The sequence below is a fragment of the Hetaerina americana genome, unplaced genomic scaffold (genome assembly GCF_022747635.1).
Source record: "Hetaerina americana unplaced genomic scaffold, ioHetAmer1.1.p SCAF_2, whole genome shotgun sequence".
Classification (NCBI taxonomy): domain Eukaryota; kingdom Metazoa; phylum Arthropoda; class Insecta; order Odonata; family Calopterygidae; genus Hetaerina; species Hetaerina americana.
The window spans coordinates 44128285-44272463 of NW_027286763.1; the positions used below are offsets into that span (position 1 = coordinate 44128285).

The window sequence follows — 144179 nt, forward strand, 5'->3', positions numbered from 1 at the left end:
GGCGTGGGGTGTAAGGGAGTGGGGGGGGGAGCGGTAGAGGGAAATAAAGGGACGGTACGATGGAGAAAAGAAAAGGAGAATCAACGGGGGAGAGGGCGAGCGAGAGGTTACTTCGCACAAACGCCCACTCTGCGAGGAAACTGCGAAGTCTCCGGCGGGGAACGGGAGGGTGGGAAGGGGGAAATCGAGGTCCCGCCGCCTTATTATGGATATGGACCAGGCGCAGCGCCTCCCCGCCTCCTCCCCCCCTCTTGACGCCGAACGCGGCGCGACGCCCACGCCCGACGCGCCGAGGAAGAGTCGTCCCCTTTTGGCGAGCAAGTTTTTTCTGCCCGGAGATTTAAAAGAAAATGAATAAAAATCAAACGAAAAAAACGGAGAGTGAGAGAGGGATAGAGGAGCCAAACGGCGGAGGACGAGAAGGGAGAGTCGTTGCCCTACGGAGGAGCGATTTTACTCGGCGGGGAAGGTGAGAGGGAGGGAACGTTAGGGCGTCGCCCGGAAGGCCCCCCAAGTACCATCTCCTCCGAGCTCCCCAATTCCGCGATGGTGCGGAGAAAAGTCGAGTGAGTGCTAAGCTGCCGGGGGGTCGCAAGGCATCAGCATTCGTTTTCGAGAATCGGCTGCAATGGCCCGAACAACTGAAGCGATCAGCAAAGAGTCAACCAAGCCGCCAAGGAAAAGTCGACCGTCATCATTAAGGGTTATCAATCCGAGGATCGGTTTGCATGAGCTCTCCAAAAATATCCTATTCCTTGCCCATCTCTTCATTCCCTCATAGCTTCTTGAACCTAAATTTTCTATTACCTGCTCCTCATAGTTCAACCTAGGACTTCCATTGTGATTCTTACCCTCTATGCTCGCTTCAATTTTGATCTTCAGTATACTATCAGGCCTCGGGATGTGCCCAATAAATGTCCCTCTTCTTCTTGTAAGCGTCCTTCATAGGATTCTCTCAACACCAACTCTCCAATGTACTTCTTCATTTGTTACACTGTACGAGTACACTCGTATATCCACTTTATTTTCAGAGTTCTTCCGTAGAACCAAATTTAAACCACCTCCTATCTTCTCTTCTCTTTTACTTCTATCATCCAAGTATCACATCAGTAGAAAAGTAGACTACATATATTTGCCTCCTTATGACTATGCTAATACTGTTTGCCATTAGCAGTTGCTTCCCTCTGATAGAAAGCCATCCTCGTCGTTCCTGTTCTGTACACTAAATCCCTAATGCTTCTTCAATATTCCAGTGATCTTACTGCCTAAATAGAAAAACTCTTCCACTTGTTCCAGAATCTATTTCTCTGGTCTTACTTAAAGATTATCTTCCCTACTTCAACTGCAGATAATTACCTTTAATCTTACTTATCTTCATATTGAACTTTGTACATGGTTGTACATTGTGGCCGATTGCCGACAGTGGAAGCAGAAAAGAAAGTTTTTTTTAAATGCAGAAGATAAAATTAGAAGTAAGGAATATAAACGCTTTAATTGATGGAAAACTTCCGCTTGAATATATTAAGCATATAGTCAACAAACAAACTAATATGTATCATTTCAACGAAATAAATGCATAGCTCTCTCGTTAACCATTTATTTCTACACCAATTTTTCTAAGTTTGACCTTATTAAAAATATCCAGAGATCAATCTGTGAGTTTGATTATATAATATAAGCCTTCGAGGTTGATCAATGTCCATCATTAGACCAGGTTAATTGGAATTAATTTAGAATGACCCATGTTGCAAATTTGGATAAATGCAAGTAATGAAATAGAAAGTGATTTCGGAGTAATCAAGCAATAGCAACCTCTTAAACCCATTGATTTGACAGAGTTTTCTTGCACAACATAAACCAAAACGTTGCGAATTTATAAAAAAAACTGGTTCGCCACTATCGAAATCAAGTTGAAACTCTTAATCGCGCTATTTGAGGGAATTCTGAAGTAAGTATCGAATTGTTTCATTCATTTGCCATGGCCTGAAGATCAGTTGACGTCTACCAAAAATAGAAGGTAAGTTACTAATTAATAGGAGATTACATGAACATTTTCGTAGATTTCTGCTGAATATTGCATCTCGTGCTATATTACTGTAATGCGAGATCTTTCAGAATACCGTCCTTTTTGAAGTGACCGTTGTATGCACTCATTGTTAAATCTTTCATTTAATTTGGGACAATGACACCAAATAAATTTTAACTGTGGCAGTTGCTATTCCGCAAAATACACTTATTCAACGCAATGGTTTTTGTTCACGAGTTTCAACCCAATATTCTATGCTATGCTCATTAAACCATATGGCATACTGTTCCTAATCCTTGTTTTATTAGAACAATGAGCTTCTAATGATTGGACTTCAGTGGGCCTTCTCGTAGTGTACACTTAGGGTGGAATAAATTTGCCTATCTAATCATGGCAAAAAAATTACAGTGATATCTTAAAGTAACACAGCTATCTACTGCAGGGGAAACATGCTTAATTTTGGTCGCTAATGCTGATGCAAAAAAGAGTGCACCTTTAATAAAATGAGGAGAAAACATTTCCAGTAAGAATGAGGCACGAATGTAGATTGTGCCACATGGCAACGAAAATACCGGTATTTTTACTTGTACATGCCGGAAAATTTCATATAAATGTTTTTTTTCTGCGATACGTATCTCAGGCTGGTAAAATTCTCATCTCTGTAAAAAAAGAGAGCAGAGAAAGGAGATCATAAACAGCACATTGTATCTTCTTAACAAAATTCAATCTTCCCATAGAAAGACAATCCATGTGGGAAAAACGTTTCTTTCGACAATTTGAGGCATTTAAAGATAATGAAATTCAATTGAAAGCCGGACATTCATCTTACAAAATAAAAAACTGAGGAGAAAATGCCCAAAAAAACTCAAATATACGGAACTTCCTCGGAGGATAAATTTAAACCTTCTTGTGCACATCATACCATTTTATACATTTTCACTTCTGCCTTTTCTGGTCGTAAAAACCTGATCCGTGAGTGGGCGTATGTTTGCGTGGTACGTGTCAAGTGTGTGAGATAGAGTTCTAGTGAAAGAGAGGAGGGGAGGAGAAAATGCCGGGATTATTCTTCAACTATGAACGAGATCAAATGGGATTCCTTTCACCTTGTATTTTGTTTTTGAGTACATGTAGTGAGTGCTAAAACACATATTAATTAAATAGTTGAAGAGATAATCTTGTATGGAAAGTATTATAAAAAACTGAAGGCGTTTTCCGTCATTATGAACTGCTACTAGTAATCATATTTTATCCATTTTTGAATTAAGATAGAATAGCGAAAACGTCCTTTGCAGTAGAGCTGTTTAGAGAAAGTCGGAAAAGTTAAATTCAAAGTTATTAGAATTAGCATACAGGTAGACACAATTAAATAAGAAGGCCTTGGTTCATTCACGATTGAATAGGTTGATTTCGATAGAAATATTCACTTCATAATTTTATACTTTGGACGAAATTAGCTATGATGAATCAGGGTCTTTGGCAGTTCAGTGAACTTTACTTAAGTTCAACAAATTGAATGCACGTATAGATGTTAATGAAAACGTGTTATGCATGTAGTGTCAGATTTTAATTTCAAAAAATATTCCGACGCCACTAAACTTGGGATTTCAAAGTGCCTTATTAAGCCCTTAGTTGATTCTCTCATTTTAATTAATGCACTGAAACTTAAAATTTATTTCCTAAGCTAAAGTTGGTAAATACGTGATATCTGAAAATATGTGACATGCGTAGTTCCTTGATAATCGTTTAGCCATTAACTCGGAGGTAGGTTTGACTAATGAGTGCAGGTACATATAGTACATTATGAATATGTACCGGTACATACTCGTGCATCACACCTCGAATGGTAGTCATCGGTGCGTGAAATAAGTAAGATAATTCACCATTGTAGGTACAATAGTAATTCCTTTCTCTTAAGCCAGTTAAAATTTATAAAATAAATTTTATAAAAAATTATTAACAAGTTTGGATTTCGCCGATTATCTCTTAAAACTGAAATACATGTCTAGATTTACTACTCGTGGTTCTTCAATCGATACACGGGTGCTCGAGCCACAAGGCCAGAATGCTGATAATAATTGTTTGTGAAGTACAGAAGCATGATTTTTAAGTATCCTTCCCAATTTACGCGCCGGAAATCCTATCCAACTAGTCCTCTGCCTATGCCAGTCGCCAGCCACCACCGTCCTTCGGGGCTAGTGAACCTTGCCTTCTGACCGCGTAACGAGACTTAACTTAGACCTTGAACGCCCTCAATAGATGACTCACTCACCTTAATGTGTGTAGCGAAACGAAGAAATACAAAGAATGATTCGCAAAACAATTTCTCAAATAAAGTTGAGTGCAAAAGAAAAACACTACGTGGTATTTGCCACGGTGAGAGAGCTGTAATATTAGCTGAGCTGTGTAATAAGAGCTGTGATAACCGTGCATCAAAATGCACAAAAAATCATACTTAAATTAGGATGATCACTAAATTTTCGTGTCAAAGGTGGTCATGACAAATAAACCACGGGAACGGAAAGTTTATTTTTCATAACAAAAATAATTAGATAATTACACATTACATCTACATGGTATCTTGCAAGCCACCGCAAGGGTGTGTGGCAGGGTGTCACACCATACGAGAAACAATTTGAGAGTATTAAATAGCACTCATTTACGAGGGAAATCACGACTTAATCCATGTATTTACCACATGGATTTTAAAGACCTGAATATAATTCAAGACTGTTTTATCCAATAAAAATACATGCTATAGACGATAAAAACTGTATGAGGAATAAGATTTAACCCATTTTGAGGAAAACAAGTGCCTTAAACTGGAAATCCGGTGGAAAAAAAGTCCGATAGTAAGCAGTATTAGATCATATCATAAATTCTTCAGGGATATTAGTGATAGATGAATATGATTGCCAGAAAGGGATCATTTGACGTAAGGAAACAGAAAAAAAGTCCAGTAAACGAGAAATGGGTTGAACCAATCCCACACGATGAATGATGCATTCATTTAAGGAAAGGTTGCCAGAACTTTTGGACAGTTTCGAACATGAGAAGGGCTCAGAGTTTATTTTAAGTCGTCCAAGGGGCTGAAACTAACGAAAAACACAATTCCAGGATTAGATGACAAACATGGAACTGAATCACTGGTCCTAACATTCACGCTGGAATAGAGTAAAAGCTCATTTTTTAATATGGCTAGCAGAAATTCTATGGACTGATTGAGTTCTGCACTATGGATAGACTAATGAGTAAATGATGTTGAGCCTAATAAGTTTTCTTCATCTCATCTAGCTTTAGTCATTGTCCGTTTGGTCACTTACAGCTCCTCTCGAATGCATAGAGAACTATAGCTCACCTAATTACCGTAATGCATGCACCGATTAGAATCATGATCTCTATATATATATATACAGATATATATATATATATATATATATATATATATATATATATATACATATATACACATATATAATATATATATATACATATACATATATATACATATATATACATATACATATATATATATATGTAATCAACCCGAAGGTCGGTTTAGTAGGTGACGGTAGAGTTCACCCAGTACTACGCCCTATACGGCGTGTGAAATTCACACATCAGGGTAGGGGGGCAGTTCCTTTCCCTGTGCCGGTTATGGTTTCCCAGGAAGATCTGGTACCCGAAATATCACTTTAGCTTGGGTGGAGCTGCAGGTGCCCAGAGTGCCTCGCCCGGGAATCGAACCCGGGACCCTCCGGTCAGCAGTCCAACGCTCTACCCCCTGGACTATCGCGACCCGCATATACACACACACACACACATATTCGGCCTTCTCCGAGGCCTTCTTACTCTTCGTAAGACTGCAGTCTTACTTGCTGAAGGCCTCGGAGAAGGCCGAAGGCTCAATCTCAATCTGCCCTCTTTGTGTTGCTTGTTCCCTGTACCACTTTGATTTGAATGTTAATCACTCTGGGCATTGAGAATTCGATAAGGTGCCCAATTCCCAACGACCACGTGCATAATGTTACTTCTTCCGTAACATACGAATAATACCGGGCATTATCACGCGATGAAAACATATGCCTAAGAAACATTTTTAACCGGTAGATTACCTTAAAAAGTAACGGTAAGTCCATCCAAAGCCTACCTTAACCGGTAGATTACCTTCAAAAGCATCATTTGTATACTATAGGGTTTTGCAACTAGTATCCTGTTTTCAGAATACGGAGAAAACCTATTAGGAGCAATCAGTGAAAATTACTCAATCATCATTACATTCGTTTAGATTCATTTTAGGAAGTCCTTCCGTACGCAGAAGTCGACTGAGGCTTAGTCAAAGGTGTCGTGAGTTGCATAATTATGGGAACGAATCTCTGAGTCAAGCATGCAAAACCAAGGTTAGCCCACCAGTTAATGCTTTGTTATTCATATTATTCCAATAAAATGTACTCACTCATTGCGTGAGAAATCCGTAACAACAGCATGAATTATTGCCGAGAATGTCTTCGGTAAAGTAACTTCATAAAAATCATGACTCATAGTTACTCCGCCAACTGTTCAAGTAAAAAATCCAATTAATGGGAATACAAGTTTTCAACTACCGGTTATTCAATTTATTAAAGTATTTTACAGTGAAATATTTAACTACAGAGTACCTATGTATAATGTCCTGGCATATTATTATTTTTAAATTAATGTGTATGTGTATATATATATATATATATATATATATATATATATATATATATATACTATAAACGCAATCGTTGTTCTACTATTTAACATTTTCTTTGCATAATTTCTCCTGCCGATTGCGTTTGAGTTCTGGATTTATTGGAACCATTTTAGAGGGATAAGTAATGGGCCATAGGTTAGGCATAGCATTATGAGTGAAGGAATCCCTACGCTCGTATTTCGACTCCGAATGATACCAAAATGAAGGTCACTCCCGAAACAACTTTCCACATGTTATCCAAACTTGTCATGGGAAATAAAGACTAAGAGTCATAAGAAACAAATTCTACGAAATGTGTCTCGAAATTTACCATTTCAATTCTTACGTAATTTCGCCTAAAAATCAGCGGAAAGCAAACACTGTGCTACGTCCCAAGTAGTTAGACAAGGATCGGTGGACCGAACGAGGACTTCAGTTATATAACGCTCATTTCGAGTTCACAACATATAAAAATGTCGGTACATGATCAAATACCTCCTGATATTTTGACAATAACACACGGCTATAATTTCCCACTTCTACCTTCCTCCAACAGCCTTCAGAGACACTGTTGACTGAACTACCATTTCGAACTAGGCCTGCGGGCCATTGATTAAGCATTACTGTACGAGTGAAAACATTCACAGTCGAAAACTAATGAGCTGTGACATGAAAATCCTCAAGATAAAATTATAATCGCGGAACAATTTGTAATTGGATACTCGCAGTAATAATCGACCACTTATCTATACCTTGAGAAATGGGAGTTTACAACATAATAGTGATAAGAAGACTGAAACCAATAGAAATGTGTGCGCACCCGAAGAATGATGGAGCTCAAAGGACGGTTGGAATAACCAACGAAGGCGATCTAAGAGTAGAGGGAGAAGAAAGGATTAAATGCACGGAAAACACTGAAAAGAAGAGAGGTTTGATTCTCGGACACAATTTGGAGCACGAACTGATATAGATAATCGTTAAAGCAAGAGCGAACGATAAGGATTACTGAGAAAAACCACGGTTGAGATAGACGAAATAATCACAGGATTGAAAGAGAAAAAATATGAACGCAAGAAGTTAACTGAGAGAATCGATGGGAAACCTTGAGAGGGGAGAGCTTAATCAAAACAATTGCAGTAAATTTTGCCGTGTACTGTTGCGGAAATGCAAAATGTTAAGACAAACAATTGTTTGATTCGAACAATGCTGACATCTATGCAATAAAATATGTATACTATCCTTCTATCAGGAAAAAATCAGACGAATGAATATAGCCGATACGATATCAAGGATGACGTCCGCACTTCAAAAAGTACATGGTGTGAGGTAAAATTGTTGGGAAATACTAAATGCCACATGTCTCGCCACACATCCGCTTGCTGCGGCATATTTAATTCGTGGAATCGTGTGCTTATCTAGACCTTGGGAGAGAGTTTACAATTTCGTACATCGGCGTTAGGGGCCCTCTCACCTTGGAAAAAGTCAGCTCATTCGTATTCTTCGAAATTCCCACCCCCATCTCCTTCTTTCACATGTTCAACCTGTTCCATGGTCAGGGTTTCAAATTCAATATTATTTATCAAGTATACTTTACCGCTGTTACAAACAGTTAACTTTAAACAATTTTACCAACAATAACAATCGCTTATGCATTTCATATTTCAAATCTCACGAATAAAAATACGAAATTTAAATATTGAATTCCTTTCCTGGGATTATTATTGTTATTCTACCGTTTAAGAAACGTTTTGCATAAATGCAGACTGCACAATCTGTACATTTACTTGACTCTCCCAACAAAACATAACCTGACGTCCGACACTATGATGAGAGTCTCTTCAATTCCGCGGTCTTTCCTTCTATCCCTTCATAACGCCAAACATATCTATTCTTTTCCAAAGAAACTGCGGGAGATGTCGCAACAGTAACTTTTAACGGAGTCATCCGCTAATGTGCATTTCAATGCAACAATTTCAGTGTAAAAATCATTCGCGTTGACTGGGATTCGAACCCAGATCCCTCAATATCCCTCAATTTCAGAGTTGAAGAGGACGCCTCGATAGCTTAACTGGCTAAAGCACTCGACCGGATATTGAGGGATCTGGATTCGAATCCCAGTCAAGGCGAATGATTTTTATACTCTGAAATTGTTGCATTGAAATGTCTATTCTTTGTCTATCCCGTCCTGGCTTCCCTAGCGTTCACCTCTCTAATACAATCTCACAAACACACCATCGCCTAACGAAATGCTCTTCATCCACCTATCCTGTCTCTTTTGGATTTGTCCCGACAATCCCCGCTCCCCCCTCACCATAGGTGGTAGCACTTCTTCGCTTGTTTTCCTTCCTGTCCACTTTTCCATCCTCCTCCACAAGCACTTTTCAAAAGCCTCCGAAACACGTCTATCGTCTTGTTTCAACGGCCACGTCGCACAGAACACGCTCCACATCAAAGTTTTAAGGGCCTCTTCTTTATAGCCTTACTCAACCTCACTATAATCACAAGTCATCACGCGTGCCTCTACCCTTCCTGAACCGAAACTGATCATCCTCAATAAAATTATTTGCCCTACTCTCCATCCTCTTATTGATGATCATGAGAACCACTTAACCTTCGTGCGAAATCAAACTTATTGTCCAGTAGTCTTCATATATGGCTGCCTTTCCCTCTTTTGGAATGGGAACTAACTCTGTCTGACAAAATCTTCCGGGGCAATGTCTTCCACATAAATGCTACGAATTAGTCCATAAAACTTTCCTTCCACGTTCTCCTAAAAATTTGAGTAGTTCCGCTGGAATGCTATCAACCTCCATGTCCTTCTTTGATTTCAATTTCATTAATACTCTTTATCTCGCCATCAAGCATGCCTGAATCTAACCGGAATGGTGCGGTGAATAACGTAGAGGCTTCCCACCGTGAGAGCCCGGGTTCAATTCCTGGAGACAACAAATGTTTTCAATGGCATCCTGATCCTCCATGAGGTGCCTTGTGGAGTGTGTTGGAGTGAGTAACGTCCGTCGGATGGGAATTTAAACTGCGGACACCTTGGCGCCCTTCGACAAGAGTAGGCTAATGCCGACGCCGGGTTTCTCTCCACACTTCCTTTTCCAGCCATCCCTAACGGCGCAAATGACCTTAACTACAGGTCGCCTCCCATAAAAACTACTGTGAGTTAGAAAGCAATGGTGTAATCCCACTAACTACAAGGATTGGTGACACTCATTTCAACCCGGATCGTTTTTAAAATATAGTTTTTTACTTTTCTTCCTGTTTATTCACGGTACTTTAAACACATCCACTTTGAAGAAGTCGTTCGTTTCCACTTCCCCAAAAGCCTACGCGCACAGAATTCGCTCATCTGGCATCCCACACGATCGCCAAAGGCGTGTAGGTGTGGCCAGAGACAGAGATAGAAGTACGTTGGCATTTCATGACAAAAACAAATTACCGTAAGACACGGAAAAGCTAACGACGCCATCATGAAGGAACCCAAATACGAAATATTTGTGATAACGCTCGTATGTGTTGGTGTGACCACCACTGCGCTCACTTTAATAGTAATGGACAATTTGCTTTTAATGAGGAGACATTTTTCTTAACGGGACTTCTTGTCCACAAACCTTAATGACTCAAATAAATGTATCACATCAGTGTTTCTACAGTAACCACAGTTTATAAAACCCTACATATGTACAAAATATAGTATCGGAATAATTTTATGCTCTTAAGCACTAAAAACTAGTACAATTAGGGGCAGGATTTTTTTATTTATCGCAAAATAATTATGGAATATGAATTAAAAATTTTTGAAAGGTAGATTAGTACAAATTATATAGGTTTGTTAATATGATAAGAACTTTTATTATTAAACATGGACATACTATTTACGAAGTAAAGTAGAGAAACAAGATTAATTTTAATATTATAAATAAGACAAAATTTCACGTTACATGAATAGCACTATGAATAAACCTTTAAATTTCTTCTAAAAAGTGATTCACCATCAAGTTCGTATACACTAAATTAATAATGATTCGATTGATAAAGTAATTTAGTTTCAATTAAGTCAACATAATTATTTCTCTTTTATTTTGTGCCTGTACATGTGTCGTACATATTACCCAACTTTTAAATAACACTTCGCATGCTTTTCCATGCACTATTATTAGTATCTGTATATCTAGCCTTATTTTCAGGATCCTTTCGTGGATTCTCTTTTCATAAAGCATTTAAATTAAAATGTGATCTAAGTAAGACACTTTAAAAGTCCCGTTCCATCATTTTGAATCCGACCCTGAGTGCTGAGCGCTTCCGAATCTAGGAGAAACACTTCGACCTTCCACGGTGGCGATGTTTGGTAATAAGCCTTTGTTTAATTACGAAATAAGATATGATATTCGCCCAGTTGATGCCTTATGCGTGCAATTTTGAGGAAAAAACACCACCCCCCCTTTCCTCACCTCTTTAACACCTTCTCTCTCCCTCATCCGTTTACCTTTCCACCTGGCGATTGATTGCACCCCCTCCCAGACACCTTATTGGTCGACCCCGGGATATTTGTGCATACGCATCTATTAGTCTAGAAGACTGTGGTTTTGCGATCGAGGAATGATCGCGAGGAGAAGGCAATAGAACTCTGCAGGAGACAGGTTTTAATCATCATAAATACCTTGTTTGAACGCAATAGACTTACGCATGCATGGAAAATACGGGTACCTTTCAGTTAAATTAAATTATGGTTCACCTACATCTATAAAGCTACCATCAGTAGGTTACCATTTTTTCTACCTGCAGGATCAGGGGTGGGGACCTCAAGTTACATGACCATAGCTTAATTAATATTTTCCCTTCTTGCTTCCCAGTTCTGCATAACCTCTCTTATTACGGTGGTAGTCTCCCATGTAAGTGATTAACGCTTAGTTTTATCCCCTCCTGTTAAATATTCTAACAAATATCAGTAGTAGCTAAATTAAACTCTTTTTCAAGACTAAGTTCGGTGCCTACATGTGCGTATGTGTGCATGCAAGTATCGTATCCTATGACTTGTATTTGTGTCGGTTCTCCCCCCTGTTAACCACTTTGCGCGTGCTTTTCAAGGATTGTAGGTGGATGTTTTCCTCACCATTCCGCACCCCATAAACAACATTCCTCTCTCTCTCTCTCTCCCTCTCATCCTTTACTCTTTCCATCTGGTGCTTCCACCCTGTGCCCCACACCTTTTAAGTGGATCGCGTGATATTGTGTGGATATAGTCTTATCTTATTCTGGACTAATGAATATTCACAGAAACGTGAACTTCAGTGTGTTTAATATCTGAATATCGAAGAAAAGTACCACGAATATTGAGGTGCGAATGAAAAATCACGAATAAAACAAGAATTATTTTTTATTTTCATTTTTTATTTATTGTGTTATCTACCTGATGATAATGTATGGTGCCCTATCATCCCCCTCCATGCGCAGCTTTGGCATTTTTCTTGGCCAAGATTACGCAATAATTTCCTTGTTTTGAAGCTTTTTTGATTCATGTAACCAGAGAAATTCATCAACCGCAATCGCGTCCCGAAAATCAACTCAAGCGAACTAGACAAGGCCAAGGCTTTTCCCACGAATGTCTCAAATAGAATGCTAAAAGAAGAATTCTGGCACAAGGCCACGCAGCAGGGAGAGACTTTTGTATCACCTGGCCACGTTTTTAGAGTTCAGATCGGGTTTCTTTCCCAGATACTGACCTAAGAGGAAACACGACTCTGAGAAAGGAAAGGAAATGTTTACATATGCCTTCGATAATACGTCCAGGACTAATGAGGCCCTTCCTAATCACGGAGATTTTTCATGCGACTAATTATCATTGTCGAAATAATAATAACACAGGCACGCAGGGAATATTGCGACAGAATATTTACAACACGGAACTAAATATTTGTTCCACTCATGCATGATTAGAGCATGTCGCATTATCCTCGAACATCAGAAAATGAAATACACACAAATGAGAGAAAATGTTTTCAATGCTTTCAAGCTTGACTTTGTGGAAATCCATTATCGCTGAAGTTTTGTATCTTTCTGACAAAATTTTTATTAGGTACGACTAGTTGCCTTTACTAGTTTTTTATTAGGTACCTGAGCATGACGCCGATGCATTGAAACTAGTACCTAATGTAAAATTTTGTAGAAATATATATTGTTTTTTTACTTCAGTAAGAGAAAATGTTTCCTAATCTCTTGTGAATAGCCGAGCGCCAACTAGAGCGAAAGCGTTGAGTGGTAAGCGTTATGAACCTTTAATAGCAAAATGTAATGCGAATATTTAGAGGAAAACCATTTTGATCTTAGGTTTCGGTAATAAAAAGGGAAACACCGAACCGTACATTCTTCAAAGGTGGAAAATCGTGGAATTGTTACAGATAGCGTAAGCAAGGCCAAACTTCTACATATTTTTTCCAGAATGTCTGCAGCAAAAATGTTAGAACACAGAGCGAAGTCTTCCACACTACTTCAGAGCTCATGAGTGACATAATATTGTTCCAGGAAGGAATATAAACGTGGCTCCGAAATATTAAAGAAAACACAGGACCAGGTATTATAGAAATACCCGCCACAATACTGAAGGAAGTTAATGAAGATATTGCACCTTATTTAAAAAAAGATTTTAAATGGTAGATAAAAGAAGGTTCAGTACCTGGTGACTACAGATCGATTTCCTGCGCGATATTAGGATGCATCATTGCTAGCAATATAGTAGGCATTGCAGACAGTAGGAACACACACTGCCGTAACCAGCACGGCTCAATGAAAAGCAGATCATGCGAAATATAACAAGGTATTTTTATTTATGATATCTTGAAATCAAGGGAAAGGAACACAAAAGTGGATGATACATTATTATATTTCAAGAGCCTTCGATAATTTCCTTCACGAAAATTGATACGCAAGATATATCTTACGGTAATAATGAGAAAGTAGCTAACTGAATCATACTTCTTACTTGACTCGAAAGAAAAAATAGTCGTCGATGGAGTGAGCTCATTAGAGGCAGACTTAACTTCAGGAGTGACGCAGAGTATTTTTAATGGGTCCCTAAATTTACTCGGTATGCATTAATGGCCAATATTCCACTTTATCAGAAGCGTTAAGTTATTTGACAGCAAAAGATAGTTTTACAGATAAATTAGGCCATCAGCGGATTACGGGCTAGCCTTTAGAGATTTAGACTAGATAATATAGTTGGGTAAGAATTAAATACCACAAAATGTAGAGCACTGAAGTTTTGGCATAAAAGAATAAAAAACAAGAAAGAAATTATAAAGATTGGACCGAATTAAACATTTCAGAACACCTAAAACTTGGTGGGTACACATATCATATGGACAGGTTTCATTAGAAGTGCTGTGGAAAAATTGTAATGACAAACAAGAGAAAGTGTCACTCCATTAAAGTTATCCCACATTTGAAAAGTATTAAGGATCTATGGGAGAAAATGATAATTAAGGAATTGGAAAATATTTAGAGAAAATTTGCTACATTAGAGAAAATTTTCCACGAAAAGAGAGTGAGCATGACGGGTATGTTGGAAGGATTAGATTGGCATCCCTGTGATTCAAGAAGAAAGCAGGCAAGGCTTTTAGAAAGGTGTAGGACACCTGAGTTGGCTTGCAGAACCAAAGGAATACTTATGGCACCAAATTATATCGCTAGACTCGACTATCGGGATGAAATGAGAGGGATAAACACCGTCACCAACTGAATCGAGTACTCGGCTCTTCCCTCGTATTATACGCAATCATTAAAAAAATCGAATCCAAGCAGCACCCGAGCAGTTTTACTTAAAGACCAAAATTTAATTGCCAAAGGATAAGTCGATTATAAAAATTAAATGACTTAGTCGAACATTTCAATTATTGTATGATGTATAATAATATTTAGAGAAACATATTATGCAACGTGTTATGCATGTATTGCATGCATGCATTATGCACACGATTGTTTGTGGACATGAGTAAATACATATGTGAACTCACATTTGTTCATCCATGCCTGGCACCATAAGACACCTCATCAAGCGCCCGTTTGGCAACTTACATGGTGAGTTTTAGATGCATTCATGAGCATCCTGGGTTCTACTGGTGAAGTACGACCTTGAAGAATATCACGGAGGCATACAACGCGACCTGATTGCAGTTTCTCATAGTTTATCAGGAAATTCGAAAGTCCTCTCAAAACTTATATATTATCTACATGTGTGATTTGAAACATTTTCAAAGACTTGCCGTGGAGAGTGGACGTAATATGAGTTGCAGATGATTAAATTTAACTCTCAGATTCTGGTTTATTAAGCTAGAAGTAAAGAATTAAAATTGTTAAATCACTATTAGTGTTAATAAAAGTCTCCGCTTAAATTAAATTTAGCTAACAAAAATGTCTAACAAGGACTGATAAAATAATTTTTTTTAATCGTTCATCATCATCTTCTAAAGGCGGAGCCTTATCGTTGCAGCCACTGGTCTCTCATCGTAACCGTTCTTTTAAATAGTTAATGGACTTTTCAAATCCATTGCGTTTGAGTCACAGATTCGCTGAGATAACCAAATAAACGCTAGCAGTGGGTGTGTGCTGTGGATGTAGGTATCTAGACGTGCAAAATATTATGGGCATGAGTAATGCAGATGGTTAAGGAAAGTGCATCCAGAAAGTCATCATTTCTGAATGCACCCGATCAAGAATGGCAAATTACGCAGGAATAAAAACGTTCCCGGTGGTATTATCTCAATTTTGCATTAATCAATATGTGTCAATGCCGTCTCCGCCACGTGTAACAATTATCCATGGCACTGAATTAACACACAACGGGAATATATGTAACTTGGTGGCTTCACAATGGATCTCGGGAGGTTGGCGTACAGTTCAAGGTAATCACCTTCGATTGCCGTATAAGGAGCTCATCCATTTCTACTGTTATCGCCGGGGAATCTCACAATTACATTTACGAGGGTATCGTTCGCTTTTCCCATTTTGATGACAGAAAAACAATCACAAGGCTAACAGAAAAATCTGGTGAGCAGAAAATGAAACAAGGGCATAGATGATTGGACGCGTACGGCTTAATTGAGTTTGAAATGATGTGCTCAATTCTAAGAACCGTGCCATTGTCATCTTTTGACATTACTGCTCTTATATTGCCGACCCGTGCTCCTTCTTCGGGGTCGGACTCCCCTTTCCCACTTTCCGAAATTTTAACACCATAAACGAATATATTATAATAAATTTAAAGACGTGATAACATCGCGGATGAACACATACGACTGTCCAAGGTCAAGAGCGAGGAAACATTCTCCACAACCTCCTACCTGAGTGAAAGAAAACACAAAGGCAAGATTCGAAACCTTGACCTGAAGATTGGCTGGTTAAACCACCGTCATTGAGGAAGAAATTTAGAAAATAAATCCTCATCAGTTTCTGAAAATCCATATTTACTCCAGACTTTCAATGTTAAAACTTGGGAAAAAATGATTGGAGGAAATATTGAGAGGCAGTAGAAGAGCAGACGTTGAAGACCGCGATAGAAGGGAGAAAAAAGGGGAGGAGACGTTCTGTTAGATATAGTGGGGTAGAAGATGGTAGAGAATATGCTTTTCGGATAACATGAAGGCAGAAATTAATTATGAAGAACTGTAGGGAATTAAAGTAGGACGAAAAAGGAGAAGTTATCGCGGTACCTAGGAGGGTAATAGTCCTGGGGGATCGTCCGAAAAAGCCAACTTCAACAGGCTGAATGAGATGAACACGGAAATGGTTTGCATATACATGTCTCAGGTTCTCGTAGCATCGCTCGCCCTTCTGAGCTGTGTTCCACTTGCTGTTCAATCCAAATGTGACCACAGAACTACTTTGTCCATATCGTAAAATAATTTTATGAATATTGATTCCGCATCGACACAAATACCCAACGGTCCACTAAAAAGGTGTGTGGCAGGGGGCGTAATCACCAGGTGGGAAGGGGGTAAGAAGGGAGGATATGGGAGTGGAAGGGAAAAGGGAAAATTATTCAGTAAAAAAATGTTCAATAACCAGCCAATTTGCATACATACTGTAGGGAGACTTAATTCAAAACAAAGGGCTGATTGACCTTATAAATTGGTTATTTGTTATGCAAAAGAGGGAATAAAAATGAACCAAAAACATTTATACGACGGTCCTCCACCATAACAAGACAGTTCATACAGAATTTAAAAGTAAGAAGGGGAAATTCCTCTAATAGAAGGACATGCAACTCATGCTCTCCACCCCTCAAGTCCCAGGCAAGGAATGTGACTCACAATTGTAGACAGCGGACGGCGTGAGGTGCCCCACCCACATAGAGAGACGAGGGATGGAAGGAGAAGCTTCAAAAAAACCAAGAAGGGTAGGCAATATTGTACCGAGCACTACATTCAGTAAATGACAGTCCCATGCGGTCATGCTTATTAAATTGCAAGGATATAATCTTGAATTACGTATTACTAGGTTATGCAGCCCGTTAATATACTTCTCATACTACAGAATCTTCATGCTTCAAAAGTTGGCCGTCCATCTCTGGACAAAACAACGTTGCCTACTTCTGATTTACGTGGTAATGAATTAAGAGTTATGAAGTATATTTTATATATATATATATATATATATATATATATATATATATATATATATATATATATATATATAATATACTTGAAAACTCTTAATTCAATGCCTGTATTACATGTATTTTTTTTAACTATAGCCAATTAGTTCAATCGATAAAAAAAATTAGCACCCCCCTCGTGGGCCTGCTCAATTGACAATTACGGTGGAACGCACGAGTGGAAAGAATAGTAAACACACCAACTGACATGAGATCAGTATACCCTCCAACCACAAGGTACAGGATGCAGCTACAAACATGGCTGCACTGTAGGAAGTAGGGCTGATAGGTGGCGGCACTGATGGAACGCTGGCACTAGGATGCACTCATTGGCGGTGAGCTAAGAGTGAGTTCCCCGTTGGAGGAAAGGGGTTTCGGCCCGCAGAATCGTAGAAGGGAGACACTGCTATAGCAACCAAAAAATGTTGCCGAGAATTTGGTGGAAAATTATACTTTTGTTTAAAATGAAGTAACACTGTGAAGAACGTCGTAAAACGCGCACTGCCATCGAAACCCAAAAAATGTTTCCACAGGGAATTTCAGATTTGTATAAATTAGTCCTGATTTCTCTCAAAAATTCGTTAACTACACGAGATTTTGATGAATTCGAGTAACTCTCGAGATGACCTAACTTTCCGGACGGAAATTTGGGTCATCTCGAGGGTGCGGAATTGGCCGCACTGTTCAACAGTCACGTAGGGTACATTAAAGACTGGTAGGCAGTTACAAAAAATGTCAGCCATATTGCGATCCAGAATTAGTTTTACAATGATATGTTACTTTTGAGTTCTTGTTTAACTCAGATTGCACACAATTCTATTTTGGAGGATGAGCCCCGTTTCCCTTCAACACACTTGATACCCATCACTATTTTCACGCGCGGAAACACTCAGCTTTTGCTCTGGATGTGCTCCTAGTCGCAAATGTCATAACGCCACCATGTATCACATCTGCAAAACACGTTTCATTGAATACAAATCACGAAATTTTTGCGGCAATACGGTATCTCCACTTCAATTTGCTTTCAATATTTATCCCCCTTTGGTTAATCTTCCCTAACAACAGGCTAAAAGACGAGTGAGTCGGTAGTAGATTTTTTTCCATTTTTTTCAACAAGAGGTCAACAGCGCCCACACACTCTGGCAATGAAGCCAGTCAGGCGCCTCCCAAAATAGTCGATTTGGGGGCGCTAAAAATATTGCAAATGGTCGATTCCGTGCCGGATATTGTGAAGACATAGCTTTTTAACTAAAACCTTTCCGCACTGTCGTCGAAAAATAAGAGTTAAAGCTTAAATTGCCGTTCCTTTCTGAGAACAACTAGAAAAATAAACTTCGGCGACCCATGCCAACTGTTCGCCGTAGTTTCAAAGCCTAATGATGCTAAATTGATAGTATCATTAGGCCTTATAAATTACCTTTTTCCTTTTTTGTATGGCCATGGGTACTTACCTATACTAACATCAATAAACTGTTTGCAAAACGACAGAGGTTATTTTTTCTTTTTCTTCTCACCTTGCTTACACTCGTTATTTTTATTACTCCACAATTGTTTTGGAGTAAGACAATTCGTTTCTCTGCTTGCATGCTGTCTCATTTAATGATGACGGCCTCCAACCCACGAATTAGACACTCGTAATTTCTCATTGCCTCATATGATAGACATTCGTTGCAATCACCAGTCTTTCACGTACGATGCGATGGAAGAAAACCATTCCACCGGGCACAACTATTTATGTTGATGAAATGTTGAAGACTGTAATAGAGGGAAGAACATCAGGCCAATGAAATTGGGAGAGAAAAAGGATAAGCATGTTGGACGGAATGAAGGGAGGAAGGAAGTATGCGAAATTGAAGAGGGCTTTATTGTAGTGTTGGGGTGCCAGGTGTCTTGTTGGACGATGCTAAGGAATGTAGCCATGGTTCAGGCTAATTCTGTATGTCCATCCAAAATATATCTTAAAAGCTATACCGCAAAATATTAATTATTAAATAATATCTGCTTTTAGAATTCATTATATCACGGGACATCAGATACGAGAAACTTTATCAAAAGTCAAAAACGCCCATTACTACTTCCTTATATCCTCATATTAAATAAATGAAATCAAGCCACTTAGATGTCATTGCTAATAAAACTACAATTAAAATTACGAATACAATTTTATGTAAATTCATAAAAATAGTTATTCCTTAAAAACAATTGAGACCAGGAAACCTATTGGGTCCGTGTGCCTCACGCTGTGTAATCACACTTCAGCTCTTTTTCGCAGACATGGATTAAAGTATGAACTGCTGTAAGCCAATTCACAAATAATAATTTTTCTTTGATTGACACAATGATTCGTCGCCATCTGAAGACTTTAACGAAATTTCGTCCCTAAATCTCAACTAAAACGCAAAGTATCTCTGATCTTTTAAAAACATTTCCTTTGCGGCTCGACTCGCACGAATGCTTCAATTGCTCAAGAAGTAACGTGCAAGGCAGTGGAGCCAACAAAGCGACGGAATAAGTCACTTTCTGACGTTCACCCTACACACTCATGTTGGCTCAAAGGATTAAAAACTAATTCACAGGCGAGGAATGGTCAATATTATGAATGCGCATCACCATCCTAAAGAAGCTGCCACCATCATCGGTGAGCACAATGCATCCGAAGAGTTTAGACGATGCCGCGGTGAAGGACACCATCGGAATTTCGTCTCGGCACGATTCACACACATTTTTCATTTAAGGCCGAAGCTATTCATGTTTTTCCTGAAGGAGTCGCCTAAAAACGTAACCATCGTTCGCATATAATTTTTAAAGCGGTCATACCACTCCAAACACAAATATTAGGAGATAGTGTCGCTATCAAAACAGTCTCTTCCAAAAGCCGTTGTTTCAATACATAATGAGGAGTACTGAAGCGGTTTTTAAAATTCTAAAGTGTCATTAGTGCCATTGTTGACTCCTAGAGAGGACATCGTTCCCCCGTACAATTTATCTCAAAATTATGGTCGAGACACCGTTCAGGGTCCTATAATGCTATTTCCCCTTCTTTCCAGTTTCGAGCAAATAAGAGTTCATGGTCGTCAAACTTCGTAATTCATAGCTTTTATGCAAGAGAATGAGCGTAGAATGGAGCATTTAGAAATATGAGTGTGGAGAAGAATGGTAAAATAGGTTGGTCGGAGTGGAAGACGGGCAATGAAGTTAAAAAAAAAGTGGTGGTAGAACCGAGACATTTGCTTGGGGAAATCCAAAAAAAAAGGCAGATAATGTGGGTGGAGGATCAATTAAAGGTAGTGGGATGTTAAAAACTACGAATGAAAGGAGAATGCTGGGTAGGCAGGGTAGAGGAACAAAGAGAACATGGTGTATTTAAACAGCATGAAGTCAGAGGTTACAAATAAATGATGAAGGAAATAACGTACTCAAAGAGGAGTAAGTTCTCGCGACCTTTAGACTTTAGTAGCAAAAGGGACCAGTCTGAAACCTACCTATAATGGGCAGAACATCACGAGTGACTGACTGGATTTTTGCTGGAGGATAAAATTAGTGTTTAGGGTAAAAATGCGAATACTACGGACTCCACGGCACAAAGGATTCTGTAAAAGACCTAGAAATGATTGGTTAGGAAACAGATTTGTCAAGGATTAAATAGGAGTTCTTGAAAAATTCTATTCTAACTTCTATTCTAACCATCTGAGAGTTTTTAAAAGGGAATTATTTTTCAGATAATGTCAGATTATAACTGCATTTAATTATTCCCGGAATGTCTATCTCCTTCAGAATCATCATAAAGAGCAATTAAAATGATATATCGCTAAAATGCGTAAACAACGTATATATTACGAATAAATGAAGCTAATCCTGCTTGCGATATTGGTTTACCGCAATAGTGATAACAGCAAGAAAGCTGCGTTAATTAAAAACAGGTGTTCATTCTTTTCAACTCTCTTTTACGTCCTGTTTACCGAATGAACTTTTAGAAGGCATTTTGAATTCATACTTTTTTACTACTCTGATAAATCGGATGGCTCTAGAGATTCAAAGCTGCGAAAAAAAATGGATAAAATGAAAAGTAAATTGGCGGACCAGTGTAAGAAATCAGTTTCTCCTCACATTCGTGAAAATTTCCAAAATAAAATCCATCGCTAATTAACGAACGCGCAAATGTGACCTCCGTGAACATTACGAGGACGTGGGACAACGCCATTCCGTGAGTTTCGAAAGAGAAGTTTACGAACACAGGAGCGACCTCAAAAGACAAGGCGTCTTCAACGGCCAACAACCTCGCCACATGTGACGTTCTTATTCGGCGATTGCGACATCGAACCACCGAAAAACTCATTCCCCTACGCTCGATGCTACAATCCACGAATGAGTGAAACCCACACGCGACTGTGCCACATTCCGACGACAACAGAAACAGCTGTGTGTGAGTGTGGGGAGGGGGGGGGAGAGAGGAGGAGTAGCCCAGAAGCGGGAGACACCAAAACAAACCCATTACTAAAAGAAAAAGAGGAGGGTACAGCGTAAAAGATGAAAATGGGTGAAGGTTGCTTCACGAAGAAGGAAACAACAGAGGCGTTAGGAAACTGGGCATGTCACGCAACGAATGACCCTTCCTTGCCCCTCGGACACCTGGAACTAGCCCAAACGAGCAATCGCTTGAATTTGACCTTGGTAGTATTTGACCCGAAGCTCGGGAGGCACGGCGTGACACGCCCCTTTCCCCCTTTCAAATGAACGAAAGAGCTCCACCATCTGCTTTGGCATGCCAGCGTAATCTCCCTGCCTCATGTCAGCCTCGCGAAACATGACGAGGACTGCCAGGAAAACGAAGTCCGTAGGGGGCTGGCTGTAAACGATTCTTTCTCAAAATTGGAGGCTGTTCCAATGGGATCAATGGGTCATCACAGTGCTTAGTGCTTGTCTTCTCTTTGTACTCTTGCCTGAAAATTAGAGGTACGCAGCGTCACTCATAATTTTCATAATTTGACTAAACGGGTACTGAATGACAGTTGGGCAGTAATAAAATGAAATGCTGCAAGAGTAAATTTAGCGGAGTCAACCGCCGTCATGTATAAAATTATGACAAATTTCAAAGTGCTAAATTAATTTTTCAAAATCAAACCTCGGCCCTAAGATATGCACTGTAAAATTGCTCACATTTGCATCGAAGAATCAATTTGGCAAAATGTACATCGGCAAATGTATTCGACTCAGACGATGATTTTGGCATATTGGGATTCTCATGAAATTGAACTGACTGCAGAATTAGATCGCGTGTAGCCTAGAGATGCTGGATTCGTAAATCGTTCTGAAAAATCGTACCTAGAATATGAGAGGACCTGGGTTGGGAATCATTCGAAGGTAAACTACAGATTAAATATCATGCATATAGATTGGAAGCAGGTGTCTTTAGCAATGATGTTGAAAATGTATTATCAGCCCCATCGTACTACGTTAGGAGAGCTGATCATAGCAAGACTAGAGAGGTAAGGTCTAAAACAGATATATTTAAGATGTCATTTTTCCTACGAACGATTATGATCAGAACAATTGTAAGCGACCGCGCAAGGGGAATGTATTTTTCATTCTAGACAGAATAGTATGTTTCCATTATTTATCTAGCTATAGTTTACTGACCTCATTGTCAATAACAGCTCCTATCGTATGCCTAGAGAAGCATATCCCACTTAAGATACCGTAATACAAATAAGGAGCCAACTAGATCGCGAGCTACTCTCTAGAGACTTAGACACAATCTCGGATTGGTGTAAAGGAATGGGGATTAATGCTTAATATAGACTAACGCGCAGTTTTTGAAATTTTGGGACAAAGGAATTGGCGAACAGGACATAAACTATGAAATAGAGGGTTCATTTGAACACATGAAATTTTGCTAGTTGTGACGGTTTACTTTGATATGAAACGCCTGGACCAATTTCAAAAATCGCACAATCAATTAAGAAGATGACGAAGTACGAGTAATAACATTCGTGTGACACTAGGTGGGTGGGAGGGACACGGGAACACATCATGTGCGTTACAAGAGGACAGGCTTGTGCTCCCAATTTGAACCCCGAAAACAATAGTGTGATTGATGGACATTCTTCTATTTCCAGAATTCTTGGAAACCAAGAGACATGAGCAATTCAAGCATTATTTATCTACATTTTTGACGTAAAACCTCTTATATTTCGGTGGGCATTGAGGGGGTCATCCCGGTGATCTCGGCGTAAACTTATGTGTTACTCACATTTGTCCACAGTGCTCCACGCCTACATAGACTTGAGAAATGAGCAATAAATTTTTGGAAAGGTAAGGAATATTACTGCGTGATAAAAAAAAGCATTGAGAAATATTTTTAAAAATCCAAAATGACGACCGTTTTAAAATCACGCACGAATTTCACACTCTCACTATCTCAAGCATTTAATATCTCGTGAACCACTCAACATATGCTAGCTAAAAAAACGCTAAAGAAACCTAAAAATATTCATCAATAAAATCTTCTTAAAAATTTTAAAACACAATTAACAAAAGTAAGACCATCAAAATGAAACGTAAAGGTTTGCACAAATGCGAGAAAACCGACGAAAATTGGAGGAGACGGTAGAGGCGAGTCCGCAGAGACAAAAAATTCGAAAAATTGCTGCGGTAGAGTCGAATATTAAACTTGTCAGTATAAAGTTTCGCTTAAAACCTGCGGTTCAGTCGTAGCTTGAACCCACTTCCATTAAATATTGTAACCAAACGAAGCTATATAATTCCTACGAAAAATGCAAGTGCAGTGCTCGCTTAGTTAAATTCCAATTAAATGTATTCAAATGTTGTTGACTATTCGGATTTCTAAATTTTTCGATCAACTAATACATTTGATTCTACCAAATTAAACTTAAATTATACACGGATCATTGATTCGATGAAATCAGGGTTTCTGGGTTTCACTTGCAATGTTCCATCTGGCAGGACTACGCTTTCGCTAACGTAACAGTCAGCATCTTCAAGTCTGAATTGAATTTCGCCGACAAACCACCCAAATGGCTTAATCCGCAGGTCCAAAGAAGTCAATGCTTCGGTGAGACAGGGGTCAAGCTCTTCAATGATAATCTTCAATGTTTTTAGCGCCAAGGGATTACTAACTGACTATTGTACCTTTCCAGAATAAGTGAAGGAGAAGGGAAAAACAGAGCTACAAGAGGGCGAGATTTTGATACTAACCTATGACTAGGGGCGACATTTACCCGATACTCGTCCTCATGGACGAGCCAGAGGGAGGGTAAATTTGGTACGCTATACAAAAAGATTAAAACACTATCGGCAAGTAAGAAGGAAAAATCTGTGTTGAAAGTTGAAGATAATTCGGGTGAATAATAGTTGCAGCAGATAAAATCCTAGAAAGATGGAAGGAATGCATAGAAGAACTGAATGGTGAAGAACTTAGGCCAGCAAGGAGAGACATAGACAGAGAATACGACGTAGACAAGGATAGCTTAGGTCCAGGCATACTCGACGATGAGATAGAAAGGACATGAAGGGAAATGAAACCAAATAAGGCCGTGGGGGTCGACAACATTCCTGTGGAACCACTGAAATTTTTAGGAAAATGTGGGAGGAAAACTATATGGACTGATTCGCAGTATCTATGAGGAAGGAATCTGGCCGGAAGACTTTGTGAGATCAGTGTTAGTTCCTATTCCGAAAAAGGTAAAGGCTACATCATGTGAGGACTACAGAACAGTAAGCTTGATATCCCGCGTAGCTAAAGTTGTTCTCAGTATCATCAACAACAGGATAGAGAGCAGGAAAAATGGTAACTAGGGTGAGTATCAGTTTGGTTTCAGGACGTGAAGGGGCACACGTGATGTCATTGCAGTAATAAGATCACTAATACAGAGGAATAGAGATGTTCAATCGGGACGTTTTGGCTGTTTCATAGATTTAGAAAAGGCTTTTGATAGAGTGAATTGGGAAAAACTAATGAGTATATTGCAGAAAATAGGAATAGATTGGAGGGACAGGACGCTAATCCGCAACTTGTACATGTCTCAGACTACTCAAATGCAAGTGGGAGACAAAGAGTTCAGATGGGTAGTGTTATGAAGAGAAGTAAGGCGGTTGTCCATTGTTACTGGTGCTGTTCAACATGTATGAGGAGGAAATTATTAAAGATGCATGGGAAGAACTGGAGATAGGGAAAAAAGTTAGCGAGGAATTCGTTAAAATAGTTGGGTTTGCTGATGACCAAGTTCTAGTTTGTCAGTCAGCGAAGGGGTTGCAAGCATTGCTGAGTGAATTGGAAATTCAGTGCGATAGATATGGGATGAGAACAAGTATAAATAAAACAAAGGTTATACAGTTTTCCAGAAAGAAAAAGGCGAAGCTGACATTAAAATAGGAGGGCTTAACTAGAGCAGGTGGGACAGTTTATGTATCACGGAAGTGTTTTAGACCAAAATGGTCAAAGTAGTAGGGATATAAGGAGAATAATTGCATTAGGCAAAGAAAGTGAAGATAGAATTGACAGGGATATTGAGTAAGAATGTTAAGAAAAGGCTCGTTAAAACTTTGATATGGAGCAGGTGGGACAGTTTATGTATCACGGAAGTGTTTTAGACCAAAATGGTCAAAGTAGTAGGGATATAAGGAGAATAATTGCATTAGGCAAAGAAAGTGAAGAGAGAATTGACAGGGATATTGAGTAAGAATGTTAAGAAAAGGCTCGTTAAAACTTTGATATAGAGCGTGGTTGTGTGCGGTATGGAAAATGAGCTCTGAAGCAGGATGATAAGGCATAGATTGGAGGCTTTAGAAATGTGGGTGTGGAGAAGGATGGAGAAGGCGAAGTGGACAGAAAGGGAAACAAATGAGGAAGTGATAGGTATAGTAGGTGAGGAGAGGGAATTGTTGGGAAAAATCACATGGAGGCAGGAAAAATGGAGGAATTGATCGACCATGGGATGTTGCAGACTGATAAGAGGGGAGAACGTGGGAGGAGAAGGAATGGGGTAGGGATGTCGGACGAAATGAAAGGAGGAAGGATGTTAATGACTATGAAGAGGGGTTTGCTGTGGAGTAGGAAGTTGAGCTGTATTTTGTTTGGAGAAACAAGACATCTCTTTAGTAGTTTTGCCCATCCAAAACCTACCTTAACCGGTAAATTACGTAATTATATATATATATATATATATATATATATATATATATACATATATATGCATTTTTATACGTATATATATACATATATATACACACACACATGGGTGTGTGGGTGTATGTACAGGTCTATCTTAACTGCCCGTATGTGTGTGTGTGTGTAACCATTGCGTCCACCGCGCTCTGATTGGTTATTACCTGATGACTCTATGACTCTTTTGAAAAATTCTTTTTCAACCGAATAGTGTGTGTAGCCATCCTCACACAAAAAAATCTACCCTCAAAGCCAAAAAATCTTGCAGTATATTGAACAACCAGACATTTCCAGCAGAACCATCAAGCCATCAGTCCATACATCTGTCCAGCTAGTTATTCCTATGCGTAAGATGCATATTTTATTTATTTCATTCCATATAGCTCTTCAGTAAGATTCTGTTGATAACCACTAGAGTCCAATACGCCTCCAGCTATATGGTTGACGAATAAACATTGTACCTATCAATTGCCAGGTGATTGACCTGGTCGGGTTAGGTGGGTAATTTGTGATCCCGCCTTTCGTTGTTAGAGAAGGTGGTGGCAAGTCCTTAATAACATTTATATAAACGGAAGCGGAACTACGGTTGGGTTAGAGGGGTAGAAAATGAAGGGCGTTTCCCAAAGAGAGAAGCGACGTTAAGATTGTCTCACTTTGCGAGAGAAGGGGACCGCGTTAATCGGACCCAGACGAAAACTTCGAAGTCTCGCCTCCAGAAAATTCTGTTCTACGTCTGTATCTATATCAGCATATGCTTTTTTTCATTTTCCAGGGAATATATTCTCAGCATTGATTCAACAACATTTAAGTTATTAATTAGAATCAAATGATCATTTCATCCAATTTTAACATTTGTGTTGCAATAATGAACCCTACATTGAGCAATGGAAATCAAAACCAATATAACCGGACATATATAACGAACAAAACTAAGTTTAAAATGTTTGTGCATTTAGTCATTGGTTGGTAGGAGTCTGTCAATTTAATTTTGGAAAAGATTGAAACATCTGTTTACTATTTCAAATGAAATCCTTACAACTATCGACAGAGAATTATGAATGGAATAATGTGATTAACTTTGTAGTGTTAATTGCTCACTGCTTGAATGGTTAGGCAACGAAAGTGTATATATGCACCAATGGTTGAAGGATAGAAGCATATTAATAAAAGATTATTTGAAAATAAAATTCAGTGTAAAAAATTACATCAACTTCCATGCTCATTTAAAAGCCTTTCGATACTGGAACACCCTGCGAAGATAATACGAGTACTGTTACAAATGGTCACCAACTGCCCGAAATAAATGATAAAAATAACTAAAAGAAATTATCGATTGGGTTTATTTATGTTTAAGTTATTAACATATTATTATGCGAAAACTGGCTTTTGATCGATCTTTCAATGTTTGTCCTGCCTCCTGTAGAATGAAATACTCAATTACATGTATATCAATGACTATTCAAAAAGAGTCTAATATACAATTTAAAGATAGAGTAGTCCCGTTGAATGAGTATTTTTTTGCGTGTAAATGTAGTCATTACACATATTCTACGGCATTGTGTCATAAAATGCTGTCAAAAATATTCATTTGGATACGTTTGTAATCATATAATTGAATTTTTGTGATTTATTGAAGAGGACTGAACTATCCCACACAACAAATCTTAATTATTATACAACTCCCCTCTACCATACTTTATACACAGTACCTATTGTGTTCAGAGGCGTTATTGACCGCGATTTTATCTCAGCCGCAACAGAGAAATTTCGCTATGAACAGAATAATTCTGCTGTGACCTTAGGTAACAACTAATTCAATTTATGAATCCTCAAGCCATCACAGTTGGGAAGTTTTCTGGCATAGCTTAACATCAGGTTTTTTTTGATTTTGTCCATCTCCAAAGGGAATGGGTTGAAAAGCATGTATGTCTTCGAGAATAATTTATTATTTTGGAATGCCTCATCCGTATTTAATTGCTGCAATTCAGTAATTTATGCATCGTTGGGATCTTCTGATTATTAAATATTTCGATTTATCTTCGGAATAAGTACGACCTGCAAAATCAAGTCCCTTTTTCCTTAAGCTTCTATTGAAACATTTCCGAAGAACAATCAGATTAAGAACTTAAAGCTTTCGTAAAGAAAATAATAACTTATTTCGAAAAGTGCTATTTCATTCCCACGTCTAACAAACAGACAGTGCCAGGCAGTATAAATATTATCCCATGAAATTGCCGAAGCATAAAAAAATAAAAGGTCGGATGCAAAACAAATATTTGAAATTACAAAGTCAGACGACTTAATTGGCAGTGAAAATTGGTTCGCAGAAGATATCACAGATAGCTAAGTTTTCCTGAAAGTTCTCATTAGCTACAGAAAAAACAGACCTAATACATTACAAGGAGGAGTATTCGTCTAAGTTAACTCAAAACTCAATAGTTCTTGTCATGAATGCGACGACAGCGGTACAGAAAGTGTTTGGTGTTAAATATTATAATCATGTATGCTTCTTAACAAGTATGTTCATTCTGCAGACCACCAGACTCCAACATGCGATGCTTTCTCAAAACTCGATGACAAATTTCCAAACTCTTCAGAATTAAAGCAACAGTACGTATATTAGAAGCCGCCGGAGAATTTCATCCAACGACAATTAATTGGGACATTTATTGCGTAGAAAAAGGCAAAAAAACAAGATTTCTGCCAAAACCACTTAATATTTAGGTCAAATTCTCGTTAGACCCAACAGTTAAACCGCCGACATAAAATAATAGCACACTCGGCATACATATTGACGACATATTACAAACGTGGACATAACCGAGGGCATTAGCGATCAAAAAGCTAAATTAGTAGAAATGAAAACTTGGTTCGTGAGAATAATTAACGAAAACGTCAAGAATAATTATTCAATAAAGGAAACTTTAATGGGCTTCGGGAGTAGTTAAAACTCGTCATGCAAAGATAAAGGTGCGAATATCACAGCGCAGGTACAGAACACACTTGGAGAAAGTTTTCAAATTTTATACATTATCTTCATTTACACAATACCTCACTAGCAATCGCAAGGACATGAGGCAGGGGGTGTCAGGTCACCAGTTATTCTACTTCCATTCTTCTCCTTTCGATCCACCGAAAGGGCACGTGGAATGGGGAGACCGGACACCGCTCGCGCAACATCCGCTTTAAATATTACGAATGTTATGCTGGTAATAACTACTCCACTGACAACACTATATTGACAAATAAGGAAACCCATTAAAAAGGGCGGGCTCACAAGCAACGTAGTCACTAATTACAATTTCCACTCATGAGGATGGCCAATTTTCAAATATATTTCACTCGTATCTACATGACACCCGGCCCAAGGACACGTGGCGGCGAGTGTTAGGACGCACGCCAGCCATGGAGTGAGTAGAAGCGGAATGTAACTGGTATTTACAAATCTCTCTGTACAATACCCCGAAAGCCGTCGCAAGGTCATGCGGCAGAGTGCGTTAGGTCTCCAGCCATTATACTTCTACTCCAGTACCTTCTCACACACATGGCACCCCGCGATCCATCGAAAGATTTAAATTGAAAAATTAATATGAATACAAGAATTTGACGATTACGTCAAGCGCAACAATTACTGCACGATTAACACAGATATGTATGTTCACGAGAGTTTTACATGAGCTAACATTTATTCAAGTGCATTTATAAACTAATAATTCTGCAATTATTTCTGGCGCCCTAACATCCCCTTGCGGGGTAATGTGTAGATTTAGATGAATAAAGCAAATGAGAATATTGCATAACAAATAAGTACGAGTAGATGGCAGAGATAGGCGGCTTAATTTGATGACTGTATATGAATTACACTGTCTAGGTAATGATAGCGGAGGGCGTGTAGGGGTAAACAGTAATAAGAAGGTGGAGGACTAACATAGGAATTACGTCAACATTAGTACTTATTGAGTTGCTCCATTAGAATGAATGGTATCAAAACAGCTTGGATTGGGGAATGAGTGGGGAGCTGGTGGGCAACGACTCATCTTTTCTGTCTCATAACGATTCCCTTGATAGCAGCTAAAAGAAACCCCCTTCTATAGAACGAGTTAGCGCGAGCGGGGGGAACACGAAAAAGTAGACATCCACATCACCTTTTGTGCTGCGAGAAACGCGCGCGCTAGGGGCGACCATTTTAAAAAGTAACGATTTCAAGTACTGAAAAAATCAGAGAGGAATCATTTTTTGTCATTCTGTAATAAACGTGTGAACAGAAAAATTAAACGGCTATAAAAAAACACCACTGTTTCAGAATACACTGAAAACTTCACAAATATAGAGCCGTTGTATGATACATTATCCTCGCGGTTTTTCTTGAATTCATCCGAATTACACAATATCGTGTGAGTTAAATGCTAATTTGATATTAAATCATCTATTAAGCCGAATTTATGCGAAGTCAGTTGGGATATAGGTACTTCTTCAGTCACCGGGACGCTAGAATAATTGACCGTCACCTACTGGCCTCGTGTTAAAAGAATTCACGGGCAGGCTGCAGTAAGCATGGCAAGGCAAGATCCACTTATTCAGGTAGACTTGGGTAGGCAACTTGCTTCCCCACCACCAATCTCACTTGATTTGCCCTTGAACCAGCCTCGCGCACACGGGTCCAGCAGGTTACTGTCGCGACAGAAGGCAGTTAATGCCAGACGGTCATCCAGTGAGGGTCCGTGCTATGCTTTGCTCCCTGCCGTCCCCCACTTCGTTTTGTTCGTCTCGAACCCAAGGTCTTTTCTTATTAAGTTCGTCCGACAAAATTTCGCATGCTTTGGGCCACAATGAGCAGCAGAAGTCACCAATTACTTCATTGAGATAATCGCGAGTGACCTCTATACACTCTCCGCCATTTTCAGGATGGGTACCGTCAGGATGTAGTTTTACCTGCTTTATCAACAGGCATTAAGTAACCAGCACCTTCATGGCTAGTAACTGTCTCGCAAGCTACCCGGTGTACGTTGCCTGCCTCCCCTCTGGTATAATGCAAATGTGTAGCAGTCAACTTGATTGACAAGTTACCTGCTCTAGGTTACCTACCATCGGCTACTTGCTTTTTAACTAGCCAAAGTAAATATGGCATTTGGAAACAAAATAGGAGTCATTTACACAATTAGGGAAATTTCAGGAATTCATAGAATGGTGGTGGTGTGGTGAGACAATCAATACTTTTATCAATGAGTTACAAGGGGAAGAGCTTGAACACTACATTTATTACATAGTATGCAAAAGATAGAAAGGGCTCAGATAATGCACAAAATTAGCAACAGGGATGATTGCATTAAATGAGCAATTAAAAGAAATTAATGTGAATAATGTGAATTTTGAAAATTACTTTTGCATTTCTTTGGAAGACTATCAATTGTACGTAGATCTGATGTTGGGTACTCAAATGACATAAATTGCTGAAAGCACAGTAGGGATGGGTTTGACAAAATATTAGGAGATGATGAAATGTTGGGATAAGGGGAAAGGTGTAAAACATGAGTGAAATAGTACACAACTGGCACAACTTTGTGCTGGCATCAACTAGTGTTTCATTGTCTTCCATCATAAAACGTGTCACAACACATATATGGATGGCTAACATCAATATGGCATACAAAGTAATGCACTTAGGTTGTCCACATAGCACTAAAATATTGATAAATATAAATTCAAAATTAACAAGCAAACATTTAACTTAATATCGTTCCAATGCACTCACTGACACTCCGGATCCTATTCCTGATTTATTAGCTATCTTACCTAATATAAGGTAATTTTGATGCCTCCTATTATGAGGAAGGCCTCATGTGGATGACTTAATTCTGTCTTGGTGATTTGAACAGCTTTAATATGTCAAACAAACATCAATATCACAGCTAGAGTATATCTACCACTTGAAACTAAAGATGCCTCACATTATTTGTCCTTAATAAACTTGAATGTTTTATCTTGGAAAATTAGAACAATGAGCATGTGCTTTGTGGATTTGGACTTCTAATTTTCAGAAAAGGTCACATAATTCCACATACCTTTATTAGGCGATCCCACTGTTGATAATGTACTTTGCAATGAACCCTCCGTTCTAAATGCAGTAGAAGAATCCATTTATTTGATCCCAATCTTTCCAACCAGATTATGATGAGGGAGAAGCCTTTTCATCAGATTGATAATTTCCAGAATGATATAAAATTCTATTTATTATCATGAAAGCAAACAAATATGAAATTTTAGTAATTTTGAATCTAAGATTTTTGTTGAAAATGTGACATATACATATATATATATATATATATATATATATATATATATATATATATATATATATATATATATATATATATATATACACACATTCAAACACGAAATCCCGCCAAACGGCGAATAAATACTCATATATACAGAAACAGATATAAGGAAAAGGGATAGGAACACACATAAAGGACGAACACAATAGAGGTGGGGAAGGCGGAATCGAACGGATCACAAGAGTAAAAATATTTCCTTGACCGGGATTCGAACACCGGATCTTTCCACTTGCCGGGCGGATGCTCTTAACCACTTGAGCTATCGAGGAAACGTAATTTACCCTGAGATCTGTGGGTCTAATATGTCGCCAAGCGCCCCGATTCTTTAGCCAAGAGATGGCGTCAGGGGGCTGTTTCACCCACCAAAGGAGAAATACACCACACACAAGAGGAAAAGACAGTGGGTTAGAATTCATACAACATCATCACCTCTATTGTGTTCGTCCTTTGTGTGTTCCTATCCCTTTTCCTTATATCTGTTTCTGTATATATGAGTATATATATATATATATATATATATATATATATCTATATATCTGTGTGCGTGTCACATATAGATAAAATATTTTACGTCTTAGAGCAATGAGTTAAAGATACCAGGGAAGAATACATAAGGCCAATGCATCAACCAGTAATGTTATTACCTCTTTGCCCTAGTAATTAATTCTATTCATTTGCTATCATTATTCTCTAATGCTTTTGCAATTGATTTCTGGAGTCTTTCAGTTAGGAGTTTATTACCCAACAATCCATAACCCCAGAACTCATTTTCTTTTTGAAAACTTACTCTAATACCCCCAGCTTGCAGCCCCACGCATGCTACATTAGTCTTCTTAATATCATTTAGGAACACTGATAGAAATCAAAGATGCACTTCTTGAACATGCCTCCCAAAATGTTTGTAGAGCAGCTGATATTGTAAATGGCCCAATTACCAATTAAAATGTTTTTTATTAAAAATTTTAGCAGCCTAGGCAGTGCCCTTAATGCTGCTAGCTGTGCCCCTTATAAACTGTTTTCCTGAGAAGTTACCAAAACATATAGTCAGCACAGCTCTCTCCATTAAAATAAGAGGCAAACAAGTCTTAATTATTATGTGAATTTTGGCACGTTAAAAAAATGACTGGGCTGAATCACAATAACGAACTGGTACAATTAGTAAATTCACATTCATATATATTACCATGATGATAATTATGATTTATCTTTTTAGCTCATCTTATGATTTTTTAAATGAAAATTCATTATCTGAATAGAGAACTCAATGCGAAGTACTGGGTTGGCTAAATATTAGATTGGAAGTTAATCAGTCATTGAAATAAATTATAATCCATTTCCTCCATATGATATTTTTATAATAATGATGGCTACATATTTTTCCGACTGAAAATAACACATCAAGAAATACTTAATTTTGAAACAACCCAGTTATTTCTTTGTCAAGGCAAAATTCAGCTTGATACACTGCATATTGAAACAGAGAAATTATTAAAGATAAGCAGTTTTTATAGTTTAAAAATTATTTATTTTTAGCATGACTACTTACATGAGGATTGACAATGAATACCATGAACACTGTTTTAAACCTGATGACCACCTCATATATATTTATTATAATGTATCCAGTGCAAATGATCCCAATTCACCTTAAAACTGTTTCAGATAAAAACCCTTCATTTATCAATGATTATGAACAATTTCTCTGGATGAAAATTGGGCACACACTATACTTTAATAAAGCGGCGTGTCATTTTTGGGTGACTAATGACTTGATGGGAACCTGACCGGTGCCACAGGATGAATGCATGAATTTCATATCCTTTAATATTTAATTCAGGGTGACCTCTACCTTCAGCTATCAAAACAAACCTTTGGGTTAATTACTTTGGATGTGTGGATGCATCAACACAAAAAAATATATTTTCCGAGTACTAATATGCAAACACAAAAAATGAATGACACCATGAAAGTACATACAACAATTCACACACCAATTCATGACACAGGGTAAAAATTCATGTTCCAAAGTTGTCAAATTCTCTTAATACACTTAGTAAAAAAAATCCTTCATAATCAACTTCCTGATGTAAAAAAACCATAAACACAGTAATCAACCTGAAGGTCGGTTTGGTAGGTAATGGTAAGTTCACCCAGTACTAAGCCCGACGGCGTGTGACATTCACACATCAGGGTTGGGGGGCCAGTGCCTTTCCTTGTGCCGGTTATGGTTTCCCAGGAAGATCTGGTACCCGAAAAATCTTATAGTTTGGGTGAAGCTGCAGGTGCCCAGAGAGGCATGCCTGGGAATCGAACCCGGGCCCTCTGGTCAGTAGTCCAATGCTCTACCGCTGGGCTATCACAACCCACCTTTCGGATGTATTTTCAAAAATAAAATATTTCCGTTTTCTACACTAGCATAGTTAGTCCCAAGACTTCATTGAGATTTCAACAGTGGAATTTTTTGATCTTTGCCAACAAATCCCCAAATACATGTGTTGATACATTAAAACAAAGCTGCCTTTCAGCAGTAGTTAAACTTGAGAAGTGCAAAGCAGGCATTTGCCCCTTCATATGAGAAATGAGGTGAGTTAGCATAGGCATTGCCTGTCCTCAAGAGTTCTACAAGGAGATCAGAAAATGAAGACTAATATGAAAGAAATTTATAAATTACACTAAAAACTGACAGTCATAAAGTTGGAAAATGAATCAAGCAAATTTCAAATCCAGCAATCAACGTTACAAGAGCAGCCAGCTAGTCCACATTTTAAAATAATAATAGCGTTTTTTAAAACTACACACACATTGCGACCACTAGACAGCTGACATAAAAACCAATTACAAGGTTAGCACCCTACCAATATAAACCAAGTACCCAGATTAATAATTATGCTGATACATGGACTGTATGAAATGCTTTTTTTGTGTGCATACCCCAAATACATATATAAAAAATTACTGGGTTCAGAGTCAACTCCTTTGCTTGCTTGCATCCATTGCAAAAGGATAAGACAACCATTTCATAGTGGGCAACTGGAATGCTGCAGTTGGAAAGAATAAGGAAAGAAGTAGCATAGGCCAATATAATCTAGGAAAATAAAGTTCCACATGAGAGGGGTTAGTGGGATTTTCTAATGAAAAGAACAATGAGGGCTATTTAGAATATAATAAGAACCAGAAGTAAGAAAGATGAAGAGTCTAGTGCCATTTTCCCATAAGATTAACATATACAAACAACCAAAGGACAGAGGGAAAAATTAAAAGCAACCTGCCGTGACAAAAATTTGGATTCAGGAAGTACAAAGGAATGAGACATCATTTTCATTAAGCACCGATTATTTGTATCAACTAAGGGGTGATATCAACAAGGTAGTCATTCTTGTTAAAATAGTAACATTAACTCAATCAGAGAAAAACTAATCAATGCACATTTAAACAGATGCCACACAATACAAAAGAAAAATGGTCAAGCCAATCCCAGTCGAGCATATTATGCAATGATATTGCATATCCAGGTCAACATTGAGGTCCTCATCCATGGTCCATTTTTCTAGTTCACCATTCACTCCAGCCACCCGTCATGTTGAATGAACTAGTTGAAACACAAGGCCCCAGAGTGGCACTACATCAACAAGCCCTCATAAGCATTCATGGACTAGGAGAAGACATTTGACAATGCCAAACAAGACAACATACTCAAATTGTTGGTAACACTTAGCATGGATTACAATTCTAGCTATTCAAGAACCAAGACACCACAAAAGGAATGAAAAAAAAGAAAAATAGGAGTTTGAATAAATAAACAGAGGACAAATATGCACCCTCTTCCAGCACTATGCTATATATACTTGGGAGAGACAATAAGAGAATCTAAAGGAATATGCATTAATTAAATCACAGTGAATGGGGAAGAAATTAAAACGCAGTTTTCCTAAAAGCATTAGAGTAAAAGCAAGGAATCCATAATTGTGATTCTGAAAAGGGGGACTGATACCATTACTTGTTCCCAAAGAGGAAAAAAACTGTCATGGCACTCAGATAGTTTAAATAGTATTCATGGCTCCCAGTTTCCTGTGGTGCAGGAAGCAGCCTACCTGCCCTGAGGGCTCACTTTTGATTGTTATGAATACAGTGTGCGCTCCAAGACTGAGAGCCAAATTCAACTTTGGTCTACAATAAAAGCAATACATTTGAATTATAAACCACCCTACTTCATACCAAACAACTGCTTCTTCCCTCGAATTTCCAATTTTTCGTCGGTATATATCCTGTTGGATTTTGCATGCAGCTCAAGTGGTTCTCAGGTTCATCAACCAAAGGATGAAGCAGTAGTAGTATTTATGGGAGGCGACTGACAGCTGAGTTCATTGGTGACATTAAGGATGGACAGGAAAGGATGAAGGGTGGAGAGAAACACGTCATCGGCATTAGCCTATTCTTTACAAAAGGCACCAAGGGGTCCGCAGCTTAAAGCCCCATCTGACGGGCAGTGCGCTTACTCAAAGGGCCCTTCACGAAGCACCTCAAGTAGGGATTGAGAGACCACTGAAAAATATTCAACACCGCCAGGATTTGAACCAAAAGGATGGAGAGCAGGGTAAATGATTACTAAGGGGATGAAGAGTTTGGGTTCAGGAAGTGGAAAAGGCACACAGGATGCCATTGCAGTAATGAGATCACTATTAGAGAGGAATATAGAATACAATCAGGAAGTATTTGCCTGTTTCATAGATTTAGAAAAGGTATTTGATAGAGTGAATTGGGAAAAACTAATAAATATATTACAGTAAATATGAATAGATTGGAGAGATAGTAGGCTAATCAGCAACTAACACATGTCTTGATTACTCAGGTGCGAGTTGGGGATGGAGAGTCTGGATGGGCAGTGTTAGTAAGGCAGGGTTGCCCATTATCACCTGTACTGTTCAATGCATGTGTGGAGGAAATGACTTAAGAAGCATGGGAAGAAATGAGAAGAGGATTGAAAGTTGGTGGGAAATTCATAAAAATCAGGTTTGGTGATGGCGATGCTTTTGGTTTGTCAGCTAGCAAAGGGGTTGCAAACATTGCTGTGTGAATTGGAAATTCAGGGCAATAGATATGGGATATAATGGGATCAATATAAATAAAGCACAGTTTATGTGATTTTCCAGAAAGAGAGAGGCTAAGGTTAAAATTAAAATAGGAGGGCAGAAACTACAGCAGATGGAGCAGTTAACGTATCTTGGAAGTGTTTCAAGATGGTCGAAGTAGCTGGAAAGTAAGAAGAATTGAACTAGGCGAAGAGGCTTTCACGAGGAGGGTGTTAATGACAGGAACATTGAGTAAAGATGTAAAGAAAAGGCTCATATAAACTTTGATATGGTATGTGGTTATGTACGGCATGGAAACATGGTCATTGAAGCAGGATGATAGGAATAAATTGAATGGCTTTTGAAATGTGGGTGTAATCAAGGATAGAAAAGGTTAAGTAAACAGTAATGAGGTGCCGGGTATGATGGGGGAGGAGAGGGGATTGCAGGGAGAAAGTCTACGGAGACAGAAAAAAGAATGCACAGCATATTGATTGGCAGTGGGATGTTGAAGACTGTGATAGAAGGGAGAATGTTGGGAAAATGAGGAAGGGGCAGAAATAGGATAGAAATGTTGGAATGAATGAAGGGAGGAAGGAAGCATACATAGTTGAAGGAGGACTTGTTATAGAGTAGGATTTTGGGTTGTGTTTTGTTAAGAGAGACAAGATATTCATTTGGTAGTTGTGTTCTTCCAAACCCTACCTTATTAACCAGTACATTACCTATAATAATAATATCCTGTTGCAAGACACCCTGCATATACATAATAGATCCTTAATTCCTAAATCTGGAAATGTGTCTTAATTTTTATTAGCGATTTTACCAGATTTTATCTTCATAGAGTCGTTCATATGAGGATATCAATCATCAAGTGTTCAAATTACTCTGCAGACAAAATTAGAATGGGTAAATATTGGAAATTTTGACTCAGTACAAACCTAGAATCAACATCCTCAGCTTAAGAATCACTAAAAAAGTCTTTCACAAATGAAATTCTGTACTTTCTCCAATGTAAAATTTGTATTCTGTACATTATCACTATATTATGGTAAACATCCAAGTCACTTCCGAAGTTTTAGGATAAACTTTGGTCTAAATGGAAATTGACTATATATCAGTAGCAAAATCCTTACACAATTAAATATGGGCAAGTGAATAATTAGACGTATCACCCTATATTTCATTCTGATAGCAGAGCCCCTGGAAAATTCAATGACATTTCACTCTTATGGAAAGCCCATCTGCATATGGACAATCAGGTCTGATAAGAAAATAAAATACTGCCTTTCCCACAGTTCTTTGGATTAGATATTAAACCATCTGTGCATATATGAATTAGTATACTAACCAGAATCATTTATTATTTACAACACCAATAATTATCTGGATTTGACAGACTAAGTAATACATTTTCAACATCTTTCAATTTTCACTTGGATTTGTGAATCATTATTTCAAGCAAACTTGGATAAGATCAAATTAAATAGTTTGATGTGTGACCTCTTTTCCAACAATTTGCAAGGATTTAACTAAACAATATCATAGACTGCCAAGTGCCAACTTGAGGTATTATTTAAAATTAATTATTGCCTACATTAAATGATTGATACTTTCAAAATATGTCAACATTATGATTGGAAGATTTTTTCAATAGAATGATACTAATTCATTTGGCAGATGAGTTTCATGCCGAACTCATAATGAAAATGAACAAGGTTGTGGTTTTTATGGGTAATGCTACTTTTGTCGTGATCATTTCTCAGAGAAGTCTGTCCGGAAAGGATTCAGCCATGCAATAATTTGAGAAAAATGGTCTAACTAGATAAATGATCCCTTTGGGGACCTCACACACCTTTCCCAGTGTCTCTTCCAAAACTTTTCAAAACAATTGGCAAAATCCTTTCTCGGAATGGTCATCGGCTGCCTTATTGCATTCTCTTTAATTTTGTCAAGTTCAAGAATTTTATGCTTCAGTTGCAGGAGACTTGCTCGAAGCTGCAAATGATTACCAAGTTTTTCTAAGAAAGGGTCATAACTGGAGATGAGTCATGGGTCTACGATGCCAAAACAAAACCCAGTCTTCCTAACAGTCAGTTGGCAAGATAAAGGAAGGAGAATGCAACAAAGCAGCTGATGACCCTTCCAAAAAAGGACATTGCTGATTGTTTTGAAAACCGGAAGAGATGCTGGAATATTTGTGAGAGGTCCCAAGGGGAGTACTTCAAAGGGTACTAAACCCTCACTGTTCTTGGTAGGCTTTTTTCTCAAAATATTGCATCACTGAATCATTTCCGGACAGCCCCAAACCTCCTTTTTTTATGTTAAATGATATTAAACTGTGAAAACATTATCATATTCTTAAAACTATATTCTTGCTGTCAATAAAATATGCTTCGCATTTCATTTAAAATTATTTCATCAAGCCCATAGAATACCTTCATGAATAGAAACACCTTCAAGAGTAATTTTATTTGTACTCTAAGATTTAATTCTTAACTATTTACAGTATGGATATGAATGTGAGAAATATGACCAAACCATAGAAAAATAAGAGCTTCTATTATTCATACTATCATATGCATAGTTCGTAACATGAAATATAACTAATACAACAGAATTCATATGAAAAAAGCTTATTAATTTATTTAGAATAAACTTTTACCATCAGAATTACATATAAATATTTCAATTTAGCATTATGGCATCTAAATCATTATGAATTATAAGTCCATGGTTATAACTTAGTTTATCTTAGATTGTGTTAAGCATTTATAAAATATTCTTACGCAAAATAGTATTGTTTCTCAAGAGCAAAACTATTTCATAAGGGGTTAATTAGAAGCAGATAATTCTAAATAAGGTTTATTAGTACTACAGAATTGAATTTCCAACTAAATACATAGCTAGAAAATCTAAATTCATTTAAACAAATAAATGAATTATGAATCGCAAATAAAGTACCTCACCTTCATGAAATAACTTTTCACAAAGTTCAAACTCTTCATTACTGTGCACAAGAGAGAGTTTGAGCACCACATTAACTCATATGTGAGTTCTTATCCCACTTTTTCATAAAGCGCAGTTAAATGTTCTGTCATCGGTTGGGTGGCTGTTGCCATAGAAATTACTTGCTTCAACTTATCTCCTTCAAGGCTTAATGAACGTAATGTCTAAAATAAAAAGATCAATGAAAGAGGTTGGTGTTCATTATAGTAAAAATATAACTTTTTTCAATTACATCAAATATCTTTCAAATATTTCACCTTCACAACAGCAGATCCTTTAGCAAAAGACATTCTGCCGATTTCTTTAGTTTCCAGCATTATTGTGGAACCGTCTACAGTTCCCTCTTCAACAACACTCAGGCCTGAGCATGCATCCGATTAAAAGAGGAGAAAAGTTATATTAGAAAATTAATCAAAGAAGTTGGAAATGGTTGATCACAAGCAGAGTTTATAATAATTGTCTAACAGCCACATCCATCGGTGGATGGAAATCACAAATTTGAACTTTTTAGTCATGTTGGCTTCTTGGGAAAGAGTTTAATTAAAATTTATAATTTTTCCATTACCTAATGAACGAATGAGTTATAGCAGTTTGTAGCATTGGATTAAAGGATTTATTTGTTTCATGTTAGATAGGGCTTACAATAGCAGTAATATTGTCCTGCTTCGCTAAGGTAATAGTTCCTAAAGTTTAAGACTAAATTATATACAGAACCCATCATCAACCAATCTTCAGAAACGAGGCCCCCAAGTATGCCCTAAGAATATATTCCTTTCAATCCAAGGACGCTTCTTCCAACTCAATCTCACTCACAAAACAACTAATTTACTTCCATATCTTACCAAAGTTATGTGCTACCATAAAAGCCAATTCATTGGTCCCTGGCTTTATTCTAAGAAATCCAGACTCAAGATGCATTGGATTATTTTTCTCAGGATGCCATGAATAAGAATGGTAATTGAGAATCGGCTGCCCGATTGAAGTGAACTCAATCTCTTCACAATAACTAAAAGGCTCAATCGTCGGGTAAAATCCTTTTCCCTGGTCCGTTTTCCACCTCCCAATAATCCAAGAGATTGACTTCAAGGCATCGTGAACCGCGGCAGTATTGTAAACTAAAAGAAAAAGAAGTACAGTTTATGTCAGAATAGCTTCATCTAACACTTCGTGCATGAATCGGACATAGAGAAATAAGATATCTTACTAGCGGGATAACCAGCCATTGCAGTTTCGCGAACAGCAGCAACAACTAACTGTAGTCACTTTGTAATTACGAAAATTACTCCAAATTCATTCCCGCTGAAACTATACAGGCGCAACCTGTTATTTAACGTGTAAAGCCGGCAAAGACTTGAAAGACAGGAGACGACGTAGAAGACCTCCAAGAGTTCTACCTTGCCTGCCATCTATAGAAAACATTGATAACCATCTTCCCGCTGCCTCATTTCATTTCCTGGCGTGTCTTTTAATAATTCCTAAGTCGAGAACCATTTTGAGGCAATGAAGGTATTCAACCACATTTGTTCTAACGTTTGCAAACCAGGTATGAAAGTTGGACTCAGTAACAAAAGGAATTTTAGATATTACTGCCAGCCAATTTATCTCAAAGGTCAAGTATTCATAGAAATTAATATCCACAAAAGATTTTCAGGTCCCACAATAATCCATAACTGTTATATTATTTAGAGACCCGAAACCCCGGAAGTGTTCAAATCAGCAAAGATAGAAGTGTTCGTCACAAATGAATAATATTCGTACAATGACGATGGGGATCCGAAATCACCCCTCAGATAGCAAGGCTTAGAGGTATACAGTCTATCCTTTCACGTACTTACAAAAAAATCAAGATATTGAAAAAAATAATCAAATGCATCCTTAACTTAAAATGGATCTGGAGAAATATGATTGTATCATTTATCTTGCGCTACTAATTTCAATCTACTTCTCATTGGCTTTTAAGCGAAATCATGAACATTTCTTGATCAAGAATTATTATATCAATTGTGGCTTGGGTTACTAGAGACATCGGCATTTTTAATGAATTTAATAAAGTGAATAATCTGAGTGTAACAAGGTTAGTTTTTAATTTCTGTATACTCTTGACTTTTTTATGGATTTCACAGAGCATAGCTGTAGCTATGTTTTGGAAATGATATTATAATTCACTAAGGAAAAAAGTACATTTGAAATAATTAGGGCTAATCCCCTCTTGAAAACATTTTTTTTAATGCAGCTTGAGAATGAATGCTATCCGAGGAAGTCAGTTTGAGAAAGTATCTGCTTGACAGCCTCGCATGTATGTCGTGTTAGGGTAGATAGGCATACTGACCATAACTGCTAGAATACCTAAAACGAAATCTAGTACAACTGATATAAAAAGTTTTCTTCATTATGGAAAATATGAGCGAAATTGGAACTATTCTCTTTGAAGGCCCTTACTGGGGAAGGTGGAATGAAATTTAGAAGTGAAGCTCAACGCTCATTGAAAAGTTTCTGGCCATATGCTTTTAACTTTATTAGAACGTTGTTTATAAAAAGGGAATACATTGATTATTGGTGGTTTACTTACCTGGAATCTGTCTTACCAACATCAGATGAGATTCAAACTCCATGCCTTCATGTATTCAGGCCTAAATTTGAGGAAATCCATTGCCACTGAAGAAAAAAAAACCAAAAATATATCTTTCCACAAAATTGTATTATTTAGGTACGACTAGTTTCAAAGTATCAGCGTCATCCTCATGTACAAAGTTGGTTTAACCGGGGAGTGAGTTACAAGTTAGAACATTCGCCAAGAGAGAGAAATGAGTAGAAAAAAGAAGGAATGTTATTCGAAGGAGCCATGGACTGGTGAAAGAAGAAGGGATATAAATTATAGGGTGCTGTAGACAGGCAAAAGGAAACGAATGGTACCCACTTCTCTACAGCCCACCTTTCATTGAGTGAATTTCTTCGTCCGTCCTCGAGAACACAAACAACGGTATCAATGGGAGCCATCTCCCCCACCCTGGGGGATATTTTTGGTCTTAACTAAATTCCAAATGAATTTTACTTTTTTGCCCTACACTAATATCTAATGTCCCGCGAACATAAAATGACTTACTCTAAATAGTACGTTGCGGTCTGTAAATGAATGTGTTTGGTTCCAAATTTAACATGATTTTTAGCTTGATTTGGAGGAAAAAACTTCTAATAATTTTTTTGAGCATATGTGAAAATCTTCTTTCTCTAGATCCGCAATAACATTGAAAATGGTTAGCAGTGCACCGCCGACTTTCGTGGGCCAAAACCACCTTAGAACATACGCATAAACGTTAATATATCCAATATGAATTCAGACTTCACTTCATGGAAGTTGTACACATCCATTACATAGAAAGGAACAACGTATTATCCACAGAATGTTCAATGGTACGACGCGTTTCACCGTGATTCGGCATCATCAGGCTCGCACAATGTATACACATTAGTCTGGTGTGTATTCAACCCCTGCCACGCACCCTATCGGTAGCTTTTAGGGCACTAAAATAAATAAAATAATACATAAATTTCGTATGATGCCGTGTCATAGTAAAACGTTCTGAGTCGATAGAAATTTGGCGTAAAAGTAATTGTTGTTCCGTTGTTCCTTCCTACGAGATACCTCACGTATCCCACTGTGGGGTCCACAAGGTGACATATCTGATATTAAACATCGCACGCGCTCATAGGCTAATGGTGCATGATACAGAAATTAACTGAAGGAACTCAAGAACTCAAGTTATTTGACCTTCCAGGACTTCAAACTTCAGCGAAGCACGAAGGAGTGTCGTATCGGCCAGGGAGATATGCACTTCCTACTGAATAAGTTGACTACGCCGCCGGGCAATATGGAGTTTAGTCAACAAAGACAACTTTGACGCAATGGTTTTCACAAAAGGAGACATGAAACCACAAAGCCTATTCGTGTGGCAGGGATAAAGGGGTCGCAGATTGCCCGGAACGATCCGTCCTGCTGGAAAGAGGAGTGCGCCGTACAAATGGGACTGGGGAGATCTATGGCATCCTTAGCATCAGACTTGTAATACCGATAAATGGGGCTACGGAAAGGTCATAAAATCAGTCCCATCCAGTGCGATTAGGGGAGTGTGCCCCGTGAGTGACGTGGGGGAGGGAATAGTGAGATTGAATGTCCAACTTTAAGGAGGGCTGAGACACCAATATGGGTATTGGTCTTAGTGGAAAGACCCTCGCATCCTGATCCACCACGTAACATCTTGCTCGAAAACAGTTGTGTCGCAAATAATATGGCATGCAATACTTGCACATCACGACTACCAAGGCTTCAAGGTAGTTTTGAGTGGAAACATTAATTTATACTTGAAGTAAACGTTTCTGCCTTGATAAAGGATTTTATACTTGTGAGCATCTTAAACATTCATATCCTATCTTAGTGAAAATAAGTAGATACTCTGATTTTGTTTCGCTGTGAATGTTTCGCCTCGAAACTAATAAACGAAAAAAACGATATTTTTCTCCCGAGTCATCAAGTACACCAGAGGTGGTTGGCTAGTAAAAGGAGGCAGATAAGATTTATGGCCTGAGCCCCAGTTAAATATTTCGGGACATCTTTTCCAATTTAATAATCAATTAGGTGAAACCGGGTCGAGGAACTTTAGGAGTAGCATTATGCTTCTATATTTCTGTCTCAATGCATCAAATTATCCATTGATATTTATTCACCAAGTATCGACGTTTCTAGAATGAAAAATGAAAGGCTTACTCTCGATTCAATGAACTTTTTATTGACTTTCTGTAAAAAAAATGAGGAGCACTTATGAAGGTAATCTCGCTAGAATGGTAGGTAAGGCATTGTAGCGAGATATTTATTATTCAGTCAACACTGCATTACAACAGGAATGGAATTAAATAGTACACATAAAACAACGAAACTTGAAGTTACAAATACTGAATAGGTAACGGAATGTCCTTTAGATGGGTTGGTCGTTCCACCATCTGGGAGGGATGTGTTTGTTGGCAGGCTGTCTTCTGTGCTGGAGTTGGTATCATCAGTATTCATCCTCACGAGAACCTAAAAATACGATTCAAAATAGTTTAGATGGAAGTCGTAAGTTAAGCATGAGCAGTTGGGTATTGAAAATATAAATGAACCTAAAATAGGGTATCAAAGGGTAAGGGAACCCAAACGGGTATTGAAAATATAAAAAAATTCAGTCATTAATAAGGAGGAATGAGGATGAGTAAATTCATAACATTTACAATGATTACATCCTTTTTTAAAGCCACCTCCGGGTCAGGGGCAAATCAAATATCAACTCACGTTGCCATCATCAGCTTAAGTTAAACATTACGCAAAACTTAGAGTTAATTTTTTAAACTAACTAACGATTCTTTTGGAAGAGATACAAGAGAAAATTACATGTAATAACAATCGATTAATGGGTCGATCCCTGCTAAGCGGGTTAGAGGAAGGAAGAAATTGCTTGAAGGCAGCTAGAAATCAATTAAATAATGTAGGACAAGCAAAAGGAAGTTCTCACTATGTGTAGAAGACAATAGTCATTGTATGTCTTCCAAAAATTACATTCAATTGTTATAATACCTTGAATGAACCGTATTCTTATTTATAACCTTGTCTTTGAACATAGCTCTTGACTCTCCTTAGTAAACACTTGTTGGCTTGGGCTGTTTAACACTTGATATTCACCCAGTTCCTTCAATGGTAGATGAAAAATACCATTTGCTCTGACGTCTATCTCTTTTTTCCCTTGCAACATATACCCTCGATTTCTTCATTCCGCATAACAAAGGTTTGATTTTTTCGCAAAATATTTCTTGCTATATTCTTCAAGAGATTCCACTTTGTTCGAAGATGATCGCTTGCCCTCCCGAATCTCAGCTACAATGCGTTATCACCTGCCAAACGGGGTATGCTAACTTATTCGCCATTCATCTTAATTTCTTTCGCTCTCATTTCTAGTTCTTTTATTACCTCTTCCATGTTCAACAGTACTGGTAAGTGGTTTTACATTCTTCTAACTCCTTTGCTTATTTTAATTTGCATTTTTTCTGATTTCCGGTGATTAGCATTATTTTATAAGTTATTATTTACTAAAATACAGGGGATAGATTAACCAAAAGAGAACGAAAGTAAGGAGATGTTTGAGAATTCACAGGGCTAAGTTAAACATTAAAGTAGGACGGAATAAATTAGAGCAGGTGGGCCAGTTATTACATGTGGGTAGTATTTTATAGGAATAGAGGAATGGTAGTGTGAATATTAAGATAATAACTGATATGGTGAAAGAAGCATTAACAAGAAGAAGAAAGTTGATGTCAGGTACACTAAGGGAAGATGTGAAGAAAATATTAGCAAAGACTTTAATATAGAGCGTAGCGACTTTTGGATGCGAAACCTATTCTTTGAGGTAAGATAATGAATCATAGATTGAATGCTTTTGACACATGGTTGTGGTCGAGAATAGAGAAAATAATTTGGATGGGGAAAAAGAAAAACGCTGAAGTTTTGAACCACTGCGGGTTAAGAGGAGAAGTTGCGGGAGGAAATTCGTAAAAGATAGAGAACGTGGTTTGAGGAAATATTGAAAGTTATTGGGATATTAAAAGACGAGGTAGAAGGGAAAATCATGGGTGATCGAAGTGGAGGAAGGAATAGGGTAGGAATTTTAAACAAGAAATAACGAAGGTTTTAATAAAGGTCAAACATGATGTTCTCCTGACACAAAAATAAAAGTCTTTTGGGCCCGTCTAAAATCTATTTTATTAGGTAGAATACCTTCAATGGAATTGAAAGTTATTCTTGATTCATTGAGAATTCCCACCCATTCCAGGTTTCTCTAGCAATTTAAATATCTGGTTCCAGGCGTCATTGTCAACTGCCTTCTCCAAGTTCATGAATGTCACATACAACAGCTTGATTATGCGCATAATTATTTTCCACCAGTATCCTTAGGCCGCGAGTGGCCTTCCTCGTTCCCATTCTCCAGAATCCGAACTGAACTTCTTATATTCAAAAATGCCTTCTATTCTTTGGCTAAATATGCGTGCTAGTGTTTGGGTGCTGGTCACACCAAACTCAAGGTTACAAGGATCACTTGGTTATCAGGGTTGATCTTAAGGAAAACTCATTTCTATATCAGTATACTTATATCATTCTTCACGAGTACAACTTTAACTGGTGTCTTCATTAAAAATGAACTTCAAGTGAATGCTACGGAATTTAAGCATCTATTGATATGATTTCAGTGTTTAAAATTTGAACCACAAAATCGTCACATTATGAATGCAGTTTTGTACATTTGATTCAGGTTATGGATTCGGAAGTATGGATAAGTGCATGTTCAGACTTCCAATTCAAGAACCTGAATCAAATGTTTGAATATTATCGTCGATGTGAAATACATCTCTTCACATTTGCTTTTATTTCAAGTACAACATTTTCTGCCAAATTATTATACATTTTAACTCATATTTTCAGCAGATTTTGAAATATAAATCATATTTTTATGGCTAAATTTTATCCACATGACAACGAAAAAGGAAAAATAAAAAAACAACAATTTCATTACCTCAACGGCAGCATTGATCGTCGAATTCATCATTGGAACTTGACACTCGTACCTTCCGGAATCTTTGCTGTTAGTGTTTTCTATCTGCAATAAAAGTAGAATTTTTACCGGTGATTTGCAATTCTATTGTATTTTGAAACATTCATTTGTAAATGAATCTCATTTATAGAGAGAACCTATAAGAGTTCTCACCAATTAATTTATCATCCATTGAAGTATTTTACTCTAAACCAAAGTTTTGGTAATTGCGGGAATTAGATTTTTTTAAATGTTTTATTTGGTAATTTGTAATGGTAGAATGTTTGACAATTTATTTAGGATCCACTGTGTAAAGAAAGTTAAAAAAAAACATGTTCAATGATTTTAGCCTTATAGTATACTACTCTCCTTTCTCTTCCCTCCCACCGACACTCGATTTCTGTAAAAGACCACCCATCTAGAACAAACTGGCTAACAGTTTATATTTAATCGGTCATACTTTTCAAACATCAGAACACACATTACCTTAAGCTGTGACATTCCTTCCGACGAGCTGTGGTTGACGGAAATTCGCTCGTTTTCGATGAGAAGTCTCTCGTCGTGAGCAATGAGTTCAGATCCTAGAAACAGGTGAAGTTTTATCTATTAGCACAAGTTTACCTTATTCCTTAAGTCACGCATTTTACTGCTACACTCACTGCGACTTCAAAGCCACGCCTAAGGCCGGTTAAAGACTCATTTTAGCCTTGAGCTGAAATATTTTAGGGCTTTGCTCTTCCACCAAAAGAGATCATAATAAGTTCAAAATATTTATGTACATATATACAAACGGCACGCCTCTCTGGGCACTCAGCTTCACCCAGTGTAGTTTTTCAATTACCATTTCTTCCCGGGAAACAATAAGCGGCACAGTGTAAGTAACTGGTCCCCATACCCTGGTGTGTGAATTTCACGAGCCATTGGGTTTAGTAATGGGTGAACTCTACCCCCAACCATCAAAACGACCTTCGGGTTGATTACTGTGTTTATGGATTTATTGTTAATGTAGAAATAAGTTCATGTAGACACCGCTTCGGAATATAAAAGTAAATGAATGACCTGCATATTGTTTCAGACAGACGCTTTTGGCGCGATTCTCATCATCCTTGGAGCAGCTCAAGATTTTATTTATCGGAGGAAAAATGGCCACCATAACACTTCATTAGGAGAGAATGAATCATTGCATTGCCGACGAGGCAATACCTCATGGCCTCTATCCCTAAGATTTTCTCTCTTGGCTTGGACCTCGAAATTTTCCACTCGTTGCCCAAGATCTCCACGGTCGCATTACGGGTGACAACTCGCAATTAATATCATTCTATGAACATCTGATTTTTCTTCACTCTAATTTGCAGTTGTGAATATGTTTCCAAGAGTATAAACCGATAGAAAAAACCCTCCTGGATGTGGCCCTATATTCCATTTTTCAGCCACGAGACGGAGCAGGAGCTTAATTTAGTCTTATATAGGGATTTTCCTCTCCGTTGCCTTTACGAACGGACCACAGAATATTCCCGCCAGAACACTAAATGAGCTCGCGCTCGATATTGCACCATTCTTATAATACATATTTAACAAATAAGTTTTGGAAGGCGTACTTCTCCTGGACTGGAAAACAACTAACGCCACATCTATCTGAAAAACTAAAAATGAGCAAAATCCCAGTACTTACCGAACAATTCGTTTACCCCCCCCCTCTCCGGTGAAATACTAGAACATGCAACGTCATGGAATTCCTCTACACTCACAATCTTTTATGCAGCAAAATCTACGGATTCAGAAAGTGGAGTGCAAGGGAAATACAGTTGGGGCTGTTTACTCATGATATTCTGAAATTAGGGGCATGAATATGACAGGCGAAAGTGATTTTCTTGGATTTCTTGGAGAATTAACAATGCCATAAACTGTATTTAGGACTTCTTTCCTAACCGCCATCAAAAAGTAACAATAGATGGCTCAAGCTCTAGTTATTTTACAAGAGCAAGTATCAAGTACAAGTAACATTTCGGCTTCCCTCAAGGTAGGTCATTGGTCCATTACTCTTGCGGGGTATCGTGTAGGCAAAGGTGTAGAGCTAATGTATTTGTGAGTTGTCAATTCTGCAAGCGTGGAATGCTGCCTGGTAATTAGTGACTGCGTTGCTCGTGAACCAACCCTTTTTAATGAGTTTCATTATTTGTCAATTTAGTGTGGTCAGTGGAGTAGTTACTAGCAGTATAATATTCGTAATGTGTATAATGGAAGTTGCATATACGGTGTCCGAACGCCCCCCTCCCACGCGCCATTTCGGTGGATCGTGGCGTGCCCTGTGTGTGTGTGTGGATGTAGTCGAGATAGAAGTAGAATGGCTGGTGATCTAACACCTCCTACCGCAGGTCATTGCAACAGCTTGCGGGATAGTGGATAGATGAGGAATATTTTTCTGGGCCAGACTCGGTGCTTATGAATTTTGGAACGAAATACACACTGTTATTCACAATATAATCCTGCATTAAAACAATAATGTTGAAAATAAAAAATGAATTAATACATCCACATTAAATTGACATTAAGGGCCACTTTTTGAATTTCAAACGCGATTAAAGTGAACAGTGGCCTAATGAATCAAGATTGACGGCTTGAAAAAAATAATTCCCATATCAATATTATCGCTAATTATTGGCCATTCCATGGCACGAATGTTCTAATAATACTAATGTTCTGCATCTTCTCATAAGCAAAAAAAAACTTATTTTATTTTTAAATAACTTATTCACGTTTCCGTAAATAAATGCACGTGGGTGTCTGAATTATTAAAGTAAACGTGCGTGTGTGTGTGTGTGTGTGTGCGTGGGCCCTACCAGACCAGGAGCGCCAAAAAATGAGCACTTTGCAAAATAGAAAACTGACTTTTGGATAAGCAAGTTCCCATATGAAATAAATATATTATTGCCGAATCTAACCATCATCGTTGACTTTCACCCAGAGGACGTTGGCCGGGGTCGTGATTTTGACGTAACACGTCAGCTCCAATAATGAACCCGAATCCAACACCACTTGGCTGTCACCCTCGATCCAAACAAGCTCGCCATCCGGCTCTTCTGCTCCTGTGTGGAGGGAAGGAAAAAATAAAATTACTATCACTCTGGTTCGTCGCGAAATAAGTTAACAATTACGATGCATGTTATTTCCTATCGACGAAACAACGGAAAATCTTCCATTTGAAAGGAATATGTTTTCAATGAAACGGATAAATAAATGTCAACTCGTAAACCACGTGTTTACTTATTAAAAATCTCATGTGAAGGATGACCTGGGATGACGTATGTCCAGCCAGCGCCAACCACGTCATTTACGACCAAATTTAAAACAAACGAGGGCAACCATTAACAATCGAAGTTTGCGAACCTTAGAAACTGCTTGCGGCGACGCGTGAGTTTCCACTGGAACGGGTCCGTTGATCGACTCTAACTAATAGTAACCGGCCAATCGTAGGAAAACGTAGTAGTCCGGAATAGGAACCAACTTCTAGAAAATCCAAGATGGCGTGTTTCAGGAACGGCTTTTCCTATCTACATGAAATGAAAATGAAATCCCGCGGACCATTCCCCATTCCACAACCAGTGAAGTTGTTTTCAGGAGTGATTTCACGGAACTTTCTTGTCGGGAGGTAAAAAACAAAAAATTCTAGACCCAACATGAGAATGAATCATTAGACAAAACCTTGATCGGATTTTGCGTGTGTGACCCTCCAATCGTCTTTTATCCCCCTAAACGAGTTTTGTTTCTTCAAATCTATTAACAACACTCTAGTAGTAGTTTTAGGTGAGGCGACCGACAGCTGAGGTCATTTGCGCCATTAGGGATGGACAGGAAAGGATGAAGGGTGGAAAGAAACCCGGCGTCGGCACTAGCCTACTCTTAAAGAAAGGCGCCAAGGGGTCCGCAGGTTAACGTCCCATCCGCCGGACGGCGTACTCATTCAAAAGTGCCTTCCACAAAGCACCTCAAGTAGGGATCGGGATACCACTGAAAAATATCTGCCGCCGCCGGGATTCGAACCAGGGTGGAAACCTCCGGGTGGGAAGCCAGTACATTAGCCGATCCCCTTATCAACACACTGCTTCCTCCATTAAACTGAGACAATGATTGAATAAAAATAATAGAGGACAAAACCTTGGAGGTGAAAACCTAGAGAAGGCCATGGATGAATCTTACGAAGCACCTCTTGCATAAAAGTCATGAAAAGGATACAGCAATGAGGAATGTGATACAAATCTAGGTACGCTGGATAGCTTGTATCAATCAATACTACTACAGCCAATCTATGATGGAATAAGCGATTAGAGTTGCCATAGTGACGCCCATCTGTCTGATTGTCATTTTCAGATTTGCTATCATCTCTAGGCATCGTATTGACAGGAAATAATGCTTGGTCAATACCATCAGGATATGATTCCATGAAAACTAGTATTTGAACTGTTTCTTTCTGCACATAAAATTCTAAGGAAAACGGTCATTATCATTCTCCATTACGTACACATTTGCACCTGATACAAAAAGACCCACTTCGGTCACCAAGACATTCATTTCGGTCACCAAGGTAATGAAAACAATCCCCTCTTCAACTCAAGAGTGGTTCTTGAGTGGAGACTCGCGTGCCAGAAAAAAAGATACTAAAGTCAACTGATTTGCGGTGAATCAGATGGTGGACTCCGTTCGTTTAGAACTAGGGTCACGACAGAATATTATTGCCGGTCTGGATTGACCCTCACCAGCACTGTCTCATGCTCTATGAATAAGGATATTTGTCTTTCTTTTCTTCTGGAGAGAATTTATTATTATTGCATGGTTTATTGCCCTTCAAATATAATTATACGTGAATGTGTTCATGGGGATGTTTTCAGACAAACATTTTTGAATGATTTATTCTTAAATGACGATGAAAAACTTCTGGATAAGCACAAATCATTTGAGTTTAGCGTTTGATGAGGAATCAAAAATCCAAAGTGCGCATGACGTTAGTAAATGGGGGATAAATGGGAAGTTAAGGAAAATTGACTGCAGCACCGCTCGATTTATGGAATAATATTTCCTTTGAGAGCACTTCGAGACCCCGGGTGCAGGGAACATAATCCATTACTAATCAATCAACATTTCTTCAATAGCTAGTGACCTTCTCTTGATGACTTGCAGGGTGAGATGTTGACGCATTTCATAAAGTAATTAGCTTTTTTTATAGTTTTTAACATACTAAAAATTAAATGGAGAGACAAAGCGAGGAACCAAAAAGTATAGATAGATGGATAGAGGTCTTTATTTGGACGAAATTGAGACCTAATGGTCCCTTCTTCCATTTAACCCATCGTCGTACACATATTGTATTTGGCATAAAATGTATAATTACATGCATACATACACATAGATACATATAGACAGGCATACATTCATTATGCACAGATTTGCACACCGAAAAAAAAAAAATATATATATATATATATATATATATATATATATATACTACATCCATGTATGTATACATACATATGCATATATAAATTAAAGATACACCTAAAGATACACACATACTCAAAGTAAATTACAGTGAATAAAGAGAAAATAGGGAGAGTGTAAGCAAAGAATGAGGCTTGCGGGAAAAGCTAAGGAGAGCTTGGCATTGTTCACCTAGTAAAAACACACGCAGGAAAACAGCCACGAAGAGAAGGGGAATGTGAAAAACCTGCTAAAACCCTATTATTTAAAGGAAAGATACGTATACATTGTAACAATCATTTTTCACATTGTAGACATATTATTAAGTTACTGAAAAGGAAATGAAGAAATCAAATATATTGACAACAAATGAGGAGTAATGAGAAACATAACATTAACTAAATATAATGAAGCAAAATTTTACTGCTTGAGATGACAAAAGTACGAGTAGAAACAGTGATCTGTATAGCAGCTGAGTGAAATGAGGAAGGGTATACTCGCTAAGTTTTGTACCCGAGGAAAAATGTATATTGAAAAGCAGAAGAGGAAAGGAACATACGGATAACCATACGACAAAGAAGAACTATATGGATTGGACTTACCTTGACTTTCAATAGATTAGTTAGAAACTTAATACTAGAAGGTAACATTGAAGGGAAGATCCTACGAGGAAGACCAAGAAAGACGTACGCAGGACAAAATGAGAAAGAAATAAAACAGAAGCTCTCAGGGGGTGAGTGAATTAACACTGAACAGAGAAGAATGGAAAGCTACAGTAAACCACTCTTAGGATTGAAATACTGGTGATTATGATGGTTTTTAATCGGAGTCTGAGTTAACGTGCAAGGAGTTGAGATGAAAAGTGCTAAGGAGGAGGAGGAGTAAGTTGATTAAGGAAATCGTTGGCTCCCCTTCACAGCCGAGCCCTGGAAATTCCATCTCCAGTTGCGTGCACGGAGTTTGCGGGGGCGTGATGAGCGTCTGGTGCACGCGGGGAGACAGTTGGCGGGTTGGGCTCCGGAGGGGGAGGGGAATTGGGGCGGGGAGGGCAGGGAGGAGAAAGGGGCGTCGTGCGAGAATGAGGCGAGGAAAATGACAAAAAAGAAGCAATGATGTTCCGGAGGCAAGTAATTCACTCGCCGGCTCCTCCTAACGCCCTCCCAACCAACACTCCCTTCTCGCTCCGACACCACCACCACCACCGTCCGGCCACTTTCTCAAACCTTCCCTCCCCTTAACCTTTGCTTTTCCCTGTCGCTCCACAACCAGTTCTGCGAAGACTCTTCGTGACGAGAACGTTTCCACTTAAAGGATCGTTGACAGCTGGAAAAGGTGAAAACATTTACCGTCCATCGTGAAGGTAAAAATCTGGGTTATAGCGAGTTTTCATCTGTTATCTTCAGAGCATCAAATGCTATCAAATTAATTTGAACCTCTACAGAGGAAAGCTGGCTTCGCATTCGGTGTGAATAGTAGCACCCATATACAGCAATAATTAAGTCCCAGAAACTCGAGTTTGAAAAGTTTATTTTTTGATTGCACAGTGTAACAAATGTATTTCATTATTGTAACATATGATGCCCTGTTATACCATTGCATTTCATATGCTGCATTAGGGTTCGTCTTGAATTATATGAGACCAGATTCGCTTTCTTTAACTCCTCTGTAAGCATATGCAAGATATAAAACCCCTCTTTTTACTTCTTAATATTTATATAGCTATGGAAGTCCCCTAGTTACTCCCACATGCGATTCTCGGTACTATCAATTACATCAAACGGGCCAATTTTTCCTTAAAAATATAAAAAAGCGAATTTAGCTGAAATGAAAGTGCTTCGCTACGAATACTTATCAACTAAGCGTTCGCAGTGAACAAAGTATGTACACTACCGTGAAATTGGACTTTATTTAATCTTGAACGGTTTTACATGCAACGGTCTGTATGCGTAAGGTATGCATTCAAATTTAATTATCATTTATAAATTCACTTAATATGCTGACAAATTCTTTAATAATTCTGAAGCGGCAGTTTTATTAGTGATTATTTACACAATGCCTTCTTTCGTGATCAAAGATAATTCACATTCTTTCTTCATAAAAAATTGCTCAAATATTGCAATGATAAGCCTTACGCAATGTTTCTCCTGAGTCCTCGTCCCCAACCTTTGAGGAAACGTAATCAAATGGCACGCCCCTCTCCGCCATACGTGGCTAAAGTTACGTGGCACTTACGGCGGGTCGCGGCTAACGGTGTGCCTGCTAAACCTATGGAGATTGATGACGATGTATACTCGTATATTACGCGATGGAGCTGTTTTTAGAAGCCCCAGAGTTCCGGCGCGGATATTCCTTGATCGAACTTTTATTATTAATGGCGCCAGGCCTTTCGGAAATATGGATTCAATTTTCGATCGAATTCTTACTCGGAATTAGTGAATCCATCGAATCCCCTTATACGGGTCGTTATTTTCTGTACTCAGAATTTACTCGAATACAAAAAAAATGCTCACACTTCAGTATCTAGAATAAATCTCGAAAAAATCGTCCCGTCTCGTTCAAATTCAATCTCGAATTTTTAAGGAACTTCATCGGGAATAGCGACTTATCTAGAGATCATAGTTAAGAAGTCCTCAATAGATGACAAGATTCCCGATAGCTAAAAATTGCTTACGCAACAGTTTTTAAACATGGCGACGGAGAGAGGAACCGAGTATTTACAGACCTATCTCCTTAACACTTACATCAACTAAGGTGAGTTAACTTGATGATGAGGTATCTACAGGTAGATATTTAGGAGTTACGGGCGGACGGCTTGCACGGTTTTTGAAAGGTTAGATCCTTCGAGACGCAACTTTCGATTTTTGTTCATGATAAAATTTGTTGTCTCAGGCGTAACTTTATGGAATTTGCATAACATATTGAAATGTAATGAAATAATTGACTTCGTAATTCCACACTCTTTTAGAAAGTTAATGAAAAATTATTTTCTCCCTAACCCAAAATATCATGAACAAATTGAAATGTAATGAAATAATTGACTTCGTAATTCCATACACTTTTGGAAAGTGTGTGGAATTACGAAGTCAATTATTTCATTACATTTCAATTTGTTCATGATATTTTGGGTTAGGGAGAAAATAATTTTTCGGTTGGCATGGTTTTTCCAACCATCAATAAAGCTTTCGAACAAGTACTCGTATCTCATACCTTCATAGTTCATTGGCAAGTACAAAAACACCATATCCCAGATAACTCGGGATAGAATTCAACCAGTCTTTGTTTGCTCACTCGTTGATTTATCAATGCACAAGGTCCTCGAGAATGAATATGCGTGCTCGTATCTTCAATGGGCCAATCAGATGCCTTCATGAATCGGACTTCTCGACATAAATTCGTCTTTGCGTCATCCCGCGGGCAGAACGCCAGAAAAAATCGATAGAAATCTCACTTTCGAAAGGTTTTAGGGAGCTCACGGGTTCATACATGCGGCGGAGCAAGACGCCCATAGATAAAGATACACGCATTCGAATATAATGTCTTGAGATCAACTTACTTTTCCATTTCTGAAAACGAGGAAGCGTATTAAGGGGCGGTCTTCCCTTTTTGAGTACTTTCTCGACTACGAAACATATGTTCGTGGGCACGGTCGCCGGAGGAGATCGGGGTGGTTCCGACTCGGATGGGAGTTATAAACAGCGAAAGGAAACGCACATAACGCGGTTTGCCAGGTGGATCCCGTCGCCTCGCCAGGGAACGGCCACAAGACGCACGCACGGAACACCGAAGTGGTCGAAGCTCCCATTCCTCGAGGAAGGGGGGAGGAAGGAGTCTTAAGACACCTATCTCAAAAAGATGAGTTCGGATGATAAAAAGGCCGGTCGAGACTGCAAAGAATCGAATCGGGGCCCTGAATCGGATCAGCTGGAAAAGAAGAGCCATTGCCCATTGTTTCGTGGGCGACGTGCGTAAGGTATTCAGGCGGCATGCGCAATTTTAATGGTTTCCGCAACCCGAGGTTGGTGGCGGCGGAGGAAGGGGGAGATGCGGGAGGGAGGTAGGGTGTGGGGTTGAGGAGGATTCCCCCGCGAGGTCCGAGAAACCTCCGTGCCGGTTCATTGAATCGAGTGGGCATTTCAATCGCTTGGGCGTGGGTGGATTTTCGACTCCTTCGAACAGATTATCAGTTTTTTGCACGGGCGGGCGGCTCTCGCTAAACAAAGGGATTCCGAAGCCGCACATTTAGACCACGTTTGTGGTCTCGTTTGTTCAAGACAGCTTGCCCTTGCTGGATCGTACCTACCGCATTCTCGATGCAATGGGAGCATTCAAAGTTCGTTTTCGTCCGTCTACGACCGAGCGAAAATACTTGGGGGGGTTGATGGAAATGCGTAATTGGACAAAATGCACAGAATTGAATACTACAATAGTATTCATCATTATTAGCATACGGCAATACCACATATGATTTTTATCGATTGTTTACTCTTAGTGCGAGAGTTGGTGAAAGAATTACTCATCCATTAAAAGAAAAATCATTTTTTATCACTCCATTCCTTCCGTCGTTCTTTCGTATACGGATTAAAGAGAATATTATGCACACTTTTCGACCATTTTAACTGAAAAGAGTTCGCAATGGAGTCTTATTTGGATAAATACATAAGCACTGAGAACTGTATCAATATTTAAATAATGTTAAACAATACTTTAAAGACTTAAGAGCATGCCAAAGTACATGTATGATGCCTGGCAATTCAGCCTGAGAGCAGTGGCAAAGCCGGATCATCTCACGAGTGCAGGGCATACCGCCTCAAGGATTGGTCAACTCAGCTCTCCTTGTGTTGTCTAACTAAATATTTGATTAACATAAATGGGAAAATGGTATGATATTAATGAAGGATCTCAGGTTTTCCCGGCGTATGGCATTCAAGAAGTTCTCTCGGGTTTCCCACCGGGTCAGGTTGCAGTACACCGACGTTTCGAAGGCTGACTCTGCCATCGTCTTCAGGGTGAAGTCCTGAAGACGATGGCAGAGTCAACCTTCGAAACGTCGGTGTACTGCAACCTGACCCGGTGGAAAACCCGAGAGAACTTCTTGAATGGTATGATATTATGATGTTACTCATGGAAGGTTAGGGTTACACGAGTCAGTAATCGACGATCTGAACGGCGCATCACTCAGATAATTAGGAATGGTTCCGTGGTTGCACTAAGGCTCTGAATTAATATGCGGAGTGGTTAGTATTTTAATAATGAAAAAAATTTTACCAAAGTTTTTGAAAGGTGCCTAAAGCCGGTCTCAGGAAGATTTTTATGCATCCCAAATTTCTCATACAAACCGAAATATTGTCTTGAGACATACGGCAATTTACCTTTTGTTGGCATGGTTATTTACTATTCGTGGATTTTGTGTTTGACCTCGTCCAGAGAACGCGCCAGTACACGTATTTTATAATAATGAACGGCCTTTCAATGCATTAGTTGCCATTGTCTGCACGGGTTTTATAGCCTTCAAAGACAGTTATAAAAGCGAAGATTCGACGAAACCAAAGTAATAATTTCTTCATAGATTCTCTCCGGTTTATTTTTAAATCATCTTACGCCAACCGTAAGGAGTTTCGCAAAAATAATGGAATATAATAAATAGATAAAGAACGTACTACGGCCGAGTGCATGGAAAGAATGTAAAACCCAAAGCCGTACACTTAAGGGCACTTATAGGTGGAATATAGAAGTGGGTGGGAAAGTTATTGTTTGGCGGGAAGCCAGATGCCAGTGACCCGTCACTCAAACAAATGAAAATTAAAATAAATAGTTCAAACAATTACTCCCTTGATCAGGTATTTGCACACCAAATTGACCTTCACAAGTCGCAACCACACACACACGCAGGGTTTACGGGGCGGGAAGCCCGACGCCAGTGACCCGTCACTCAAACAAATGAAAATTAAAATAAATAGTTCAAACAATTACTCCCTTGATCAGGTATTTGCACAACAAATTGACCTTCACAAGTCGCAACCACACACCCACACAGGGTTTACGGGGCGGGAAGCCCGACGCCAGTGACCCGTCACTCAAACAAATGAAAAAATAAAATAAATAGTTCAAACAATTACTCCCTTGATCAGGTATTTGCACCACAAATTGACCTTCACAAGTCGCAACCACACACACACGCAGGGTTTACGGGGCGGGAAGCCCGACGCCAGTGACCCGTCACTCAAACAAATGAAAAAATAAAATAAAAATTATATAACACTTACTCCCTCGCTCAGGTATTTGCAAACAAATTGACCTTCGCAAGTCACAAACACACACACACACACACAGGGTTTACGGGGTTGGAAACCCGGCGCCAGTGACCCGTCACTCAAACTCGGAAGACACAAAAGTACAGTGCTGGAGGGGAAAGTGCCGAAAAACCTGACACCAGGTGTTTTAATGGAATATAGTTCAGGAGAGAATTAACTTGATGAAAAAAATTATTTGGGAATACTTGATGATTTATAATCCACGAAACGTTTTCAAGTGCTACAATAAACAAATGTCTCTACAATTTTTGAAGATTGATTTAAAATTACATTCGCATTCACATTGATATCCTTATCCATTGTCAAAGCATAAATTCAGTCAGGAGATATCTTCCTTTTATGAGGTATTTTTTTAAAACTCTTTTTAAAGTAGGAAAACTCTAATCCACAGAGGCTGTTGTCGCTAGAAATTCGGAAAGTGTCGCTACCGCATTCTTTGGTATCGAAATAATTCATCAAAAAATAGTATTACAGTATCATTTTGACGGTATAATGTATTTTTTTTGGACAATCTTTGCACTCATTCAGCTCTCATAATTGATGAATGTAAACATGTTACTATTATGGCAGTCGAACGTGAAAATTATTCCCTTCAACTCTCTACTCATGACTTATGAATGGAATAACGTGTTTCAGGCCATTTAGAATGATTTTATGGCCGGAGAAGCATTCTCTCAAGGAGGCTGTAATATATTCCGGAATGGGGGAAAAAGGTGAGGCGGTAATACGTATTCTTAGAGAGTGCCTACGGATTTTATTCTTACGATACGCTCGTGTCCAAACCCTTCTTAGATTTTTCCAACGCGAGACAATTCATTAAAAAGCTTAATGGATAAAATTTTGAAAGTCCTTCTTCCAATTGATTCATTTGTCATGGATGGAAGTCGATTTGTGGGAATACTTGCATTTTCAATGTTTCGCGTATCCTTTGAAGATACCTTGATAAATAGTATGAAATGTTATAACTTTAACAATCACCAATACTGTCACTATAAATTTAAATTTGCATTCATAATCTCCTGAATATATTCCCGAACACCAATAAATGCTTAGGATAAATGCTTTCATCTTAAATCCAAGCAGTCATATTTTCTGGACACTTCAAAGTCTTGGGAAACTACGTGGCAAAGGTAAAGGAACTAACTGAAACTCATCCACACACATCGCTTGTTTCGAGGGGTGCCCTACCATTTCCTCTGGAAAATAATTTCGACGTTCATTACGGTGGTTTTTAATTCCTTCGAACTGCGCTCCCATCATGTTGCAGTCGCTCCATTATAACCTCGATCAAGTAAATTCTCCACTTAAAAAACTACCTCTCTTTAACTTCACCGGAATGGAATTGGCGAGTCCAGGTGCAATAGCATACATACGGTGTATTCTTGTTGTCTACCCCTTACACGTTAGGACTACTGGGACGGAACATCGTGAAAATTTTGGAAATTACTCCCTTTGAATGTTTAACACATGTTAATCAGTAAAATCGATCGCACCTTTTAAATGTTAACGGAAACTCTCTCTTTTCTTTGTATGAGCCATACATAAAATGAGTGAGGTGTTTTTGACACCCACACTTCTCTCAAAGCATTGTCTCTTCTTCATCCGAAAGGACATTCCCACCACATACTTACGTTTTCCTGAGGTAACTGGAGAGCTATTACCTTCATTCAGTGCAACTTGCCCCCGACTATTGGGAGTGCCAGGGGACGGAGGAAATTTGTTTACACGAAGGAAGTTAATATAACTCATATAGACAAAGCTTATGGGGGAGTAGTTGAGGCTCCCTACTACCTATGCCAATACCAAACTGGGCATAGCACACTGTAGGTACAAAAAATTTTGCTAAGCTAAAATTGGGTAATCTCGAAATCATGATGAGGGGAAATTATGACGTAACGGGTGAAACAGTCCGTGCTACAGAGACAAAATTTTTGTAGAATTCAACAAAGTTAAATTATTTTACCATTATTAAACTCAAGCAATAACCTTTTCCATTTTGCGTTGCATGATCAAGTCACTAACCTCATCTATGGCGTCGCCAGGTGTCCCTAAAAAAAACCTCATAAGCGAGAGCTTTCAGAGTAATGATATGTGGCTGTTGATGGAGGTCGCGGCCTCGATTCCCGCCAAGGGTTGCTTGGTCTCGTGATGATAATTTGCTTCCATGCTCTGGCCTCTGGAGAGCAGACATTTTCCATTTGAGCGCTCCCGCCATGATTCCCTCTAAATGCCCTTTTACAGTTTTCCATCTAGAGACGAACCAGGCAGCCGAATAATCCCGGGTAGCTGCGAGGGCTTTGTGGTTCCACGGTTTCTATATCGACTTTTCCTTCATTCATCCTATTCAAACTGATCGAAATATCTCCATTTTCATTTTAATAAATAAAAGGGACAAATTAACTATCATAATTAACAAATGGCCTTCATTAGTCGTTTAAAAACAACCGGAATATTGAATATTGTCTAGGGCGTCACTTTGTAAACATTTTTTATTTCCACTATAATAAAAAAAGGATAACACAAGTCGATTTTCGCACTTATATCGATAATCGTTTCAAAACATTGTTCCGCATCAAATCATTACGGAACAACTGTGATAAAACCATGGCTGTTTCATTAAATGAAGCGTCAAAATTTTACTTATTTGAGTCTTATTGACATTGAAATTAAACCACTTGTCTTTTCTACAAAGAAATTTTTTTTTATTTACTACCTAGGTTCCGTTATGGTATAACATCCTCACCTGATGATGTTATACCATAACAAAACATAGGTAGTAAATAAAAAAAAATTCCATGAGGAAAAGCTAAGTGGTTTAATTTCAATTTCAATATGAAGATTTCCCACCAAGTGACGCCAGAAACTGTTTTATCTTACTTATTTGATTCGTTCATTGGAATGGAAAACGATTTGAGGCTTGGTCCATCGGGCGAAATAAACATTTCGAATCTAACTGAATAGGCACTGTTCCCGCAACGAAAGAGTCATCGGTTAATATATCTGACGCCATTAATAACATATTCATATTTATAATAATGCGCATTTGGAATGGAAATATACTATATCTACGTACATTTGAGAAATGCACGACGAACCTCCCTCGAACGGCTGCCGTCCCGATTCTCCCGGCTAGTTCACTCGGCCTTCTCTTTCCAGAATATTTCTGGGAGCCTGGTAAAAGCTTTTTGTCGTCCAGCGGCGGAACAGATCGCCAGACATCGAAAGAAATCGTGAGAAGAGGACAAGGCACGCGAGAGTTGAAATAAATACACGTGATCGTTAAAAGCCGCGGCGCTAGCGCGTAAATCATAGACAAAATGGTCGAGATGGAGGGTGAGAGAGAGAGAGAGAGAAGACAAAAATAAAACAATGAGTGTGTGGTGTGTTTCTGCCTCCGCACCAGCTGCCTCCAGTCTCCCCCACCCCCTGCGCCCTCCCTCCGCACCCGCCCTCCTCCACCCCCTCCCTACACCCGCTATCTAATAGTTGCGGGCGTCTCATCCGGAAGCCCTCTTATAGAACTACTCTTCGGCCCGTCTTCGCCAGATTTTCGCCATCTTCAAAGGAAGCAGAGATGAGAGGGCTTGGTTGCTGGCCGTGCCTACGTAAGGAGAAGCGCGGGGTGAACGAATGGCGGGAGCGCATGAGAAAAACTGAAAAATGAGAGATTAAAACGGTCTCCGTCAAGGGCTTTTATCTCCATCCCTCTTCTTCCAGCTCCCGATCGAGAGCGCTTGCTTTTGCGGCGTTCATAAACGATGAGAAATCTAGTCCGGGTGGCGAGGGTTATGCACGACGAAAAAATTCAAACGAGTGCCCCATATTCACTTGGATTAGGATAAATTAATACTTTGAACAATGGAAAGATTTTCTTGGGGGGTGCTAAATTGATAATGATGTGATCATTAGGTATACGAGATGAGTTCAATAAGTAACGGGAATTTGAGTTGTTTGAAAAGAATTTTATTTAATAAAAACTTCGTTGCAATTTTCCACAGTTAAAACTTTATTTCGACCATGGTTTCGATACACTGTATCATCATCAGGTGAGGAAAAGTACAAAGGGAAGGAATATATATACCAAGCTACAGGGAGGGGTGGCAGGGGTGGAAAGAGCGGGGGGAAGGGGGGGGGTTTGTCATGAAGAGAAAGGCAGGAAAAACCAATGTAACCCCCGAAGTGCGGGCAGCTCACTCTTCGCGGGGAGGAGGGGGGGGGAAAGGTGTCGTCATAAAGGACACTAAGGGAAGTTAATGGACAAAAGTGGGGAGGGGCAAGAGAGGAACTGAATGTCATAAAGGAGCTCTGTCTTCTGGTTTCTCCGTTGGATAATTTGTAAACTCTCGAGAGAGTCCAATTTCTTGCTTTTATGGAATTTGTGTAACGGCTTAAATTCAAAATCAGGGGAATGGTTCTTCTCCAAGAGGTGGGTCGCAAAGATGGATGTGGTGTTGCCTAACGTATAACATTTCCGATGTTCCTTGATGCGTGTGGCGAAATTTCGTCCAGTCTGTCCCACATAAGTCGCATTACATTGGCACTTTAATTCATAAACACCACACTGTTTATCGATGTCAAATTTGTCTTTGTTTAAGCAGAGTGCTTTGGATATGGAAAATGGGGTGTAGAATGAAACACGGAATTTATCCTTGGGTAGAATGTTGGCAATTCTATAGGACAAAGAGTTTGAGAAGGGGATTTTACACCATTTACGCGCGGGGTTATTGGAGTATGGCAGGAGGGTTGTGTGGAGCTCGACGGCACTTTTTCTCAGTTTTTTCTTTAATAGGGAATCAATGAGGTCGCCGTTGTAGCCATTCTTCTCTGCAATGAACTTGATGGTGGTGAGTTCTCGGTCAAAGGAAGTTTTGGGCATTGGAATGCTGATTAATCTATGAAGCATGCAGTGGAAGCTTGCCAACTTATGGGAAATAGGATGGCAAGAATCAGAAGGAATCACTAGGTCCGTATAAGTGGGTTTCCTATAGATGGAAAAGACATGTTGGCTCTCTTTGATTTCAATCCCGAGGTCCAAGAAATTTATTGAGTGGTTCACTCCCATTTCCATAGTGAAATTAATTGAATTATGCCTGTTGTTTAAGAACTGCAACAATTGGCCCAATTGCCTGTCACTACCAGACCAACAACATAGTATGTCGTCCACATACCTATACCAATAGACGATGTTCTTAGTAAGTTTTTCGTTGGAATCGAACTTGTCTTCAAAAAAGTCCATAAAGACTTCAGCTAACAGGGGAGAGAGAGGGGAGCCCATGGCAAGACCGTTTTTTTGCTTATAGTATGTACCATTGAAAAGGAAGTAATTTTGTTCCACACATATGTTGAGAAGCATAGAAATTTCTTGGATGAGGAGTTGGTTGGTTTCGGCCTTGCACAGTATGTTTTTTGCGTGTTCTAAGGCTTCCTGGGTCGATATAGAAGTAAATAGGCTGCATAAATCGAAGGACACTAATTTGGAGTTAGGAGGTAACGTTATAGTTTTAAGGCGGTCAAGTCCACAGAATTTTTGATAGCATACTTGGGGCTGAAATTTGACAATTGGCGGAAAATTGTATTGAGTTTGAAGGCTAACTTGTGTGCCGGAGCATTAATGCTAGATATTACTGGTGTAATCGGTACATCTTCCTTGTGGAGTTTGGGTGATCCATAAAGTCTTGGGGGCAATGGATTCATATTTGTAAGGAAGAATTTTTCTTTGTCTCTGAAGAGGTACGCACACGATGCCACAGCGTTTTTAATTATTTTCTGGTAAGAAGATGTAGGATCCTTAAGCAGGATGTCGAACTCATTGGTGGAAATGAAATCACAGCACTTTTTAACATAGTCCGCCCCGTCCAAAATCACTACGCAATTACCTTTGTCAGCTTTGCTTATGGAAAGCCCCTTCTCCACTACCATATGTCGAAGGTTCTTCATGGTGGCACCATCCGTTGTGTTGTGAAAGCCACTAGAAGAGGTTCTCCTCATGTCCGCTGATATGATATTGGCGGCCAACTGTTTCAACCCCCTTGGTTGGTTCACTAGTGCAACTTCACAGTCCGCCGACAGGTTTTTATAGAGATTTGAAGACATAGGGAGGGGCGGGGAAAATTTCAAACCCTTGCTCAAAAACAGAAGAGCGGAAGAGGGAAGATCACAGGAGGATAAATTAACCACTCTAGGGGCAAAGTTGTGGTCACAGACAGTTTGAGGAGGTGTTTTCCTAGGCGTGGGGCCACTATTAGCACTCGAGAGACGTATCAATTTTTGGTTTATCACTGCACGTTTTTTCTCCGTGATGTCTGAAGTGAGAGATCTAACCCTCTCATAGAACACCTGGAATTCAGCAGGGTGAAGTTTGGAGCACAATTCCGCGTGGAGAAGATAAGGATGATGGGACATGGAATCACGTTTGCAATACCATCCTTTCAGCTCCTTCTGGACCCACAGTTTTTTCCCCATAGAGACTGCATGTTGGGCGGCTGCCGAAGTACAGGTTGTCTTGATGGACACATATTTCGGGGTGACTCCAAGTTTTAAGCACTTACTATTGAAGTAGATATTGAGAGAAGCAATGCGGTACTTGATGAATAACTTGAGCTATAATTTTATTTATTAGTCTTATCAATATTATCCCCTTCGAAGTACCCATTAGATATTACGCATTTATGCCTGCAATTTTTTCAATCCTCGAAACAGTTCTTGTGATAGATATTTGGTATAGCTTTAAGCTCTCTCAGGATTGCGTTTTTAATCTCATCTATCCTTGTAAAACGACGGCCCTTTAGTGTTATATGTATTTTTGGGAACATGAAAAAGTCACACGGGTCCATGTCTGGCGAATATGGAGGCTGGGACATCATTTCAGCGTTTTTTTTTACCAAAAATTCACCAACAAGGGGTGACCAGTGTAAGCAGGTGGATTTATCATGGTACAAAGCCATGAATTAATTCGCGAAAAATATTTTCGTTTTGCTTGACTTTCGCATTTTCGTATCAACTTTTTGCAGATTACACTTTTTGACAAGTTTGGCCGTATAATTTCATTTCGGTAGTCAATCGTTTGAAATAACGTTGGAAAATACTATTGATAGTTCATTTAAACTTTCTCCACCCCTGTGAGTGTAATTCCTTCCGATTAGGCGTTCAAAACAAAGTCACCACCGTACACAGTTATTAATTTAAACGAGATTAAATCCACAAGAGAATCCTGATCGATGAGCAAAGTTCCTGCCGTCACGAGCTTTGTCCTTTTGAAATGAGAGAGTTGTGGCAGAAATGACGTAATTGTCATCAAGTGGTTGGTTTATGGTTTTCCGTGATCACCCGTCGAAGAATTGCAGGGCAGGGAAAAATGCAAGTCCCGCTTTGCATCTTGCATCGGGTCCCCAAGTCCCTCCTCTGATTACCCCTAATCGTGGAGCGATTGAGCACCCGGCCCAAGCGAGCAATCCTCTCGCAGCGGATAGAGTCATGCGTTGGGTCTACCCACCCTTCCCCGTTTCGTTTCCCCAATCCCACCCTCCGCTCCCCAGGGCGTCCCGCTTCCCTGCAGCATCACGGTCACAGTTGTCGTCCCACAAGACAAAAAATGCGTAGGCCACTCATGGCTGCTGATTGCTGCGTGCATAAGATCGAAATGGACTTCTTCTCCTGGATGCACATGTTGGTCGAAAAAAATAACTGACGTCCTCCGTCTCGCCTAATGCGCAAAGCCAAAGAAAACAGTCGCAAAGAGTAGACGTTGAAAAAGAGAGACTCCATCCGATTGCATTTGAGTGAAATGATTACAGTGGGGTTTTTTATACGTGTGCACAAGAGTCTTACAGTGTAAGGCAAAATATTACTTTGTGCGAAAGAGGATGGAATGAAGTAACTGAATGACTGAGAAAATGTTCAAGATGTGCAGAGAAAGTAAGTTAAGTAGAAAAAATAGCAGAGTTTTCTTTGAAAGTTGTAAAATAAACACTGGCGGATATTGTTAATATAAGTATGGACAGAGCTATGGATTTAATTGATGTATTCTGAGAAGTGTATGGATGAGGGAGAAAGCATGAGAATGTTTCCACGTCAAGTGCGAACGATTTAATTGGTAAGGTGTACGTATACGTATACTCCCCCGTTTACATGATAACGGGAAATGTCTGAAGAATAAAACAAGAACTTTCAACTATCAGTTCGTCAATATTTGAAGTGCCTTTCGGAAATTTCTCATCAAACTGGCTTGTTCCTTTCCTGACAGAAAAGACCTTCATCCTAGTTAATTTGATAACCTTGTAAACAATTCCGAATTGTAACTGCTCTTAATAAATGGAGCAGATATTGTTTTAAATTTATGTATTCCTTAATTAAGGCTTTCTCCGGTACCTTGGAACTATCATTAATACGTGCAGTATTTGAGTTTAACTCATTGGAGGTGGGCAAATAAGACACATGGTTAAAAAAAAATTCCTTCGGGGAAATATAATGCAACACGTGAATGAATCATCCGCCTCCCTGTTTTCGGTCAAACGTTCCGTTTTTTGCTCGGTCCGGCTCCTAAGGAGGACTGTGACTCACAAGTGTGATGCTTTCGACAGTTATTTATTACGGGGACCGCATGACATCGGATATCATTCGGAATTTTTTTTTCAATGAGTGAAATTCAAACGTCGGCTGAAAATTGGCTCGAAAGTGTTCTTCGTGCATCCAAGCATAGTCACGGATATTTTTCCCGACCACCCGATCATTTCTCAGTCTATTACCCGCAATTTCAGTACCGACCAACGTTCACTTGGATCGTCGTCATGCTGTAGTCTTCCTGAAACATGGCAAGGTCATCATCCTCATAGATTCTGTAAAAAAAACACTGTTCAAGTGACACCTTGCGATGGTACCAACCACCTGCCCACCGGAAAACAAAACATTTCAATCTCACGTTGCGCGTATTTCAGATTGTACGTTCTTTCGGTATGTTCATGTGCTATGATCTACCAATATTTTTCCTGCGCTGAAGTTGAATAGAAAAACATGCTTGGTTTAAAAATACGTGTTCATGCTTCATGTACACAAGGGGTACATGGTTACACAATTCAGTTCACGGAGTCCGTATGGCTACCGTTAGATCTGGAAGCATTTTCAATGCTTAAAGTCGCGTCATTTTAGCGCAAAAAGACAGCGTGCTATCATCCATAATCTCCACATGCGTGGTTTAGCACCCATCGAAATTCATCGCAAACTGAGTGAGGTATGTGGCGATGGTGTTTTTTGTTGGAAAAATGTGCGTTCATGGGTGCGGCAATTCAAAGAAGGCGTGAAAGTCGTATGACAATGAATACATGAAGCCTCGGCTACGGACCATCCGGCTTTTCCAGTGGGCAAAAAGTTCTCCTGTGGAAGCTTTCACGGAGGCCATGGAATAATGGCGTCAACGTTATTTAAAATGCATACCTCAATAGGGAAATGATGCTGATAATGTATAGAAATATCAACAAGCATTTCGTCAGGAATAAAAGAGGGGATCTTAAAACTTGAACGCACTTCGGAAATGCTAGTACAATTGCAAGCGTTGAAAAGCAGAAAGCCCACCCACCTTGAAAATATTAGGCAGGGCCTATTTTTATTGTTGACATTCTCGTCCATTCATGTGTATGTATTAAAAAAAATAAATTTGTCCCCTCATTCCAAATCAGTCCTTAGATTTATAGTCCATCGAACGCTTCCGTCACATCTCCATGTTTCCACTGCTGGCATTCTCCGTTCCATTGTTGGAAATAAAAATTATTCGGCGTTACTCGATGTGCACGAGGACATATGCATGTGACGGATGGGCTTCGACAGCACTCGGAATCACTAAGAGGGCACGCACTCAACTTGCCGGTGGCGAGACGAATTGAATCATCGCCAGATATGCACCGGAGACGAACAGGTGTTCGAAAGACGAGGACACGTGAGGGACGCAAAATAACGCGAGAAAACATTCACTACGGCACATGCGAATCTATAAAATTGGCACCCGCAGTCCTGGGACAATGGCATGAACCAAAATGATATGCATACGGGATTAATTATAATAAGATAAATTATTTTGGTATCAACATATCGCCCTGAAAATATTTTAAAATATGTTATCCTTGCTCAGTCACCACCGGCAATTATCTTGTTTTATTATGTTTTGGGTCAGCAATTATTATGATGCCGATACTAGAGATTGATAGAGATCATGAATTTAATACATTTATTGACTTCGCATAAAATGTCAAAATAAAATACGAGATTGTTTTTGATCGTTGGCATTGGAGATCGAACTGAGTGTTAAAGGGCGCGAAATTCACACGTTCAGGCAAGTTACCTAAACCAGAAAGGATTTACACCGCAGTGGGGGAAGGATTTAAACCAGGGACCCGGTGGTCAGTGGTGAAGGCTAAATTCACTAGTCTATTACGCCAAGCCGAAAAACAGTAAAAACAATTAAAGACTATTGAAAAAGAGGAGGATTTATTTAAAAATTCTAGACGTTACGTATTACCTAATTCGAGGAGATTCATGAGTAGTTTAGACAGTTCCGCTGACTGGGATGGACAAAAGGAAAAGTAGAGACGCCATGCCAAGTAATCAATTCAAGAAATTTGCTGGGTTCAACTGTCATGAATACTTAACACGCGACTGTTACCAGTAGCACCTGCATAGTCTATGTAAATTTTATCACCATCCATTATTCCCATAATTATTAAAGCCCTCAGATTATTAATGCAATATAATTAAGCACTTACTATCTGAAAATCATTTGAAGTGCTGTTATTTCTTATATACACCAATATTAATTCAAATTTTTCTGATAAATTAGTGACAAAAGAACACCTAGGTAGAAAACCAAAAAATGCGTATTACGAAGGAGAATTCTCAATTTTACACGCACGAAATAAGTGGTCTGGCAGAATTTCATTTCAGGAATTTCCCAATAAAATCGACAGCGGTAGATTTCGCTCACCTAGAGATACCAGCTGCGTGAAAAAAATCACTTTTAGCTCATCATGGAGTTATTAATTTAAAATAGGCGTATCACTCCCAGAGATTAAAACTGTGAGATTTTTGCCGTAGAGAGACGTCACTCGGTTCTTTTACACGCGTATTCAATCTGAAAGTTTTAATTTATTCCAGCAAACCCTAATTCTATTTAAGTGGATGCGCCTGGTAACTCGCGGGTACCGACTCTCCTTCGGGACTTCCTAACCTCATTCCGTGCGAAGCGTCTCCCGATCACATACGGTTCGGTTGGCCCGTATGTCCTTCGACCATGCTTTTCACCCGATGGTGAAGGCTGCATGCACATCTTACCTACCAGTGGATTCAGTTTGGCAGACAGTTTTCATCATCGCGCAAGCGGTGAGAGAAACGATCACAATGGCCAGAGGAAAGGGAATGTTTTCACTTCGGAAGGATTCATTCAGTTAGAATTATTCTAATATGGTCGCATTCAAGAAAATTTCACATGGATCTTATCACGATTATTCAACGATGATTATTTCTTTTCAATTTCTTCTTACTTTTCAACTTAAAAACTCTAACATTAAAATCAAAATAATGATAATTGTGATTAAACGTCTTTATCGGAGCGGCATTGAGACAAAATGATCCTTTCTCCCAACGAACCCCTCATTAAACCCTTAACAAAGGGGAAGGAAGGTAAATTAATAAAATTAAAAGGATTTCCTCCGTAAAAATTGGATTTATTCAAAAAGGACGCAATTAAAACCTACAGGGCGGAATATTCCCCACTCCTGACACGGGCAATGCAACACCTACAGGAAAAAGAGGTCGGAATACTATCGCCCACGTTGACAATTTAATTAAACTCAATATTATTCGCAAGTTAGACATACGGGCCCAACGTTTGAAACCTATTGGTTATAGAATACGCATAGCTTTAAAAATTGGCAGTTCACAGATAGAAAGAAATGAAAATTCCAGAATGTTACCACCCTCTTCGGGATGACTTTTGCATCATAACAGATTTCCCCAACTGGAGCGTCTGGCAACAGAGGCGGAATCCCTCGGCGTACGGCTACGCCGGTGAGTATATCGTATTAAAATTTCCTCCAACACTTCCCTTACTTAATTTCCGTAACGGTGATTGGATAACAATTTCTCCTAAAGAAAACCTATGTGGTTTGGTCACAGTTACACCGAATTTTATCCATGGCAACGAGAACCATTAATAACTTCTATGGTGTTCGCCAATACCCACAGATCTTTTTGCAAGTGCTACAGATTTCAGTTTTATGTTGATTATACCTGTATTCAAATAGATCGTTCTAGCTATAAAAATGAGACTGTTTCTCTATTTCCTTAATAAAGCCATTTGCTTCATTCACCCATCCATTAAAAAATTTCTTTTCTAATACGCGTGGTGATAGCGCACCCTTTTTTTTTTAATTTTATCACGAAATTAAATTCGCAGCACGATTCATCCTAGTCGACGAAAAACTAACGGATGCCCCTGCAAAGTATCACGGCCAACCTATAAAAACTAAATTAATGAAGCCAATATATTTTACTTTTCTCGTCGAGAGTTAAAACAATGGCGTGCGGTGTTATCATTGATTCCTCCTCGATCCGCTGTTATTGGGTCGGAGACGCTGACAAACAGCACGATTAGGAGAGTTTGCATACAGGGGTGAGTTCCATCAGAGGCAGAGAGAGTGAATGCAGAAAGCAGAGAGGGAGAAAGAAATTTCGGGGGAGGAGGAATGAAAAAAAATTGGCAAGCAGACACTACAAGTGTAAATAGAAGTGCTTGAAATGTCGACCCGAAATGTCTCGCTCAGGAATGATTGAAGTCCTGTTCACTTTTTTGTTCGTCCTGCGGGTACCCGACACTGTCCAGACGGACGTCTTTCCCGGTCCCTCGCGTGCCTTTTCACCAGCCGTTGTCATCGACGGCCATCTCAAGGGCTGGGACATTGACTAACAGGATGAACGAAGGAGGCGAAGGAGACAGAGAGAGAGAGGCTCCATAACGATGCGGGCACCGAACTCGTATGCGAGTGTACTCCCATGGGGGCGAAGAGGGATTTATCATCCCAGCCAGATTTACACCCCATGCTTGGAAGAATATATCCTTTATGAGCTGGTCCTTATTTTAATTCTGCGGCCCTCCACATTAAGCCTTCCATTCATAAGGGATAGAGAGAAAGGGAGAGAGAGAGGGGTGGGGGATAGAGAGGATGTGAAGGGATGGGCTGTGGGCGGTCACGAGGGCGAAAGTTGTGCCCACACCCCGGTATCTTGGCCCATCCCTTGCGGTCACGTGCCTCGACTATGTTGTAGGAAGCCTTGCCCACGTTAATAAGTGCACCCGCGGGATTCTTCACGATGGGCTGCATGTGGTTGGCTCCTGGAGATCGCATGACATTATAGAGAAATCTCCGAAGATCATAGCTCCTTGATATGATGAATAACTAATAGTGGCCTTATTCCACTGGATAAAATTTATTATACGACCGGGTTTCGATGTATTACATTATCATCAGGTAGCCAAATGTAGTTGAGTACCGTCTTACATACATTTTACATTCCGGAAGGAGGGGAGTGCTCCCCTCTTTTCCTGCCACATCCACTGTATGCAAAATGTATATATATATATATATATATATATATATATATATATATATATATATAAGACGGACCTGATGATGTGAAACCATAACGAAACCTAGGTCGTAATAAAAGTGGTTTATGTGGAAAGGCGAAGTATTTTAAATTTAATTTCAATATGAAGAATTTCCACCAAGTGACGGCAGAAACAGTTTCATTTATATAAGACGGCACTCAACTTCATTTTGTTACCTGATGATGATGATGTAATACATCGCTGTGGGAAATGGGCGATCCTTGCCTCCGCTTCCTTTTTGTACCGCTCTATGCTCAGAGTGTGCCGGTGGGCAGTTAGTGCTGTTAGTGACGTACTTTTTTTTTCTTTTGTAAAAAGTCGTTCCCTGTCGGATTTCCTTTCTTGTTAGATTAAGAATTAATATTTTATTCCTAGTTTTAAGTTTCACTTTCTCGCAAATCATACCTCCACCTCAGCCATGTTTCTTTCTTCAATGCCATGCATTTCTTATGTACAATGACCGGTAAATGTGGGACTTCACTCACCGGGACGGTTTAAACTTGCCCGCTTGGGCAGTCAATGAACAATTGTGTGTGTGTACATCGAAAACTTGTCGTACAATAAATTTTGTCCAGTGCTACTATTAGTTATTCATTATGTTCGATTTCCACATCATCACGCCTGAAACTACTCAATTTGTTCTTGATATGACGCACAATAACCGAAAAAAACTGTATTTTCAGTACAGCGTTTCCGTTAGTCGAGATCGACACTCATTATGTGGAGTGAATTTTACCGCATTTAAGCATAGTTTTAACTAATGCCTATTGTCTGTTGTGAAAATTCTCCGCAGCGTTTTAAGAAAGATTCATGAGCTCATTTAAATCGTAAGCGTCAGCGAGAGAATAAGGACTGCATTGTAACGCAGGATACTCCAGGAAAAAATATTTGGCTCGCAATAAAATACATTAAACGCTCGAATTAATGAATACAGTGTTATTCGAATTTTGTCGTGTTTTAAGAAGTGAATTTATAAGTTCCAAAGAAAAGGCATGAGCGAGATCATAAAGAAAGCTAAAGAAAATATTGAATACATATTAATAGAGTACAAAGGATAAGGCTGCAATGAAGTACACGGCCCTTAAATAAAACAATCACATACATTCACCGTTAAGAGTTAATAGAGATCAAACTACATTTTACAGCATTTTATTGTGACCATTGTTCTTACACCTCGATTGTCTACATAACAGTTTCAGGTTTAACTTTGTTGAATTCCTACATGATGAGGGTAAAAAAAGAAACTCTGCACTTCCACATAAATATTCAATATTTCACGGCCATGGTTTCGATGCTGCGCATTATCATCAGGTGATGCACCCGATGATGATGCACAGCATCGAAACTTTGGCCGTGTAAGTATTAAATCTTTTTTTTGTGGAAGTGCAAAGTTTCTTTATTTTACCCTCATCTCGATTGTCTTAATAATTTAACAAGATCAACGCAATTGCAATTTACCAATACACGAGATTTGCATTGCAATTTACCGATATACTGGTATTTTGTACCACATTTTAGTTGTTTTGACATAATAAAATACGACTATGAGTCGACCGCCTTAAGAAAATAGACTTATTTACGTGAAGTGTTGGAGTTTTTTTAAAATGGAGATCGAATATATATAATTCGCAATACTGTAGGTAGGCATCCCGATCAAAGTCAGAATACGGGTCAATTAGAGACATGAGAGAATGAATCCGGAGGCGTATTGACTTATCCTAAAATTTCAGTTAAGTCGTGAGGGGACCCAGGCGAACGATGCGTCCGAGTGGCGGTGTATTGCACTTGAATATTCTTCAAACGTTCCCAACGCAGGGAGCAGAATGCCAATGCAAAGTATTCGCCTTTCAAAAGGAAATGGGAGCCTCGTCCTCGAATCGGGAGGTTTGTGAACGGGACGCCGCACCGATACAATCCACGATTACGCATTGCCTGAAGCATCAAAACTTACCCGTTAGCAACGTCCTTTAGCTCCTCTGTAGAGTATACTGACCAGTACTTTCCTGAGCCTATCACAATATCTAATCATTTGTTGATGAATCCGCTACAGTTTACATTAAATATTACAGTTTACCCCCTCATGTTCTTTTCTATGATAGTTGTCGTCTCAGTGGGGTGTAAATTGAACATAGCATACGCAATTGTCAATTTGTCGAATTTCACAAATAAACGGAATCTACATTTTTATTGCATTAACATCAGCATAATATGACTTTTTAAATAATTATTTTCGGCACCTTTAACGTATATGACCAATAAGTACTTATAATTTTGCACCCACCCCACGCCTCTTTGTGGGTGATAACTATATTGAAAATATCATCAACGTAACTACTCTGCGTTACCATAACAGCGATATTTTAATGAGGTTTGATATTTGAAATGGCATTTCGAAATACCATAATTTACTTGGCAACATTGTAACATAAACTATTCGATGCGAATATTTGCACTGCATAGCGACTTGGTCCTCGACACGTTTTGGCACGAGCATCGCACATACCAGGTGATAATCTGCAGTCTCATACAGAAGTCCCGGAGGGGAAACTATATCTTATTTTATTAACATTTATTTTTAGTTAAGGAAAATTTTCGCCGAAGTCTGCATTTTAGGCGTGCAGAATTACAGAATTCCCACAGGGAAATAAATCAACTCATGAAGATGGGCCGCGGGTATAGATAAATTTCAAAATAGGTCGTCTTCTAAGGCGGTGAGGATAGCTAATATTCATACTGAACTGCTTATGAGTTAGGAAAAACTGGATGGAAGAGTTTTTGTGGGCTCATTTGTAACATTTATGATAGAAGAATTTTGTCAGGAATATTATTAGACCAGGGTTAAATCCCAAACCAAAAAAGGGAAGGGCAACCATATGTAAAGGCATGTATGGAAAGACGGCATAAGTAGTGTTAGGAAGAAGGGCAAGTCAGGGTTGTCCATATTACCTGTGCTGCTCAACGTAATTGGTTTTTATAAAAAGTATCGGTAAAAATAGATTTATTTCAGATATTGCTGCAATACCTCCAAATTCTTCAAAGTACATCCCTTGACAGTCTACTCATTTTTGCCAGCGGTTTTTCCACGACTCGAAGGCTCCCTGATAGGTGGATCCCGGTAGGTCCTTAAGGGTACGCGTGCAAGCTTCTTTGACGGCACTTAGGGTCCCATGGTAGTGTCCTTGAGGGAGGATTTCACTTTTGGGAATTGGAAATGGTCTGCTGGTGCCAAGTCGGGACTGTAAGGGGGTCGGGGAATCGTCACGATGCCGTTGCAGGTCTTCGGAAACAGACACTCCACTCTGGTCGAGTCGATTTTTTGGTCGTCCTTCCAGGCCTTCGGGACGAGTTTTGTGCAGATCTTTCGCATCACCAAATATTCAGAGATCCTGGTGTGCACTGCCATCTTATCAATGCTAATATAATCTGCAATCATGCGAATACTTAACCGACGGTCTGAATGAAGCTCTTCACGCCAAGGAATGAAAGTCAGAGAGTAATTCATAAAATCAATTAGGTTTACGATGATCAAGCTTTATTTAGTCAGTCAGCCAAGAAGTAGGACAATGTCTCAGGCTTAAATAAGAGGAATTTTTCCATATTTTTACGGACGCTTGATGATACTACGCGGCAGTGAAACCATGGTCGCGTGTTAATAAATGGTGACTTATGGAATTTCAGTGTTTTTTTACCTTCCTTGACACTGGTCAACCAAGGGGTTACAGCCATTGCTGAGCCCATTTAAAAATCAGTGTGGTAGATATGGGATGAAGATCAATGTAAGCAAAACAAAAGTTATGACCTTTTCAAGAGGGAGAAACGTTTAGTTGAACGCTAAAATAGGAGACCAAAAATTAGAGCAGAGGGGCAGTTTTCATATCTTGGCAATGTTTTGGACCAAGATGGTTAAAAAAGAAGGGACATCAGAAAATGAATTGCGTTAGACGAATAAGCTTTGACGAGGAGGAGGGATGACGCCGCAGGTACCTGAGGATGACGCCTATCCGTTGAAACTAGTGGTACCTAATACAAAACTTGGTGGAAAGGTACATTAGTTTTTTCTACTTCAGTGAAGGAGGCGGGAATTGATGACAGGATGAAAAAGCTCGCTAAAACATTGATATGGGGCGTGGTTTTGAATGGCGCGGAAACATGGCCATTGAAGCAGGGTGATAGGCGTAGATCGGAGGCTTTTGAAATGTCCCAGTGGAGAAAGATGAAAAAGGTGAATTGGACAGAAAGTAAATCAAAGGAGGAAGTGCTAGGCTTGGTTGGGAGAATGGAGAATTCTTGGGAGATATTCAAGGGTGGCAGGAAGGATAGATGCTGATTGGCGATGGGATGTTGAAGACTGAGATAGAGGGTAGTACGGCTGCAAGCCAGGAAGGGGCAGGAATTGGATAGGCTTGATGGACGGACTAATGAAAGGAAGGAAGCATGCAGAATTGAAGAAGTATTTATTGTAGCGTCGGATATCAGGTTGTGTTTTGTCAGGAGCAGCAAATAAATGTACCCTTACTCAGTAGTCTGTGTTCATCCAAATCTTAAACGATAGAATGCGAATGAAATGATTTTCAAAATGCTTATTATATAGTTTTAAATGCCACGCTCCTTTGACCAGTTAAACACAACTTCTGAGGCCAATTTTAAATTATTAAGTCAGTTTAATAAAATGAACCCTCGTAATAGATACTATTTCAAGCAAATGATTTCCTACGATATGATGACATTTTGTCTCACCAAAAATATGGGAAAATGAACTTATTACCACCGCTGCACTTTGGTAAGGTTTGAGTACAAAAGTTTATTCCCTTAGTAAATAAAAAGACAAAATTAATCAACTTACATGCAATTTAACTTAATTAATTCATGAATCCGCTACAAATTAAATGACAAACATTCAGGAGTGGTGGTATTTTTCGTATTCCAACTGAAAGAGTGAATTATGGAAAATAGCCTCTGTGTAGTCACATTCTAAAATTATTCATTGAGGAGCCAATAATTCATTTTTTGGGCTTTTATCAAGTTTGAGTATTTTTCATATAGTAATTGCGCAAAGGTTCTCGTAAGACGCTATAGCGAAAAAAATTTTAACTCATCCAACCACCTATTCAGCCATTTCATCGGCTCATTTAAAATATTAAAGAGAAATAGAGATATTTGTTGAAGTCTCACTTTTTTCTTTGTTAGACAGTCGTTTCCTTCAGCTGAAAAGAATGCTCAGTTAATATAATACACTGAAAAGACCTCGCTTCACAGTTTTCTTCCCAACTTATCCATGTCCCAAGAATAAATCATGGCTGAAAGGAGGGGGCGTTTAGACACAGAGGGATGTGTAATTCTACTAGGTTTTAAACGTAACATCGTTCTAATGCCCCCACGCTTGACTGGTCCCGAACGAGATGAGAAATGACAGCCATTTCCGTTCTCGCTTTGTAGTTGTGGACAGAGCCGGATTTCCATTATGGAATGAGCTTACGGAAAAGGTCCATTACACGGGATGTTCGGCATCATCTTTGGGATGGTCACGCGAGCTAGACTCATTCTATCTCACGACACCTACCCGTCAAAGTAAGGTTGGTGGTTGAATGTAAGCCCAAGGAAACATCGCATTGCTTCATAGAGGCCTAATACTGCGAATTATCGGTATCTCCTTCCATGTCTTCATCCTGCACACTACCCTGCATTTCCATGCCACAAGATACTTTATAATGCTTCCTTTCTTAGTGGTGCATTTATTTTATATGCGGCCGTCGACTACGACTCATCGACCGGCAGACTGGATTCGGGGCATATCGATCAAGATATTCAAGCCCCTTTACTTCTTAACCCATTCTAACCTCTGATGAAATATTATAATAATAATATACATGGGCTCAAGTTGGTTCCAGTGGCTTCTGGAAACACAAATTTAAATTATTTCTCTTTTACCATTGTTCAGAAAGATACCAACTCAATCCCCTTTACAACGACAATTTAATAATTAAGATGGCAAGAGAAAATATTTTTTTACCTATCAAGGGAAAACGAGGTCAAGATCATAAATAGCAGACATTCCTTATTTGCAACTGAGTTACCAACACACTCAATTCTGAAATGTGATGACAAATATTAATATTCAAAAGTTTTTATTTTTGAACCTAATGCAAGATATATGCAGCTGCATCAGCATAGGTATATCTTTGCATGTACTTCACGTATTATTTTAACCTGATAATGATGATCCCACAAAATATAAGAGCGTTCAAACGTAGATAAAATCACCGTCATACGTTAGCACAGTGGTTTAATGCCTGTGAATGCCACACAAATATATTTAAAAATATTATTTTACTCAAATATACCGCTTCGAATCCATTTTTTCCCAAAATTTTGATTGTTTTACAGTTTTAAAAATATATTGCTTCAATTTCGACGCACTGTGCAATTCTAGATTTTTAAACAGACACATTTTAACGATGTGAGTACCTATAATTCGATTACGTCGTTCTTCCAGGGTGGGAAGAAGTAGCGTTTTACCCCATTCACATGAGCATTTCGGCAAATTTTAAATACATGGAAAAATGTACTTCCGAACAGTCTTGTCCTCGGTCATTCAGCTGGTAGACGAATAAGTCATGTTTAGCCGTCGAGGTAAGAAGAATTTGTAATGCCCTTACCTCATTCCATCTCATAATGGATATTGAGGGACAGTAAATTTAAATTGACATTTTTCTCTAGCCTTATTTAAGTGTCATTTATGCCGGTCCAATGTGCACAGGTTCAGCGCCGCCTTAAGCCGCCTCTTCAAGGACGTAACGGTCCCGAGCCAAATTATACGCTGGCGTCTCCTGCCATGCCAGTATTGTTTTCGCGACCAATCTAATATTACCACCTTTTCAGGATATCACTATCAGAGGAGTTATTAGCTCAGCAAGGCTTTTAAAAAGGCACGCAGTTAATTGTGACGCGGCGGTCCCCATATTTGAGAAATGCTTCAGATCAGTAAACTGGTTTTTGGAGGCTAATTCAGAAGAGAACAGACCTTCCACCACTCTCCAAAATACGGAAATTTTAAGAATTTATATTTTTACTTGATGTGTAAATGGTTCAAATTCGAAGAAAACCGCAAAAGTGGACGCAGCAGTTTTTGAGTAGCAATTAGTTTAGGGTTTTAAAAGAAAGAATGTTAGGTAAAGGAAGACGATAGAGAAATTAATTAATCATTTTTGAAGGTATGATAGGAATTATGAAGTACATATAGAAGGAAACTGCAAAGAAAAAGGAGGTTGACCTAAAGAGAAGTGCTCAGGGTGTTCACCAGTGAATGTGCCGAGTATTTCCACGGAGATCTTCCTAAACTTATCCCTATTTGGTAAGCTATCTACGTACGTATACTATGCTAAATAGAAATAGAAACAAGCATAGGAGTAACTAATTATATTAACAAACAATTTGAAATATTAGAGATTACTGAAATAGAGCGATGGGAGGGTAAGTTTGAAGTGAGAAGTGCAGGAAAGAGAAAATATTGTAGTTATTACAAAACATGGAGAGAATAAAATACGTTCGTTGAAGCAATTAAAAAGTGGAGAGAGGTGCAGGACATATCATAATTATAAATCGTCATTCGACACAAATGATAGAAGATAATAGGCAAATAGGAAGACATGGTAAAGTTATTCCTGAGAATATAGGAAGAGATGGCAAAGAGAGCATATAAAGAGATTAAACGATAGAGAGAAATGGAGGATTTTGTATTAGTCGATTACTGCATATAATCGTTATATACTATAAGATGATGATTCATGTCTTCAGTGGTGAAGTAACATTCGTTTTATGGCAAATCCTCCGACGAAGTCGCGGGCACACATACACACACACACGAATCCGCTCAGCCTCCAATCCAGATGTCTTAATACCTACTCGCGCGGTGATCGTGTGGAGGCAGGATTCCTTTGCACATTGAAGTCTCGGTGTCCGCGGGGAGGGCGGGGTTGTGTGCCACGGGAGGGAGGCCGTGGGTGGAGTCGTCATCCAGCTGGGGAGACCGGATCATCAACCCCCTCGAGCCAATGCAGCCACCCATCCGCGAACTCACATTCAACCCCTATTTCCAGGCCTGCCACCTCACCCCCGTTCGGGTCTCCCCCCCTACCCGCCGCTTACCACCGCCGCGTTTCCCACTTGACCAGCCCTTTCCCTCCAAACCTCGCGACTCTCTCCCCATCCCCCCGCTCACCGCCCCCGATCCCCGGCGCGGTAGCGACGAGGGTGTGCCGTCGGGGCGCCGAGGAGAGGCGCTCCGAAGCATCGCGTCGAGGGCAAAAGTGGGGCGACAGTCTCTCATTCGTTAAGTATAGGTAATTTCACACAGGAAATTATTGCATCGAACTGTGATACCTCGTCGCCAATCCCAATCGTTCATGTTTGTTCACGTGCCCGTGTTGAAAAACAAATGAAATATTAGGGGAGAAAATTCGCTTATGCAAAACTGAGATTTTCTATATACTTTTATTTTTCGGAATATCGACGACCAATAGGGACAGTAGATAAAACTTCAGTATAAAATCTTATTTCAAAAACCTTATATAATAACAAAAACTCCCATGACACTTCCTTAAAGTTTTGAAATTTTACTGTCCTCATTTTTTTAAAATTGAGAGCTATACACGATGGTCGTCCAGAATGACAAACTAGTTTTCCCAGAGACGTCATATAGAAGTAGTTACTTATCTTCAGTCACATAGTGCCTTAACTCGCGGTAATTTTCAATTTTATCTTGTGAATTTTGCAAATTCCCTGCTAATTCTAAATGGAAACGTAAATTGGCAATCCAGAAACGTACGAAGTGCTGTTTTCCGTTTCCTGACTGCCGAAATGATTCTCCAAAAAGAAAATTCATCATCGGATTCACCTCAAGGCACTGCGATCAACGCAAACGCATGATGACGACCATTACGGAAGCTGCGTGGGTCATCCTAAACAATTAGTAGTATTTAGGGGAGGCGAGCGTCAGCTGAGGTCATTTGCGCCATTAGAGATGGGCAGGAAAGGATGAAGGGTGGAGAGAAACCTGGCGTCGTCATTAGCCTACTCTTAACGAAAGGCGCCAAGGGGTCCGTAGCTCAACGTCCCATCTGACGGATGGCGTGCTCACTCAAAGTGCTCTCCATAAAGCACGTCAAGTAGGGATCCGGATACCACCGAATAATGCTCTTCCTCACGTGTCTCTAAAGGTAGGAAGCCTGTTTCGAAAATTCAACCGGGAGGTTGTTGATCATCCAGCCTACAGTTTGGATCATGCTTCAAATAACTATCAAACTATTAACGAAACTGAAGAAGTTTCCACGGGGACGGCAATTTGAAACGCGGCGCGAAGCAAGGAAGTACAGCTTGGGCACAGAAGGGCCTGGCGGCTGGAATCTGTGACGAAAGTATTCAAAATCAGGTCACAAGATATGACTAATATTTAAACGGTGGCGATTACGTTGAAATGAGATAGAATTTATATGCAGTAATAGTTCCATTACAAAATAATTGTATTGCTATTTTAGAAAAACGGATATTACTCACTGAATAAGTAAACTTTTTCTCACACTGAACTTCATATCACCTACGTGTCGAAAGCGGTAGTAGTGTAATAAAGTTTAAAATTACATGTGTAAAATTACAAAGTAAATTTGAACAGTGATCATGAATTTTCTCAAAGTTGAGCATGAAACCATCGATTTCAACGGGTATTGCTTTCTTGAAGATCCCACGTGTAAATATCAGAGACCTCGTATCCATGTACATATATAATTGATATAAACATGGATTTTTCAGAATGCCTTCTTATCATTCAAAGCTTTCGTAACAGAAAAGAAGCCCCTTCGGAACGGCACCAGATGGTGGATCTTCATCATGCACTTGATGACTCGTCGAAAATCTCAAACACCAATAAATATTTCCTTGATAGTAAATTTATAATCATTAAGTTTCCAGTAACGAAATTTTAGAAACCCCGATTTCCCATTCCCACGTCCTCACGATCAAGTGCTTTTTGCCCTTGGCCGTAACTGGCATAATGAAAGATAATATTTATAAAGATACCCTATCAGACACGATCCCCATTGTTGCAAATGACTGGGAGATGGCAATAGAACATTGATTCAATCAGCGGAATACGAGAAGGAAGAAAGTCCGCCCCTACCCCATACGGCTACCGTCGTCTCAATCCCCCACTTTTCGTAGTAGACAGAAATCGGGACAGTGATTCGGAGAATCCCGTCTCTTCCCCTGAATAAACTCTTCCGAAACATCCTCCATTGATTCCACCGGGAAAATCGTTAACCCTGTTGCTTTTGGGTCGTGGCTAGCTTTAGTGGCGACTTTATTTTATTATTAATTTGCTCAACCTACTGCTGAATGACTCCTCCCACCATCGCGTGATAATCCTGCCCTGAAATCTGCCGCGAGGGCGTGTGGCCGAGGGTGTTAGGTGATTTTCCATTTGAGTAATTTTTGATTGGTAATTAATTATTCATTATACTCTCCTCAGAGAATACACCACGAGCACACGACACCATGAGGTTTTCCAGCGTGAGGGCGAGAAGAGAACTCTAAAGGGCTGAGTGCAACCTGACCGGGCCGAGAAAGTTACTGACGCGAACGCGGCCCATGTTCATGGAGATTCCAGCCCATCTTGAGCCGAAGCTACAGATCCACAAGAGTGGCTGTTGGACACATGTTTCCTCACGAAGAAAAAACCCTCGCGAGACGTCAGCGAGTATGGTCGACTCTCTCTCTCCCCCTCCGTCTCTCTGGTCATGGTTGTGCGTGGGAGGGGGCAACGAACCCACCTCAACCATTTGTAGGTGACGCTCTCTCTCTTTCCTCCGAAGAGGGGGAGAGAAAAATACACTGCGGAGTCTTTCCGCTCTTTTCTTTCGAAAGGAGAGCGATTCCCGCACGACAGGGGCTTCACGTTTGTGGTTTCCTGTTAATAGAGTTAACATATTGAGTTCACCGATGAAAGGGATAGATGGATTTTTGATTCCGCATGGACAAAAAGATGGACTTCGGCTCAATTTTACCTTCGAATCTACTTTACTATAGGCAAGTGCTGTAGGTGGAGGAAGAGAATAGGCATGTTCGACGGGGTGAAGGGAGAAAGAAATTATGCGGATTAGAAAAAGGGTTATTTTGGCGTAATGTATCACTTTGTGTTTTCTTGCGAGAGACACAGCGGTAGTTAAACCATGTGCCCCTCGTCAATAAAATAATAATCCAACCAGTGGAGTAGGAATTAGAGAAAAAGTCAATCCAACCATTAAACGAGCGTGTGAGGATGTTTATGTCAAGAAAGAAGTAAGTAGTTTGTTTGCTTAACTGGCAGCAAGGTTATGGAAACTATTTCTCAGCGTGATACTGGTAGAAGAGACAGAACTCATATGTACTAGCATCATTTAATATTTCAGCTAATCGGGTAGGTTTGCCATTTTCACTATAAAATTACCGAAGTACATTCCTCGTTTAACTTAGGTGGGCCTGGTGTAAAAGGTCAGCAACTCGAAAAACTATAACTTTGCAATGCCATAGTATTATATTTAGACACAACCTTGGTTTCAACGTTCAACGTCATCACCAAACGCTGAACGTCGAAACCCGGGTCGGGTCTAAATAAAATATTTTGGAATGACAAAGTTATAGTATTTCCTTGTAAAATTAATTGATTCCAGGAAGTCACGCCACCAACAACCAATTCAGTAGCTCAATAAATATTAATCATTGAAGGAAAGTCGTCACACTGTGAGTTCACACGGGCGGAGATATTTTCATCAAAAGATAAAGTCTGGGTCCCCTCCATTATTTGTCTCCTAATCGATTTCATAAATTAGCGACCTCAAATCAGAATTAAAAAAAAAGGAAAAATCATAAAATGGAAGGTGAAAAACCAGAACGAATTCCCAACCCTCTGTGATAGGTACTTCATGGACGACCGTGCCAACTTGTCTGACAATGTTTTTTTAATGCTAAGAAACTACAGTAAGCATATAATAACATGATTACCTACCTATTTTTCAAAACACTAACCATGCGTTAACTGATTGAATGATGTATCGTAGAAAAAAAACGTCGAGGATCATGGCTTTGACAAGGATTTTGCCAGTTTATGGCGTGATGGATCAGGGCAACATGTCAATTTTACACTCGGCCATAACTTGAAAATCTATATGATGTTAAGCTCTCAAATATCAAAATTTAGTCGATGTAAGTGAATTTTGTTGATGCCAATGCAAGTGAATGTGTTAGAATAATAATTCTGAATTAATAATAATCATTCAAAGGAAGTCAATAAAAATACACCAGGAATTGAAAGTAGGTATTGAAATCAGCATTTATTTTGGTCATTTGCCAGTGCCCAATTAAATAGTGTTCTCCTGGGTAGAGACTTAAAAAAACACTGCCTGATAAATATTTGCCAGCTACTGGAAATTGGTACAGCTACTGGTACTAACTTGCAATTTTGATTTTCGGGCAAACGATTTTTTCCAGAATCCGTTAATATGCTTAGTCTGGCATGTAAGTTCAATGGTGACCTTCGGAAACTAGTCTCGAAATAGAGCGAAGCGGGATATTCTCTATTGTTATCCTGGATATGTACATATTCTTTCGTCTTTAATGTGATCCCTTAAAACTCCAAGCATTCCGATTCGACCTTGTAAATGTAATTGTTAGATGTAATTCGACCTTGTAATTGTAAATGTTTTCCAAGACAGGCGATCATGATCGCCATAATACACATTCCTCGCTCTTTATGAACACCGCCATGGGTATCATGTTTTAGTGCAATCATCTACATACATATGTAGAACTAAAAACCTACATTAAACTGCAAGCAGGGACGTTTGGCAAGGGGTGTTAGGGCACCATCCTTTTGTTTATAGGTACGTAATGCACTTGTACAATAGTAAGGCTAGGTAATTGAAATGAAAAAAATACATACATACATACATACATACACAATACAATCCAGATAGGCACTGCATCTTTATCAAGTTAAGCTGGCTCCTTTGGACACGACCAAAAGTAGACCCACTTGCTTTACTGTGCCCACCAAGAGTGACAGAAATGGTTATCCTAATATTGTGATCTTTCAGTACATTTTGAACTTGATATTTACGTGCGTAGGTAATTTCAGTTTCTGTATCTGATGCTTACTGAAGTTGGCATCACTATATTTAGAAAATGAGAGATTAGAATATATTCAAAAACAGTAATAAACAAGAAAATTGTCTGGGTAATCTAGTAATGATAGCTTTTAACGAGACGTCGTAAGAGTCCCAGCTGGGAGGGAATGCTTCCGTGGGCAGTGCTTTTACCACCACTGGAAATTGCGAAAGTTTTAAATTTTTAAGCAAATTTTAAAGACGTTGGCTCCTTTACCGATGATTTAATAACGTTTACCAATAATAATATTACTCGACACGGCAGGAAAAATTGAAATTCGTGTCGGGAAAGACACTTATTTGTTCATGTTTGCAAATGATGACTGACAACAAGGTGCTAATACAATTAAAGAGGTAATTTTCTTCGTAATCTACAGTCATTAGTCACTGAAACTACTATGGCTATTCACATTAAAAGTTACCATTAATCGTTTATTTATATTCAACATACTTCCAATACGTTATTTGAGAAAACAGTCTTACTTCCTTGGATTTCATAATTCTCTGGCAGAGTGAAAGGGGAAGCGGGGAAAAAAAACATATTTTGGCGACGGATTTTGTTTGATCTTTCATTTTAAAATTTTTAGCTTTTGTTCCGAATTGTGGAAACGAAGAGTCAAATGTAAGCAAGTCGTATCACAAATTTTGATGCCAATAGGAGTGTCAATAAAATAAAAAAATTCATGTAAAACGTCTTTTTGAGAACTCTCAGTCAAAAGTACTTAGTACGAAATTACTACATGTGTGGAAGGTCACCAACGAGGGCCGAATATTTCCCTCATTGTGTCTCCTTGGAATATTTTCCGTCTTTCTAAAATTAAGCTCTCCATCCGCGGTGGGAAACGCGAGAAAACTGAGGAATAAGCTGTTGGGAAGCCTTAAAGACTGACATAAAATTGTATTCCGGCATTTTCAGCATAATAGCGCATTTATGTACGGTAACGAGGACCCACAACTTCCTTTGCACCATCCCATCTAGCGCTATCTGTACGTGGCGTAAAAACTCGAAAATAGCAAAAATTACTCTTCTTTTTCTTCTCGCGTTTAAAGCGATACAGAGTATCTTTTCGTTATTTTCTTAGGGGCTTTACGGAAAAAATTTTGGCGCATGCACCTATATACTCGGGAAGGAATCCTTCTGGACGATATAAATACAAAAGCAGCGCTCGAGTCCTTGAGTGGAACAAAAGAAAAGTAATATTTTTTTTTTCAAGTAACCCAGGGCTTTCCTCCTCCCCCGTTCCCACCCCTTCCTCTTCTTCTCAGTTTCGGTGACGCCACGGTCCATTTGCGTGGGTCGGGGGAGGGTGGAAGGGTTCAGAGGGGTAGGTTATGGGGAAGCTCCGGCGGCGCCTACGCATACCAGTGGCATTTAACACCCCCCAGACGGGATAAAATAAAAGGGAAAATGGAATGAGTAATGATTCAGACGGTCGAGACACATGTACTGCAATTTAATGGGACCTGCCCGAAAATTTTCGCCAGAATATTTTTATTGGGGAAGTGTCTCGCCGGGTAGGGGGTTTTGCGTTTTTGGCTCGACCGCGCTACGCCAGGCGGCGCGTCGGTGCTTCAGACTCATTGTCAGACGCTGTGGAAACACGAGGCATTAGCCCTGTTGTCTGAGTGCGCTTTCACATATGAAAGAAAACTCCCGTAGACACCCCCAATCTCTCCGCCTCTTCTTGGCTAAATGTTTCTCTCGGGTATTCTTTTTTGTGCGAAGGAATGGAAGGACGTCCAACTCGCCAAAATTTTGAATAATTGGAGTTTTTCTCGAGGACTGAAAAACGGCAATGATTTTTTTAATCTTCTACCATAAAACCTTTCCACTAGACCAAATGGTCAAAAATTCGCCATTTATGGCGAATTCCGCTTTAAAGTTTTAAAAAAGATTAAAAGAATGCAGAAAAGGATTTCGTTGGCGCGTTACACTTATATTAATTGTAATTACACATAAAATTATTTTTTACCCCTCATGATATACTTACATACCTTCTTCATCATTTGTAGGACCATACAATCCATCATTAAAGCGACTTCGGGCATGCACATTATTTGGGATATTGAACCGTTAATTGTTTGAGAAGCCATGCATTAAATTGTGAAAAGATCCCATACAAGTAAAGAAATTGGCGGCGTTTCTGATTTTCATGGATAAAACCTACAGCGTATGAAGTCAATAGAGGCTATTTTACGTCCTTCTGGCCATCCCGAATATTTACATAAATTTTACTTCGGTAGAATCAGTAAGTCTTTCTATATATAGAGATTCGACTGATATTTTTCTGTTTGTTTTAAATTCTGCACTTGAGTATTCACTGGTGTTTTTATGTATATTTTCTTTTCCCTGAATTTTCACCTGCAAAGATTCCATTGACATTTTCCGCATTAGATCAGATCAATACTGCTTCTAATTGTCTTGAATAGAGTGATTTCAATCTTAAATATAAAAATAAAGACCTACGCGTAAACAATGCGATTAAATTAAGAGAAATTAAATGTATCAAAAAAAGTCATTCGAAAAAAACGCGGAGGACATCAGGTTCAATATATGAGGGAATCTCTACTTTCAGGAAACAAAATGTCAACAAAAACGTCGGGATATCTAATAGCCCTCCGACCTGTCAATTAACCATACGATTTTTATATTTTATGCCAAGAGACAAAATGCATTCGAGTACCTCATCGTAATTTGAAGGAAATCCTGGAAGTATTTTCCCTGAAATCATAAATGCCTTAAGTCGCTAACGTAGAGGAATAACGTTTAAGTTTAGCCCTAAAGGGAAAAATACTCCGATGGTTTTATCGAAATGATTGAGTGATCAACGCAGAGAATAGCGGCCCTAAAACTTCTTTTTAGTTTATTTAAACGGGCTTCTTTGTAATTTTGCATAGGAAGTCATCAGTAGTATGTAGGTGTTAAAATAAAGTTTTATTGCACATGCAAAGAAAAGCATGATTAACCACCACTACTCATTGATATGATCTACATGTTCACCAATTTTCTATCTCTATTACAGGTATTGATTAAAATTGTTGTTTGTTAAATCGATTCAGGGAATGAATAAATTGAGTCAATTGTATGATATATGTAATATATAGGGGACCTGGTAGTTCAGTGGGTAGCGTGTTGGACTACTGACCGGAGGACTTGGGTTAGAATTCTGTGGACGGCTCTGAACACACTTCCTGGGAAACAATAGGTGACACAGGGATTGTAAGCAAGAATTGAAATTATTTTAAATGGCTAATATAAGTTTCTAACGGATATATATATCTTATGGCCTATCACTTTTTCTTAAAATTGGCCAACCTATTTTTAATATTAATCAATTTTCTCAGATTAAAAAAAGTCATCAAATTTACTTCTATCTCTCCTAGCCGAGGGTCAGTTCTGAATTCCATTCAGCATTGCTTTTCCGTCACGGGCAAAGGTCAGAGAAGATAAAAATCTCATAAAATAAATATAATGTCGAGATACTTGAGCGCGTATGCAAAACAGTCGGGCCACAAGCCACCTTCCCTACCGCCGGGAAGCTACAATCCTCACCAATCTCACACTCTCGTTGACCTCGCTCTTGCCGGGGGTTTTCAGGGCAAAATGGTGAACAAAGAAATGCTCGCGAATGGAGTATTCGCCCCTCTCGGGTCACGATTCCGGATTGAGGGGCCGCGGGGTGGATTGGGGGAGGGGCGGAGAGGAGGGGGGGACGGACGGACTAGTTGTGGAACGTATCACTGCATCATGCCATCAATCGTCGTTATCATGACATCATTCCCCCAATGGACTTTTACGCCAGACGGAAGGTCCAGATGCAAATCAAAGAGCGCCAGAGGAGGTGCATTGGAGAGAGGGCGAGGGAGGGGTGGGGACTGAAGAAAACCGGGAGGGAGGGATGCTCTTGCAGCGGTCGCTGGAGCGAGGAGTGGAGGAGTGCGGAGAAATTTTTACCACCGATCCTCGACCGAGAGAGATAACCGAAGCAAACTACCCACGGAAGAAAAAGGAAATGGGAAACCTAGTCGAGACCGTAGAAGAAACCAAAGAAGGGAATCTATGCCGTGGAAAGGTGTCTCGACGGCGCGGGGTAACGCCCTCGATCGGCTAATCCATAGATCGTGGGTTCGATTCCCCCCCAATGTGGGTTTCCCAAGGGTTTGGATGTCTCTAATTACCCTTGTTGATACTCCATGTTTATAATCCAATGTAAAATAGCAAAACTTGACTGGTTTTGGTTTAGGGCTAACTAAAAAAATTATTACTAAAGTTGAAGGCTTCAAGGATTCTCGACACTTTCGAAAATGACGGGTTAATAAATTGAGGTTTGTGCGGTGAAATTAAGGTGGCAATAACTGCATAAAGGTGAGACATAATTTCTTCAATGAATCAACGAATTAATGTCTCCACGCTCATGCTAAAATCGGACACAACAGTGCATTCCACCATTGACAGTGATGTTTTGATAATCATTTACTAAATACATGAAGTATCAAATTTTCTGATAAAACAACTTAATAATTTTAACTATCAGTGTAATTAAATCAAATCAAGGGGAACTTTTATAGTTAAAAAAGTAAAAATAGTTATCATTGCCAAGGCATTGACCAAGAACAGGGTTATTTCGTGCATCCAAGTGGCAGCTTCTATTCCCGCGAGTACTTCAAACATCCATTCTCTTCATTCTTATTTAAAGGAAGGTGACGTATTGGCAATGTGATAAAGTTTCATAGTGTGTGACAAAACTTGCTTCATTTTAAGTAGGAACTTTGATAAAAATATGTCACGGAAAAGTTGATCCAACTATAGGCATGGAGTTAATTCACCCGTTCTAGGCACAGAGCTTCAAAATTATAATTTATTTAATAAAAATTATTTTTTTGTGGTGTCTTTCGCGTAATGATGTTGAAGAATATATTTCTATCCGGAATTTCATGTGCGTTTAATGATATTAAGAGCATAACAATTTCGCTGGCATTCCAATCATCTCGTTCAGGTGCCTTAATATTATGCGCGGATTAAATCCAGAATGGACATATATTGACCATTAGTTTCGCAATTTCGAGGAACAGGAGCACACTGGATGAAGTGAAGAACACAAGCTAAGATAAAACCACACGCAAGTCTCTAATTGAGAAAACACTTTACCGAAAGATATGGAGTTCCTCACGAAATAAAATATGCGGACGATGGAAACAGCTTAACAAAGAATTTTGGAAACAATGGGAATTTGAAGTTCCAGCAAAATAGCGAATATCGAATGGAAGGATCGAATAATTGACGACGAAGTTCCGCCAACGGTGGGAAAGACTAAACGTCTGTCGTCAGCACTGAACGGAGGGAGGAACGATAGCCTTAACGGACACGTATGAAGACACAATAGTTTGGTAAAGACAGCTGCAGAAGGGGAAATGAACGGGTAGAAGTACATAGGAAAACATCGGATGAGTTACACGAAGAATACAATGGTGGACATAAAAGTAAAGAATAGCAAACCGCATAGAAAGGTGAACTTAGCCTTGCTTCGACCCAATCACAGAATTGATGACCATTGACGACGAAGATAATGGCATCAACGAACCAGAAAATTTACTGAAAGCGATCAAATTCATTATCTTCAACTTAATATATTTTTGAATGCATTAATATTCGAAACTAATTTGATATATGTGCTTAAATCCATACTTGCAGGTAAAAAAAATCAAATAATGATTGCTGATGGAAAAGAAATTTTCTGAAAAATAATATTTTAGAAATATCGTTTAAACGAAAGAACAAACGTAAGTGTCCTCTTTCAAAATCTTGGCCCGTTTGTTAGAAATTGTACCAAGTATTTTTTTGCGAGCTAAGTGAATTCATTGTTTTTTTTAATATCTCTGCGTTGAACAATAAACAAACACTCATGTACCCGGAAAGAATTTCTTAGGCACTGGCACAAGCAAAAAGACGAGAAAAAAGAACTGCCAAAGAGTATACAGAAGCTTCATCTGGCCGGGTTTTGCGATCACTCTCTTCGCGCCACGGCTTACAGCGTCGCTGAGTCGCGCGCCAAGGTCACCACTGGTCGCCCAATTGAAATTCTCACGAAAGCAGCATTGAGCTACGGAGTCGAAAACAAAACCGAAACTGATAATTATTTATATACACCCTCTAAAGACACAGTCGAATGGTTTCAAAGGCGCGGGATGTCCCGGTTAAAATTCAGCGGAGGAAACCCTCCCATGAATTTCAATGTCTTGCGGCCTCCACGGCCATCCGAGGTGAGATTCCATCTTGACACCATTTATTTGTTTCCACATTTTTGTTTCCTTGAATACGGAATATGAAAAAATAGATCGCAATAATGATTAGCCTTTAAGGAATTCAAATTCCACCCTGTTTTGACGTTCAAGGATGAGTTGAATACTATTGCTAAGCGTTTTGCTCAAATACATTTTGTAATAATAATGGAATGTATTTGGGCATGTATATATGTGCTTTCTAGGCGAACATGGATGTTTTTGAGGCCTCCTAGTTAACTCATTACCGTGAGTTAACCAGGAGGCTACCCTGCTGAGCCAAACCCATAGGCTTGGTATTATGCTACGATTTCGTCACCATATATGCTTCTACTTCTCCGACGGTTGAGGTATTTTAATGCCTTAAACTTCCAATGGCATAACACCTTAGCTTCTGCACCTTCCAAGGTATCCCGGTCGGCTTTGGTTTTAGGTTCAGATTTTAGGTTCTAAGCAGTCCAGTTATGACACTTCGAAAAGACGTCAACAGTGGAAATAGCTGAAAAATCTAATTAGTTTTCTACTGCCCCTCCTTGTCGTACTTCTTGGCCGCTGGAATGTTTACTTTGAACGAAATCGAAAAACGAAACTTCATAGTTTTTGGACCTAATATGAGCTCGCAACTACGGGATCTCGATTTGGACCTGACAGGCATTAAATTACCACGAAAGCTATTATTAAATCAAGAATATACATTTCTCATAAATTTTCCCAGGTACAGAATCGGCACCTATCAACATTTTCAACGCATAGTTTGAGCTAACATTTCTTTTCCGATTTAAGGCTAAGATTTTTCACGGCCAGCCCGGGATTCACCTCTTCATGGAGGAACGCACTGTTTGTAACGAGATTAGAGTGATGTCATAGATTTATATGACCAGATCACCCATTTTCATCAAAGAGAAAGATGTTGACGAGAGCTTCAACGAGAAAACTTTTCCAGATTTTCGAACTGCAAGGGTGTGCAAGAAAAAACGACAGAGAGAAATCCAGGAAATTGGACAACGTAGGGAAGAAATTCAGAGCGTCACCACTGTCACCCTGGACCAAACAGGGTACGTACAAATGCGCTGACACTGTCATATTTGATCATCTAGGTATGATTTGGCAACCCTTTACTTTAACAGAATTAGTTGCAAATAAAAACAAAATTGATCCACTGCAGTAATCGACCCGTTGGTTAAGTTTGATGATTGAGGACAAAGTGCACCTAAAATTTTAGGCCTAGTGTCCTAGAGCGCTTGAAAATTAACACATTCCTCGGTGGGATGGCAGTTCATTTCCCTGCACCGTCAACGATTTCCCAAGTGTGAAAGTGTTGAGCAAAAATTCACACCCCTTGGATTTAAATTGTGGTTTTCCCGTAGAATTGAACCCCGGGACTCTCCGATAACAGTTGCAGAGGCGACCTCGTCGCCCAGAAATTGCAATGAACGTGGAAATCGTCATCAACGTGAATGATTGAACTTAGAAGAACATGACTCGGGTCCAAAAGGATGTTTCGAAAAATTCACCGTGGACGCGACAAAAAAAAAGGGGAGCATTGGATTTGGATGCGTGGAGGACGCAGTTGACGGGAGGGAGGGAGGGCGGTCGGGCAAAATTTGAATGATATCGTGCGGCGGGTGTCTTGGGAGGGGAGAATGATTGGCCGGGAAGGCGCCCTTGTGTTCGTGGCGCGTGGGGGCGAAAGAAAAGTGGAATGGAGGAGCCGTATGCCTGCCCGCCGCTTCGTCACCAAGAATGACTGCCGAGGAAGAGTTTCATTCCCTTCTTGGGAGGGAGGAAGACTATCCGGACTTTCTCTCCGCGCTCCGCCTCGTGGGTGATACGCTGGGCCCGACGTGGTATTCAACGTTCAATAAAAATAACTGCAGTCCAAGGGCGGGGGAGATCGCAGAGGAGAGATTCATCTCGGGCACAAAACGATTGCGAGTTTAATGGAAATTCTGACGAGGATAGTTGACTGAAAGGTACACACCGAGGTGTGAAAGGTGGTGCACGCAATATTCGCTTTGTTCTTAACCTGTGAAACTGGGCTTCACCACTAAGAGCGACGGGAGGGCATTGGACAGCGGTCGGTGTAAAGACAGCGGGAGGGGTTGTTAAAGTTATCTTTTATTGAGGACAAAATATTTTAGAAACAAGCGAAATATTTATCATTAGTTTTGCCTGAAGTTGATCTTGATTGAATTTTCTTAAATGGCATGTCATTAAATAACACGATGCTACAATAAGTCATTATGTCAAATAGAAGCATAACGTACAATTATGTAGCCACCCCGTATAGGTCATCTACGAGTCTATTAACAAGCTCTCTGTAAAATATTCCGAAGCTTAATAAAATCTTTTTGAATCGCCTGCGTTAAATACTGATGCGACTTTTTGCAAGATAATTATTGCCAATAGAGTACATTTTATGAACTCTAAAAATTCGAAAGCCCCTGAGTGTACGTGAATTTAATTAAATTCCTATAGCCAATAATATGAATTTGAATTGTAATTGGCTATTAGAATGTACTTAGCTTCACATTCACAGTCAATAGCTCACACGTCTTCTTTCTCTGATTGTATGATTATGCCTGAGTCATAAGTTGTCCTTTCCTCACAAAAGGGGCTGCTAAGATTATTAATGGGAGAACAAATATTAGCTTACTTCTTCAACCGTGAATCTACCTTTACGTTCTTCTGGGTGTGTCTTAAAGTCTGTTACTCCACTTTCATACTTACAATTGCACAGAAAATGAATGTACAATGCAAATATGATGAAAATGATGCAACATGTGTTCGTACGAATACACCATTAAATGAGCAAAAATATTTTTCAAATCTAATCATAATCTACTTTTACGAGCTCACAGTCATTATTAGATCATGAAATCAGCCAAAATTCCATGATTTCCTTATCTGCATTTTTTATTATGTCTGTTCTATTCAGAAGTATGCCTATATACACGTAACTCCGATATCCAAAGATTTTTCAGATTCCAGCTCAAATTTTTCATCGGTACGTCAAACAACTTGCTTCGTTTTAGTAGTTTGTCTAAAGCTTTCTAACTTTATTTGCAAAACTCATATTTAAAAATGTTCTTTTTTTATTTTTCTACATTGTTTATTCTTACTTGTTTCATTAATACTGACATTACTCTTGTTTAGTTTCCCATTGGCGATAATAGTTAACTGTTCGTCATTCATCAAAGAATTTATATTTTTCTTCCACTGCTAATTAACTATGCAAATATGGTATTTTGACCCTAAGGCATAAATAAATAAATAAACATATAACAAACGGGTTTCAAATAAGAAAGACGCGTGTAATAAGGTCAACACCAAGCTAGCGTACTTCAGGTGAGTAATCCAGACGAGCATGGACTCATTTTATTTAGCTCCGGCATTATGGCCAACCAATGCTTCAACACCATAATCACCTAAACCTAACTCTAGTTCGTCATCTCCAGATTTTATCATTGTCCTCACGCATTAAAAGCATATTCAGACATAAAATTTCAAAATTTATAAGATTTCCGCACACAAACTTTAAAATGCCACACACGGAAAAAATAATCCAGACTCAAGGGACAATTACGGCAGAGTTACTTTAAACATATCTCCCCAAATTCCGAAATAACCAACGCAGGTGATGTAAGATGTTAAAGAGCGTGAGATGATCATGACTTTAACCCATTTGAACATGTCTTGAGCAATTCAAAATTACACGGAACGCGCTCGCTCGCGAGAGTATGTATTATTTTAATATGGTGATGCTCCCAATGCTTGCACTACTAATGGTATTCCTTGCCGTGACTCGGGATATGGCTTCCAATAACTGGAATAACTGGGAGCACATGCCCTTCAAAATTTCATGCCCTGAATATCTCATGTGGCTTGAATTAGTAAGCTGTCTCTGTTGCAGGAGCAAGAAAAACTCCCTTCCGGTTCCAAGACTCATGAGAGTCACTTTCTCCGAAGTGAACGTTCAACGATATCAATCAATCAAGCTGAATGTTTAATTTACGCGAGCAAAAAATATTGATGCATGGATATTATCCGTTGTTCCCGCGGAACTTAATAGGTTAAATCGAATAATTTCCGGTTTAACTTATGAAAAATTCGATTCGGAAATCGACACAAAAAATGTATGCATTTTTCACCCTTCATTTTTGAATGTGTGTTGAATCCAGTGCAAATTTATAAATTGCTCTGTTGCCTTACCAAATAAATGCGTACGATTTGGTTTTCTTTTTTGAAATAACTGTGAAATATTTATCTAAAACCTCTTAAAGCAAAATTGTCAAAACAAGGTTTTTAGAAAGACAATTTCTAATTTTAAAAAAATAAGGAAAAGACATTATGAGAAAAAGTTTTAATTCAGAACTTGCACACTTCAAAATGAAGACAACTTGCCGAGATGATTCCAACAGATTATATTTTCATATACGCGACTGTTTCATTCCATATTTGAAATTATTTGAAAAATATGATCATGGTTTGTACAACATATAATAAGGTAAACATTCAAGCGGTACTGATAACAGCGTTCCAAGTAAAAATATGTGCATTGTTTAGGCAGCCACAATACCTCTTACTGAATTTCCGGCTTTGTGTCATCAAAAATGATTTCCGTGAGAGTTGTTTTGACTATAAAAAAAACACATCCAATTAAAGTTTGGTGAGTGAGAGGATAAACCCCATCTAGAGCACGCCCGAGGGCGCGTGATATTATATCCGCACATATGGAAAGCATGTTCATTTCCCTTGCGTCATCCTTGCATTCCCAGGTAAGTCCAATGTGTGCAGAATTTTAGACATCAAAGATATTGAAAGTATTCCATTCAGAACATCACACTGAATGTGCTGACCATGTGATTGATATTAGAAACGATGATGGATTTAAGTGTTGTTCTAGACTGAGGCATTGGACCATTGTGAGGCAAAGTTAAAGGAAAAAGGGGTCATTGAATTAATTGATGCCACTTCTTAAGAATAGCATGGGAAACAGTTAACGAATTTTCTCTGGAATCGCTGTTTGGCTTCAATTATTTCGATGAGTGCAACTGTTGAGTCAACCTCTTACAGCTAAGTCATAACGAAATCATAAAGCGAATCGTGGTCGTAAAATTTCAGCAAATAAAGATGAAATTTCCAGGCAAATAGTAGAAGGAATGAAACAGAACTCGCAGTTTCGAAGAATAAAAATGTCAAGAAGAGTGATATTTCGTCATTTTAACTGATCCATCAACTGATATTCATTCACTCCCAGCCACATACACATCGGGCTAGACATGAAAATAGAAATATTGACAACGTGCCTGCCCACGTGCACGCATTCATGACATTACGAAAATGTCCGCGAAATATTTCAGACAGCTGATGTACGTTTTTAGCAAACCGAAAAAGTTTTGCGAGAAATCAAGTTCGAAAAATGCCACTATATTTTTCGCCCGGAACGAAATGGTCCGGTAGGTAATACTTAACACCGTATGGTGCCCAGAATTAAGAGGAACTGCCCCTTTCCTCTGCGATCACGGATTTCAAGAAGGCTTAATCTGGATGGGCAAACTCCATGCTAGGAAACACTGCCACATACTTATATAAAATTAATACACGGAGGAGGGTCAACGCCACGTCGGAAGGATATCAAAACCGCGGAATAGGTGACGAACATGGCCTGCAGGCAGGAAAGAAGACGACAGGGAAATGGCAGTGCGGTATAGGGGTTGGAGGAGGAAGATGGGCCTATGGTGACAGGCACCTTCAGCCGAAGGCGGTCCCAGGGGCCGGGCGACAGGCAGGCGATCTGAGAGTGGTTTGACGTGAGAGCAGATGTTGGGAAGGAGGCCGGCACCGCTTGCGGTTGTGGTCTCCGGTGGCGGCACGAGATGCCTCTCGGGCAGGGCACGCCTGGTCACCACGCACGCATTGGTGCATGAGGCGTGGTAGTAATTGTATCTGGTTGCGGCAATTGGGGTCTGGAAGCCATTACGTGACAGGACTATCGTTGCTCGAAGGATCTCATTACACCTCCGCGGAAAAATGACAGTTTCGTGGAATACCTACTCAGCGCAATGGGAGTTGTTGCTTAGGGGTGGGTGACCGTTGGTCGGCACAAACCCTGGACGTCCTTCTGCCTAGAATATCTGGAAAATTCTTCAGAAAAGCGGCAGAAGCGGAAGTAAAAGTAATTCGCCGGGTTGGCGACATAAGGGTCTGGCCATGGGACCGCTACAAGCGCCCCATAGCATCCCAAGACGAGCAAGACACCCTTCCGGCAAAGAAGAAGCCAAGGCTGCTCTGAGCGGGAATAAATCAAACGACTGACAACGCAGAAGAATTCTTCCCGCCTTAGTAGCCTTGGAGGCTGGAAAGGCGCAGTGTAAGGGCTACGCAAGAGCCCTTGCAAGAAACTGCTCTAAACAATGACTTCATGGATACCTGCTTTCCAACCTTTTACCATTGTATCTCTCTGAGAATGGCGCCCTAGGTAGACTGTCCAGCAACCGGCTGAAGAGCAAGGGTTTCAAACCCGGGTGACGCCCTTGTCCAGCATCTTCACCCAAACTGTGTGGTTTCCATATGCCAAACTTTCTAGGAAGCTGGACTCCCAACAATAAAGTCGTGATGTTCACATGGCGCAGGGGTTTGCACTGGTGAAATCTTTATGAAAACTAAATGTTTAATTAAAGTCTTTATTGCTACTTGTTCTTACCCATCGTTAGAGATTCCTAAAAATTATGAATTCATTAGCTTATGTGAAGAGGTTTTACGACGCATTAAATGTTTCAGATAGTGAGAGTGGGAGAACCTTAGATGATTCCAGTGTCACTGACATGTCCGCTATTTCGCACGCTTTCACGATCATTTTTATTTTAAAAAAATAGGAATATTTCTTAAATGTTCAACGAGATACATTCGACGACTTAGGTGCCGGGAGATGCGAACCAACTCAATCGGTGAGATAAAATGCTATGAAATATTTTCTAAAAATTAGGAGTTCGATTTTTTAAAAATTTATTCGCAAACAGTTAACCCGTGGGCGTTTTTCGTAAACTTTTGTGCATCAGGATCACGAGATATTAATTGTTTTAGATGGTGAGACATTGCAGTCATTGTAGATTTTGACAGGGACGGCACTTTTAGAGTTTTTAAAATTTTTAGATAAGTTTTATTTTATTGTGCATTCATTTTCCTAATCTCTTAAATAATGGATCGCCGACAGCTGTAGTTGAAGTAGGCGTGGAGCACTGTGAACAAATGTAAGTAACTCCAAAGCCTGAAACCACTAGCGCCGGGATGATCCCCACGTTTTAAGTTTTTGCGTCAAAAAATGGTTGGAGAAGGAGAATGCATAAAGTAATTACTCAGGTTAATCATTGCGGTTTTCATTATTTACCATTTGTATTACTTTAATTCTTTTGTCTATATATCGTAAAGTTTATTGCGGGCACTTTGCGCGGAGTTTTGGTCAAACACTTTATTTGACTATGTTCGAATTCCAGGGTGACTAAGGTATAAAAAAAGGGAGCTAACTTTATTTTTTTACGAGCAAAATAACTCAAAATATAGATAAAATCACTCGTTTAATATTATTTTATAACATTTAAATGTACAAGTCTGTACTTGAGAACGCCTATTCCATTACCTTTCCAATCATTCTCCACTCTGGGAGGAAACATTTTATGTCGAAGTGTTTTCGAAGCAATCAAAATTCCATTGAGAGATAACTTATTTCAATGTTTTCTAGAAAAAATCGACGGAAGAGTAACACAATAGAAAAAAATCAAGCATGCCATAAATCTGGAGACTGACTGGTTAGTTACCATTCAAAGAATCGCACCAAGACGTAAGACACAAGGCTAAGTTTCATCATCATTCAACACAAAACGTAAAACAAAAACGAGATTGAAACTATTGAAAATTTCCAAATTATTTAGTATTTATCAACTTTCGATTTATGTGAATAATTTTCTTTCAGGGAAAAGAAACAAAGTCGGTCAAAACAATGGGCTGCTTTGTTTTTCATCTCTTATCTTTTCTCGGTAGGTACAGAAGTTAAGGTTCCAATGTGAGCAGTTACGGTGGGAAGGTGACCCTCGCCATAAAAAAAGCATTAATGCTTATATTTAATCTTCCCAACATCCATAACTACTATTCTTTCCAGTGAATTGCCAAACTTTCTCATTGAATGCGTTCTTCGTCACTTGGCACTTGCATGCGCCTTAGACGAGGTGAGTAAGTATATTTCAGGAGAAACCACACAATATATCACCAAGCGGAAACTCGAAAAAGCCAGTAATGCAAGAGAAAATTACCTCATCTCTGCCATTTCCCCCACATGAATATTCTTTGCAAGGAATTCCGTCGGTTGAAATAATATCTCCTTATTACTATTCCGCGCATTTCACCAGATACCCGTAATGAGGGTTGAAATGTGCAAAATATCACGTTTCAAAACCACTACAATACGTCACCATTTACAATTGATATGCGATTGCAATCTAACCGAAAAATTTACACTATAATTTTCCATATTTCGACGTTATCAATCGGTTACATATTTCTTCAATCTTAGCATAAACTATGCTATCCAATATTATCCATATCCAATGATTATCATTTTAGTGAGGAATATTGTATTGAAAAGAAATTATTGACTTTGTGATTCTACACACTTTATGTGTGAGGAATTACAAAGCCAATAATTTCATTTCAATATGTTATGCAAATTCAATAAAGTTACGCCGGAGACCAAAATTTTAGTGAAGAATATTCTCGTATCCGCGAATGGCTGCGGGGTATCGAGCGTTAGTTGATATGGAAGGCATGCGATGACCGAAGTGATGATGATTATGTACCATAATGATAGACAAATGATAGACAAAGTGGCCAAGCCAGGAAATAGAAAGAGAAGGTATGGTGGAAAGCAACTAGCCGTCAGCATTATTATCTTTTTTCAATACGGTCGCTAAGAGGGTTCCATCAATCAGACGAAATTAACATTCTACTTGAAATTGTGATATGTAAACGACAACGAAGTGTTGGCGGAAGTTCAACTGAAAAATCCTGCCAATACCGGGACATCGATTCACTAAGCGCTCTAGACGGGGACAGAACGAACGTGGAGGGTATGACAAGAAGGTTTGTCTACGTATTTACACGTGTTTGCGCCAGGAAAAAAGAGAATAAATAGAGAGAAAAATAACAATATCGTGGTTCAGTACTGAGTCATTCTATGGCATGACTGCCAAATTTCCTTAAAAACCGATATTTCCATGACATTCTAAGGGCAATTTGCCGTCCGTCGGATGGGACGTTAAGCCGCGGACCCCTTGGCGCCTTTCGTAAAGAGTAGGCTAATGCCGACGCCGGGTTTCTCTCCACCCTTCATCCTTTCCTGTCCTTCCCCTATGGCGCAAATGACCTTAGCTGTCGGTCGCCTCCCCTCAAAACTACTACTACTTCTAAGGGCAATTTCGTTTTTCCATGTTGTTGTTTAATGATGAGGGAAAGTTATATAACTGCAATTATCACTGCCCTAAGACTATACCTTTTGTATTTTAAGTTTTACCGTCCATCAAATTTTACATGCCAATAGGTTATTGAAAACAATAACGCATAATTATAGTAGAGTCTTTGCTGCGAAGATAGTGAAATTGAATGATATTTTCAATTTTAGAAAATGGACTGCATTAATTAAGTTTAACCTGGTCTACGGAAACTAACTCGTACGCTTACTGCTAAAACTACAGCAGTAATACAATCTAAGGTTCACTTGAAAGGTAAGAGTAGGGCTCATCGAGAACTAAAAATAAGGCAAATTCATTAATCAGGGTGTGCCGCCTGTATTGTATTTGCTCAAGTTGATGCACCCGAAAAATCACACAGCTTGGATGAAACTTCCGAGTGCACAGAGGCATCACTCGAAATCGAATACAGGCCCTCCTGTCGGCAACCAAACTTCACCGCCCTATAATTATTACTCGATCAATTTCTAATTAGAATTCCTGCATCTTCCTGCATTCCTACTTGCATGATTTTTCTAGATACAATGATGTCCATGATCATCACATGCTAGCTTTTGATGTTCTCCCCATCATGACACGTAAAATGGAAATCGCAAAGACATAGAGGAAAGAAATTAAACCAAGAGCCATGCGAAAAGTTCATAATTATTCTAAGAATATAAGAATATGAAGAAACCATTCTCAATATCCCCGCGTCCCCAGTACTCAACCTTTTTCAACACCGCTTCTTCTTAAGCTTTCCTCTAAACACCTTTTGCCGATTTTGCACGTTTTTCGGTTTGGTCATCGAAAGAAGCAAAATTAATCCTCCCGCGGATTGAATAAAACCCTCCTACGATTTGTGATTCTGAACCTTTTTGCTCCTTAAAAATTATATTATATACTTGAAGAGATTTTTTTAACAAAAAAATAGTATAGCACAAAGTCACTTTACACAATGGATTTATAGTATAACATCTTGAACTTATTTCACATAATATGCTGCCAATAATAATGGAAGAGTAAGAATTATTTTTAGCCAGATAATTAATACAAATTTAAAATCTTTTACTCCACGCGTTATCCATTTGGGTACCAAAAAAGAAATTTTTTTCTTCCCATATTACCTAATTTCGCTTAAAATAATGAATTAAAAAAAATAATAGTTACACAAGAATAATTTAGACAAGAAATCCAAAGTTAGTCTTCTTTCTCCTATTCAACAATGCTCCATTATCAAATCATAAAAATAAGGAAAAAGGAAAGAATAACCTTTTTAGATCATTTTTACCTACTGAATTTATTTGGAAGTGAAAGGAAGTCGGTCGATGGGTGGTGACTGAGGTGAATGATTAAAAGTTAAAACGAGATGAGAAATCCGGTGTCACTTTTTGCCTATTTTAGCGAGAAAAAAACGCCACAAACGATTTACAAGTACGCTGACTTATTCGTATTGAATCACTTGGCGCCAAATACGGTCGAAAAAGCAGCCAAAATCGTATTTACCGGCATTCAAACCCATGTTGTAGGAACCGAGAATACGCCTCACCGCACAATATTCTTCACTCCGATTGGATATTCTCCAAATTCGATTCTTGCTAGCAGGCTGATATCTTCGAAATGCTTATTTTTTGTAAAAAAATGACCTTTCCTAACTGGGACCGGAGATAACTCCTATAAAGGTCAGAACATTGTCATACTTGCTAAAGGTAATTATTACACCTCAAGGAGGCACTGACTGAAATTAATATGAATTAGCTTTCAATCTCATCGGGAGTGAATGAAAAAAATTACTGCCTGACGCATTGAAAATTTAGATTAAATAGTCGACAGCCAATAGGTTAAGAAAGATTTTTGCACCAACCTGGAGTTTGGTGAATTAAGGATGCAGTGATGAGGATCGTGAATAGGGCAGTGGTCTCCCGAACCTTCATCTTGGTGAATGAATCCGAAGGGTTGAAATCCTGTTTCACACGCACAACTGCCGAAGGAGGCAAACCGTCGTCCGCTTCGACTGACAAAACCCAAGTAACACGTCCGTTCGGAGGCTCAGCCCCCGAGAGAATAACCGGCTTCTCACACTTACGAAGTGAGGTACTCTCCGCCGCCAACGACAACGCCACCCTCCGTGAACCTACTTAATCACGCGCGGGAGCTTCGATATACGGTTTCACTAGGTTTATTTCCTTTTACCAATTACGGCCCACGAATAATTGGCACATCTGCAAATTCATAATAGTAACATAACCAAACAATAAAAAAGGTTATCTTCAAATTATTTCGGGTTGTAAAGGGACTCAATGAATTTTCTTTGAAAAAACATAGGTATAAGTATAACAACAAGATAATACTATGCCTGCGCCTAATCCAGCAATTAATGTTTTTAACATGAGTGGTCATTAAATATGTCATTATTCTCCACCTTAATTTATCACACCATCGGAGAGTAAATCAAACAATTTTTTCTAATCAGTTGATCAAAGTTTATCAGTATCCTAATCAATCCATTAATGTGACTATGGTAGAGTAGCACATACATTTCATACTTGTCTATAACCGGCACATCTCACCTATATTTTTAAATATATCTCCCTCGTTCCCCACCTTATTTCTACCAATAACACTTCCTAAGTAGGCACATAATCCACCACCACCACATCATTGTAAGCTTATCCTTATCTCGGCATAATCAAGCTATGCTTCTTTCAAATAATGTGGTGAGGAATACACTTTCCTTAACTGTCAGTTTTGCTGCTTAAGACAATCATTCATATTTTTATGTATATACACCACAAACAAATAGCAACATTTCTGTGGGAATTTGCGTGTCTTTAATCTCTTTTATCTATTCTATATCTATATTAGCTTTTATCTATTCCTATCTATCTTTCACAAACATTCTGTCAAGATAAATATATATTCATACTTACATGGGATATTTCCCTTGCAAAACAAGCTGATTCCAAGAAGTATGGAATTAAAGCGCAACCATTTTAGGTTTCTGAAGAGCAGAAAATATCTGTTGAAGCAAATTTTATTTTATGTTCAGTTATGCAGAACAAGTGATGGAACGATATCAGTGCCTAAATTCTTAGATGTACTCGTACATGAAAACTTGGATACCTATATAAAAATACAAATTCATTACAGTTAAAGGAGTGTTAATAACATATAGAAACTTTTTTTATACCTATAAACCTGTCATATTTACCAGTCATTACTAACATTCCAGAGGAATTATTTCTTACCTATTATTTCTATGCATTCATTAATTTCTAATGCCAAAACACATCAGCTGCCCAAAGGGAGGGTTATAAAATTACCATCTCCCAAGTTTTACAATCTGATAACATATCTATCCATTATCTCGATTGAGTCAATGGTTAATACAATTATGCATTACTATACCAATCGTGAATAGTTTTGTCAAATATATAAAAATTGCCTTACTTCTTAAATTAAATGCTAGTTTCATCTTTTCTCAAGTAAAAGCTTAAAATTCAAATTCAGTCCACTTGAATTAAAAACATGTGCACATGATTCATGCCAAAATAATGCAAGCATGATCTCAATATTGTGCATAACTAGGTGAAGTTAGGTTTCAAAAATAAGCCATTAATGCATTGTAAATGCCGTTGGCAGACATCTTGTTGGATTCCTTCAGGCAAAAGGGAGAGAATTAGAGTATGTCCCAGGTAGGTATTCCTAGCAGCATCCTACTTCACGCTGGTGGGAGAGTGAGAAAATTGGGATCAAAGTGGGTGGCGCAGGGTTAACTGAGCTTTGACGGAAATGCCAATGAACACAGATTTGGCTTATTTGAAACTCCTTTAGTAATGACCCGTTCATAATACTTCATTCTATTAAGACAAAAAGAAATGACCATCATATTAGCACCAATAATTAAAATTCATCCACCATAGCATGAAAAAGTTAAACAAAGAAAAGAATGAAGGTTTCATGTTGCTTTAGGGGATTCCTGTCACGTAGGTTGGCTTGTTGGAAAAGTTTTACACCCAGCCTAGGAGGCGTCTTCAGATTGAAGTGATCTTTATTGCATTTTGGCCGCTATATATAAGAGATTCTGGCTGCCCTGGAGCACTCTGATTCGCTGTTCCACCTGGCCAGCATCTCCTATATAGCGGCCAAAATGCAACGAAGATCTCTTCAACCTGAAAAGGTCTCCTACGTGATGGAAATTCCCAGAGACAGCATGGAGCATTAATCAGAAAGACATCAGGGACTCCTTAGGGTTAAAGGTAAGAATGGCATAAACCAAAAAAGAATAAGAGATGCCAACACGTTTAATTTCAATACACCTTTATTCCCTTCAGGAATGAGTATTTCATCACTCCCCACATTATTACATTGTCCATTCAACAATATAATATACTGAACATACACAGAGAAAAATTTGAACTTATATGATAGAATGTCAATTTATAATGCCAAATGTTCAATTACAGATTTCTCCATGAGCAGTTGAGCATCAAATATATCACAGTCACCAATCACACTAGTATTTACTTAAATAATAATGTTACAGTTTACATACTTATCGCAAACAGAAATAAAAATGAATGTAATGTAATAAAATCATTCATCTTCTAATACTATATGAAATTAATGCCAGATAACATTTAAAAAATCATCCATAACAAGTCACTGAACAATCAAAATACATACACTATGAAAAAATTAAAAAATGCAAAACAGTATAGTGGGAGGAAAAAATATAATGTCAAGAAAAGAGCAGAGAAGAGATCATTACTGTACTCACTATTGGCAAATGTTTTTTAAACAATGGTTTAGTTATAACTACCTATATAAAAACATTATAAAAGCTATTGAGATTCAGATTTCAAGGAGGCATTTAAATATGATGGGTTCATCAATAATGAGGAATACTTTTACCTCTAATAAATTTCCGCAAAAAATATAACTTGTCAACAATAACACAAAATGGAGTAGTTGAGCATATGTTTACTGTACTACTTTTAGCAACAGACTAATTTCCACACCAAAAATGAGATATTTTAAATTGAAAAATTTGAAAAACTTTTTAAAATACAATATCTAAGCTTAAATTTACCAAAGGGATGGATCAAACTTTATGATGAATTAGTTAAGCATTAAAAAGCTAACATAATCAATATAGAAAGCTTTCAATGCTGGCACACATTGAAATTATTGAAAATCATGGCATTTATGAGAAAATTCTTCCAAAATCTATTGGTCATATTCACCTTTGCGAAAATTATGTGGAGTAAACGATGTTGGTATGTCTGAAGCACCCAATTTATTAGGTTAGATTTCAATGGCTCTTACATAATTTACAATAATTAGAGATAAATTTTTTATTAATGCTGGAGATTTTTTATAATTTTATATTAAAATAGTATAAAAGAATACAAAACATATTCTTTGAAATTAAGTTATTTTGGACGGCACAACTGACATCTAAATGCTAAACAGATACTATCCTTTCCAAATAACATACGGATATTGATTTTTGGGTGAATAAAACTGCAATATCTTGTTAATATTGAAAATTCATTAAAGTGCTGTATTTTATTACTTATCAAAATGACTTTGCATATGATCTTTAATGGTTATAGCCCAAATGAATATTTTGCATTAGACATTTTGATAAAAATTATTCACAAGAAAAAAGAAAAGAAACTATTTATTTCATTTCAGAAAGGTTTAAAAAAATATTAACAGTGTCTAGATGATCACAAATAATATTGGATAGATAGGAAACTGAAGAAATACTAAGATGTTAGACTTAAGAGATTTGAATGGCAGCTGCATCAGTCCATTCCAGGATTAATTGTCACTGATTATGACAGTCAAGAAATGTGGTGAGTTACTAAGCATAACATTTTCAAATGATCAAGATAGCGCTAGCGAACAAAACACAGAGAAACATACAGAAAAAAAAAAATATATATATATATATATATATATTAATCATAAAATTACTCTCACTAATTAAGTTGGATTGAAATCCATATCAATGATAAAACAATAAAATATTTATATCCCTTGTCTAGAAGAATCAACCTACTGGTTGATGATCAAAAAATATAATTATTTGAAAAAAATAAAATGCTAACAACAATAATTATACCCTTTCCATAACAAATAAAGACCTGAAAGAACATTATATGTTCTTTCAAATTGCATATCTCACTTAATGGAAATTCATTTAATATTCATAATATCAACTCAAAATCAACTTGAATGGTAAATTTTAATTTTAAATTTGAATGAAAGGTGGCATCAGCACACATTGTAGATGTGCACATAGATGCAAGTTGCTTGAAGTTTGAACATTACTGCTACATGAAAAATTGAGCTTTTGTTATCTTAGAGCTCTGATGTATATCTACATTGTACACAAGATAAGAGACAAAGACTCACTTGAGCTCACCCCTGGTTACTTGAAAGGGGAGACCTTTCAATGGCTACTAGATGTAGGAAGAGAGCTATATCCTTTGTCTTATTTGCAATCCTTGTGATAATTTTGTACAAACATTGGGAGAGTGTGATCTCAACCATGCAAATCAGAGCAATATGTCCCCAGATCTCATCATTACTTTGGCACACTGGTCATAGACAATGATCAATAATTGTTTGAATAAGATGAAAATTTTGAAATTTTTTTGCCTTAATCCCATGCTTTACACATCACACCATCTATGTCACAAAGCAAAACTATTTGGTCTCTCAAAGCAATACTGATTGCATTGCTGTTATTACACTATTACTGACTCTTAGAGATCTTGTGAAATACACATATCTAAATACACACACATCAATGCAAAGCAGTTTTATAGCTATACAAGTAAAAGGTGCAGCAACAGAGCTTCCTTTTTTAAACGGGTCTTGCTTTATAAAAAAGGAAGTTATGTTGCCACACCCTGTAGTGGTAGTAGTTTTTATGAGAGGTGGCCAACAGCTGAGGTCATTTGCACCATTAGGGATGGACAGGAAAGGATGAAGGGTGGAGAGAAACCTTGTGTCGGTATTAGCCTACTGTTAACAGACTGCTGCGTACTCACTCAAAGTGCTCTCCACAAAGCATCTCCATAAAACAACTCAAGTAGGGATCGGGATACCACTGAAAAATATCAGCAACAAACCAGGATTCAAACCCGGGCCCTCTGGGGGGAAGCAAGTACCTTATCCATCACACTATCCCTATATCCCTTAAAGGTATGCATAAATCATATCATCGTAAGAATAAATGTAACAAGATCACTTATTTAATTGGAACAAATATAACACTTTTGAGGAAAGAAACCAAAACTATGCCATTAAGTGATATATACCTGAATTAAATATCTCATCTTAAATATTGCAGCAAAATTCTAAATAAAATTACAGATTCATCATAAAAAACTGAAAATATGAAGTTATATTACATGTGACCTCTTAAAGGTTTCAAAAAACGTGTCTTGTTTTGGATATACTCACTGGGTACTGGAAAACATTATGAGAGGCATCACCATACATTCAGAACAATGTAAAACTTTGACTAAATAAAATATTATCACATATAAATTCAATCCTCCAACCACTACCGAACAATATCATCAACAGTGGAATAGGCTTGTACTAAAAACGCACCAGACAAAACCTGGTCAGCCTTGACAAATGCAAATAAAAAGCATTTTGTTTCAACAAAGCATGGTAACATACCACCAGAGAAATGAGACGTTTCAGGCGTGATATGGTGGAATATCATGATTAATTAAAAATAGCAATTTTCCACAAAAATTTTTGTGGAAAATTGCTATTTTTAATTAATTCACCAGAGAAATGTTTTGTTTAGCAAAAAGCCAATCTAAAAATCATCTGATAACAGTTAGAGAATATTGAACAACTTAATACCAACTGAATTTAAATATACTACTTTTTTAGAGAATTTAAATGCCATGCACAGTCCCTAAATATAATGAACAACAACATTTGATTTATACCATCACGCTCAGCTGAACAAGCAAGCTACATACATAGGTTTTTATTTTCATTCATAACACCTGGATTCCATGCAATTATTTCAATACATTTTTTGCATGCTTTGAAGTGGTCTGTTGTGATCTACATCCAGTGTAAACATTCCCCTGGGCCACACATTCTAGCCTCACTTCAAGGTCTTAAATTCATAATTCCATTTTCAACACACTGCAAGACCAAATTTAAATCCACAACACAATATATGATGAATAAACATGCCCCTCTACATGCAAGTAAATTCATTTATGAATTTCAGATCACTGTTCTAGATCCAAAAAAATATGCAAAGGAGAAATAACTCACAAAGAGATAAGTTCAAACTTACATAATCACATAATACGCATAACATGTGTCTGGAGGTAACCACGCATGGCTATTTTTCTCTTAGTTTTCCACAAACTATGGCCTGGCTCTAGGGAGCTCAAAATGAGCGCTTAAGCAAGATCCTAGCGCTCGTTCCCGGGAAAATTATGTAGCTAATAGTCTATCACATTGACAAAAACTAGAGATATCGTTTTTCAGAAAAATTTCAGGAATCTAATAAAATTAGTAAAAATCTATTGATTCCAGTAAATATTATTCCCCATTTTTTAAAACCACATTAAAACTAAAATGTACATTTTTTGGCTTTGTGAAAATTGCAGCTGAAGATTAAAATAGAAATTAAAATTCAGCCAACCATACATACATATGTTGCCCCCACAAGGTATTAGCAGTACACATATACAGTAATTCAAAATAATTAAAAACCTTCCAGGAAGATTAGTTTGTTTCTGAACTGCACTCAGTTAATTGGAGTGTAAATTATATTTGGCAAATAGGCCATGAACAAATGGAGTAGTAAAATTAGCTACAACTAATATGTTTAAGAACTAATTACCTAGCACAATACATGGCAGCAACAATTTAAAGATGCCAACTCCTAGGCCATTTCGTAAAATTTATTTCTCATTTCCTATATCTTTTGATTAATGTTTGCACCCCCTATTGATTGGCCATTGAGTAAGTATGCATGCAAGTAGATTTACTTCTTATCATGTACAAATGCATGCTCATATTGTTCTGGTTCAATTAAAATAGTTTTTATTCAAGTATTCACCTGTCCTATGTATAAATGAGTAAGAATTTTCCATTTTGTGAATTCAAGGCTTTCATCACGGTGAAATATGAAAGCTCAGAAAACCAGAAAAAAAAGCAAAAAACGTAATGTATATTTTATCACATTGATAGTAACTTCAGAAAGTAAAAATTCTGACAAAAAATACCTTGATCAATGAACTACTGAAATGATGAGTTCAAACCTAATTTTTTTTCCTAATATACTTTTAACCTTAACCTTATTGTACCGTGGCTACTGACAACAGTAAGTCATGAATTAAGCAAGCAGAGTTCAATTACCTAATAAACTCAAATTAATTTGTTTTAAAGATTAATTAATATCCATTCAGGATATGATGGTAACTGGCTTCCTAGCATCCATCACTTGTGAACTATATGCGTAATCAATGTATGCTCTATAATCTAGACTATATGAATTCCGGGGTAGTTCTGAATGGGTGAAATCCAGGCTGGAACATTTTCCCACACTATTCTTGTGTGCTCTTCTAAGAAAAAATTGAACATTTAAAAGAATTCCCTACTTATAAAATCAATACTGTACTGTCTACTCGGTATTCTACCAACATATGCCATCTTTCACACAAGGAGCAACAAGTGTAAAGATTATGTCCTTGTACCATTGTTCAATATCAGATTGAAAAGTAACCTTAAGCACTATTTAAGCAGATATATTTTTGATAGTTGCATATTGCCATTTCACTCCTAATGAACAGCAAATGATGGTCATAGGAGCATATACTAGTAGAAATACTAAATTTCTTACAAAAACAAACATATAAAGGAATGAAAAAAAGAGTAAAAAATTTTAAAATTAATAAAAAGCATATAGAGATAGAGAAAATAATTAAAGAGAAGACAATTGCTGTGAAAGAATTCCGTAGCAGACAATGAGAAATCATTATCCATTTTAGTATGCACGGAAGGAAGGTGGTGAAAGCGGGTTTACCTCTCTTGCACTGCTGATAATAGGATTACAAATTTACTGATTTAGTAAACATAATGTTGACAGTAAAGCTATTATCAGTACTGGACTGGATGATGCTATGATACGGGAGAATGATGTGACCTTTGGCTTGGACTTTGAATCTGTAAAATAAGTTACAATAAAGTCATTTGAATGATTCCATTAAGATCATACCTCCACTTCTCTGTACATCAAATTACTTACTATGAACTAAGGATATTATTATTAATCATATTTTCCCTAAAAAAATTGTGAAAACAATATTCTTGGGTCACCTAAAATTTAACAAAGATATTTAAGGTTGAAAAAACTGGAACTCAGGCCTCTGTTTGCTTCAGCAATATGACATAATGATTACCTTTAAATAAAATAAAACTCCTATAGCTGTAATAAGGCTATAGGAGTTTTATTTTATTAATTTGCACGGCCATAGAGCTAATTTCTTCTATTTTATGTTGCCTCTTGTCAAAAATGTGTGGGTCATTTAGTAACTCCTTAGAACATCTAAGAGATGGCACTGGTAGTATAGGAACAATTTGCATTTAGTCTCTCACGATATTGCTGTTAACGTTTCAGATATATTCATCATGTGGCTTCATTTTCATAGTGAATGGAATCAACAAACTTTTGTTTATTTAGAAAAATGGAAAAAATGAGTTCCTTGCAGTGATTAAACATTTCTATTTAAAAGGTTTAACACCAATAGAGATCAAAGCCGAGTTGAATGAAGTTCATGACACATCTCCTCATGTGTTTGTGATGGCTTACAATTGGGTAAATGATTTAAATGTGACTGCACATCCACAAATTGACATTTTTCAGGGCATCCAGTGTAAGTGTCTTCCTCTGAAATGATTGACAAATCCGGCGATATGGTTTGGAGTGGTTGATGAAGCAAAGTTCATTAAATAGTTGAGGCCACAGGCATATCTCAAGGTACAGTGTTTTCACTTTGCAAGAAAAATTAGGCGTGAAAAAAGTCTGAGCAAGACTGGTTCCACATTTGCTCTCAGTGGATAAAAGTAATTGTGTAGTCCATTTGTAGGTTGGTTTGGCAGTTTTCCGTTGCAATCCTGATGAGTTTCTTCATTGATACATGACTGAGGATGAAACATGGATGCACCACTACATTCCAAGTACAAAGGAATTATCGAAACAGAGAGTTTCTAAAGCCGATCCAGCTCCAAAGAAAGTGAAGATGGTGAAATCGGCCTACAAGGCGATGGCCACAGTTTTTCGGGATGCATCGGGAATCATCTACATCCATTATTTGCAAAAAGGACAAACAATATGTAAATGGAGAGTATCATGTGTCATACTTGCACTGGTTGGGCAGAGAAATCAAGAAAAAATTTAACCCATTTGACAAAGAAAAAAATTCTCATCCATCACAACAAGGCACAAGTGCATACCTGCTCAGTTTAGATGGTGAAAATTATGGAAATAAAGTTTGAATTATTACAAAAGCCACCAGATTTGGCCAACAGTGAATGTTTTAATTTCCAAACTTGAAAAAAAGGGCTCAGTGCAAACTGAGTCATGTCTAACAAGGAGGTCATCACCAATGCAGTTGCGTATTTTAAGGACCTTCTGAAATCCTACTTTTAGGGTAGCTTAAAAAAGTTGAAGAAATGTTGGGAAAAGTGTACAAAGCTAAAAAGAGATTATGTTGAAAACTAAAAAAAATCTACTCAAATTAACTTGTTTTTCTAATTTTTTATGGACTTATTGAATGACCCATACGTATCTTGATAAACAATTTGGCCTGATTAATGTTATCACATATTTAATATTACTTTATTAGACATCAATGCACACTATATTTTTTAACACAGGTCAACAATATTATAACAAGGGCTTAAAGGGTTGATATTAGTGATCTTCAAGTAACAGGAAAGAAGTTGTCTTGGTAAGAGCTTTCCAAATAAATATCATTTTAGTTCCAAAGAAACTGCGGGAGATGCCGCAACAGTAACTTATAACGGAGTCATCCGCTAATGTGCATTTTAATGCAACAATTTCAGAGCGTAAAAATCATTCGCCTTGACTGGGACTCGAACCCAGATCCCTCAATATCCGGTCGAGTGCTTTAGCCACTTAAGCTACCGAGGCGTCCTCTTACACTCTGAAATTTTGGGGCTTTTAAAGGAACTAGATGTTATGACGAAATACCGTACATACAATGTCACATGCATTCGTAGTCGTGCGCGAGGCGCCACTGTCCACGAGGTTAAAAGCCAACTTTAAACACGTATGGTGTTTTCCCTTTGACAAATTCCAAAGAAACTGCGGGAGATGCCGCAACAGTAACTTATAACGGAGTCATCCGCTAATGTGCATTTTAATGCAACAATTTCAGAGCGTAAAAATCATTCGCCTTGAGTGGCGCCTCGCGCACGACTACGAATGCATGTGACATTGTATGTACGGTATTTCGTCATAACATCTAGTTCCTTTAAAAGCCCCAAAATTTCAGAGTGTAAGAGGACGCCTCGGTAGCTTAAGTGGCTAAAGCACTCGACCGGATATTGAGGGATCTGGGTTCGAGTCCCAGTCAAGGCGAATGATTTTTACGCTCTGAAATTGTTGCATTAAAATGCACATTAGCGGATGACTCCGTTATAAGTTACTGTTGCGGCATCTCCCGCAGTTTCTTTGGAATTTGTCAAAGGGAAAACACCATACGTGTTTAAAGTTGGCTTTTAACCTCGTGGACAGTGGCGCCTCGCGCACGACTACGAATGCATGTGACATTGTATGTACGGTATTTCGTCATAACATCTAGTTCCTTTAAAAGCCCCAAAATTTCAGAGTGTAAGAGGACGCCTCGGTAGCTTAAGTGGCTAAAGCACTCGACCGGATATTGAGGGATCTGGGTTCGAGTCCCAGTCAAGGCGAATGATTTTTACGCTCTGAAATTGTTGCATTATCATTTTAGTTTATTATATAGCAAAATGTAACAATGTAATTTTTTATGAATGTAATGGCTTGAAATAATTTAAATTTTTCATTTATAGTTTACATTTATGCATTTTAATTTTCATCAAATAACCATGATTACTGGATTCACAACTCTTGCTTTAAATAGGTATTTGAAACACATGTTCAACATAATATTCTTCATTACAATGCCAAATAGACCAATCAAATAACATTAATCACATGAATAGGAGCTTTATAATCCTTAATTCACTCATTGCCATCAATAGTGTCTTATGAGCATAGTATTTTGAAATGCAGGTATTCTTGTGGCTTGTGGTATTCATCTATGTGTACAAGGGGAAAAGATGCCAAAGTATATTTTTTCAAATTCAACATCACATTCTGTCATGCAAACCATTAAATTTTAAAGCATAAATGCAAGCAAAATATATTAAGTAATATTAATGACAAGCAATTACATGATAGGTACTTTGTACATCCTTTAAAATGTTAAAACAGTAATGACAAGCTATTTTAAAGATTTTTGGAATTTCAGCTTCAACATTTAAACTTCAAAATGCTCCTTTTCCTTTGCTGCAGACATAATCAGAGTAAGAATGCAATTTTGGCAAATCTTTAAAAAATTATAAGGATTTATATTTTTTGGAGGAAAAAGGAGTGGTCATAAAGGGGTTCTGGAATCTTTGTTGTATTAATTTTTAACATATACCTGAATACATAATGGTTCACCAAAAACTATCACATTCTGATGAAGTCTCCCGTGGAGGATATATATGAGTGAAATTTTGAATTTGATGCATAAAGCTCATATGGACTGCAAAAGCTTTAATCAATAAAAGATATTGAAAAGACTATCACAGAAAATATTACTTACATTTTTCATTCGGATCTCTTGTTCCACAAGGTCGATAAGCTAACTGTGTTCTTCTCTTTGCATTTGGTATTGCACCAGGTATATACAATGAGGGTTGTGCTAATTTTCCAGCGGCCATTAAGTGACTGAAGTCCTGTTCCAATCGATTAGCAATAGGACCTGAAATAGCAAAATGAACAATACACATTCTCTGTGCACATACTACTATGTAATAACCTATGTTTTGCAGTATGATTAAGGAATTAATTTTCAGCCCATGCATTTGAAGAGACCCAGTTCAAAATGAATCATAATAGCAGGCATGAGGAATAATTTCAAAAACATGATGATAACTTTTTTATATAAGAGGGATTGCTCACAGACCAGAGTATAAACTGAGTCAAGTATCTAGTTTTGTATACCTCTTGTGAATAGGCAAGTAGCAAAACATCACTAGCACTCAGGAAGGATGACTCAGATTCTTCATTGAGAAATGAACCAACCCACAATACCTTTTATGTCAAGCAGTTTCTGGCAAAGCAAAGGAGTTCTTTGCTGGAACATTCACCGTATTCCCCAGATCTAGCCCCATGTAACTTCTTTTCATTTCTCCAAGATCAAGTCAATATTAATAGCAACATACATTGCTTGGCAGGTGCCAAGTGGGGACTGTAAGAGGGTTGGAAAATCTTCATGATGCTGTTCCAGAAGGTCTTCCCAAGCAGACACTCGACTCTGCTCTTCAAGACCTTTGGGACGAGTTTAGCGCAGATCTTTTGCATTACCAAATTTTCAGTGATAATGGTGTGCACTGTTATCTTATCAATGCCAATACAATCTGTGATCATGTGCACACATAACTGAGGATCTGAATCCAGCACTTTACGCACACATCAGGAAAAAATTGTCATTGATACTTTCTATGTAAACCTTGTATTGCATCCAGAGATGCCAAGACAGTTTAAGTGTTGGAACTCATTGACAGACTGTCTAAAGGGGTATTGCAACATAAATTTGGATAGAAGATCCTGATGGAACAATTTAGGGGTCAGGGAGGCAGTACATAGCGTGAAGGGAATTACTTTTCCATCATGTAATATTTTCAATTAAATGCTAAGAGCATCATCACGTTTTTTTTAAGCAGAAATTCATTTTTAATATTAAGAAAAGGGAGAAATGTTGATTAACATAGATACTGATAGAAATTTTGAATATACATACATGCATTTTGATAATAAAAGCACAAATTAAATGGCATATATCATTCAGCTTTTAATCACTGCCTGAGTTATTAGTATCTCGATCCCTACTTGAGGTGCTTTGTGGAGGGCACTTTGAGTGAGTACGCTGTCCGTCGGATGGGACGTTAAGCTGCGGACCCCTTGGCGCCTTTCGTAAAGAGCAGGCTAGTGCCGACGCCGGGTTTCTCTCCTCCCTTCACCCTTTCCTGTCCATCGCCTATGGCGCAAATGACCTTAGCTGTCGGTCGCCTCCCCTCAAAACTACTACTACTACTGAGTTATTATTTATGTGCATACACATATATAAGAGGTTGTGACAAGCCTCTCTATTATCAACAGCCCAGATTTTGCTGATGATATCAAGAAGAATAAATCAGTGCTACTAGTTTTAATGATTACCTTTGAAATGAAGAAGGAACTGGATACATGCTCCACCATGTAAAACTTTGGTTTTGCGACTATCAACAGTCAGCATCCATTCTGGTAGCCCCATTACTTCTCTCACATCATCAATGAACTGAGCCCTTTTAAACAATCATAAATCACAATAAAAGAAACAATGCATAGGTTTTATATTTTAAAAAATAATGGTAATATCAATGAATACTGATGGAGTCTAATTATAGAACTTGTCAGGCAATATCAAGAGAAATATTCATATAAAATAAATTGAAAATGGTAGCAGGCATTTCTGGCATCAATGGCATAACTTAGAACTAAAATAAATTGGAGTGATGTAAACTGAAATATGCTTTACTGTGACTTAGGCGTATATTCTGCTGTGCTGCACTTTACTCCAATCCTAATGTCATTTGCAGTTATTAATTCTCTTTGGTTTTATATTCTCAGTAGATAATGTATAACAAATAATTTCCTCTTCAAACATATTTAAACTGGAGGAAACATCCATCATATGAAGTACATAATACAAATATAATGACAAATTTAGAGGGGAATCAAGTTTGGTGTGATAATTGAGAATACAAGCCATAGTCTTTCAAATTTTTATCAATATTTTTAAACAAATCCTCCGCACCTTTAGATGTGGTTGACTGCATTGACTTTCTCATAATATTTAAGACTGAATGCACCTGAAATTTTACTTATTTACCAATGTTAGATTTAATGTAAATGAACACATTGCCACTTCCTCAATAATACTATATATATTCAGAAGATTGAAGTGGTACTCTTTACAGCATGCTTTGATAGTAATCTAGATTTTATGGCACAACTGGTCCTAAGCCAAACTACAAGCTGGAGCACTTTACTTAAAAACCCATAACATGACTACACAACATTCATACATAATAATATATTTATTTATCGACTTAATTGAGCAAGGTTGAAACTTATAGTCCCTTCTTCCTCCTAACTCTTAGAAATTACACTGAAGACAATGGAAAACAACCAAGCCCTAGATGGAAGAAAATCCACCTAGGTGGGAATCAAACCCATGACCTTTGGGTTGGCAAGGGAGGACATTATCCAGCTGCAAACGGAGCCGGCACAAATATATGGCAGGATACAAACATGTGTCCTATGGGTTAGCTGCCAGGCCCTTTAACTACCAATTAATTGAGTCAGCTAGCAATCACTACCGGGCAGTGAACAGCATTGCAATAATTGAACTCAATTGTTTTTCTGAGCATGAGCTCTAATTAAGAAAAGGCTTTGTTTTCAATTTTTTCATGTGTAGACTGAAAACATCTATTCCCTTTTAGGCAAAGCATTTACATTGTTCAGTGTCACTGACATAAATTTGTCAGCCTTCTCTAAAATACTTCTCCTTGTCTGATTTCACTTATACTTACGTTACAAACCGTGGCGGCTTGCGAATGTTGGCATACTTGATGATATCTTTATCAGGTTCAATGTTAGCACAAGCATACCGTTCACTGCCTCTGTCTTTGTTGTAAATTACAATCGACTTCCCTATGGCTGAAACTGTACCCTCTGAAATTAAATGAAGTCCATGGTCAAAATAATGAACTTTATACAGATATCATAAATCTTGGTTAATGACACTTTTAGGAGTTTTTTCATGATAGCAGAAAATTACACTTTTATGGAATGCCTCCCTTGCCTCCTTTATTTGGATTACATGAGCATTGATATAAATGTCAACATGTATTATACAAATTAAAATGGGCATTAAATAAAAATCAAATTATCTCAATGAATGAATCAGAAGTTCCACCATTGGAAAGAATACAACACAATATTTTTCATCCCTTTTGAGCAGAGAGACTGTGTCATTTATTTTGGTTGCAAAATTCCTTGTGCTCAATTGGGCTTAAATGCATTCACTACATTTTGGAGAGCATACTTTTAGTAGGTTCTTTGCTGGATTTTGCCTCATTAACCCAGTAAACAGATGAGGGACTAACATGAAATTAAGGGTTAACTGGAATAGGAGCTACCTGAAACTTTACAAACACTAGAAAAATATGCCAACATCAATGGAAACCATTTGGCATATGAAAAATACAATGTCTAGTCAAATATTGTTTCCGTGCATTTATTTGGACATAAAAGGCCATGGCGGAAGACCCAGCATTAACAGCACATATTTTAGAAGTATGATCACAAAAATTTTCTCACCCAATGGCAAATTTACATCAGTAAAAAGTTGCCGCTGACCACCCAAATGAATTGGTCCCAAACGACCAGATATATCTCCAACATCACATCGCAGAGGATTATCTGGACCACATTCTGCTCGATACAGTTCATCCTGTAACAACATGATTTGTATTGAGTTTTGGTGAACAATAATTAGAAGTGCAGCTTTAAATTTGAAACCTATAGAAGAACATAAAATAAGTAGCATTCCATCTGATAAAATCCATTTGAAACCATGACTGTACATACAAAGTGGCAGTGAATGTTGAGGAGAATCATGCAATTACATTAATGAGATCAAATACACAATTAATCCTTCACTTCGTCTGTTATTTTTCATCAAACTTACCCATTTCAATGCTGCTAACTCATAACTGACAGCATATATTATTTGAAAAATTACAACACATATATAACACTTAAAATTTTAAAATATTTTCCCTTACCTGAATCAATACAAATTAGATAAAATGAACAAAGAAGTTGTAATTTTATTTTTTTATGTTCTACTGGGTATTGAGTAATCCTGCAAATTTATTTGCACCTTTTACCATCCACTATGGTAGACTTCACAATATTTAGCATATTCAAGCATTTACAAGAAAAAAATTAGAAGTTTGCAGTGCGAAATGAGGGATTTTGAAAATATTAAAATGTGAGAAAAATGGAGACTGATTAGCATACAAAAATAAAGACATTAACATTCAAATTAATTATGTTATAAAATGGTATTTGTGAAGGAATCATAACACTATAACCATAACAATTACAGTTTTAGAGGACCAGGCACAATGATAGGTATTACACTACATAGATTAATGGCAAACCTTGAAATAAAACTTTCATTGCTATTGGAATAAAAAAACAAACACACTTACATTTAATGGATCAGCTAATTGATTATAATAAGGATTCCAACGGTAACCACCGGCAACACATCTTGTATTGAAAGTAGGAACAGCAGCATCCTGGCCAACTGGATTCACAAAAACTGCCCAGTTGTGATTTTGTGTCTGCAAAAATTTGTGACAGTCAGAATATTTGTAAAATAACCAAGAATGAACATGGTCAACAGTGCAATTTCATGACTGGCTTTAAAATTGACCATACATTTTATTCAATTTACTTGTCTGCTTGAAGCATTGGTATAAATAGGCCAGTACCATTCTGCCTTATCAACTAGCCAAACCCTTATTCAGGCTTTGCAAATCAATCACTATTTTTTTGCAAATGAGGAATTTTAAGACTTTTACGCTGACGTTTGCCAAGACATGCATAAACTATATAAATTATTTTCATAAGAAAATTAATTTCAGTGGATATATGGTTGCCCTTCCTTTAAAATTAATCTATTCTATGATATAAATGTGAGAAGTTCATAAATTGAGCCCTAATATATTTATTTGGTTTAATATTCTGCCAAATGGCTTTAGAAAAAGTTGTATTGATAATAAATATCAGCCATAAAAACTGTCTCAATAATTGTACTATGTCACTTAAAATAAACATTAAACAATTTACAACTACAACAAAAAAATCATATATGTAACATATTATTACCAACCATTAAAAAAAATTTTACCAGAGTACCTATATATAGCTACTCATATAAAGGCTCCTATTTGAATTGAAAAAAATTTTCTCCAATGATATATATGTATTCTCACAATATTGTATTCCTTACACATATGAGAGATATTCAGTCAAAGTCACATTTTGTTTCAGGAAATCATTTAATCATTTTAATTTTACGCAAGAATTAATCAAAATGTTGGGGTTCCTGTTTTCAGTGCTTTCATCTGAAGGCATATATTAACATATGTTGCCATAAATCTACTTTAAGTTAATAAGTGACATCACATTTTATTGATGCCATACTCTTGCTCTCCCATAATTACTGATTATTTCCACAAATGGTCATTTACATGAATTCCTATCATCCTGGAAAGGAGAAATTGAGCCTCTTAAAGCATTTCTAACAGTGATTATACTAAATAATATTTCTTTAAGTCATAAAGAGTTTTTCAAAATATTTCTCTTTCATATTCTTCCCAGACCTGGACTTCTTAACTGGTTAGATACTTTGTCAACTTTAAATGTAGACTATAGGCTTGTACTTGTAGGTGACTTCTTGAAGTATAGCAAGAGTATTTCAGATTTGAGAATCTTATTTCATTTTTGTTTGTCAATTTTAGCATGCCTTACATGGTAAAGTGATAGGTTATTTACCATTTATGGCTTAAAGAAATATTATTTAATTGAGTCAGCTTATCATCTCGAAAACCATAATCACAAATCTGATTTTTAAAAAACCTTTTCTTAGGGTCTCTAGGACATAGGACATTCCCATTCTCAATTTTGCATTTCAAACAATTTCTAACATTCCATTTACAGACCCATTTTCATTTTACATTTCAAATAGTTCAAAATAATCATTTAGAACATCTCTACCCATATTATAATTGAGTTTCAACTTCACTTCAGGCAAGTATCAGGTAATTATTATACAGTTTTACTTACAAAATTTCTGTCATTTTTACCAGGATGCCTCAATTTGACTTCCATGGCTGTGTCACTCATACTGCCATCTGAATATATCAACTGAGTCTGTGCAAAGAAATTTTTTATGTAATTAGAGGGTAACAATCTTTTTGAAGAACATTTGGAAACATGTGCGCCAATATTTTAAAACGGCTGTTTCAATCGGCATCCGATTATTACAAAAACTAGATTCTTGAACAACACATGCGCTGATGGCTAAGTTCCCACCAAAGGAGCATTGCACATGAATTGGTACTGATTTCAGATAGATATAAACTTCTATTTGTTTAGTTAATAATAGAACAAAATAGCATAGTGGTTATTAGACAGTGTAGACAAATCTAGAATCTTGAGTAAACAATTGAAAGATTATACAATGAAAATCAAATCAAGCAAGCAATTCAAAGCAAATCATAAATCTCTCCCACACAACAATGAATGGATGGGTGACAATAATAAATCATATGGGATTAATTAACCAACTGCAGTTCATGAAAGCAACACATTCCTAGGATTGAAAAGCATTCCAGCACATACACTAAGAGAGATGGCAACTGTATTTGAACACCATAAAAATAATTAATAATACCTTTTTGGAAGGTATGAATAGCCCAAAGACTGGAAGAATTCTCATGTCACTCCCATTTAGAAAAGCAAAAATTAAAAGACCCCAGAAATTACTGACATCTTTAACATCCTTCTCAGGCAACATTCTAGAGCATATAAACATGAGCAATGCCATACACTTCTTACACTTTTGAAGTAATTTTATGAACCTGATTTATTTATTTACGCATTGTTGTGTCAGTCAGGCATGTGACACTTAGATGATATAATACATTTTAATGAAATACAGCAGTCCAATCCATATAAAATTTAGGGACATACATGGAAACATAACATACACTACCTTACAGGTAACACAGCTGAAAATCACAAGTCCTAAAATTGGATGGAAAGGGCTCAAACAAACCTTCAAGCTCAAGCAGCTGGTTCCAATCAACAATAGTTAGTTAAAAAAGAGTATTTTTTCTTATTTATTTTTTTCATTCTTATTTTTATTTTAAAACTGTGGTCGTTTTTTCCGTTAAAGTTTGGTTTTTCTATCTCTTTCCATAAATCTTCACACCCTTTGTAATTTTTAATAATTCTATACATCACACCTAATCTACTACTTTTTCTTCAATTTTTTAAACTCTCCCATTTCAGTATATCCAACATTTCCGTAACACTATCTGTTCTTTTCTACCTTCCGAGTACAAAACTTGCTGCCTTTCTATGAACTTTTTCTATCTTTTAAATATGTCCCACCTCATATAGATCCCATTCTATGGACGAGCATTTTAGGATAGGGCTAATCAGTACCTTATATGCTTACGCTATGCTTGAAGTAGTTAATTACGCTTCAGATCACGGAAAAAGGCAGGTGAACAATATTTTGGTCACCTCCGACTGAGGAGATGATATGAAAACTCACAATCATGTCATGACATAATTCACTCCGCAATTGGGAAAGTTTTTTCAGCATTAACACCTTAGATATAATGCTGAATATTCCACTATTTGACTTTTAAATTTTGAATTAAATATAGAATAACAAACCATTCTTATGTATCCATAGGCAAATCCATGAGGATGGTGAAAAGATGCTATTGCACGGAGTTCTCTTGCCTCTGAAGGAGCATAGCCTCTCTCAATAGTTGAACAAGCCCATCTAACAGATTAAAAACATAAAAAAGAAAAGTGTTATCTCAATATATTATGACCGTTTTCATTAGCATTTTCATAAAAGGATTAAGTAATTTTTTTTACAAATTAGAAGATACAAATAAAATAGAGGCTTCTTAAAAACTTGAGGTAACCCACACTACCTGCGAGACATTTTCCCTCGGTGAATGATAACAGAGCGTCCTATGACACTGAGCTCTCCATACAGTGGTAGCTGCGTGTCATTGTAAACCATTTCAGCTCTTTCTAATTCCTGCAGAGAGCCATGCTTTCCACTTAAATCCCCAATAGCCCACGACTCTTTTGGCCCATGATTTTTCTCGGCCAAGAAAGGATCCCAAGTGCCAGATAGAGTGCTTTCTTCACAAGGAAATTCTTGTTGGATTTCCACTGAAGCCTGATAAAGATAAAAATAGTCAAAAATTACTAGATCATGATCACTTTTACAATCAAAATTTTATGTTACCAGTATGATCTTTCCCCATGACCTGCTATAGCTTTATTACTGAAACCCTTTATTCAGCATAAACACTGCAGGGGTCCCAGTGAATGTTAATTTTCATCTCAATCATCCAAATTGCATCCCAGACCATAGTTCACTGAGATCCCAACAACAGACTTTCTCCAAAAAGCCATGTTCATCAAGATTGCAGGCAACTGCACAGCAGAATAATTTATTGAAAGATATACGTGGGAGAGGGAAGGTACATATACTATTAATTTCTATCATAATGATCAAGAGAATGAAAACAAACACTCACAGCATTATTCATTTTTCAGTAGCTGTTAACATGGTCAACTTCATTTATACATTGAATCCTGATACCGCCAATAAATTCTAGTGGAATTCATCTGCGATTAACCATTTATTGTCACATTCAAAAACCATAAATTAAAATATCCTTAAATATTTCAACAAGAGGAGTAAGTTATACACTTAAGTATGTTTCTTCTTTATATGGTATAATTGAAGCATGCCTGAGAAAAGCCTTTATGGAGCATTATACCAACACTACTAAAAGTTACAACAGAAAACTAGCATAATTTTCTGAAGTTTAAATTAATTCATTAAAAAAACCGGATTGATTCACTTAATGCATGTCTATATGTCAAATAAATGGAATAATACTATTGAAAAAGGAGCTAATGACATATTATTATGTTGATTGAAGGTACTTAAGAAAACCCAAGCTAATTTATGCAGACATTCTGCCATAATCAAATCAAATATAATCAATTCATAATCAAAAAGGGTTCTTCCGACTTTTACTGAAAGCATTTTCATCAAGCAATTACACAAAGTGAAGCCTGAAAGTGTAAAGTATATTTTCATAAAATGTTTTTATACTTGAGATTTCCAGTTTACCACATACATTCATTTTAAGCTGTAGATGATTAAGCATGCCCAAGAATAGTTGGCAAAAATACTCCCAGAGATTTTGTGTCGAATCCCCAGTTTACCTGGATTTCACTAAATCTGAAAAACCTCTGGTCCCATGTGGTCCGGATTAGCATGGGTTTACTGTTTTGTTATTACTACCAACTACCAACTAATCTACTATCAGTGATTGGTTTTGGACTATACCAGAAAGCTACTACAAATTTTTCTGGACTTCTCCGGCACTTCTATACAAAATAAAGCCATTTTCCCATTCTTCAGCTAATTAAATCTTTTCCCCTATGCATATCACCAGTTCTGATACTTTTCCTCCCCTTTCCCCACCAAGCCAACAGTTTTTCAATTACGGTTCACAACATCCTACTGCATTTCTTTTTACAATTCAGTCCTCAGCTAATCCCTGTAAAAGATCATATGAGTGTATGATTGTAATAAATATATACCATTAAAGATGCTTTGCTGATCAGAATATGCAAGCCTTTAGCAACTAGCTGAATAGTCATTATTGGTCTGATTTAGGTGGTTCAAGACCCTTGATGATTACTTTGATTATTACAACCTTAAGTTTGATAACTGTTCCCATTCATCCTACAAAATACCATAAGTACTTTATCTGTTAATAGCAAAAAATCTGTTGGTTATCAAGGAGAAAAATGAAGCTAGACTCTAAAAAGACTAACTTAAACTGACTGCTGAATTGGTATATGAAGTGCAAAAGAAAATATATATTATGAAACTCTACATCAGCCACGCAATCTTTAATCACCAAATCTAGAAAAATCTGGAAAATGAAGTGAGAAATCCAAGAGCCCAGTGAATTTGTAACATACTCGCCAATTAAAGAACTATGCCATTTAAAGGATACCTTAACTCAACTGTTAGCTTACTCCAAAATGACATCCAATTTGTATGATTTATACATTACTCATTAAATTCTAGTAAATTCTTGTAGTCTCTTGGGATAACTATTATCAGTCACATAAGGTTTGTATAAAAAGTATCTGAAACAATTTTTTCCTGGTGTGACTGTACATTGCAGTGCACTCACATCATGCAGGCTTGGTGGTAGGGGGTCTGACCTTCAACATGCACCAAGCACCAATAACCTGTGAGCATTTGTTTAGGCTATATCGTGTATTTAGTGCGGACCCCTGTCAAGTGACTAAGTGCAAGTGCAAACTGCAGCAAACGATTGATCAGCAGTATGCCATCAAATTTTGAGTTGGACCGGGTGAATCAGGTATGGAGACATTGGGAATGTTTTCCAAGTGTTCAAGGATGAAAGCATATCACCAACTAAAGTTTTTAAGAGTTAGAAGCTCCTCAAAGATGGCTGAGGGAGTGTGGAGGATGAGCCCTGCGCTGGATGGCCGTCAACCTTAAGAATAGACGACAACGTGCAACATGTGCGTGAAATGCTGAATTAAGACCATCACTTAAGTGTACACATGATTGCAGATTGTATTGGCATTGATAAGATGACAGTGCAGGCCATTATCACTGAAATTTTGGAGATGCGAAAGATCTGTGCTAAACTCATCCCGAAGGCATCCAGGCACACCTGCTCTAAGGTAACCAACTACCTGATGAAAAATGCCACCGCAACAATTCCCCAACCCCCTTACCGTCTTGACTTGGCACCAGAAGACTATTTCCCATTCCCAAAAGTAAAATCCTCCCTCAAAGGACACCACCACCATGGGATCCTAAGTGTCGTCAAATAAGCTTGCATGCGCATCCTTATGGACCTTCCAGCATTCACCTACCAGGGAGCCTTTGAGTCATGGCAAAGTCACTGGCAAAAGTGTGTCAAAGCTCAAGGGATGTACTTTGCAGAATTTTGAGGCATTGTAGCAATATCTGACATTATTCTATGTTTCTGAAACTTTTCCCGATACTTTTTATACAAACCTTGTACAATGTATTTTTCAAGGTTACTTTCTGGGAGCAATCCATGACTCAAAAAATAAACTTTGCATTTCCACATAAAATATTTATTCAAATGGCTGAGGTTTCAACACATGGGATCATCATCAGGTGCACACAAAGGAAATCCTGATGATGATGATATGCATTGAAATCTAGGTTATTTGAATAAATATTCTTTTTATTTACTTTATATTATTTAAGGACTTTATTTGGGCAAGGTTGAGATTTCATTGTACCTTCTTCCACCTAACCCCTACATATTACAATGAAGATAACTACAAACATCCAAGCCCTAGGTGGAGGAAAACCCACCTAGGTGGGAATCAAACCTGTGACTTCTGGATTGGAAGACAAAATTGTTACCCCACCTCCTCCAGGGCCAAAAATGTGAAATACAAAGTGTATTCTTCATGTGGAGAACTTACTGAAGTGTACTAAAAGTGTCTTCTTTTATGTGGAAATACAAAGTGTATTCTTTGAATCAAAACTATTATCAAATTCAAAGAACATGTCATTTACTATGTTTCCTTGCTATTAAACAGATATGATAATATTAATAAACTGCCCCGCCCTGAGCTGTGATTCCTTTATAGCCTTATCTCAGCAGCCTGCAATTTCTCATATCCTGCCTATAAAGCTCAAGTTCCAGAACTATTCAACACAAAGGCCCTCATTCACATCATTAATAATGTTTGGTGTTTATGTCATCACTGGCAAGCTCCTCTTGGTAATGAAATGTTCTACCATTAAAAGTTCTAGCCCTTAAACTTTCATGTTTAACTTAAACTATGTACTTCTTGAGAAGCTTATTACTGGGTTAGCTTATAATTTGCCTTCATCTCAGTCACCTAACCTAGTACCTTCTACTGCATTCAATGAGTACAATGCATGTGCCTTGCACACTGATTAACAAATACTCAAACTGAACTAATGCCTAACATAATAAACTTTGCACCTGGCTAAATGCCAACCCTCTGACCATCCCATGCCTCCCTTAACAGTCATATCTTTTGCTTACATAAATTACAGGTGATAAGGGATAACCCTTTCTCACTGCCGAATAATGTGATCTGGATTCATCAACAACCACCCTAACTTTTACAGTCTGCTTTTTGTAAAAGTTCTCCATTAGATACCTATCCACCCATTTTACTCATATATTTTCCCATAATTTCCTGCATTATACTCAGTTTACTACATCCAACGCCCTAATTAAGCAGTCAATAGAGACAAAGACGTACAAACTAGCACTCATACAAGTAAGTTTGTATAAAAATGAATCTAAAGAAGAAAGGAATACCTCATGCACATAGTAGCCTCGTTCTTCACCATCCAAGCCTTCCAAAATAACTTCAACATCGGTGTCATCATATTCCGACTGCTGAATCATTTCAATTTTTCCACGTACTGATGAAGCTGTTCCTCCTCCACCCTCTCCACTTCCAAACCAATCCTTTGCTACTGCCTTCAGTCGATGATGCCAACCTATCCTGAAGAATTATAACACACATAATTAGTTCAATTTCCAAAAGTGGAAAATCAAGAGCCCATGCAGGAGTGTAGTTGAGCAATTACACATTTTCATACTTACAACACCTACATAATCATCAAATCATGACACATTTGAGGATATCATGTATTCAATATTAGTATAAATTCAAAAGAAGCCAATCTGAGCCATTATACAATGTCATAAGGAAGTTTAAAAATACTGCATTTCCTGACTGGAACTTTAAAAATACTGGATTAACTTTTATCTAGTTCCTACCCTTTGACCTAATATGTGTCACCCTACCAGGAGAAACTATCATTGCCCATGTCAAAAAAGCTCTACAGGTCATTGCATGCAAGCCCTTTCACCATGCCCAGGTCACAAACCTTACGAGGGAAAATACTAATTATAAAAATGAAAAAAATACTGATTGCATCTTTTGATGTCATTGACCCCACCAAGACAAAGTGATTTTTCCAAACTATTAGTGTGGTTAGTTAATTTGTTTATTTAAAAAATGATAAGATATTATTCCACTACCCTGCAATTTTATGAATCAGTGGATTGGCTTTTATTTCCCTATGTACAAGTTACATTAAAAAAAAACATTCTACAGTTGAAATGAAGTATACATTGCTGAGAAATAGATGGTACAAAACTCACGTAGAGCATCCAAGCCGTTCACCACGAGCTTTAGGTCCAAAGTCATCATATAAAACCACCGAATGCCCAACCACTCCATGCTTTCCGATGAGAGAAAGATGGGAATCAGTGAAAAACTTCTTGGTTGATGCAAAACTTGCTTTACCACCAGCAACTTTTAATGTGCCATGCCTTCCACCCAAATCACCCTGGGCACAAGTAAGTGCAGAGCCAATATATTCTGGTTCACAATCTGCTGGCTCCTTTCCTTTGTCGCCAGCACTAGGTGGAACCTGAAAAAATAACAGTATGCTAAAATAGCTGAAATATAGCAGAAATGAATGAGACATTGAGAAAAGTTGCACTCTTATTCTGGAAAAGGTTGTTAAGTATAAAATACAGCATACAGCATGACTTAATGGCTGCTATGTTTTGTCTTGTAGTGTTTCCCTATTCCTGCCATCATGGCTCTGTAAACTTTTTTACTTCTCCAATGCTCCCAATGCAAATGCCAGCTGCACTCCAAAGATACTGTTGTAGTATCATTTGAGAAGCAACACATTGCGTAAGGGGTTTGACCCCAATTCATATGCCTTAACCTCCCTTAACATCTGGCCCATTAAATGTTCTCATTTATTTTAGTCACAAGAAACAGAAATGACCACTGTTACCACATCTCTGATGCGACATGCTTCCTTAATTATTACTATTAAAGAACCGAACAGTAATAATTATATTTTGTTTGATGAAATCATATGAAAGGTCCTTGCAATGAGTGGATGGACATGGAAATAAATACAGGGTGCGGTGCTTAAATCCAGACAAATTTCAATTTTGCATAATACTGTAGTTCCACTGGAGGTCGCGATTGGCACTCTTGAAAGCTATAGGCATCTAATAAACAGTCATAACCTCAAAATAGCAGCGATATTATGTACAAGTGCGGAGTACAATCGAAGAGCCGCTATTATCGAAAGTGTTCGCGCTGGGCATTATTTTTCGAAATGGTTTGATTCTTCTGGTAGCCCAGATCAATTGTTTACCACATTGTGGCTAAGTATAATGCTTCAGAGAAGTCTTGGGAAGGTTTCACTACCCCAGCGAGGAAACACGTGCTTGTCCGGATTTAAGTTCCACACCCTGTACACCAATGATAATCATATTACATCATCTCCCTATTCCCAAATTATATCTTAAGCATCTCATGTCACAGGTCAAATTTAGAAATTCAGGTTTGGCCATGACATACCATTTAAATAGTTCTGCTGGCTTTAAAAGGTCAACATGAATTGGCTCAAAAATCATTGCGACAGAAGTGTTTACCAGGTGTACAAGTATGGTAAGCAGATTTCAAAGAAAAAAGACCAGCACACAAAAAGAGTCAACACAAGGTAATTTTTCTTCATGACAATGCTCTTTCACACATGGCAAAACTGGTTCGCATCTTGTTGGAAGAACTCAGCTGGGAAGTTCTACCATATGTGGCTTACTCACAAGACTTGGCTCCTTCTGATTACCACTTGTTTGCATCGATGGGCTATGAACTTGCTGAGCAGTACTTTGGTTCATAAGAAGATGTGAAAATATGGCTTGATGAATGGTTCATAAGAAAGGGGAAAGATTTTTACTGGAAAGGTATCCACAAATTTCCCAAAAGATGAGAAAAATGTCCAACTACCAATGGAGCATACTTTGAATTAAGCTCTTTTTATCATTCTACAGATTTTTTTTTGGAAAAAAGTCTGCATTTCATATTCGTACACCTGGTACAAAGATTTATTTGAGTGAAAGGCAAGAGATCTTTGTTCATTTCCTTAACTTGTCTTCAATTACAGTATGGCATATTAAGATGGAGATCAGTTTCAAAATAACAAGGTTTTACAGCACATTTTTCACTGGCAAAAGGTACACACATGGAAATTAAAGTGGGAAAAGCTTGATATCACACACATGAGGATATTATTGAAATATTTTTCTTACTTTGTATGGGTTGTTCCGAGGTCCAGCACTCACACACCTTAGGCTCCAGTTGTAAAAATCTTTCCCTATTGGTGATTCCGAGATGGTCCACCTGTGGCCATCAGTGTCATTTTTACTGCCATCAGTGTACGTCAGATATTCCACAAAGACGGAAGTATCAGCCCAGGGATCACCTGTAACCTGCCGGAAGAGAATTCGCCCCACACATGGGTACCGAAACTTTGCCACAGCTGTTGTGACTGGGAGCTCAGGAACAAGGGGTGCACATGATAGAGGCTCCTCTTGCTCATCTGAAATTGCAGATCACATAATGATATAAACTCACATACTTGATAAAAATGAGCAGTGGTTAATGAGGGAAGCACACTACTGCCAAAGAGTTTGCAAATAGTTTTGATTGGAGAGTAATTATGCACGTTTCGCTGGAATTAGAAGGAATAAGAGTTGAAAAACATACGAGGGTCATCCGGAAAGTAGTACCCGTTCGTGCCGCATGAAGTGCTGACGACGCAAGTAGCCGCTGGACGAGGTCAGATAGCTTCAGTGGCTTGTCTGCCTTCTCTGAGCCAAGTTGCGTGACGCTAGCATTGCCTGTGTTGTTTCTGTGATTGTTTACAATGTTTAAAAAAATTGAGAACGCCGCCAGTTGTGAAGTGAGGGCAGTGATTAAATTCCTCAATGCAAGAAACGTTCGCCCATGTGATATTCATCGCCAATTAAAGGAGGTGTATGGAGACAATGTAATGGACGAGTCGTCTGTTCGGCGGTGGTGTCGCAACTTCAACATGGGGAGGGGGAACACACACGACGATGAGCGTTCGGAGAGACCGTCTGTCATTACAGACCAACTGGTGAGCTCAGTTGACGAATTCGTGAGGAACGATCGGCGCGTCACAATTGATGACATCTGTGAGCATTTTCCCAATGTTTCTCGAACAATTGTTCATGAAATTGTTAAACACCATCTGCATTATGCAAAAATTTGTGCAAGATGGGTCCCTCGCGTATCTCAATGAGCTGGCGGCGAAGGACTATGCAGCAGGAATACAGAAACTTGTCACACGTTATGACAAATGCCTTAATTTGCTTGGAGATTATGTTGAGAAGTAGTTTAAAGTATCCTCTTTCAAATAAAATTTTTTATGTTTGTTAATATTTACTTTTGTGTCTTTATTTCACGGACGGGTACTACTTTCCGGATGACCCTCGTAGTTTCAATACTACCCCATTTCAACAAAAAGAGGTAACATGGTTAATACTCGATTTATACATAGAGTAATGTCATTGACACTACATAGTACACACAGGAACGAACATAAATTATTTGGCATTCTTTTTGTTTTACGGTGCCTCCAACCATTATAATTACCATGAAATCTCATGATACCTTTATAGTTTAATGCATCAACTTGTGCTCTTTGTACATTTTTCTTGAAACTTAAGCCTTCCTCTATAGTTCTTTTCCAGTCTACATTCCACAAAGGCCTTCAGTAAAATGCTGCTTCAGAACATCTGGAATTTGTTTTTCTAATGTTAGTGTCATCCATAGGCTATTCTATACATACGATGTCAGACTTCTTCATCAGTCACAAATTCTATGCACTCAAATTTCCCCTCCCGTTGCACTAAATATCCAATACTTATTTTTCTTTGGGCTATTACAAAAACCTACATCTCACAGCCAACATGGTAAACTCCATTTTTTAAGGACCAATTCCTTATATCTAGGCTATTGCCAATAGCAGATATTTATTGTGATATACAATCTTTTTTGTTTGTTCTATTTAGCTTAGGAACTCCCTTTTGTGTTGTCCATCACAAGAAAATAGTGAAATAACAAAATCCCTAAATAGAAACTTCTTGCAATTGCTTAAGTATATTTTTCCCAGTCTTGACAAATATTTTGATTTTACCTTTTTTTGAGGCTATACTTTTCATCCCCCGAGAGTCTAGAACCATTGTCTGGGCTTATTTCCATGGGCTCTTATATACTTTTTCCCTACCGTAAACTTTAGAGCAAGTGGGACTTCTCTTATTTTTATGTTTCTTCAAATCAAACTGATATTTACTTAAATACCTACTCTATTGCCTCCTATTCATTGTAGAATGCTTGTAATTACCTTCTATGCACAACTGGGAAAATTAATCACTCAAAATCTAATACATTTACCTTTTTTACTAGTTTGGCATGGGGATGATCACCTTTGTAAACTATATAAAGTCATCCCACAAAAAACCAGCAACAAATAGTATTAGTACTGAGATTATTACATACAATAAAATGAAAAAATCATAAGCTAGCACACACCGAAGAGGGAGGAAAAGAAAAAAAATTTCAAAATGAGAAAACATGAGTTAAAAAGAACAATCAAAGCACTCCAAAATAAACCCTAAACTAAGAAGCTCTAGAAAAACACTAACAAGGTGCAAAAAACACTGTGGTCTTGCAATATGTTTGAGGAAGATAGAGAAAATAGATGCACAAAAGAGCATTCTTTGTAGTCATTACAAGCACGAGCAGTATGGAGCGAGGCAAGGGCTGGAAAAGAAAACTAGTATACTTATATCAGCCCAAATTTAAATAGCAAAATGCCCACTATTTTGTAAGAACTGCACATTCATTGTATCAATTAATTTGCTTTTATTCACTTTATACATCCTTCTTTCTGAATATATTATTAACACCCATATTGAGTCAATTGTGCACTCATTATTGCCAAAGTGAATTAGCATTCTGAAGCTTCTATAAATTCTCAAAGTTCTTAAAATACCATTTTTTAACAAATAAGAACTTCATTATTTGACTAATACCATTTACCATTGTATAAGAAACTTAACTTCATCGATTGACAAAAATTCTTGAACTTTAGTCAAGGCATTAAGATTATAATTATCTTACAATTAGGTACAGAAAATGGCTATGTAATTACAGCTCCTGCTTGTAAGTATGCCACTACAGAAAATGTAAAATTTTTATGAGTAAAAATGCCATTACATGCCTTTATTTTGAAGAATGGTATGGGCCACCAATGTTCTATGAGCAACACTGGATTTTCCATGGAGGGGAAGATATGCATCCCACAGTGTCCGAGGAGTAACCCCAACTCCAACAGGAAATAAACCATGCTTTCCTCCAAGATCACCTGAAATTTGTTTATTGGTCATCACTACATTTTAAAGATTAAATAATGATTTTTTTTAAATTGCAAAAAGTATACAAAAAGGCTGATGAGATCATAGGGTTTTTAGCCTCATTTAGAAAATCTATACCGTAAGTAAATTTTCTCTATTCAATCAAAATATACAAGCAAAATATAATTACATGTTAGCACCTACATTCAATGTGCCAATTCATCAAATAAATACTAGTTCTGCACTATAAATACTAACTTTAATCGCATAATTGTAGAGAAACTTATCACAAATTTTATTTAGTCAATACTTTAATAGATAATTAATGTTTTATTTCATAAGTAATATTCACATTATTTCATCATTGATTAGTTCATATTTAGTTCAAAGAAGGTTTCTATCACGATAATTTTGGCAAGATAAACACAGACAAAATTTTATTAAGTATTTGTAGTCTTCAACATACTCGATGAAAGGGTACCAAGAAAAAAATCTAATATATGACAAACACAAACAAAAAATAAAAGTCTTTAAGTGGGTTAAGGGCTACACAAGAGAAGACAATATCTGTATAAGTGTTAGGATTATATTAAAAAAGAGAAAAAGGCACAATATAAATTAAGAGCTTGTTGTGTGTATGTTTACAGAGAGGATTTTAAAGAAAACTATGAAATGCACCCCATTAAGGTGGAGAATGTTACCAGCATATTGAATTTTTTTAACACCAATCGCTTGGTGGGAGATCAGAAGATAGACATATTAGAAAAATACTAAACTCAGATCAAGGAGTATGAACAACTCATTATTTTCATTGCACTCACCAGCAAGATTGACTACAAAATGACCATAACCCCATAACAAAACTTTAACATGAATTTTAGGAACAGAATGCTATTAGCATCTTTAGAAAATATGAAATTTTCAAGAAAACTTACCTAGGAAGTAACGATCTTGAGTTCCACCACCAGGACGAGGAATATTTGAATCAGTTGGTGTGCCGCTTTTAGGATTATAAACATAGCCTACTTCACTACACCGCGGATCACCTCTTGTTATGTTTCTCTTCCTGTGAAAGTTGGCTCCGAGGCCACTGATAGGCGGAAGAGGATATTCATGAATTCGCAGATGGGTATCCCAAGATGATAGAACACTGGCTGCTAATGTAGGGGTGGCATTTACATCAACTCTGGTAGGTTCAAATGGAGAATATTGGGTCAGTTTTACCCGAGGCATGCCGGGTGCATTTGCAAGGACAACACGGGGTTGGTGCCTCCTCAATTGGGCACAAGCAAAGAAACTGTCTTCATGATGAGAATCATAGAGAACAACATAAAGGCTTCTTGCTGCAACACCTTCCCCTGTGCTGAGCTCTGTTGGCATTGGGAAGTATGGATCTCGATAGAACTTCTTTCCTTCCATGCTTCCACCAGATTTTTGACCAGGGTTCGGTTGAATTGTTAATTTTCCCAACTTTCTGGTTAGATCACCAGCTTTGCATGACCCAGCATTCTCAGCCGAACAATTTGTATCATCACGAGAATCAGGATCAAATAAGATTTGTAGAAAGTTACAATTGGATCTGGATTTATCTGAAAAATGAAGTTCACATAAAAAATTAACGTAAGTTTTACTTCAAAGCTGATTTAATAAGTGCACACACACACACAGTATACATGTACATATGCTATAACAACGTAATGATATCCACATGTAAAAAAACAATGACTTTAATAAGATGACTAACGACTAATAACAAAGATATCAACAAGCTTTTAATAAGTTGCTCAAAGATTAAGTTACATTGACAACCATAGAAGACTAAAAAGAAAACTATGCAAAAACTAAATCAGCTCTTAAATGAATATTTAATCCAGTACTTGCTACAAATAAAAAAATAATATAATTCCTGGTGCTACAATGAATCATTGAATCTAAGAAACAAGATCTCAAACTGAGCAAGTCAGAAAAGTCACTAAGAGATAATATACAATTATATATTCATGGTTACACCCAAGAAGTTTGTCATAGCAACTGATCTTAAAGATTCAAAGAACTCTAAGAAATCTCATAACAGAGTTACTTTAACGGATTCATCGGCTAATGCACATTAAAATGCGGCAATTACAATCTTAAGGATGTCTGAGGTATTTCAGGCAGTATCAGAGATTTCTCATGCCCATGTCTGAGACTAAAACTATGTAAGACATATACACATTTTTAAATATTCTTGAATTTATGCTGGAGACTTTCCAGGATATCTGTGAGAGATACTATATTTTGAAACATTTTCAGAATATTCTGAGGAGTTATGGGCAAGAGAATTGATATTCAATTGTTCCCGGCTCAACTTTGCGGAAGTTCATGTCAATTCCCTTCATTAAATGAAGGGAATTGATGCCAAATAAATGATTGAAATTTTATTCTACATCCTATTGTTTCAGGCTTCACTTCGTGGAAGTATTTAATATCCATACTAAAAAGAAAGACTTGTACTTTTCCATAAGATTTTTTTTTTAAATCTGTGGAAAAGTACAAGTCTTTCTTTTTAGTATGGAAATTTTATTCAATAATATGTTTTGATACAAGCAAGCATTCCCTTCATAACATCAACTTCCGCAAGCATCAGGGGTTAGGAATTGCATATACAAGTAGCCCTAAATTTTGTGCAAGACTTGCTTTCTGAGCATATTGTCTAACACTGGATTGAAACAAAGAGGCTGTAATATACTAGAATTATAGGGATACTACCAACACTGGAGTTAGCAAAAACTTAGTGTGGCCAAAATCTTAAAGTAAAGTAAAAACACTATCTAAGAGCGACTTTCATAGCCTTGAGACTACCATGTTACTTCAAGATTTTATAGCCGCTTGAGGATAATTTAAGTGTAAAATTTATTGGCGAGAGTTGCACTCCATTTCATCAAGCTAATGTCAGTGTAAAACATAAAAATGCTTCACACCAAATAAACTAAATTTTTTTTCTTACCAGCTTCAGAATCAAGTATGTCTGATGCAAACACCTTCCATCGATGTTTAGAAGGCAAGTTGGTTGGTTTAAGAATGCTTCCTGACATTTTATCAATGCTCCCACCTATATTGTATAAGCCTTCATTGTAAATGACAGCATCAACAACAGAGGAGGATCCTAGCCATCTAAACCACATTGATCCCGCAACAGGGTAGTAAAACCTAACTTCAGCCACTCTTTCTTCATACTCTCCATCAACCTAACAAGTAAATTTGATATTAATTGACATCACTACCATTTTAATGAAAATTATCACCAACTACTTAGGAAAATAAAAAAGAAAAGGTTCAATGCCAGAGCCATTATCAGAAAAAACTGAAAGAGCAGGCACCATAAATTGGCATAAAGGTATCCACCATTTTAGGCAGTCACACTGCTCTATTGAAAATACATTTCTTGTAAACATCGGTTTATCTTCAAGTTATTCACTTGTTTTCCAGTTGTCAACTATTATTAATTTTGTGAAGGTAAATATACCTTGATACACTATTATTGTCATTGAAATAAGATTTTTAAGTTTAACTGGGCAAAGAATAACTTCAAATAGTTTGAATTGGTAATTGTTTCATTGAGATTCAAGTTCACTGTAGATGTTTGCATCATTTACTATATGTTAATAGTCATTGATACGTTAGAGTAGCTTCTGCATGTTACACTGGGTACAAATTCAAACTGAAAATTATCTTAATCTGGGCACAGGCAAAATTTAGTGGAAGAGATGTTAAGAAAAAACTCCCAACTAGATGGCCTTCACCATAAATGTTCCTTAACTAAATGTACTAAAAATTTTTTAAATTGAACAAACCCCTCCCAAAATATATATCGGCATCACTGGATGAGACCCTTTGTCTTTGGTATGGAAACGATGGTCACACATTTGCTGTTTTCATGAAACCATCAGCTAAAGACTACAATGTCCCAAAACTCCTTCCACCACTATTCACAAATACATGCAACGCATTTGTGAAAGTAAAAAATGTCATGTCAAACAAAATATCTTCACCTGCTGCCCACCAAAGGATACTTTTTCCTTCATAAATTGGGAAGAATGTCATATTAATTCACTGGACAAGTGGCTTTCTGAGCTTCTGTAAGAAAGGGCTTAATCTGCTAAAGTAATAAAGTGAGAACCTTCCTCGTCTGAAGTAAAAGGAATTATAGTGCAAAGAGGAAGCTTTCTGGTTCATCATTCTTAGTTTTTTTGCTCTTCTAAACCAAACCACAAAAGGAAACATTGCACGATGCTGTGATGGGTAACTTCTTGCTTTTTAAATATTCATGATTTGTATAAGAGATAAATATTAAGATAAACCATAAACAAAGTATTCAACCCGAAGGTCCGTTTAGTAGGTGATGGTAGAGTTCACCCAGTACTAAGCCCTATTTGGGGTGTGAAAATTCACACATCACGGTAGGGGGGCCGGTTCCTTTCCCTGTGCCGGTTATGGTTTCCCAGGAAGACCTGGTACCTGAAAAATCACTTTAGCTTGGGTGGAGCTGCAGGTGTCCAGAGTGCCTTGCCCGGGAATCGAACCTGGTCAGCAGTCCAACGCTCTACCCACTGGACTACCGCGACCCAAATATTAAGATATATAAAATAAATTCCAATGAAGGAAACAATAATTACCGCTATTGTTGCACATGCTGCAAGCTGATACATAAGGCTATCAGACTCCCCTTCCACAAATGAGAGAAGAAGTGACCTTCCCCAAATGCCATTACTCCCCGTCAGGTTGAAACTGGTACTAGTTAACATGCCAGATTCATTATCAGGCAATGTCAATTCTCCCAGAATTTTATCCAGCTGCAAAACTCTGTAAAGCATAAAGAGTAACTTATTAACTTACATAAAGAGTCATACACCTTTTACTAGAGAGATGATTTATCATATTAACATTCTAGATCAAATAATAGTATAAACCATAATTCACACAGTATAGATTTCTTGCTTCATCAACTTTTCTTAATTGTAATTTTTATCTTATCCTAAATATTATTGACTCTAACTTACCTTAACTAACAAGCTCATGTGTTGGCAAAGTTTTCTAATTCCCTAAACATCCTGGGTTAATTGATGAACCTTGTGTGGGTATCCACCCTGTTGTGGAGGCAGTTTTACAGGCTTAATAGAAAGCTCCGCATATTGCTACAGAGGCTGTGTAAATGCGACACAGCCTACACAGATGAGTAGACACTTCCTCTTGGGTGGAAATGCAGAAGTTAAAAATTCCTATTATAAGTACCCTAGCCTACTTGCAGTTTTACCACTAACAGGGCAACAATATTATTTACTACCTTACGATAAACATTTTTAAATGAACCAAGAGATATTATGTAATACTATTAATAGAGAACTTTATTTCTGCAACAATACACAAACAATTGCAATACTAAAATTGAATTCAATCTACCTGAAAACAGGCCTGATTCAAAAGCTCTGAGACCAATGAATGGTGAGATGCACATCATCTAAATACACAAAAAGGTCTGAGCTATCTCATATCATTTTGTGGGATAAAACAGTGGTCATGATTAGGAACAAGGCGGTTAATGACCCTGAAAAATACTCTGCATGTCATATTATTGTAGAAGGGATTACAATTCTAAAGGTATCCTTGTGTGTTGCAAAGATTTCCTCCGATCATCACACTAAAGACTTCCGTAACGTTTATTAGGCGAAATCTTCATTCAGCTTCCGGAAGTTTCCGTCGCGTATTCCGTTTTGCTATGCGCAGTTTCATCCAGATTCCTAAGGTTCTTTACTCAAACCACAAATCGAGTTACAGGCCCTCGAAAATTTACATTGAATGCAATTTAAAAGTCTAATTTGCAAAATATATATTCTAGGCAACTTGCTACAAATGTTGCAAGATTTTTTACAGCCAGTTGATCCGTTTTTAAAAATTACGAGAGCTTTTCCCAAATATGCAAGCCAGTTTAAAAAAACTCTATAAAAATCTTTGGGAAATGGGCGCCAAGCCAAGAGTGGTCAGCTTACAGGACTCGGAGTAAAACTGTTGTAAACAGAGTCTTCCCGAAAGCAATATGAAGCTTACACGATTATGTTACTGTTAGGAGATAATGCTAAGTTTCCAAATATGTACATAAAGGCTATGGGCTCAAGTGCAGTATAAGTTTGGAAGATACCAGGATGTGATTTTCCAATGCATGAAAGACAATGTTGTCTACACATTTATTTGTTGCATGGAGAATACTAATACACTGGAATTCGTTCTTGTACTATTGACAGGCTTTCATTTTATGTCCATCATTTCTTACCTTGTACCAACTTCCGCGTCTGAGCATCGTTCTTCCAAGCCTTTCCGATAATCCACAGGAAATTCCCGTACTTCCCATGATAAACGTATTGGATTAACAAATGCTGACTGCAAATCGACTTTAATGTTCACAGCAGAAGAAGGTGATTTCTGCTCGAACGAAATAAATCCTCTAATTCCGCTTTGGGAGAGGAAAGAATTTAATTTCAGACAGCCAACATCATGACCTGTAATAAGATTAAAGGATCAACAAATGCTTTTATTACACTTCGCTCCTTAATGGTGTCTGAACTTAACACATTCATGATTTCGCCGAGGAAATGCAAGCTTTTGGTTGCATTTCAAAGATAGCAAGGCCGAGAAGGAAATGTAAGAAGGGGTTAGTAGTTATCACAGAAAACAGTATGAAATGAACAATATGTTTAATTGTTAAACAGCCCTAAGCACTACTGATGGATCGTAACACTTACCAAGAGCAATAATCGCGAAGAGGGTTGCGCATACTCGGAGGCGATAAAAATGCATCATTTACAAAATGATGGAGAACAATAACCCATGGACGAAGTCACTCATTACGAATTAACATATGCACCACACATACCGTTATCTTGTTTTCATTCAACCCGTCTCACAGCAGCACCGTTTACTGACTGACGGGATCTCGAAGATACTTTCACGCAGGATAGGAAATCATTGGCCGGCTCGGATGGCGGCATATTTAAGATTTACGAATATAAGACTTGCAAAGAAGAATTTTTACCTTGACCCATATTCTGCAGACGGTATATTTGGGGATTAAAATCCTTGAATTAAGGCCATTTCCTCTTGGTAGAAATCGCGGCAACCTCGGAACAAAGTTAAAATTTCCATGCGGAAGTTAATTATCGAGAGATTTCAACGCCCGTGACGGTAGGAGTCAGTTTAATCAATTCACTCATTCAAACCGGAAGCATATTGGTGTTTTCATAACGTATTCAAGGATATATAAAAACACACAAATGCATCATAAAACGAAGAATGTTAGCTGCTTGGAATGTCACAAAATTGTAAGGGATTAGAGTAAAATGCTGGAATCTGTCTAGCAATCATAAAAATAGAAATACACGAGGTACATACACATATGAAGATGATCCAGATTCAGCAATTGATTCCCAGTCGTTATTTTTTATTTTGCGATAATATTAAATTAATGTAATGACATGGTGATATAAATGCCATGGCTTAGTATTTATTTCATGAATAAGAGTAAATATTCTTGTTTTTATAATTACAATATGGGAGGCATCCCAATTTCTATAATTCAGCAAGTGGCAACCCTAAAGATGCAGGAATGAAGTGGTGAGCAATATAAAGTCCATTAAGAGATAGAAGAGGTCAATTTATGGACAGTATGTAAGGAATACAGGGTTCGTACAATAAATATTGGGATGGTTCCAAAAATCAAAATTTATTGCAGTTATCATTACAATTACTTAATAATTTTCAAAATACATTCCTCCTCATCAATACACGTAGTTTGGTGCGTCTACCACTCGTCAAAAGCCCGCTGGAAGTCGGCTTCCGGAATACTGTTGAGAGCCTTTGTCATCGCCGCTTGAACTGCCTCAATGGAGTCGAACCGATATCCTTTGAGGTCCTTTTGAGCTATCCTTTGAGGTAATAATGTTGTTGAGAAAATCATCATCTTCATGGGCGCAGTCCAAAATTTCCAGCCACGACAGTTTTTGTTCCTCACTCAAGATTTTTAGCACCAGCTGTAGAGCACTACAACCTCGGTATGACAAATACCAAAGGTAATACATAACATCTACTACAGAAGGATGAAAAAGAAGGCAAATGACTACTAAGGGGATAATCAGTTTGGTTTTAGAAAGAGTAGGAGTACATGTGATGCCCAAGCAATAATTAGATCATTTATAAAGAGGAATATAGAATACAACCAGGATGTAGGTGCTTGCTTCATGAAAAACAAAAATATATTCAGCAGAGCTAAGATAGCACAATTACTTCTATGTATCGCTGAAAATAGGAGTAGATTGTTTGGATAGGTGACTCGACAGAATCCATGACATAGTATCCTACACTTCACTAGTAAAGATAGCAGATGGGATAGCAGAACATTGTTCATGATACAAATTCTTAAAAAGAGTATCATAGCATACTTTGAATCGCTCTCTATTTCTCAGTAATAGCCACTGCCCAATAAAATATCTATCAGCAAACAAGAGTGAAGTTTATCATGCCATGAGT

The 144179-nt window shown here is 38.0% G+C and overlaps 3 protein-coding genes across 3 annotated transcripts; all 3 read right to left on the reverse strand.

The window, feature by feature from the left end:
- Positions 1-40781: 40781 nt before the first annotated feature.
- Positions 40782-42387, reverse strand: LOC139687779 (peroxynitrite isomerase THAP4-like). The gene is made up of 4 exons (XM_071585073.1): positions 42205-42387; positions 41843-42115; positions 41258-41361; positions 40782-41164 (listed from the first exon to the last, which is right to left on the reverse strand). Exons 1-4 carry the CDS (start codon positions 42221-42223, stop codon positions 41051-41053), a joined length of 510 nt encoding a protein of 169 aa, XP_071441174.1. The 5' UTR covers positions 42224-42387; the 3' UTR covers positions 40782-41050.
- Positions 42388-45762: 3375 nt separating this feature from the next.
- LOC139687881 (uncharacterized) lies at positions 45763-105057 on the reverse strand. The gene is made up of 5 exons (XM_071585216.1): positions 104875-105057; positions 51550-51693; positions 49094-49188; positions 48590-48673; positions 45763-46071 (listed from the first exon to the last, which is right to left on the reverse strand). Exons 1-5 carry the CDS (start codon positions 104942-104944, stop codon positions 45877-45879), a joined length of 588 nt encoding a protein of 195 aa, XP_071441317.1. The 5' UTR covers positions 104945-105057; the 3' UTR covers positions 45763-45876.
- A 4339-nt stretch (positions 105058-109396) lies between these two features.
- Rsod (Related to Sod) lies at positions 109397-142473 on the reverse strand. The gene is made up of 19 exons (XM_071584732.1): positions 142400-142473; positions 141931-142156; positions 140279-140465; positions 138610-138850; positions 136559-137212; positions 135491-135634; positions 132492-132781; positions 130533-130804; positions 129678-129867; positions 125193-125446; positions 124924-125035; positions 123301-123387; positions 121659-121793; positions 120760-120892; positions 119970-120111; positions 118555-118679; positions 116936-117094; positions 113101-113240; positions 109397-110136 (listed from the first exon to the last, which is right to left on the reverse strand). The coding sequence occupies exons 1-18, from the start codon at positions 142455-142457 to the stop codon at positions 113134-113136; spliced, it is 3516 nt and encodes a 1171-aa protein (XP_071440833.1). The 5' UTR covers positions 142458-142473; the 3' UTR covers positions 109397-110136; positions 113101-113133.
- Positions 142474-144179: the final 1706 nt, after the last annotated feature.

Bases quoted from the DNA above. Each gene is read 5' to 3' on its own strand.
- LOC139687779 (XM_071585073.1), bottom strand. The intron at 41,362-41,842 runs GTAAGATATGGA...ATGCATGCTCAG, and splicing joins TATGGTAGCACATAACTTTG to GCCTGAGTGTTGTTGAAGAG. The intron at 41,165-41,257 runs GTGAAATATTTG...TTTTTATTTTAG, and splicing joins AAGGATCTGCTGTTGTGAAG to ACATTACGTTCATTAAGCCT.
- Rsod (XM_071584732.1), bottom strand. From the start codon at position 142,457: ATGATGCATTTTTATCGCCTCCGAGTATGCGCAACCCTCTTCGCGATT. The intron at 125,447-129,677 runs GTATTCCTTTCT...TATCTTTATCAG, and splicing joins GAGGCTACTATGTGCATGAG to GCTTCAGTGGAAATCCAACA. The intron at 123,388-124,923 runs GTTTGTTATTCT...TTCTTTGCACAG, and splicing joins CCTATGGATACATAAGAATG to ACTCAGTTGATATATTCAGA.
- LOC139687881 (XM_071585216.1), bottom strand. From the start codon at position 104,944: ATGAAGGTTCGGGAGACCACTGCCCTATTCACGATCCTCATCACTGCA. The intron at 51,694-104,874 runs GTTGGTGCAAAA...CCCTCCACACAG, and splicing joins CTTAATTCACCAAACTCCAG to GAGCAGAAGAGCCGGATGGC. The intron at 49,189-51,549 runs GTTAGATTCGGC...ACCTGTTTCTAG, and splicing joins GGTGAAAGTCAACGATGATG to GATCTGAACTCATTGCTCAC.